The sequence below is a fragment of the Parasteatoda tepidariorum genome, chromosome 10, assembly GCF_982258835.1.
Source record: "Parasteatoda tepidariorum strain Cologne lab strain chromosome 10, Ptep-v5.0, whole genome shotgun sequence".
Taxonomy (NCBI): domain Eukaryota; kingdom Metazoa; phylum Arthropoda; class Arachnida; order Araneae; family Theridiidae; genus Parasteatoda; species Parasteatoda tepidariorum.
Genome location: NC_141764.1, coordinates 103,220,491 through 103,350,551, shown reverse-complemented (window position 1 = coordinate 103,350,551; position 130,061 = coordinate 103,220,491). Strand labels below are relative to the sequence as shown.

At 30.7% G+C, this 130,061-nt stretch overlaps 2 protein-coding genes across 3 annotated transcripts; both read right to left on the bottom strand.

Annotated features, from left to right (window-relative positions):
* Positions 1–8,601: 8,601 nt before the first annotated feature.
* LOC107442153 (very long chain fatty acid elongase 4) lies at positions 8,602–50,297 on the bottom strand. Its single transcript, XM_043045592.3, has 8 exons — positions 50,093–50,297; positions 26,056–26,133; positions 22,718–22,902; positions 21,634–21,711; positions 17,510–17,569; positions 14,422–14,530; positions 11,029–11,165; positions 8,602–8,866 (listed from the first exon to the last, which is right to left on the bottom strand). Exons 2-8 carry the CDS (start codon positions 26,096–26,098, stop codon positions 8,711–8,713), a joined length of 768 nt encoding a protein of 255 aa, XP_042901526.2. The 5' UTR covers positions 26,099–26,133; positions 50,093–50,297; the 3' UTR covers positions 8,602–8,710.
* A 14,129-nt stretch (positions 50,298–64,426) lies between these two features.
* Positions 64,427–109,642, bottom strand: LOC107442154 (very long chain fatty acid elongase 4). 2 transcript variants are annotated; one of them, XM_043045594.3, is made up of 9 exons: positions 109,512–109,635; positions 109,237–109,356; positions 98,628–98,717; positions 96,482–96,666; positions 84,940–85,026; positions 84,790–84,849; positions 72,267–72,375; positions 67,462–67,601; positions 64,427–64,584 (listed from the first exon to the last, which is right to left on the bottom strand). In XM_043045594.3, exons 3-9 carry the CDS (start codon positions 98,683–98,685, stop codon positions 64,429–64,431), a joined length of 795 nt encoding a protein of 264 aa, XP_042901528.1. In that variant the 5' UTR covers positions 98,686–98,717; positions 109,237–109,356; positions 109,512–109,635; the 3' UTR covers positions 64,427–64,428. The 2 variants fall into 2 exon arrangements, with proteins under 2 accessions (XP_042901528.1, XP_015911125.1); XM_016055639.4 differs by lacking the exon at positions 109,237–109,356 and having other exon boundaries at positions 109,512–109,642.
* Positions 109,643–130,061: the final 20,419 nt, after the last annotated feature.

Sequence of the window (130,061 nt, the reverse complement as noted above, 5' to 3'; positions counted from 1 at the left end):
TTTCCTGGCAATTTTGTGCTGCTAAATTATGTTCAGCCCTATGTTGATATCGCCTAAGATATTCATGGCGATCCCTTTTTTATAAAAGATATAAGTCGTTTAATGTAAACTCTGTTCAATATATTTCACCCATTCAATTGGGTATAATATAAAAAAAACACAACTACTTCCACTTAGTAGGGATAACATTTACCATGACGCAATGCTAAATTCTATGCCACTATCCACATAAATCAATTATTAATCAAAAATCGAATATCAATTACTTTTCTTTATAATGCAATAAAATATGGCGAGCAGCAATTTAAACGATCAAACACTTCGTTTGTTTATTTGTGGCTTGAAGTTAGGCTCGCAGAAAATGCCGTTCATGGGTTAAATTTAGTAGGAATAACACAACCTGTGACGTAGGCTATAGTATACCCAATTTAAAATAAAAATCGCAACAAGACTTAGCTATCAAGTTTAGTTGCAACATTTCTGCAGACAGTATCATTAAAAATTATTACCTTTTCACACACACGCGTTCTCAATTTTGATTGCTGTTTTGTGCGTTACTAACCAGAAGTCTTCTGTGATTGGCTATGTGTTATCATTCCACTCTGTTCTTGTATTATATATATATATGTATATATATATATATATATATATATATATATATATATATATATATATATATATATATATATATATATATATATATATATATATATATATATATATATATATATATATATATATATATTTCAACTGTCATCATTTTTGTTGTTTAGATACTGAGAAAGGTCCTTGTAGTCCTTGTTTATAGAAGCAAAACTACAGTATCAGAAACGTTTAACCCAGTCCTGACCCCTGGCGGGGGAGTAATTTTATTGATCAACAAAGTATACAAAATCAATTCCCAGTTTGAATAACAAAGAGAAGATGAGTATTTACAATGAGGAACTTAAAGGGTGACTTAAATTCAAGATGTAGATAGCAAATCAGATGAAAAGTTAACCCAAAAAAACATGGTATCCTGAACAGAAGATGAAGGTTGCAAAACAGATGAAAAGATGACTCCATCAACAAAGTATCGAAAAATGTAAAAATGCAAAAAAAAATGTAAAAAGCAGATGTTTGAACTGATGAAAAGTTAACTCGGTGTACAAGGTCATTAATTTCAACAGATGGAGAGCTGACCCAGTCCACATATCAAAACGAATTTAAATGTGAAAGTAAGTATAGATGGAATGTTAATTCCATACGCAAAGTGTCTTATATTTTAATTATAAAAGTCAGGGTAGGTGGAAAGGGAACTTTCCACCTTTACAACAAATCGAAAAGTTTGATAAAGTTTGGATAAGTCTTTGAAATTCAGTGCGTGGTGTCAATATTCTGAGAAAACACAGTTTTGACATTTTCGTTATTATGACGTGTCTGGAAGCAAGCCAGCGCTAAAGTGGCTTTCGATTATTCGTTCTATGCCCTTTTGCATAGCTGGTATCCTCCAGTGCTGTTTGAGAGAGCTATAGGTCAGATTTGCCGGAAAATTTGCTTTTCTTATGTTATCAAATAGAGGGCAGTGAATCAGTATATGCTCCAGGTCATCTGTAAGCTTGCAGTTATTGCATAGGGGAGATTTATTGTGAAATTTGGATTGGTATGTACCCTGGGTGGCATGGTTGTGATAAATTGATTCAAGTAGACATTTCCATAAATTTTACGGTAATTTATCTTCGGGATTAGATGGTAGGCATGGTTTTGAGCATCATCCCACATATTTTGCCGAAGATTTATATTTCGTTTGAACATTGATAACTTTACTGATCTTTTTGTTTTTTGGCAAAACTGCAGTATATCCATTTCTTTATTTGTGCTTAATTGATGCTAATTTTTGCTTTATTTATCCCTTCTGAACATTCATTCAATAAACTGCGGGGCGGTATTTTTCCGTTGCATGAGAATTTTTAACAGATACTTTAGCATTTCTATTTCAAATCTATTCTCTCTCCAAGTCACAGATTTTTTTAAAATTATATTTTTAGTCTATATACAACTTTAAAAACGTTGTATAAAACAGGGAGTTGCATAAATGTTGTGTCATACGCAGCCAGATGAGCTTCCCGATAATGATATAAGTAATAATATAAATTATTTTTACCGGAAAGTAATGTAATTTCCGTGCTATTGATATTTTTTTTCAAGATTTTATTTTTAATCAATTAAGTATTCACCCTCGTTAGTAACAACCTTTTAATGCCGGTTCGAAAATGAATCGAAATGGATTAAGAAAAATGAATTGGTTTTTAAGACTAACGAATATTTTATGCGCGTAAAGGACGCTACTTCCTGGTCCACCTAATATAATAATATATATAATAATCCTGATCATATGCCCTAACTCCCCAAAAGATCGTCGCAACATTTACGCAAATCTCTGCTATAAGGAGTTGAATTAGGGCGACCCAGGCAAATATGCCCATACGCCGAGGAATTTGATGTCTCGCCGTTACGAAAGAATCCGCAAAGTATTTGAGGTCAAGCAGAAAGTGGATTCTCAGGCACAAGGCCCCGAGTCACGGTCGAAAAGGAGCACCACAAGTCGAGCCGGATGGCAAAGGAGGCAAGGAAGGGAAACACGCTGCGCGATGAGGCCGGGTAAAATCCCTGCTATAAATAGAAAAAATTTTAACTTGTACATTTCGACTAAAAAATGCCATTTTCAAAAACAAATTTGTAGTTTTAGAAGCAATTCTAATTTCGGATTTGAAATCCCCTCATGTGAATCAGGAAAGATCAAGTATTTGTATAGATGCAACAAAAAATTTCTTCCCCTGTGTTATAATTGATTCTTACTGCACTATCTGTCCTAAAGCAACGTTGGTCCACCTAATATGGTGTCCCTGAAAGAGTGACCAACAAATATGCCCTTCAAATACACGTCTTGACGAAAGGTCATTCTCCAGTCGGGCGTTGGAAAAAAATTAATGAAATTGATTCTTCATTTTGATGTCTCTGTGTATTTTTTTTAAATTTATATCTTAATTTCTTAATATAAAAGTAAATTTTTCTTACATATTTCCCTGTCTTCAAGTAATTTGTGTACGACAAGGTTTTCGGGATTAAAGTATTATTTAAATTTACTCAATTGCGTAATATATAAGGAAATTATTTATGTGCAATTTGCCTTATTTTTATCCCTTTCTCAAAATTTTTTTCGTCCTGTTATAAGTTTAAAAAAAATTAGATTTAAAGGCAGTTTGACAAATTTTTCAATGCTTTATTTAAAAAAAAAATCTACTTGAAATAAAAAAGTAAATACAACATTAGTTGTCGTAGAATTTATAGAAAATATTCATCTTTTACAACTTTATTGCAAAGATATACATTGTTGTATAATGCTACCTTAAGCATGTGAATTCTTTTTCATCTTGCTTTGTACCTTGAAGTTATTCTTAAAATACAAGATTTGCAAGTTAAAATTGTAAGTTAAATTTATTTAATTTAATAAATAAACTGGCATTAAATTTTTCTCATAATATGTACTTAATAAAACAAAAAGTGTATGTTTATAATTAATACGCGTATCCTTAGTATTTTACTTGTTCTCGAGTAATTAATTTAACCAATGATTTTTCCTAAAATGTTTTTGAAACAAAGCTTAAGATTACTTAAAGACTATATAATACATTAAATAATCTATCAAGATCTCTTACATGAAAATTTAATTGTTAATAAAAACTCAATCGAAATTAATTTCTTTGGGGAATGCATAATAAAACACATGTATGCATGAGACATACATACATCGAGCATACAAGTGTGGGAGATTCATATAAGTGAACACCCCGTGGCAGAAACACGGCGACACAGCGACATTGTCGCAGAAAGCGACTGAGTTCTTGCAGAAAGATTTTTTTTATTTGGGAAATAAAAATTTTTGGTTTGCCACAAACAAAAGTTCTCAAAAAAGATTCTGCAGAAACAGAAGCTGTTTTACCAAAAAATAAAAATAAAAAACATTTTCTACAGAAACAAAAAATTTCTGCAGAAGCAATAATGGTTCTGCAAAATTTTTTTCTTACAGAATTGTTTTAAATATTTTTTTTCCTAACGTACCGCGGAAGGAGAAAGCGCTCGTAATTCTCCGTTAATCTCCAACACAAACAGTTACTGGATAAAAAGGAGAGAATTTTTTTCCCCTTTATTAAGCTATTTTTGGAAATTTGCCAACTTCGGCCTCTATCGCTGGCGCAGTAATTTGCTTTGTGTGTTCTTATGAGAACAGAATATTTTATATTTTTTGCACTTATGTGGAAAATTTCATGCGTAAAAAGATTCTTTTTTTAAAAAATCATGTCTAGCGAAAAGGTTATTTGTTGCAATTGTGAAGCCACAATAATTAAAACAAATTTAAAAACTGATTTTTCAAGGCGGCATTCAGAATAAGATGGAAGTCGACAACATCTAGCGATATCAGAGATTTTTTTTCTAGAAAGTGACAGGAAAAGAAGCTTCCCACGCTACTAATATTGAAAAAAAAAAAAGAAAACGTTCTAGATTCGAATCAAATATTCTTACTAGTAGCGATATCGATAGTAAGGATGAGACAGCATTTCCAACAAATCAAGAAATTTTAGAAGCAGTAAAAAATAACTATATATATATATATATATATATATATATATATATATATATATATATATATATATATATATATATATATATATATATATATATATATATATATATATATATATATATATTTTAAGATAAAATGGCTATATCCTTTGAATTAAGTCGTCGATAAAAAAGAAAGAAAAAAAAAGAAAAATCGCAATCTAACGATAAATGAAATAAAGCCTGAAAAAGATCTCATTATCTACGATTTTTTGGCATGCGAATGAAAACCAGATTGGTGGTGGAAAATATTTACTGGTGAAACACTTTCAAACAGGTTTCCATACGCATGCGAAAAAAATCGCATCCAATGAGTATGGCTCTAATACCGATGTTTCAGTACTGATAAAGACTATTTCGTTTCAAGATGTTGAATAGACTTGAGCATATTGAGTCGGAAACCGCTTCTGCATACTTTGTGTGGAATCAATGCTATATATTTACACAATACAGTACGAAATCACAAGCGCTGTGTATTTTTTTCGTTCTGAACTTAATCTGATCTCGAAAAAAGTTTTATTTACCTCCTTTTCAAAAAAAAAAATCTTTCAATATGTCAGTACAATAGTAATCGAATCTAATTAATCTATAATTAATTAGATGTAGAAAAAATTGAAACAAACACTGCTTTAATTTTTTTGCTTTTAGAATTCGGTTATAGTCAATTCTATTTTATTATTTTGATTACTCAACTTCAATATTAATTTTTTCACCTGATTTGTTTCTGTACCTGATATAACTACTATAATGAAACATTAAACCATACTGTTATAAACTGCTTTAATAATTTAATTTTGATACTGTTTTAAACTGATACTTCAAATCCAGTTATCTTGTTTTATAAATTTAATCTTTTTGTCCATTCTTAGCTATTTCTATAAGTTCTGTCTTATTACAGGTTCTGGCTAATCTTTATTTATGCTCTGGTAAGCATTTCTGTCTGCAGATCTATACATTTATAACTTTTCGTTATTATCGAAGATTATGCAAATTTATACTTAAACATTTTAAACTTATTAAGAAATGTAAACTTATATTATGAAATTAAGAAAAAAAAAATCTACACAGTTTTATTCTATGCATGTAGACTTATTTTATAAACACGAATTTCATCTATTATTATAAATTCATTACACATACATTTATAACGATAAAAATATCTTGCAGATAGATATTGGTTCTTTAAGTTTGTCGCAGAAAGTCAGAAAAAATTCTGCCACAGGGGTGAATGAAAAAAAGGACCACCCTGAAAAATGTTTGATCGAATTTCCTAAACTCGTTCTTAATGGTCCCAGGTCCTGTCTCAAGTATGCTAATTAACTAGTACAGGCGATATTTTAATTTGCGAAATCAGGCACAAAAATATACTTTCTCTGAACAAACTTTTTTTTCTTATGCATTCGGATTCCCAGTTCTATAAATAGGGTGGCCAAATCACTACCTGGAAAAGAGGATCCTAATAGTTTGAGCAAAGAAAGCGGTCAAAGGAAGTTTGCAACTCTTAATTTCAATGTTACATTTTACATCTCGACAACTTTTTAAGCGAATCAAAAAAAATTTGCGCAAAATGTGAAAATTTTTATGCTTACCGAACATTTTATGTAAAAAATATTTTTTTTAATTATTTTTAGTTTTTATTTGGAAAGAAATTTGAATTTCAAGCTACACAATGATATAAGACTGGTGATATAAGACCATACATTCCTAAAGACTTTCGTTGGAGTATTTTTCAGACTTTTTATGGCTTATCATATCCCGAAGGAAGAGTAACTTTAGACCTCACCAGGACACGTATTTAAATCCATGTCCAAAGACATGAAGCTTTGGTGCAAGACTTGCCTCTCATGCCAAGAATCTAAAGTTGGACGTCACACGAAATTTCCTCTAGGAGAATATGGACTTCCTAGTGCCAGATTTTCGCATGTTCATATAGACATCGAGGGTCCTCTACCACCGTCAAGAGATTACAGGTACATACTTACATGTATTGACCGTTTTTCTAGGTGACCTGAGGCATTTCCAATGCAGAATCAGACAACTGACACAGTTGCAGAAACGTTCTTTACTGGTTGTATAGCTAAATTCCAGAGAATGGATAGCGTTCAGAGGTTGAATAGCGTTCCAGAGAATGTCACAACTGATCAAGGTCGTCAGTTCGAATCTGAACTTTTTTCTTCGTTGACTAAGTTTATAGGAAACACAGAAAACCAGAACAGTAGCTTACAATCCAAAGTGTAATGGAACTATCGAAAGGTTTCATAGAAGCCTGAAAAATGAAATTAAATGCCACCTGACTGAGCTCTGGATGAAAGTTTTACCAACAGTGTCACTCATTCTACAATTGGTTAAATTGGTTAAATTCTACAACAGTGTCAACAGTTCGAAATCGTGGTGTCACTCGTCCAATCTTCATCAGTAAAGATCTACAGACTTGTAGCCACGTTTTTGTCAGAATAGACAGTGGCCGACGTCCTTTGGAACAGCCCTATAAAGGCTCATTTGAAGTAATTTCACGAATTGACAAACTTTTTGTTTTAGATCTTAAAGGAAAGAAATCTAGTGTTTCTACCGGCAGATTAAAACCAGCCTATTTTCCGATCTGATGAAGTTGCAGACTCTACCAATCAGTCGCTCATGGTAAAGCCAGAAGTAGCTACTAGGTCAGGAAGGAAAGTTAGAATTGTCCTGCCATTCCGAGCCTAAACGTCTTACAGACTGGAAGGGGAGTACTGTAGAGTTAATTAGATTGAAGGGAATACCGAACCTGAAATCTGTCATCGAGCACATCCTGATTTTTTTTCTGCTCTCGGAAGTTAGCTGTTACCGTCTGCAAGATGCAGAAGTCATTTTTGTTATCGCCCACTTTTCCCAGCATATATAAACTCTGTAAAACCACAAAGTATTTACGACTACAACTAATCGATTGGCCAAGTGTGGATGGCTCTAGGATCTTAAGAAGGTGAAAGTTTGGCCCACGAATTCACATGATTCATTGCTGCGTCGAGAAAAATTGATTTGCAATTATGTCTGATATTCACTAATTTCGATTTTGATTTGAGATGCTGCAAATTAAGTAAACGTTTCTGCCTGCAATTGAGTTTTCAATTCCTGTTTCCCTACCGTTTGAGTTGACAGTTCAATCACGCTTTGAGCTACAATGGCTACGTATCATCATCACGAACGTGGCTGAAAGTGATTGACCGAAAGGTCCGTGCGGCGATACTTCAGTGAGCTGACGACGCATGGATTTTGCCACCAACATGTTTAAAAAGCTACAACAAAAGGAAGGAACAACTAGAGCAATATATTTCCAACACTCGAAAGAGTCTGAAAATTGCCATGGAAATTGGGGAAGAACCACCACTCATCGCGGAGCTTGTGCTTGCTGCCCTGAAGAAGAAAATGAAAGATCTGTTTCCTTTATGATAATAACAATCGTAACCATTTTTATTTTTGTGATCATAATAATAATCATAATTTATGTCACTATAACCATTGCTGGCATAATGACAGCAACAGAGAAATATATGAAGTTTCCTACAACTGCTATTCAACTTCTATTTCAATAATGAATCTACAGTTACAAATAATTATGATTGTCACCAGTTTAATTATCTAAAAACTACCATTAACATTCGTTGAGTTTAAAATTTATTATTTAAAAGTGAATGTGGGTAAGTTAGGGAAATAGAATTTCTAAATTAATTAGGAAAAACTTCTATTACAGAATGAAATGGATTGAATTCGTTTAATTTAAGTCATCCGTTTTAACCATTCAGAGTGACTTCACTGACTCCGTTTTACAGAACTCGACCATTTCTTAAAAATCCATTCATTTCACTTTTCTCAGTAAAATCTGGATATTGAAAGTAATTGAGTTTCCGAGAAGATAATAGAATAGCTTGATAGTGTTGTATTTTCATTAAAGAAATGTATACCTTCAAGTATAAGTTTTACGTATTATTTTATAATTGCTTATTAATATGTCCTATATGAATTAATTTCAAATTAAAGAATGAAATATTACATCCCAAGTAATGAATTGTTTTTAGTCTGATTTAACATAGTTTTTGCTATAAAAGTTAATAAATAAAAGTAAGAGAGATATTCCGAATGTTATGACAATAATTAAAATGGGTTCCAATTCTTCACATCCAAGAACAATAGTTGCAAATATGAAAATAAGTACCACGATGAACTGGCCCTAAAATAACAAAAACATAGGCCATTTATAACATATTTAAAATAATTAATAAATTGAAATAATTGGTGAATTAAGAATATTTAAAATGTATCAACCTTTTTCCAAAATGGGAAATTTAGGATGAAGATTTTAATCAGTCAGCAAATTAACAATTGCGATGCCATTTGCAGTGAAAAGCTCTAAATGGTAGTTGCGAAATGATAGCGGACGGTAGAAAGTTATAACTAACTTGTCCTATCTTTTAAGCTGTTTTTATGAAGTTCAGTCGGCAAGGGAAATAAAAAAGCCATAGCTTACACGCCTGACACTTGAAAAAATTCGAGGATTTTAAACTATATATGTAATCTTACCGTGAAGAATTATCTGGGCTTTGGAAGAGGTAAATAATTTATATAGCTTAAAAGTTATAAAACTTTTTTTAAAAACTTTATTGGCAACATTTTTCCACGTACTTGAAAATTATCAAAATCTCTGCGTACTAGTTTCTGCAAATTATTATGCGCCCAGGTGATGCAGCATCGGAGTAAATTCTTAAATATTAAAAAATTACACCGCAAACGCTTTTCACTTTTACAAAACTGTGGCTTTTCTTCATAGCGTTTTGTGCCCTTTTTCAAAACAAGCACGTAGACAACGCTAGCTTTAAATAGGCTAAACTTAATCTAACAATCTTGAGTAACAGTTGAAAACACTGCGCTGTTTTAAAAATAGCATATTATTCGCATTTCATATTACGACGGAGCCTTCGAAAAACTTCGAAAACAAGCTTCACAGATTAAGCACACAAAGACGGTTAATACCGAAACTTGATTTTAAAAACAGTTAGGGAAGAGGGCAGTGGTAGTAATTTCGTTAGATTGCCCGATAAATTTCGCTCGAATCATGTCGAAAACAATCGTGTTAAAATAAGACACTCACAGTTGAAGTTCCCTACCTACTTGAAAAGTTATCGTAATTTGAATAGAAAATTATTCTTGTTTGTTAATAATGTGGTGGCATAGGCTCTGAATGTAGAAGTCAGAAAATGATTAAACTCATAATATAGAGATAAGTTTGCTTGAAATACCCTGAACACGAATGAAACTCGTATTAAAGTCAAGCATAATTGTGAATTTATAAATTTGAACTCTTTTGCTGGTCGCAAAGTGCTCACAATTTCGATGGACGATGACACTAAGTTCTGTTTGTTGTAATTAAGAAACATGTATAGTCATCAGACATGGAATCCCAGATTTAATTTCATTACTTCTAGTCGAAATTTCCTTGATCAATAAATTTGGCGATATTATGGCGATAAATGATGCTTGTAACGGTCAGGAAACGATTGACACAGTTAGTTTCATCCAGCAGAGTGCACCAGTTAAAATAAGAGCGTTCCACCTAATCATTTGGTGGTCTAAATTTTTATTGGTCTAAATTTTTACAACAGATTTGAGATTCACAACAGATTCGCAATATCTTACGATAAACGTCTTTAAATCTGTGGCGAGTGCTGTTCCAGTCAGAACTGCACTTAAGTGCGTGATGTATCTGCAGTTCACAGCAATGCTGAACTGAAGTGAAGAGAGCAGTTGATCGATTGATTAAGCGTGCTGCGTTTGTTGTTGTATCTTCTCATCCAAATGTTAACTCCTTGTTTTTAATTTAATTACTCTTTAAATGTGATATAATAAAATGTGATTGTCCATATATAATCTCTCATTCTTTTCTCAACGCAACCTATTCCTCAAATCGATATCTGAACGAATGAGCTGTTTCACAATTTATAAACGTTTTTAGTTAATCTTTATGTAAAGCTCTGTCCGATCTGGGTATCCAATTAAAACAATAAATACAAAATTATAAAGCATCAGTTTAGGAATGAGCTCTTCTGGCTTTTTCTGAATGATCTCTTTGACAGGAAACATTCAACCAGTTTTTTTATTACAACCAAAAATTAAATACAAATTAATGGATGAAGTTACTACGGTAAACGAGCACATTGATGAAGGAAACTAACTCTGCGAAACCAAATCTGTTTTGTTGCAAAAAATATCGAATCTTTTAATTGAGTAATTTTAAATTTTAATGGAAACCAGAGCCCTCTGATCTATACATAAAAAGAAAACTCTTAAAAATTTTTACATGAGATATCCCCTTAACTGTTTAACAGCTATACTTACAACTTGAAGGAATGTCAAGTATTTCTTCCACCAAAGAAATTTTTGCATACGAGGTCCAAATGCGGCCAGCGTGTAGTAAGAATAAGTGCAAACGTGAATAAATGCATTGAGTGGCATTCCAAATGCTAAATACATTCCTACACAAAATGAATAAAAAGGTTATTTCATTTAACTTTGTTTTCTTTTTTATGACTGAAATTATTCCATAGTAATTAACCTTTAATATTTTTTACAATGTTCAGTACGCAAAATAAAAAGTAGAATGCCCAAATGACTTTTGATTGAGTTGTTGGATTTTAACGTACTGAAATTTGGTTTTAATGGTGGTAGACCTTAAATATGCTAATGAATCAGTGCTGATGATATTTTATGAGCGAAATCAGACACGTGCTTTCTATCACTAAACCAAACATTTTTTGTTGAATGAGCGGGTTTGGATTCCTCAAAACAGGAAGGTCTCATTCCATTATACAACATCCATTAGTTAAGTCTGGAGGACAGTAAAATTTTCAAATTTTTATTTTCATGGACATATTAAATGATTCTCTCTTCAAATTCTAGATTTTTTAATTGTAAAAAGTTGATTAAAATGATCTAAAGGTTTACATTTCACCAATAGTAAATAAATTTTTTTTACCAAAAGTAAATTAAATAATAAAACGATAAGTTATTGACATGTCATATATTTCTATACGTTTTTGGATGGACGACTTTCACAATTGCGTACGAAAATTTTTTGTTTCGCTTAAAGTTTTCACGACCTAAGTACTGAAATACTTAAATAGAGAATTACGATATCCAAACCTCAACCACATTCCTTACTAAACTGAACCAAATTTTCGAAATTACTGTCACTTCCTTAGTTTGCAGTGTGTTCATTTAGAGAAAGTGCTTTTTAGTGTCTGATTTTGGATCTGTCGTTCGCATCATTGAATCCCTTATTGAAGACCCTTTAAATTGTATGTTCGTATAATATTACGTATAATAATAAAACGTATAATATTAAATCAAAAACAATTAAGACTTTCCATTTTGTGTTTTAAGTGTTACGACAAATAAGGCAGCAATGTATGAGAGCGTAATTTGATCGGATGAATGAATTTCGGGAGTTATCAAACTTCTACATAACAGTTATTGAATTATTGCTTTAATGTTTTCAAAAATAGTCAGAGTAATACACGTTATATTGTAGTAATAAATTACCTTTTTCCATATTGTTAGTAATGTTTTAAGTAGTTGAGTGAGAAATTTAATTTTTTTGCATTATAGGAAAAATGCAAACACAAAAATGAAATACAAATAATAGTTATATGCAAAAGCAATAAAACACACAGAGAACGAAAATAATTTGAAAATTCCAATTCCTTTTACTGTGATATTGTCGCTGGTTTTTGCTATGTTTGCTGTGTTATGCAAAGCGGCAGGCCGTACACCAGGTGTCTCCTTAAGGATTCCATTTTTCTAGCTTAATCGAAGGGGATTTTTTTTCTAGATGGAATAGCTTACAACTAGGACTGGGCTCTAAATCGATATATCGCGACATATCGATTTAACGTCTGTATCGGCAGGCCGATACAGCGACTTTCGTTCCAGGCGATGCATCAGAAATCTGATTTATGCCGTCGAGTAAAGAAGACGAACGATATAACGATATACGATATAGCGATATACGATATAGCGATATACGATATAGCGATATACGATATAGCGATACAAGACACGCAAGGATCTCTTACGTTCCAATGCCAACTCGCACTGGGGAAGACGATGTTCGTATCGTTATATTGAAACGGCCTTGATTGATGAGCAGTAGAATCAGAATCAGTTTTGAGAACATATATCGTGATCTCGCATGTTCGTTTCCGCACCTCTTAGGTTTTTTTTCTACTTTATCGCGACTTGATATCGTTTCTTGTAGATTATTTTCAGTGGGACTGACTTTTTGTGATCGCCGTCGTTACCTTGTTCTAAACGCAATCTATTATTGAAAAGAATATATAAAGAAGTGTTTCCTAATTAATTAGGCAATTTTTTTTAAAACAAAACTTTCTTTTTTATTTTTAAATGCGAAAATTAATTTTGATATTATATGTTTAAGTATTATTTTACATTATTGAATTTATTACAAACGGAAATCTAATTTAAGGTGCCTATAAAGAATTAAATTAAAAAGTAATTAAATTTGTTGGCTATTTTTTACTTTATTTTAATTTATTAAAAACTTTTTGGATAAAATAATAAATTAATGGGTTTTTATTACTGATTTTAAATTTACAAATCTTAGTTGTTTTCATTTTTATAAATAAAATTATAACAAAACTTATTTTTCCTCTTTTGGATTCGGGCATAAGTCAATCAACTTTGTTTATTAAAAAAAATTAGTAATGTTTGCGATTGCGATTTCTTTTTTTAAAATCATTTAGCACTTCGTTTTATTAAGGAGTATAATCGTGTTTTTTTTATTTTCTTTCAATATTGTCAGTTGAATACATTATCGAATATCTTAATTCTTTAATTTTTATTTTTTAAGAAATTAAACCTTACTTTGTTTTTTCGTTCAGAATTCGGTAATTATTCATTTATTAATTACGTGAAATAATAATGATAAAAAATAGTGCTGTTTTAAAAGTGTTTTTTTTTGTTTAATTTATTTAGCACTTTGTTATAAGCATACAAATAATTTTTAATGAACTTATTTTTTAAATTTTCTTTCTATATTGTTAGGTATATATATTGATAAATTTCAATTTTATTTATTTTCTATTATTTATTTTTAAATTAAGAAATCTTTCGTTATTTGCGCGATCATTTTTAGAAAATATAACATTGATATCTTTCTTAAGCAAAACATATACATCAAATTCATAAATTGATTTAAATCAATCTAAGTATGAAGTTTTGATAGAAATCCGACTTTCTGCGCCTTACAAGTAAATGAATTTCAAAAATACTATATCGCGATACATCGCTATATCGCGATGTAAAACTGACGATGCATCACGATATAAAATTTCTTATATCACCCAGTCCTACTTACAACCTATAAAGTTTGAATGGTAGTATAAAAGACGCATACCACAAATAATATTCTCATTCTTTTTAACTGAAATTTCTATCTTTAATAATGAATGATAATTTTTATATTTTACTCGACGAACATACACTTCCTGCGTACCGTAATAGAGATTTGTGTCCGACCTGCACGTACACGCTTAATTGATACAGCACATTATTTTCGGATTTAGTGACACCTTTTTGTGATTTTGTCATATTCCAGAAATCGTTCGTCTTATTTAAAAATGTGGATTTGTGTGTCACGAAGCATCCAGGAATCGAAAAACGTACACACAAACAAATGCATAACATTATAAATACATGAAAAGTGATCCTTACCACGATGTTTAAAATAAATTCCCAACCAAAATAAAATGACTACAGCGCCATGATGAAAAACATGTAGGAATGAAATCTGTCGCCATTTTTTCCTCAAAACGAAAAAGAACTGCGAAATTAAGAGAAAATTATAATCAATAAATGAGAAAAATACATATTTGTTGAATATAATTTTTTAAATCGAATCAAATCTAAGTAATAATAAAAAGGTAATAATAATAAAAGAAATAATTTAATTTTCTCAAATAAACTGTTGATGGGTTCAAACTAACTGTTGACTTTGAAAGAGAAAAACAACCCAGAAAAAAAATTACAAAACTGTAAATAAGCACCACCGTCATAATTAATTGAATTTGACATCCCATTCTATACGGGTCGTTCAGTCCGATTTTAAATGCAATTGAATAGTTATTCAGATGAAATTAACCTTTTACTTGCGGCTGGTACAGCATATGGACCATATGTGATGGTAAAACATGATACACCGTAAGCAAGGGGTTAAATAGTGTTCTTTAAATTTATGATAATGAGATGATCATTTAAAAGTTTACGTAATAAAACTTTTTACATTATTGTAACTGCAATACCGAATAATAATAATATATGTTATGCTTAAGGTAATGAATAAGAATCAGGTTAATAATGGCCGACCAGTGGCGTACGCAAGGGAGGGGTTTAGGGGTATAAACACCCCCCTTGAGCTCAGACAAAATGGCAAAAATAAAAATTTTAGTAGAAATTATGCGAGCTATTATTTTTTAAGACTACATATTTTTATTAACCTTATTCCTACTTTTTTTTCTCACGGTATTTCTCAGAATACTGAAAAATCATTTACTATAATAGGGTTATACTTTTGAAACCAAATTTACGTGATACTGTTACGGACTGGTTCCTTTCTGTCCTGCCAGTATAGTTTTCGAGACTGGCTGTCATTCGCGAGATCTTGACGCGATTATTCTGGAATCCTAGACGTTCTGTCGTCTTTGAGACAATTCGAGTATTTTGGAGATGTGGTGAAAAATTATATAAAAAGGGGAACGGGGTACAGTGAAGTTAGCCGCTTGTCTTTCGGAGCTTGTCGCTAAATCTGTTTTGTCTTGTCTTAACAAAAAGTTCATTCAATCGCCGAACCCGCCGTCGCCACTATTTCGATTAGTGAAGAAATCAGTAACAATACCATTGGAGATACTGTGCTCGTTGAAGTTATTCATTCCAGCTCAAAACTTTGAGATCGTTTCATAGCGGATATTTCTGTGCCAATATATATATATATATATATATATATATATATATATATATATATATATATATATATATATATATATATATATATATATATATATATATATATTTTATATATTATATATTTATATATATATATATATATATATATATATATATATATATATATATATATATATATATATATATATATATATATATGTATATATATATATATATATATATATATATTTATATATATATTTTTTTTTTTGAGAAAAAATCACGACCTGAAATTAGTGAGGTGACAGCATCTAGTACCAATGTAAGTTTTTCAATTGTTCAGAAATGTGATACTTCCGTTGAAGAAAACGTTTCTAGCATAACAAAATATGATGAATGTGAAAGTGGCCCTCAAAGTGTTACTTTTCACCCATATGACACTGGACTTTTTTCAGAAGATATTACATTATGTTCTTAAACTTAAAATATCAAATCAAAATTTAACTAAACAATGTTGTCTAAATAAAAAGTCAAAATTGTCTAGCTGTCTAAATTAGGGAAATAATCGTGCTTTATTACAGATTCGAATTTCTTTTAGTAGTTTCAGAAAATTATGAACACCCCCCTTGGAAAAATTCTGCGTACGCCACTGTGGCCGACTGTTATTAAGATTAACCGAATAATTTCACTGACTATAACATATAGACTACAACAATTAGTCTCTCATGTGATTAACCTTGTGATAAATCAAAAAACTTATCAGAGGAGATGAGCTTTTTTTCATCATAATGCAATTTTTAAAAAAGGTTTTTTTTGAGGTTAAGGTTAAGGTTTTTTTTTATCCAAACCTCAAAATGTTGCTCTATTCATAAAATTTATTTTTGTAATTTTTCAGTACAATCAGAACTTCATGCTTGAATCAGTTCACGGGATTAAACACATTTATGTTAAATTTTTTAAGAATTGTGAATAATACCACACAAATACATATTCAAAAGTTGCAAATACTTCAAAGCATTAAAAGCTCTTTAAAATGGGACAATGTAAAAAAGATTGTATTTCAAAGGCATAACGGGCGGTCACTACTCAGTGGCTTTCCACTACTCTAAGAAGGAAGGATAGGAGTAGTGAAACTCTAAGAATGTTCTACTCGGTGAAAAGTAACCATTTTTGTTACGCATTATCACCAAAATGTATAACTACAATAAGATATGATAGAAATAATATTTATGTTTGCGATACGATATAAAACAAGAATCATTAATTCTGGATGTAAATATATAATTTTTGTTAAAATAAAATTAGTTTGCTAATCAAAGATACACACAGCACAGAGAAAATATTAATATGAATTCGATTAATGTAAAATGTAGGGGACAAAAATTAAATATTATAAAATTATTGAATACAGTTAACAGTCAGTTTTTCGTAAACCTTTTTATGTGAGCATAATTGTCTTTCATGTATAACGAAAGAAATGCATTTATTTTTTATAACAGTTTACTTACTTGTTCCTGTGAAATAGTCAGCATCATACGAGGCAAAATCAAAGTGAAATCTTCTCTACTCGATTGCAAACCAGAAATATCGATCATCTGAAGGGTTCACAAACATACGCCAAAACTGGTGGAAAAAACTCAAGAATGGAGAAAATTTATCCGAACTTCGAGTAAAGTTTCTCATATATTGGAGTTAAGATTTAATTACACTTTATTAAGTATGTATGAAAACTCAATTTGGTATTATTTTGAAATAACACACGTGTTTTAGAGTTTTTTAACACCCTATTTGGATAGGTATTACACCCCAGTGCGTCATATGTTCAGGTAAAAGAATAGACACATGATTTAAACATACTCACTGTATCAAGAAAATCAACATATTTACTAAGATAGAACCACCAACCATACTTGAATATATACTGAAAATAAAAAGGAATTTTTTAAACATGCATTGTTTAATTAAATTCAGATATTACGTTAATATTAGTAAAAAATATTTTTAAAACGAATTTAACCAAACACAACAGCAAGTATACCGATCATTTCACTTAGCTTACAAAAGGTATCTCAAAATTGACGCACGATTTGAATTAAATAGAAAACATTTTTCTTTTCAATTACAGATTATTTCTGTTTTTACTGAAACATGAGCAAACATGGAATAGGTGTATGTATGGAATCGAGCGAAAGACCTCCGCGGCTTTGTTGCTCACTCTTTTATTGAAATTTTGCAATTTTTTTGATTAAATGTTGCTGAATTTCGTTGAAGAAGCAGTCTTGAATCTCCTCCTCTTTCAATGCACGGGTGATTCGCTGACTTACACCTTTTACTACAAATAATCCCATAAAATAACATCAAAAGGTGTTAAATCACGTGATCTAAGGAATCAATTCTAATCACCGAAACAAGAGAGTACATGTTTTTTTTTACATGCAAGAATTGTTTCACGATCTTCCAACAATGAAAATGCTTTGATTTCAATTGCAATGATGTATTTTCACTAACACTGAACTATCAGCTGCCCATTTTCTTATTCTTTTCTTTTTTTTTTTTTTTTTTGTTGCCAGCAATTAATTTGTTTCAACCATTGCGTAAATTTTGGGACACCCTTCATCTTAAGATTCAAATACCTCAAATACACTGCCTTCATGACATGCCTGTGATTCATTTTTTATTTCCTTTTCAGTGATATTTTTATAGTTGTTTTTAATGATCTGGCCACTGAACTAACTATTTTCTTTTTATCAGCCTTGCTGCACCTAGGAATTTGCATTTAATATATTATTTTTACTCTTATACATTATTTTCCTTATTTTTATATTAATACTTATTTATACTTATTAATATAGTGTTGTACTTTTACTAATTCATATATTAACCTTTCTCGTTGATTTCGTATTATTCGTCAGAACACCGATATCTGATCGAAAGAACGTCTCAAAACAATATTATTCGGCTCCGTACATTATTGGATCGATCCATAGTAGACAAGATTCTACCCTAATTACGCAATGAATGGGCACTTTGTTCATCTTGCCAGACAAGGGCTAGTTCACACCTTTGAAGAAACTCTCGCCGCGCCAAACCTACGACTTTCACTTTTGACGTCATTGTGGCGCGAAGCTTGCGTTCTTTTACACCAAGAACAAAGCTTTCGGTCTAACTAGCTTTAACTAATATTAGGGCATTCCTTTTTTTTTGGCATATTCCAAGACATTCTTTGTTTCCTAAAATGATTTTTCTCAGTTTGATGAAGTGAATTGGAAAAATTTTAAATTATTTATGAAATGCCAGTTTGTACGATTGCAACTTACAAAAATTCTGATAGAAACACAAAAGGAAAAAACATGATTTTCCACGTGTTCCCTAAAGTAAATAAGCAACTATGTAAAGAATGGCCTCAACATTGCAAACGAAATGACCCAGTTAATATTAAATATGAACGAATATGCAGTAAACATTTCTTAAAACAAGATTATGAAGATGATATGAGAAATCGTTTGTTTGGATTGCCAATTAGAATGATTTTAAAATTGCTCTAACTTTACCAAGTGCTCTCTTATCTAAGGGAGGACTAATTGTTCCGTCAGCAGCATGGATGGAAGTGTGTCAGGAATTTGAGAACATTTTTCAAAGTGTACATGGGCCAGAAAATCAAAAAGGTGTCATCAAAAAATTTATAAGTGAATTAGAGGGACGATATCCCGCACTGAATAAAGCAGCAATATACTTATGTTGCATTTCAGAACTTTTATAAGAATTTGTCATCTGAATTGAAACAGCCCAGCTACTCCAAAATAAAAAGGCAAAAAGTTAAAAAAATGAATAAGTCAAAGAAAATAAAAACTTAAATGAAAAGTATAGATAATTAATAGTTAAAATTCTCCTAGTTTCATAACTTAGTTCTTAATGTAGTTATTCTAAATATTTATTATTTTTATAGTTGTAATATAATTACTTTTTCACTATAATTATATTCTTTTAAACTTTAATAACTATAACCAATTGTAAAACTTCTAACATTTTATGAACCTAAATTATTATTTTGTTAGAATAATTAGCGTTTAAGGTTGTTATTTCCTAATGATTAAGTATAAACAAATTGCCATTAACAGCATTTTTTGAAATCTAGATTCTAAATTTAACCTAACTTTACAAGTTATTGTTATCGAACAATATGTAGCTAAAAAAGTGTCGATATACGCATCAAATTGTTTTTAATAATAAAAGTTAATACTGAAAATTTTAAAATAAAGTATTTATAGCTTCATTTACGACAACTAGTAATTTAATATTTTGGCCAAGAAAAATTTTTAAAACTTCGTTTTTGAAAAGAAATAATATGTTAATTGCATAAAGTTTGAAAGCTAATATCAAGAAAAAGTTGAACTTATTTTTATAGGTAGAATGATATAAAATTTTCATAATATTTTTGCTTGCGATCTCCGAGATCTGTGAGCAGCATGACATCATGAGGAGGGAAATCGTAGCTTCAGCTCTAAGAGCGGAATGAACTAGCCCTTCTATTCTAAATATCGATATTGTTACCTCAGAAGATTATACTTGACGTGACAAAACGGACCCAAAAAATAATTATTATTATTATGAAAAACCTGCCTCAGTTGACAATACAGAAAGGGTAGCTATCAAATATGTTTTGTCTTTGAAATAGAGTCGGACCTTGATTTAACGAATTCATAAGTACCGAAAATACTATTCACTAAATCAGGGATAATTCGTAATATCGAACGGCGAAATTAAAAATAAATTTGACTCAGCTTATGAAATATTCGATCTCTAATAAACAAATCTTACACTTTTTATTCAGGAACTTAAAGTACAACGAATGATTACACCCTGATTCATTTGAATTTTTAAAGCATTTCGTGAATAAGGTTTGCTTATTTGCTTGATTTCTTACTTTAAAAAGTTCTTTTTCGGCATCATGAAGAAAAGAAAATACTCTTGATGCATTAGGTAAGTTTTCGCTCAGGGCTCGAAAAACAGCCCGTCCGCCCGTCCTCGGCGGTCAAAAATTCTCCGCGGACAACAAATTTCTCGAATCCGTTAATGTTGAATCCGTAATGAATCCGTAATGTAATTTTCCCGTTAATGTTCGTGATACATTTTCAATTTTTGTTATCTTACAATGGGCTTTTCAGCAATGAACTTACAAAAAAAAAAAAAAAAAAAAAAAAAAAAAAAAAAAAAACACAATACGTACTGGTCTTAAACAAGAAGCGTTTAACGCAACTATGAACATCTACCTAAATGGAAAACCTCATTCAGATTTCTGTGCAGAAACCTTTGTAAATCATTGGCTTGATTGTGGAGCTGGCAAGCGTCATATTTGATTAATTTAAAAGACTTAGTACCCTCTGATAAATTGACATTCCAGATAACTTGACCTTTGTCATTTAAATTAATTTTAAAAATAAATTATAATTATCATAAAAGAAATAAATTACTTCATAAAAGAAATACTAGGTTACTATTAGTAACCTAGTATTTCTTTTATTACCGTTTAATGTTATCCTAGTAACTACTAATTCATTATGCAATTCATATAAATGTTTATAATAAATAAGAGAAAATTATATTGTTATTTATTTAGAAGCTACGGGTTAGTTTCAAAGGAGGACGGGTACATTGTTGGGCAAGCCGTCCTCGGGGACGGGTAAAATTTCTGAGTTTTTTCGAGCCCTGTTTTCTCTGTTTCCAAACCGTGCAAAAGCATCAGAAAAAGCAACAATTCTCACTGGAGATTTATTATCATTAACCCACTGTGTTAAGAGTCGCTATTCATTGTTTCCTATACATTTTACTTTATGCACTTCATGAAATTCGTTAAATCATGAAGTTCGGTAAATAGGGGTTCGCTAAACCGGGGCTCGACTGTAGTTTCAAGAAATAATTGTTTGCACGGAAGAAAATCACTCATTTTCTGTTTTTCGATATCTTAAAAAATCTTTGAATAATGACCTTTATGTGATAATCAACATCATAAGAATCTCTGGACCAGCATACCATGTAGATGCGAGGGTAAGTGTGGCTTCCAATCTGAAAACAAATGAGCCCAATTAATGCAATGAAATAAACAAAAATTCAGTTGGAACAAATTCCTTCACTTTAAAATTTAGTAAGTTAAAAAGAAAATTATATGTTTGGAGCTCTTAAGAGCAGGCACCCGCTCTCAAAACTCACTAGACGTAAATAAAATTCAAAAAAAAAATGAAAAGAAAGGCTGCCAATGAAAAAAACGACACATAAATTAAAGCTGAAGCAATGAATAAATAATAAAAACAAAAAATTGCGGTAGGCTAAGGAAACCACGGTTACCAAAAGAGGCAGATAAGCCAGTCGCGGTTTTTTCTTATTTTATTTTTCGGTTTTATTTTCCTTTTTCGGTTGGCAACTGTGAGATTTATTTATTTCTTTTTTAATCTGTTTTGAATTCTTCATTCACATCTGGAGAGTTTCGAAAATGTTCGATTTTTGAGGGCTCGAAACATGAGGATTTTTTTTTAACCTTAATAGGTTACTAAACCTTTAACCTTTTTCTGCTTCAATTTTTTGATATTATTCATTTCGGACAAAAATTTAAAATTCAGTTTATCAAATCAAGTATAGTGACAAAAAATAAAGCTAAAACTTGTTGAGTTACTTTTAAACTAATGATCGGATTTTCACTTACTAAAATGCCATTTTCTTGACAAGCCTTTAGAAATTCGTTACTCAAAATTAAACACAAGAAACGTACTTTCACTGAAACTAATAAAGAGTGCGTGAAAAATATATATTCCATTATAATTTATTCTGCGAGAATTCATATTATTCAAACTAAAGTACTCAAATGAAAATTTTGATAATTTTCTCATTTTTTTAAAAATAATATTCAAGGTCTTATGACATTATAGCAATAAATATTACATTTTATACAGATGTGACCTTTTCACATTAAATTGTGACTTAGTATTGTCGGTATCTAAGTATTTTGCAAACTTTCGGAATTGCCGAGTTCGCGATACTACGTGAATCTCTCGAATTATAATAAATTCCTGCTTACTTTGTATGTGATGAAAGCATTTATTAGAACGATGCATGCATTGTATGTGATCAATATCTTGTTCAGTTTGAATGGCTTCCGGCCTCTCATGAGTCGGGGACCCACGTATGTCACGAATATCACATAGGCACACACTATGGATATTATAGTGTAGAAGCTCCCAATCCTTTCAAGGTCATCTGGATCTATAGCGTTAAATAAAAACAACACACAGAAGAAAGGAATTGTTAGTCTATATTATCTAAAACAATAATACGGACAAAGAGCAAAAAATGTACCCCCCCTTAATAACATTTGATCAAATGATGGGATATTCACGTCCTAGGACTCTGTCGCAATGGTTTGAAAGGGGGTGATCTCTAATAGGGTAATTAAGTAATTGCAGATCATATTTTAAGTTGCGAAATCAGGCACAAAAAGTCACTTTGTCACTAAGTAAACATTCGGATTTCTGACCTCTAAAATATACGAGTTAACCGGAATCTGGGAAATGGGGTCACAAAAGGTTAGTCTGGAGTGCAGTTCTAAGTTTGGAACCCTTAGTTTTAATTTTTACGTATTGCACCATATCTCGAGAAATGTTTAAGCGAGTTGAAAACTTATTGCATACAATTATAAAATTGGCTTATCCAATGATAATTCCCTGCAAAAAGTAACTTTTAGTAATTATTTATAATTTTTTATTATTTTATTTAATAATAGTCAAAAAAAACTTAAAAACTTTTGAATTGCAATGCGTAAATTTTTTACACATCATTTTAAAGAATGTTATAGTATATGACAAAATGCAAAATTTAGCAAAATCGGTCGAATAGTTCCAGAGAAATCGAATTTTAAAGAAGTCCTATTTTTAATGTATTTATCCTTCATATATTTACTCAGCAAATAAAGTTTTTATATCATTAAGTGATATATCTTTCCGTTTCTGTTTGTTAGGCTTATTCACTTAATAATATATTGTCATGAAATCTGTGAAATTTCTTTTCTAGCATTAGCAACGGAAATCTAAAGCAAACTGAGCTTCCAGTTGGGCTGAATAAAAGGTAAAAAGTAAACAGTTCATGATCTATAGTTTTGTTTCAGTTTCAAGTTGAGTTTTTCCAAGACAGATCAGCCAAAAAAAAAAACGCTGCTCATTGATTCAATCTAAAATTTTTCTTTTAACTCTGGTATAGAACCTCCATTTTTATCTACTTTGTTACTATACGAGGGTTGATATTTATATTTCTGGCCTTGGCAACAGTGAGTGTTGCTAGGCGACCGCAGACGATTTTAATCGAAAGTTTGATATTTTTAAACATAAATTCAGCAGACGATTTACCATTATAGTTTCATTTGTGTTGTTGACAGTAAATTGAAAAGTTCTTCTCTTTCAAAAAATGGAATTGAATCGTGAACATTTTCGTGCCATTATTTTTCATAACTTTCGACGTGGATTGCCAAGACAAGAGTGCTTCGATGAACTTAATTCTTTACTCAGCGATAAAGCGCCATTCTACAGCACTGTAAAAAATTGGTATAACGAATTTAATCGTGGTCGATGTTCGATCCAGGACGAATCCCGTGCAGGTCGTCCAAAATCCGTTGTTGTGCCAGAAAAGATCGATGCTGTGCGTGAACTGATGAAGCAAGATCGTCATGTGACATACCGTGAGATAGAGGCGTCTTTGGACGTTAGTATGACTAGCATCAAAAAATATTGTATGAACATTTGAGCGTAAAAAAAATTTGTTCGCGTTGGATCCCGCATAATCTGACAAACGCTCAAAAAAGGGCTCGTGTCGATTGGTGCAAGGAAATGTTGGAAAAATACGTTCAAGGTACATCAAAGGCTGTGTATAACATCTACACAGGTGACGAATCATGGATCTATGCATATGAGCCGGAAACAAAACAGTAATCAACTGTATGGGTCTTCCAAGACGAGGCAAAACCAACAAAAGTTCTTCGAGGAAGAAGCATATCGAAACAAATGATTGCCTGTTTCTTCGGCATTACCGGTCATGTGGCAACAGTGGCGTTAGAGCAACGCAGGACGGTCAATTCTGAATGGTACACGACCATTTGTTTGCCAGAAGTCATCGGAGAAATTCGAAAAAAGCAGAACAGGCGAATCATTCTTCATCATGACAATGCGAGCTCTCACACATCGACTCAAACAAAGGCATTTCTGACGGAGCGAAAGATCGAACTGATGGGTCATCCGCCGTACAGCCCTGATTTGGCACCCAATGACTTCTTATTCCCACACATCAAAAATAAATTACGTGGACAACGATTTTCGACCCCCGAAGAAGCGATTGATGCATTCAAAACGCATGTTTTGGAGTTACCTCAATCGGACTGGAAAAAGAATATTTTGAAAAACGATAAAACCAATTTCGATCCTACATATTTGTTTTTTCATTATTAGGCCAGAAATATAAATAGCAACCCTCATACTTATTTTTTTTATTTTCTGATCTTTTTCATTGATTTTTATACATTTTAAAAATTAATGTTTGAATAAGGGACTTACTTTTTTTTTTCAAACTTTCATTCTGATATTCTGTAATTAATTTTTTTTTTACAAAAGTGAAGTCCAAATAATTTTGAAATGTATCTGTCAATTTAATATCCTAACATAGGTTCAATTCAAACTAATTTTCAACCACTTTTGCCGCTATTTTTGTATTTTTCATTTCAGAGCCATTCGGTATCCTTTGTTTTATTTCATTTTATAACCAACATTGAACAGCCGACCCATTTCTTGTCAACGTCTTTCAATGTTCAACTCCATGGCCTTGTGTAGAGCCCGACCTACAAGACGAAGGTACTCCTGGACCAAGCACTAGGGAACATACTTGACTTCGCACTGGAGATTTTGATTTAACTAACCCACAATTGTAGGAAACTACGAGAACCTCTTGCGGTTAGCCCGAGACAATGGAAATAGAACCTATAATGTATCCATCACTTGATATGCGAGCCGGGAGTAGATTTTGCATTCACCAGCCGTCGCTTTGATTCGAACTTGGATCATCTCTTTGGGAGTTCCTTTATTGATCTGACAGAAGAGCTTTTTCTGGAGAATGGAAGTCTACAATACAATAAGATAACCTCTGCCGGAGAGGAGGCGATAAACTTTCGGAAATCAAGTTTTGTATCCTTGAATATATCTTTTCAAAATGATTGAGGCATTTATTATTTTAATTTTTTGATAATCTTTTTCACGACATTTGAATGTTTCACACACTGATGGAATGCTATTAAATAGTCGCTCGTTTGGAACACAGAGAAAAGAACTCTTAACAATATATTATTTCTATTTTTAAAAAAAAATGTGGGGAAATACTTGCCTTCATTAAAGAAAAAATCTTTCAAACCTTGAAAACTGACCATTCTGACGTTGATGGATTATGAAAAAAAAATTAATGCTGTAAGAACATAAAGTATATTTATACAATTGAAATTTTAGAGCAACAACAAATAAAGTTCATATAGAATAAAACAAATTTCCACTTTCAGAAAATCTGTTACTTCTGGTTGGTCAAATTATTTACTGGTTTAAAATTGATACCCTTGAAATCCAAGGTTTCAAAACCTTCTAAGCCAAATCGTAAACCTCTGCTTACTTGGCCTCAAATTTTAGGCTAAGTTTTGTTAATTGTTGTTTGTTTTGTTAATTTTCCTGTTTTCAATAAACATTTGATAATGGACTGACATTTGCTATTTACTGTACTTAAAAAATTCGAAAATGACAAGAAATATCGTTTAACATTAAAATTTCCCATGGTTTCCTCCTTACACATTTAAAGCAATAAATTTTATTGTTAATAATTTTGATCGGAAAAATTAATACTACTTTTAAATTTATTTTTAAATGTATTTTCAATATTGTTTAAACTAATAAAAACCAATTTGAATGAGGCTAAAAAATTGTCTAAGAGTAAATTACACAGAAATACTAATATAATTATGACAGGAAGAAAACTTTACTAGAAAATATAAAATATTTCTTACGTTGCTTTACCTTGAAATTAGCATGTTTTGAAAAATACGACAAAATCAGTGGTTCCCAAATGGTGCTTCGCGAAACCTTATGGATCCATGGAAAAGTTAAATGCTTTCAAAGAGTTGAGACTATTCTTAAACATGTAATTAAGTTTGCATCTAATCCGTATTTCATGATCTGCATAATATTTCGGTTATCTTGGCGAAATTATTTCAAGTAAAATAAATACCAATCGAAAAGAAAAGGTTAGTTTGTATGTATATATATATATATATATATATATATATATATATATATATATATATATATATATATATATATATATATATATATATATATATATATATATATATATATATATACTTGTATATATATATATATATATATATATATATATATATATATATATATATATATATATATATATATATATATATATATATATATATATATATATATATATATATATATATATATATATATATATATATATATATATATATATATGTATATATATATATATATGTATATATATATATATATATATATATATGTCATGTTACGTCTTTAAAGGCTCGATAACTGAAGAGACTTAGGCGGCTTCTGTTAAAAAGGCATTTTATTTCGTTAGATGGAGTATTGCAAACATTATGAGTGGGATATTTACATCAGGTTTCCCCCTTTGCAGGGATTGTTAGGCTTTGGCCCAGCTTTATCTAGCCATTGAAAATATGAAAAAGACACGCAATTTTGCCTGTCCTGAGTTTTTAAAGTGAGATTCTGAGAGGGCGTGGTTGCAAGTATCTTCTTATCTGAATGAAACGTCATTCAATTTATAAAATTTAGAGGTTTTGATTCGCTAAAAGTATCTCGCCACTCTGACGGTGGGAACTTTCTGGGACTATCTTCATTGATAAATTATAGCCCATTAACTTCAGAAAATAATCTTTTATCTGGCCTTATCTGGTTCATCTTGACTTTTTATGGCTCTTTGTGAGAGACCGACTTCTACATCTTAAACTTGATAAGAAACATATGTTTTAAGCTTACCAGTTAATATAGAATGACTCGTATGAGAAATTCTATATTACATCCCCCCTCTCCAAAAAAATTTTATTTCATTATTAAATTTAGAAAAATTATGGTTAATTACTTGCAACCCCTTCCATCAGAATTTTCAATTCAATTATAACAAAACACACACTAATTGATCAAATAAAAAGCTTCAAGCAAAACAAAAATAACAAATCTAAAGTAAGAGCTGTGCACAAGACAACATGCATATCTATTATGTATAACATTATGTAATGTTTGCATCAAATTATCTTCTATAGGTAATGTATCAAAATTTATGAACACATAAACATATAGCAAAAACATAAACAAAAAGATTTAGAGTCTCTAATCTTATTAAATATTTTTTTTCTACGAAAAATTCTGTTTAATAACACCACAAAATGCTGTAAGTGAAGATTCTTTTTGTTTTTTAAGTTAATATACAGAAAACAAATTAGAAATAATAAACTTAAAAACACATACACAGAATTTCATTATTCACATATATTTCTAAAGTGAATGAAAGAAATAAGAAAGGGACACAAATGTGTCGTTACTCTAGAATTTAATATTCTAGTATCGTTAAGGGCTTCTTACTGGATACAAAATTGTAGTTCCCCAAAAGGAGAACAATCCTGTATCTCAGCAATATTGATACGGAAGATCCTATCTCAAAATACGCAACAATAATAAAATATTATTTGTTTTTGGTTAGATCATATGAGAAATTTCGTTTCATATTTATTTTGAAAATTCGGGTAAACCCTCCCTCTGTAGAAATTTTGAGGGGTCTGATCTTCTCTCAAGAAAGGGGTCACATGTTCAAACGAACCATGTACCTAATAATTTCAAATTTTTAAATTTGTATACTGCAAAACAAATCATATATTTGTTTTTCTCGTTAACATTTATATTTTTCATTTAATAAATTTTATTCATGATTTAGCTTTAATTTCTCTGGTTCGTAATATTTTCTTAGTTTAGAAACATGTACAATTTCTGTTTTTTCTTTAGTATGACTATTCTTCTTATTTATTTCGTAATTTACATCAGACATTTTTTGAATGATGCTATAAGGACCACTAAAAGTTGGAGAGAGTTTTCTAGTGTTAGGATATTTAAACTCTTCATACATGACTGTGTCACCTGGTGAAAAGTTTATATCTACAAATCTAGAATCGTAATAAACTTTATTTTTCTCGTGGTATCTTTTTGTGTTTTCGATAGCTATTTTCCTAGCTTCTTCAAGTGGAGGATAAATATCCTCTTTTAAAGGATTTTCATATGGAACTATGCCATTTAATAAATATGACGGCGGGAATTCCGTAACTGAGTGAGGAGTTAGGTTATATTCCTGAACCACTTCTTTTAATAATTTAGGCCACGGTATCCTGGAAGAATTTTCATTAATTTTGCATTTTAAACGTGTGATTATTGTTTGTCCTAATCTCTCTACTTTGCCATTAGTTTCAGGCCTATGCGCTGTAGTTAAAAGTTGTTTAACTTTATGATGCTTAAGAAATTTTTTGAAATGCGAAGATGTAAAAGCTGCATTTCTATCACTTAAGAGATTAGCAGGTATTTGATTTTGAAAGATTTGATGAAGAAAAGTGGTATAAGTCTCTGTTGTAATAGATTTTGAAGCGAATGCCCATATATATCTTGTCATATGATCAATAATTAAGGTCAAATATTTCTTTGTTGAATTATAATGATTAAGACCACCAACACTATCAATTGCAAGTAAATCAAAAGGTTTATCAACAGGAGGCATTGATTGTAAAAGCCCAAATCTTTTTTGCCGGGGCTTCTTATTTAATTGACATGTGTGACAATGCTTAATAAATTTAGTGATATCAGAAGTAATGTTCTGCCAATAATATACCGGAGTTAATAAATTAATCGTTTTTTGCATACCAGGATGTCCAAATTTTTCATGAGCAATTTTGAGTAATTTTAACCGTAATGAAAAAGGTACTACAATTTTAGTAAATCCTTTTTTACGAAGGCATAATACATCATTTATTTCTACAAATTTTCCAGTTAAATTGTCACATTTTTGTGCCTCTATTATTTCATTTAATTGCAAAAGATGTGATACTTGACCTCCATCATTGTTTACATTTACATTTGAATCTGGTATTTCTCTCGAAAGCATATCTGCTTCTATATTTGTACTACCTTTTGTATATTTTACAACATAATCATAGATACTAAGGTGTAAGGACCAGCGAAATAATCTCCCTTTAAGATTTTTAACATTTTTAAGCCAAAGAAGGGCTGCATGGTCTGTATGTATTGTAAATTTCTTTCCAAAAAGGTAGTGATGAAATTTATTTAAGGAGTCCACAATAGCGAGACATTCCAGCTCAGTGATGAAATAGTTCTTTTCATAATCTTTTAATGAGCGGGAGTGGAACGCTACGGGATACAGAACACCAGATTCATCACATTGTTTAAGTACAGCACCAATACCATTTGTACTGGCATCAACAAAAATATGACAATCATAAGAAGGATTAAATATTTTTAATATTGGTTTACTAGTTAAAGCTGATTTAAGAGATTCAAAAGATTTTTGACATTCATCTGTCCATATCCATTTAGTATCCTTTTTTAACAAATTATTTAGTGGAGCTCGAATAGCTGCATATTTATCTATAAATTTATTATAAACATTAATAGATCCTAGAAATCTTTGCAAGGATTTTACATTTGTAGGAGGTTTTAATTTTTTAATAGCTTCAATATTACTATTATTTGGTGTAACAGTGCCGTTTGTTATTTCATACCCCAAAAAGTCAATTTTTTGTTTTAAAAAGGAACATTTAGAAAATTTTAATTTAATATTTTCTTGTCTACATATATCAAAAATTTGTTTAATATGATCTAAATGTTCAGAATAGCTGTTTGAAAAAATAATTATATCGTCAAAATAATTTGCAGCGAATTTAATTTTATGTTTAGTAAGGATTCTACGAATAGTTCTTTGAAAAATGCTTGGGGCGTTTTTCCAACCAAAAGGTAAACGTAACCATTCATACAACCGATTGTGTGTTGCAAATGCTAATTTTTCTGTGTCTTCTGGGTGGATTTGTAAATGCCAATAACCAGAAATGAGGACTATAGAAGAATAATAAGAACTTTGAGCTAATTTATCAATTAGAGATTCCATGGGAGGTAACGGTTCAGCGTCCGACTTTGTCACCTGATTCAATTTTCTAAAATCTACACACAAAAGCGTTTTTTTATTTTCTTCCTTTTTAAATACTAATGTTACTGGCGCAGAATATGGAGAAGAACTTTCTTTTATTATATTATGTTTCAATAACTCCTGAATTTGGTTATCGATTTCTTCCTGTTGTTTCGGAGATGTTTTATATGGCCTTAAAGAGATCGGTAAATCCGAAGTCAACCTCACCCGTTGTGGTTCTATTCTAACTTTGCCTACATCATATTTATTCTTAGCAAATATATCCTCATATTCCCTTAGAATTCTGAGTAAATCAGAATTTTTCACATTTTCTATCGATTCCGTTTTTTCGTGGATGACGTTCTGATAAATTTCGTTTCCATTACCAGAATTTATCTCAGAAACATTCGAATTCTTTCGATCTTTTTTAACTTTTTCTTTTATCTTTTCCGTACAACGATTATTTTCGTTTACGTTATTTGTCATATTTATTTCTGAAATTGTTTGTTTAATGTTCCCTTTCACAGTTTCATTCTCTTTTTGTTTACTGTTACTAACACTTATTTGCATTGGATTTTCAGTTATTATTTGTAAAGTCAAGTCGCGATTTTCCAGAGGTGAGAAAGTGATCAGTTTTCTGTTTCTCTGGGTAACAATTTGCTTTACACAATTTATAACGATGTGAAAATCACATAAAGATTGTACCCCTAATATGGCATAGTTTAGATCGTTGTTTAGTACTAGAAACTCAGTCGACCTAACCATATTACCAATTTTTAAATTAAGAGTACACATTTTTGCAAGTGTTAATTTTCCTTTTGTTTGGATAACATTTATCCCTTTGCAACTTCTAACAGGAACATTCAATTTCAATACAATATGCTCGGGTATCAAATTTATTGTTGATCCCGTATCCAAGTTTAGCATTAATTTTTGCATGCAACTCGAGTTATCTTTCTTTTCTTTTTTATCCTTTTGTACGGATTGTTCACTTTCTATGTATCCTGACACAAGTAATTGATACTTATTGGTCTTTGATTTTCCAGCTTTATTTTTACTTATAGCCGGATTATTTAAACAGTATTGCCCCCAGTGATATGCTTTTCGTATGCCTATTTTTTCGCAAAATTTACACGGTCTGGGCGGCAAATCTCGCATCTCATGAGTCGCCTGATTCTCACCATTTTTATAATCACTTAAATGCAGTTTAACCTCCTTTTGCTTTTGTAATTTAGGCGTATTGTAACGTACGTAATTATTATGTATTTTATTTTTTTCTCTATCTATGCACATTTGGTCATATGTTCTTAGTTTATTTTTAAACTCATTTAAATTAGTTGACCCATATAATATAGCTTTATTATCTACTGTATCGGGTATGCCATTAATGCAATATTTCATTAAAGATTGTTCCTCAACTTTATTTTGAATTGCAATTTCTTTTAATTTTAAAAAATATTCCTGCACTGATTCATGAGTACGCTTTTTCCTATTTCTTAAAATTTCATGAATTTCGGCTGAGTTATATGTAACAAGAAATTCATCGATTAATAATTCTTTCAATTGAGAAAACGAATTAATGTTAGGATGGCTACGAAGAATTATCAACGCATTGTCGCGTAAACACCTTTTTGCATATACAAATTTATGTAAAGGAGATAAATTAAAAAATTTAGCCTGATCTTCAAATACTTCGAACCACCATTTAACATTTTCGTGTTTTTTGCCTTTAAAAGGTGGAACAACTGTTTCAAAATCTGAAAAATCTATCTTAAATTCAATTGTATTTACATTTTGTGTTACATTTGAATTATTTTTTTCCACATTGGCACAAATTTCAGTATTATTAAAATTATTAGAAGTTTGTATACTTTTAGAATTAACCGAATTCGGCTCCCTATATATTCCACAATTACTTTTAATATTTTCATGATTATCATTGATATTACACTCATTAATTTTTTCTTCTTTTTTATTTTCATATGTAAACTTTTTCAAAAATTTTGTAAACAATAATACAAGTAATACTAATGACAAAATAAATAATGCAAACAATAAGAGAATATTAACATAATATACCTCAATATTTTGAACCATTTTAGCTCATTATGTTTTAGAAAATTCCCTTATCACAAAATTTATCAACATTTTTTTTTTCTTTTTCTCTTAAAATTAACTTTAATGAAGAGCATAATTTCACGAAATACTTATAATATTCAATTAAATAATAAGAAACAATTGAACTTCCTTTTAAAACTAAATAAAATTCTTATTTTTAGAAACTAAATGAAAATTCTTATAGAAATTGAATATTTTTCATAAAAATAACTTACCCATTTAGAAGAATGGCGCGTTTAGTTGTCATAATGCAAATTTATACTTATATATTAAAAGGCTTGAATTAAACATTTTGCGTGAAGATACGCGGAATAATTTTTATAGTTACTCTTTCTAGATTTATCAAGAAAGTGTTCACAAAAGTGTTTATATTTGATTCTGAGCATTTGTAAGTCCAGATCCTCCGTCCAGATGTTTTCCATGATTTGATGCAAGTGTTCTTTTAGATGTCGACACCTAGAGGAAGAATGCCGATTCACTTTGAACTGTAAAAAGATGTAATATCATTTCTTTTCTTGGGGGGTTGGGGATTCTACTGAGTTGAAATTCTCCATATGGCTTTTGATGATTCTTTGACTGATCCAGATGCGGTGGTGAACTTTAGCATGAATATTTATTCTGACATAATCTTTTTCCATGGTTGTATTTCGACTTTAACAGGCGATGAAGTTCCTTTTATTGTTTATTTGACGATCCACTTGCATATTTTTCTATTTACTTCTTTTGTGGTGGGAACTATACGGAATTCAGCTTTTTCACCCCATGCATCGGGACTTGTTGACGTATTAGTTGTTTCTTTTCATCTTCTTTTTCGGAAGGGGAAATGTACTCCTTCTGTAGTCTTTTCGCTGAAGGACAATGATGAGAATGTTCTTTTCTGTTTATATCTGGGGCCATTATTACCAAACAAATTACTTACGACTGCCGGCTTGTCATGTTACGTCTTTAAAGGCTCGATAACTGAAGAGACTTAGGCGGCTTCTGTTAAAAAGGCATTTTATTTCGTTAGATGGAGTATTGCAAACATTATGAGTGGGATATTTACATCAGGTTTCCCCCTTTGCAGGGATTGTTAGGCTTTGGCCCAGCTTTATCTAGCCATTGAAAATATGAAAAAGACACGCAATTTTGCCTGTCCTGAGTTTTTAAAGTGAGATTCTGAGAGGGCGTGGTTGCAAGTATCTTCTTATCTGAATGAAACGTCATTCAATTTATAAAATTTAGAGGTTTTGATTCGCTAAAAGTATCTCGCAACTCTGACGGTGGGAACTTTCTGGGACTATCTTCATTGATAAATTATTGTCCATTAACTTCAGAAAATAATCTTTTATCTGGCCTTATCTGGTTCATCTTGACTTTTTATGGCTCTTTGTGAGAGACCGACTTCTACATCTTAAACTTGATAAGAAACATATGTTTTAAGCTTACCAGTTAATATAGAATGACTCGTATGAGAAATTCTATATTACATATATATATATATATATATAATAAGTAAATAAATACAAGAAAACACGATGAAAGTTAAGAAAAACAATAAGTATCATTTAATACGCTTAAGCTGCAAGTAAACAGAACTCATTAGATATGTTCAAAATGAAGAATAAAACAAAGAAAAATAATAGACAAATTAAAAAAAAAAAGGAGGGGGAAATAATAAGTAAAAAAATAACAAACAATAGTTCAAAAAAAAAAAAAAAAGGTGAAATTTTATTTAAAAAAACCGGGGAAAAAAAGATATAATCTTTTCTTCAGCCTACACAATATACAATATGATACAATATCAGAAAGCACTCTGTTTTGCGGATATAATCGTGTGGGCTGAAGAAAAGATTATATCTTTCTTTCCCGGTTTTTTTAAATAAAATTTCACTTTTTGTTTTTTGTTTTTTGTTATTTTTTTACTTATTATTTCCCCCCTTTTTTTAATTTGTCTATTATTTTTCTTTGTTTTATTCTTCATTTTGAACATATATATATATATATATATATATATAAGAAGAAAGGGGAATGATAACACATAGCCAATTACAGAAGACTTCTGATTAGCAACGCACAAAACAGCCAATCAAAATTGAGAACGCATGTGTGTGTAAAGGTAATAATTTTTAATAATGCTGTCTGCAGAAATGTTACAACTAAACTTACCAGCTAAATCTTGTTGTGATTTTTATTTTGGATTGAATGTGTGAAATATATTGAACAGTGAAGAATAATTTTTTTTTAAATGAAACTTATTGTTTTTCTTAACTTTCTTCGTGTTTTCTTGTATTTATTTATTTATTTTTATATATATATATATATATATATATATATATATATATATATATATATATATATATATATATATATATATATATATATATATATATATATATATATATATATATATATATATATATATATACAAAAAAAAATAGAAAAAAGCACGAAGAAAATTAAAGAAACCAATAAGTTTCATTTATTTCGCATAATCTGAAAGTAAACAGAACTCATTAGATAAGTTAAAAATGAAGATAGAACAAAGGAAAATTACAGGCATATGAAAAAAAAAGGGGGGGTGAATAATAATAATAAAAGAAAATATTAAACAACTGGGGAAAAAAAAGAAAAAATCAGGAAAATAAAAGATATAATCTCTTCATCAGCCCACACGATTATATCCGCATAAAAGAGTGCTTTCTGATATTGTATCAATATAGCTAAAGCAAAATATATTAATACAGTAGTATGAGGAGCACTCGTTTTTTGTAAAAAAAAAAAATTTACAAAAATTACAACAAATGAAATAGAACACAATAAGTAAAAATAACACGCAAAAACAGAAAATAAAATAAATGAAAAAACTGAATAAAACAACATCTATAAAGCGAGTAGCGAATTCAAATGTACTTACATGAACGGGAAATTTTTCAAGAATGATTTAAAAAATATTTTAGTAACAAGAGTGCAAGATTGCAAAATATGAAAACAAAAGCACAAATTGAGCGTAACAAGAGGAGCTTTGTTTTAAAGTGCCGTTCTTACTGCATTGCGGAAGAGCGTTTGATTTGTTAGCTACCAAGGATGGGCCCGAAATGGATGTGCGCAAGGTAATATTATGCTGGATAATTTAAAGAAGTTGACCATAAATAATTTTAGAAAATAAATATTTATTTAAGAAAAAAATATAAAATAGAAAAGAGAAAAATGAATTGCCTGTTTTGCACATAATTTTAGCCACAGGTTTGCCTGAAATGGATTTGCCCATGGAAAAATTGTATAAATTAATAAAGAAATTCTTAGTAAATAATTTTGACCACGGATTTGCCCGAAATGGATTTGCATATGGAAAAATTACACAAATTAAGAAAGAAATTATTTAATAAATAATTTTAATCGTATATTTTTGAGGATATATTTACTAAAAATTTTCTTTGTTAATTTAAATAATTTTCCCATGTGCAAATCCATTTCGGGTAAATCCGTTGCGAAAATTATTTACTAAATACTTTCTTTGTTAATTTGTACAATTTTTCCTTGTGCAAATCTGTGGTCAAAATTATTTACTAAAAAATTCCTCTGTTAATTTATATAATTTTTTAATGTGCAAATCCATTTCGGGCAATCCGTGGATGAAATTATTTACTAAAAATTTATTTATAATTTATACATTTTTTCCATGTGCAAATCCGTTTCAGGCATGTCCGTGGCTAAAATTATCTAATATTTTTTTTTTAATTTATATAATTTTTCCATGTGCAAATCCATTTCGGGCAAATCCGTGGCTAAAATTATTTACTAAAAAATTTTTCTTTGTCAATTCATATAATTTTTCCATGTTCAAATCCATTTCGGGCAAATCCTTGGTAACTAACAAATCTAATGCACTTCAGCAATGCAGTAAGAACGACACTTTAAAACAAAACTCCTCTAGTTACGCTCAATTTGCTCTTTTGTTTTCATATTTCGCAATCTGGCAATCTTGTGACGAAAATATTTTTTAAATCATTCTTGAAAAATTTCACGTTCATGTAAGTACATTTGAATTCGCGACTCGTTTTATAGATTTTGTTTTATTCTGTTTTTTCTTTTTCTTTTCTTTTATTTTATTTTATTTTCTGTTTTTACGTGTTATTTTTACTTATTGTGTTCTATTTTATTTGTTGTAATTTTGGTAAGAAAAATTTTTGAGTGCTCCACACACTATTGCATTAATATAATTTGCTTTAGCTATACTGATACGATATCAGAAAGCACTCTTATAATCTGCGGATATAATCGTGTGAGCTGATGAAAAGATTATATCTTTTATGTTCCAGATTTTTATAAAAAATTTTTATCCTTTTTTCCCAGTTGTTTGTTATTTTTCTTATTATTATTTTTCTTCCCCCCCCCCTTTTTCATATGTCTGTAATTTTCCTTAGTTTTATCTTCATTTTGAACTTATCTAATGAGTTCTGTTTGCTTGCAGCTTATGCTCAATAAATGAAACTTATTGTTTTTCTTAATTTTCTTCGTGTTTTTTTGTATTTATTAATTTTGTTGTATATATATATATATATATATATATATATATATATATATATATATATATATATATATATATATATATATATATATATATATATATATATATATATATATATATATATATATATATATATATATATATATATATATATATATATATATATATATATATATATATATATATATATATATATATATATATATTGCATTAATATTTACAATAGCAATTTTCAAATCAAAATAAATAACTAAATTCGTTTATAATGAAATGTTTTTTTTTAAGTAAAACCATTTAGTTTATCCCAACACCGAAAACGGTGTTGATTACTTTACACCCAAGTGGTGAAGTGAAACGCCTTGCATAACTCTTGGTTTTACTGCAACGATGTGCTTTTACACTGTTTGGTGTAAATTAGCTGCCACCATTTTTGTTATTCAGCAATACCCATACTTTATTATTACAGTAAGATAAGATACACCGCTAAAGTTACTTATGTAATACGATATAAAGTAAGAATCATTTATTTAGAAAATATATTAATACATTAATTCTTAAAATTAAATTAGTTTGAAAAAGTCGCGTAGCAGAAAGGGAACATTAAAACGGAGTCTGACTATGTTTAACAGAACTGGAGCTGATAGAAATTATACGTTATAATATCATTTAAAACAGTTCTCAGAGATTTAAAAATTAAAATATAATTATCCTTATCATGCAAATAAATACATGCATATTTTATGCATTGTTTTTGTTGATAAGCGTATAGAACAATAACAAACTCTTGCTAGAGCGATTGAAAACAAACTACTAGCGATATTTTTCTTGGTATTTATTGAAATTGTGATATTCAAAATTCGTCAACGTTGGTGCGTTTGGAAGTGAAAAAAAATCTGTGAAAACGCGAGAGTTTGGTGCATGATTACAATTCAATTTTAAGTATTTAGATTAAATTATATCCTTTTTACTTCGAATATCAATTACGGTGTAAACCCCAAATAAAGTGTTCCTTCCCACAATTGTTTGGGTTATTCAACATCCTATACGGAGAGATGTTACACCACCGTTAGTTTAAATAAATACAGTTACCATCAATTCTGCTTGTGTCATTCTGGCGAAGATTTGTATAGGTGTGTTCTTGTAGTCATTCTTATGACTTATTTTGTTTCAATCAATAAGCATTGAGAAAAAAAACACTAAAATTACGACTTAAAAATTCTAAAACATTGAGGTAATATCTTGATGGTTATAGAAAAAACATTTTCTAAGACATATTCCAGCAAATTTAGTTCAAGAGTTCATAAAAAGTATAAAGGTGTAAATAATTAACATGAAATAAAAAAGATTACAATAAAATTAAATTCAAGAGTGAGTGGAACCCTCCTTAAATATTAATATTCGGTTTAGATAAGTCTGACATTTCAGAGATTTTAGTCGATTTCTGTTCTGCGAAGTTGTGTAGAGTGATAAAAAAACGATGCATCTGATAAACTTTTGATGTTAGGATCGGATTTTAACTTCGTTCACTCATACAAAATTCTAATTTCCTATGAATAGACCTCATGTTCATCAGTTAGATAAAACGATGTTTTGAGTTGCATAATCAAATACAAAAATGAATTTGAATACGAATAGACATATTTTGGTTCTTGATCCTGAAAATTTGGAAGGTAGAGGCCATTTCAAAAATTTTTCCAATGACTGAGTCAGAATGAGAAAGTGATTCATGTCACTCAACATTACTGGAACTATTTTATGCAAAAATGATGCTCAGTTTTGAATTTTGTTCTCTCAAAGATCTTCCGTGAAAAATATTTTTCTGAATACATTATTTTTTTATTATTTAATAACATAATGATCCAAATTCCTTGAATCATAAAGTACAAAACTATTGACATCACTTAAAGCTACGTATTTAATTTTAATCCATGAAATTCGGAACCTCAATGAAATTCTCTTTATTAATAAGCATTTGGAAAGAAAAACGGAATAACTCAGAACATAATTTATTCGGTCTATTTCGTTACTTTTCATTTTACGTTACGCTTTTAGAAAATTATGGAAAAAGAATTTTGGTTTTGAAGAAACTATAGAAATGAATTCATTTAAATCTCTTTCACAAGTAATTTTAGAATGAATACTAATATAAGCAATACTTACCTATGTGAGTGAGAAGGACGCTATATATTGGAAATGAGAACTATCACGGTGTCATTTAAATGAAGTAGTAATGGATAGAAAATAATAATTGAAATGATGAAACGTAGGATCTTCTCTTCCATAATAACAAAATATTTCATATTTACACTTCCTCAAGAGTATTAGAAGTAGAAAGTTAACGGCATTCGATATTTTCTTCTCTGAGTTCATTACATTAATATCTATTTTTTTTCCCTTACAAATACAGTCACGTGGAAAACCATTTATATGTTCAAAAAGTTTCAATAATAACAAACTCTATTAACCTTTCAAGTGAATATCGATCTAAACACGAACCGATCACTGCAAACTGTAAAAGATACTAAGAATGCACTGCTATCAATGAGACAAAAATGGCGATACATTTTTCGGTTTGTGTTTCAACCTTCCCCAAAGCTGAACATTTAATTTGTTATTTTATTAAACACGCTTAAGCTACACATACATAAAAACCATAAATTTATATATTTTTACTTAAGTAAATTATCTTTACAAATCGATCTCTTTATCTTTTTTTTTATTATATATATAAACTGCTGTTTGTAGAAAATGCAACACCATGAAGGAATCATCAGAATCAAATGAAATTCGCAGCAAATGTCAATTATAGGATATTATGCAAATTAATAAAGTTTCAGAGCCATCGCGCGTGCGTGGCGCGCGCAGCGCCCTCTGAATTGATGCTGAAAGCGTATAAATAAAGTGCTGTAGCGGGACGTTGAAAATAGTCTATGATTATTTGTTAGTGGCAAACGTTTAGTGAGACCTGAGTATGCCTCCACGACGGAAGAATAAGAAATTCAAGCAACTTACGGAGTTTGAACGAGGGAGGATAATCGGCCTTCGAGAAGGAGGATTTTCCTATCGCGCAATAGCAGCTCGTATGCAGCGGAACAGTTCCACAGTGATGCGAGTTTGGAAGCAGTGGACCGACGAGCACCGAACAACTCGAAAAACAGGCACTGGACGACAGAAGGTGACGTCAGAGCGCGATGATCGACACCTGCTCCGCATGGCGGTGAATGATCGCACAGCTTCCTCCAGGCAGCTGGCAGCACATTGGTCTACTGCTACAGGTGTACAATTGTCGGCTTCGTCAATTCGTCGTCGTCTGCTGCGCCGTGGATTGCGTGCAAGGGTGCCATTATACAGGATTCCCCTCACGGCGGATCATCGACGGCTGCGTCGGCAGTGGGCTCTTGAGCACAGAGACTGGCGAGCTGATTGGCACCAAGTTGTCTTTTCAGATGAATCACGCTTCAATTTGTGGACCCATGATGGCCGTGTTCGTGTTAGACGTTATGCCGGTCAACGCTGCCTTCCTGAGTGTATTATTGAACGACATAGTGGTCGAACACCCGGAGTTATGGTCTGGGGTGCGATTTCGTATCATGGACGATCCAATTTGATACGAATTGAGGGTAATCTCAATAGCAACAGATACGTCCGTGAAGTGCTACAGCCCGAAGTCGTTCCTTTCCTTCAAGGCATCCCTGGAGCTATCTTTCAGCAGGATAATGCACGCCCACATGTTGCGCGGACTGTTAGAGACTTCTGTTCAGCACAACGCATGCAACTTCTTCCTTGGCCTGCTTATTCGCCGGATATGTCGCCTATTGAGCACGTGTGGGATATGGTTGGTCGGCGTCTCACTCGTGATCCGCGTCCTGCAGTTTCCAAAGACGAACTTTGGTTGCGCATACAAGCGATATGGAATTCTCTTCCTCAAGCAGATATTCAACATCTGTTTGACTCCATGCCACGTCGTATAGCAGCACTTATTGCAGCGCGTGGTGGCTGCACCAAATACTGATTTCGGACGCTTAATTTGTTTCTTTTGTTTTGAAAATTTCATCATTTATTTGTATCAGTATAAGTCGTTTCTGCATTAAATTTCATTTGATTCTGATGATTCTTTCATGGTGTTGCATTTTCTACAAACAGCAGTTTATATATATATATATATATATATATATATATAATCTAAATAATCTATTAGCATTTCTGATTTCAAATCTATTCTTTCTCCAAGTCTCAGATTTTTTTAAAATTATATTTTTAGTCTATATACAACTTTAAAGACGTTGTATAAAACAGGGAGTTGCATAAATGTTGTGTCATACGCAGCCAGATAAGCTTCCCGATAATGATATAAGTAATAATATACGTTATTTTTACCGGAAAGTAATGTCATTTCCGCGCTATTGATATTTGTTTTCAAGATTTTTTTTTTAATCAATTAAGTATTCACCCTCGTTAGTAACAACCTTTCAATGCCGGATCGAATATGAATCGAAATGGATTAAGAAAAATGAATTGGTTTTTAAGGCTAACGAATATTTTATGCGCGGAAAGGACACTACTTCCTGGTCCACCTAATATAATAATATATATAATAATCCCGATCTAACTCTCCAAAAGTTCGTCACAACACTTATGCAAATCCTTGCTATAAATAAAACTTTTAAAATTGTACATTTCGACTAAAAATACCATTTTCAAAAATATATTTGTAGCTTTAGAAGCAATTCTAATTTCCTATTTGAAATCCTTACTCCCGAAACAGAAAAGGTTAAGTATTTGTATAAATGCAATAAAAAATTTGTTCCCCAGTGTTATAATTGATTCTTACTGTACTATCGGTCCTTACTGTAGGAGAAAAGTTGTTACACCAATCATTTATATGCAATTTGCCTTATTTTTATCTAATTCTAAAATTATTTTTTTTCTTCCTGTTATAAGTTGCAAAAAAATTAGATTTAAAAGCAGTTTAATAAATTTTTCGATGCTTATTTTTTTTTAAAAAAAACATCTACTTGGTATAAAAAGTAAATACAATAATAGTCGTCGTAGAATTTATAGAAAATATTTATCTTTTACAACTCTATTGCAAAGATATACATTGTTGTATAATACTACCTTAAACATATGAATTCTTTTTCATCTTGGTTTATACCTCGAAAGCATTCTTAAAATACAAGATTTGCTCTTTAAAATTGTTAGTTAAATTTATTTAATTTAATAAATAAACTGGCATTAAATTTTTCTCATAATATGTACTTAATAAAACAAAAAGTGTATGTTTATAATTAATTCGCGTATCCTTAGTATTTTACATGTTCTCGAGTAATTAATTTAACCAATGATTTTTCCAAAAATGTTTTTGTTACAAAGCTTAAGATCACTTAAAGACTATGTAATACAATAAATAATATATCAAGATCTCTTACATGAAAATTTAACTGCTGATAAAAAGTCAATCGAAATTAATTTCTTTGGGGAATGCATAATAAAGCACATGTATGCTTGGGACATCAAACATACAAGTGTGGGAGATTCATATAAGTGAACGAAAAAAAAGGACCACCCTGAAAAACCTTTGATTGAATGGTTGAATTTTCACGTACCAAAACTCGTTCTTAATGATCCCAGATCCAGATCTCAAATATGCTAATTAACTAGTACAGATGATATTTTAAGTTGAGAAATCATGCACAAAAACGTACTTTCTTTGAAAAAATAAACCTTTTATTTATGCATTCAGATTCCCGTTTCTCTAAATAGGGTGGGCAAATCACTACCTGGAAAAGAGGATCCTAATAGTTTGAGCAAGAAAGTAATCAAAAGTTTGTTCCTCTTAATTTTAATATTACATTTTACATCTCGACAACTTTTAAAGCAAATCAAAAAAATGTTTCACGAAATTTGAAAATTCTTATGCCGACAGAAAATTTTATGTAAAAAAATATTTTTTAAATTATTTATATTTTTCATTAATTTAACAAATAATTGTGGAAAACCAATACAATTATTGTGCACAAACCAATTTTACAATTGCGAGTAAAAATTTTTCAATTCGCTTAGAAAGTTCTCGAGATATGGCGAAATACTAACGTTGGACCGCTCTCCTGACCGAACTATGGAGACCCTATTTCCCGGATTGCGGCTGACCCCTGTATTTTGTGGGTCAGAAATCCAAGCCCGTCGAAATTGAAGTATTCGGAGTCAATAGGTTTTTGTGTCTTATTTCGTCTGCACTAATTAATTAGCAAACGTGAGATCCGGCTCTCGAATCATTAAATTGAGTAGCATCAAGCAGAAATCCCGATGATTAGATAAAAATTATTGTTTTTTACACTTAATTTTGTGTTCAATTAGCCGGATAGTGGTGACGATTGTTAAACGTATGTCATGAAAAGACAGAATTTCAAAATGGCTGATTACTAAATTTTATATACAGGAAATTCTTATTAAATTTGTTTGCATTCACTATAAGGAATACATTACTTTTATAGCTAATTCAAATGCTAATATCTATGTTTATACGTAACTGAGTCAATATGCTCTATTGATATTTATATGTGAAAGGGCAGTCTGAAGGGATGGAAAAATCTCATGAGTCTTGTTTACCTTAAGAATTGCATTTAATATTTAAGTAAATTGCCGATCATATTGTCTTAGAAATACACATCGATACATTTAATAACTTTTCCTTTGTCTCTTATGACACCAATCAGTTGTCTCCATAACGTGTTAACAAGCAAACACATCAAAATGAGTTTTTTTTCTTCCTTTTATCACAGGAAACTGATCCATACCAAAAAAGTAGTGGAACCTGTTACATTCCGATATCACCGCGTTCAGTTATCATCTGATTTTGTTAAGAATATTTACGATCCAGATGAGCTTTGTGTGATCTATTCATGTTTCGTTCCACTGCATTTTACAGTCTTACCGTTTCAGAATATAATTCAGAAACTCAGGATATGTTTCGTGCATTTTATTTATTGACATGCATTCAGTGTGTTGATCCCCTGCGCGTTATAAGCTCTTAGACTAATTCTATATGTTTTCGGTACATTATTTGATATAAAACTTTATTCATGAAGTCGAAAGAATGAAAAATGATGACTTCCAAAAAAGAAGCATTCGAAAATGTTGTTTCTTAGTCATTATTACAAAAATGTTTCGTGTTGATAAAAAACAATCACCTTTAATGAGGATAGATCAAAAACCATTGATAATTACCGACAGTAACAGCAACAATATAAGTATCTCACCATTAATTACTTCCGCAAAGAATTTTCGATTTCAAGTTATTCAATCAAGCTATTGACGACTTAGAGGAAGAATCTATCTCAACAGGTAAGATAGAAAAACTCTCATAATGTTGGAGGGGGGAGGGTGTTCAGTTTTTAGAAACTAAACCGCTAGAGTTAAAGCGAGTTGTCTATCGAAAGTTTTAAAATTGAAAGCACACTGAAAGCAATTTTAAAAACTTTTGCAATTCCAGGAAATACAATCGTATATACTAGCTTGCACATATTCTTGATTGCCCAAGTGAGCGATTATGAAATTGATTTAGATTTATTTACAAATCATTCAGAAAAAACAATAGTGATATTCGGGCATAATATGGGCAGTTTTTAAAAATGGAATATCTTTTACTGAGTTCTAATCTTAGTTGAAGTAGAATCGTTGGCATCTTAAATCCATAAGTTGGAGTTCTGCTGGTGATTCCAACTCTGGTTAATCAGTATAAGACTGTCTACATCAGGGCTCGAAAAAACTCAGAAATTTTACCCGTCCCCAAGGACGGCTTGTCCAACAATGTACCCGTCCTCCTTTGAAACTAACCCGTCACTTCTAAATAAATAAAAATATAATTTTCTCTTATTTATTACAAACATTTATTACAAATTGAAAATGTATCACGAACATTAACGGGAAAATGGCCGTCCGCGCGGACGCTGGATTCGAGAAATTTGTTGTCCGTGGGGAATTTTTGACCGCCGAGGACGGGCGGACGGGTGGTTTTTCGAGCACTGGTCTACATACCTCAATAAAATAGCACTAGTGTTCTGAATTTAATTGTTTATTAAATGTCCGGAGTAATGCGATGGGATACGTTTTTCATGAAATAACTATGAATGTTAGTCTTGGGAAAAGCTATTTAGATTGTCAAATTTGGAAGAAAATCACATTGAATCATGCACCCCAGTTGAAAAAGCATATTCAACAAGATATTTCCTTAATATGCAAAAAAAAAACAGATACCGAAATGGACAATTTTTGTACTGGGTCAATTTTATGAAATTGCCTCCTATTTCTAATTTGAGTGAAACAAAGTTTCGCAAATTGCGTTTGGATTAAATGCAGAAACTTCGACCAAAGTATCTGTTATAGTTGATTAAGACAATAATCAACTTGGGCTTCCTGACACCGAGAAGACAGGCCACAGTACAGGAAATATGATGAAGGAAAATATGTTGTAAAATAGCATGAATTTTCAACCATTTCAGCAAATGTGTAACCAAAACATTAATAAATCTCAAAAATTTTAACCTGGCATCGTATTTAGTAAAAACAGTTTGTGCAGAAATCGAGATAAACGTCTGATGGTATCAAATTTATTTTAGGAAAATAAATAGATTGTGTTACTTTTATCGACTGTTTGAACATCCCCCACGAGTTCTTAAGAAGCAAATGAAGGCTTCGACTGAAAGTCAAGTAAATAGCAACATTTTATACGATTTTTTATCCCTCACTCAATCTGGAACAATGGTTCTGGCGAGAGATACAAGGGAAAAGATATCAATTTTATTGAAGATCTGTCATGATCATATATTGCTATTCAATTTTCATCAGAGACGACTTCTCCTTGTGAAGCGCGATTACCAGAACAATCTTTCTTCCTGGGTAGCATTTTATTATTATTTTACATTTCATTTTAAAAAGTTTCCTCTTTTCATGTTTAAGTAAAATAGTAAATCAAAAAGATAGAACTCAATACAAGCAAATGGATTTAAGTTTATTCCGGTTATATTAAGAAATATAGTCTTTCTTGTTACTTTAAACAAAATTATTTTGAGTTTTGAGCCCAAATACATACATACATATCTATCTATATATATATATATATATACAGTGAAACCCAGCTATAGTGAACCATGGGCACATTCATGGGGTACATACAGTAAGTATTTCATGGGGCACATTAGGATCCATAATCCTCATAGAACTATCCTTGACGTCTGGAAGCTACTTGAACATAGTTGCAGACCAGGTTCACCCATTCATGTCAACTGTTTTTCCTGCGGGGGATGGTGTTTACCAACAAGATAATGCACCATGTCATAAGGGTTGAATTGTCATGGATTGGTTTGAAGAACATTCCAGTGACTTTCAAGTCATGTCTCTGCCCCCAAATTCACCTGACCTTAATCCAATAGAGCATTTGTGGTCCTACTTGGAAAACCAAATTCGTGCTGCCACGCTACACCCTCGCAATGTGAGGGAATTGCAGGAACAGCTGGAGAGCGCTTGGTACCAGATACCTTAGACTACCTATCAGCACCTTGTGGAATCAATGCCACGGCGGGTGCTAGCAGTTTTGAGGGCTAAAGGTGGTCCTACATGTTATTAGCAGGGAGGTCATAATGTAATGAAAAAATTTTTAATAAATAATTTCAGATACGGATTTGCCCGAAATGGATTTGCTCATGAAAAAACAGTATAAATTAATAAAGAAGTTTTTTAGTAAATAATTTTAGCCACGGATTTGCCCGACATGGATTTGCACATGGGAAAATTATATAAATTAACAAAGAGAATTTTAGTAAATGTATCCACAATAATATACGATTAACTCAATAATTTTATATAGTATTTTATTACTTTAGTATCATTTGAATTCGCTACTCGCTTTATAGATTATGTTTTATGTTTTATTCTGTTTTTTATTTATATTTTATTTTATGTTTTTACGTGTTATTTTTACTTATTGTGTTCTATTTTATTCGTCGTAATTTTTGTAAAAATGTTTAGAGTGATCCTCGCACTATTGTATTGATATATTTTATTTTGGCTATATTGATACAATATTAGAAAGCACTCTTCTTTGTGGATCTAATCGTGTGGGCTGATGAAAAGATTATATCTTTTATTTTCCGGATTTTCAAAAAAAAAATTTATCCTTTTTTTTTGGATTTTTTTTTATTATTTATTTTTATCCCCCAGTTGTTTGTTATTTTTTTTTAATATTATTTTTCTTTTCTCCCCTTTTTGCATATGTCTGTAATTTTCCTTTGTTTTATCTTCATTTTGAGCTTATTTTATGAGTTCTATTTACTTGCAGCTTATGCGTAATAAATGAAACTTATTGTTTTTCTTAATGTTCTTCGTGTTCTTTTTGTATTTATTTATTTTCCTGCATATATATATATATATATATATATATATATATATATATATATATATATATATATATATATATATATATATATATATATATATATATATATATATATATATATATATATATATATATATATATATATATATATATATATTGCATTAATATTTACAATAGCAATTTTCAAATCAAAATAAATAACTAAATTCGTTTATAATGAAATGTTTTTTTTTAAGTAAAACCATTTAGTTTATCCCAACACCGAAAACGGTGTTGATTACTTTACACCCAAGTGGTGAAGTGAAACGCCTTGCATAACTCTTGGTTTTACTGCAACGATGTGCTTTTACACTGTTTGGTGTAAATTAGCTGCCACCATTTTTGTTATTCAGCAATACCCATACTTTATTATTACAGTAAGATAAGATACACCGCTAAAGTTACTTATGTAATACGATATAAAGTAAGAATCATTTATTTAGAAAATATATTAATACATTAATTCTTAAAATTAAATTAGTTTGAAAAAGTCGCGTAGCAGAAAGGGAACATTAAAACGGAGTCTGACTATGTTTAACAGAACTGGAGCTGATAGAAATTATACGTTATAATATCATTTAAAACAGTTCTCAGAGATTTAAAAATTAAAATATAATTATCCTTATCATGCAAATAAATACATGCATATTTTATGCATTGTTTTTGTTGATAAGCGTATAGAACAATAACAAACTCTTGCTAGAGCGATTGAAAACAAACTACTAGCGATATTTTTCTTGGTATTTATTGAAATTGTGATATTCAAAATTCGTCAACGTTGGTGCGTTTGGAAGTGAAAAAAAATCTGTGAAAACGCGAGAGTTTGGTGCATGATTACAATTCAATTTTAAGTATTTAGATTAAATTATATCCTTTTTACTTCGAATATCAATTACGGTGTAAACCCCAAATAAAGTGTTCCTTCCCACAATTGTTTGGGTTATTCAACATCCTATACGGAGAGATGTTACACCACCGTTAGTTTAAATAAATACAGTTACCATCAATTCTGCTTGTGTCATTCTGGCGAAGATTTGTATAGGTGTGTTCTTGTAGTCATTCTTATGACTTATTTTGTTTCAATCAATAAGCATTGAGAAAAAAAACACTAAAATTACGACTTAAAAATTCTAAAACATTGAGGTAATATCTTGATGGTTATAGAAAAAACATTTTCTAAGACATATTCCAGCAAATTTAGTTCAAGAGTTCATAAAAAGTATAAAGGTGTAAATAATTAACATGAAATAAAAAAGATTACAATAAAATTAAATTCAAGAGTGAGTGGAACCCTCCTTAAATATTAATATTCGGTTTAGATAAGTCTGACATTTCAGAGATTTTAGTCGATTTCTGTTCTGCGAAGTTGTGTAGAGTGATAAAAAAACGATGCATCTGATAAACTTTTGATGTTAGGATCGGATTTTAACTTCGTTCACTCATACAAAATTCTAATTTCCTATGAATAGACCTCATGTTCATCAGTTAGATAAAACGATGTTTTGAGTTGCATAATCAAATACAAAAATGAATTTGAATACGAATAGACATATTTTGGTTCTTGATCCTGAAAATTTGGAAGGTAGAGGCCATTTCAAAAATTTTTCCAATGACTGAGTCAGAATGAGAAAGTGATTCATGTCACTCAACATTACTGGAACTATTTTATGCAAAAATGATGCTCAGTTTTGAATTTTGTTCTCTCAAAGATCTTCCGTGAAAAATATTTTTCTGAATACATTATTTTTTTATTATTTAATAACATAATGATCCAAATTCCTTGAATCATAAAGTACAAAACTATTGACATCACTTAAAGCTACGTATTTAATTTTAATCCATGAAATTCGGAACCTCAATGAAATTCTCTTTATTAATAAGCATTTGGAAAGAAAAACGGAATAACTCAGAACATAATTTATTCGGTCTATTTCGTTACTTTTCATTTTACGTTACGCTTTTAGAAAATTATGGAAAAAGAATTTTGGTTTTGAAGAAACTATAGAAATGAATTCATTTAAATCTCTTTCACAAGTAATTTTAGAATGAATACTAATATAAGCAATACTTACCTATGTAAGTGAGAAGGACGCTAGATATTGGAAATGAGAACTATCACGGTGTCATTTAAATGAAGTAGTAATGGATAGAAAATAATAATTGAAATGAAGAAACGTAGGATCTTCTCTTCCATAATAACAAAATATTTCATATTTACACTTCCTCAAGAGTATTAGAAGTAGAAAGTTAACGGCATTCGATATTTTCTTCTCTGAGTTCATTACATTAATATCTACTTTTTTTCCCTTACAAATACAGTCACGTGGAAAACTATTTATATGTTCAAAAAGTTTCAATAATAACAAACTCTATTAACCTTTCAAGTGAATATCGATCTAAACACGAACCGATCACTGCAAACTGTAAAAGATACTAAGAATGCACTGCTATCAATGAGACAAAAATGGCGATACATTTTTCGGTTTGTGTTTCAACCTTCCCCAAAGCTGAACATTTAATTTGCTATTTTATTAAACACGCTTAAGCTACACATTCATAAAAACCATAAATTTATATATTTTTACTTAAGTAAATTATCTTTACAAATCGATCTCTTTATCTTTTTTTTTATTATATATATATATATATATATATATATATATATATATATATATATATATATATATATATATATATATATATATATATATATATATATATATATATATATATATATATATATATATATATATATATATATATATATATATATATATATATATATATATAATCTAAATAATCTATTAGCATTTCTGATTTCAAATCTATTCTTTCTCCAAGTCTCAGATTTTTCTAAAATTATATTTTTAGTCTATATACAACTTTAAAGACGTTGTATAAAACAGGGAGTTGCATAAATGTTGTGTCATACGCAGCCAGATAAGCTTCCCGATAATGATATAAGTAATAATATACGTTATTTTTACCGGAAAGTAATGTCATTTCCGTGCTATTGATATTTGTTTTCAAGATTTTTTTTTTAATCAATTAAGTATTCACCCTCGTTAGTAACAACCTTTCAATGCCGGATCGAATATGAATCGAAATGGATTAAGAAAAATGAATTGGTTTTTAAGACTAACGAATATTTTATGCGCGGAAAGGACACTACTTCCTGGTCCACCTAATATAATAATCAGTAGAGCGCCGGTTATCCGAACCCTTATTATCCGAACGTCCAATTATCCGAACCATGCCCGAATTCGTTTTTTTTTTTTTTTAAAGTTTACAATATACTTTTTTACTTATCGACAATTTTTCTAAATTTAGAAAAAAAAGAATATCCACTGCATCTGAAGACCATATTTAATTTACAACCTTTTTTAGCAATTTTCTTATAGTAGCCAATACATACATGTATTGTTATACAGTTAGCCCTCTGTTATACATACCCCTTTAGCCCTCTTCAACTGAAAATTATCCTCCAAGAATGCGAGCTTCAATTTGACAGTCTACAATGGTTGAAATTAGGAAGGAGTTTATGAATAGATATATGCTGAAGTTCTACTATTGGGGGATGGGTACTTGTCACTTATGGTTATTGATTACACTGCTTGGAATCTGAAATCTTGGAATAAAAGTCTTAACAAAAAAATAAACGAAACTGAAGTTTTAGAACTAGTAGATCTTCCCGATGAAAAGATGCCAGGTTATACAGCAGAAGAAATAGAACACTGGTGTCGATACACTGAGAATGACCCAGGATTTCAAATTTTAAATGATGATGAAATTGTTGCTGAAATTTCAAATGAAAATCGGAACTCCACAAACGAAGAGGAAGAAGTAGGTGATCAAATTCAAGAAAGTGCACCTTCTCATTCAGAAGCATGCAATTCATTAGATATTACAATGAATACGTTAAAACGTCAAAATGATGTTGATCCAGTTCAGTTGATTTATTTAAAAAGAATAAGGGAATGGCTGCTCAAAAAAGAGCATCTTCTTTGAAACAAAAGTCTTTGCTGGATTTCTTTTGCAATGGAACATTAAGAAAAATGTGGTAAAATCAGTAATTTATAAAAAAAATTACTAAAAGCTGAAATATGAAGAATATAATTCCAAATTAAAAAAAAAGTTTAAAAAATAAATGAAAAAATATTTAAAAATTGAAAAAAAAAATTTAAACATGCCAGAGCTATTTTAAATAGTACTACCAGTCCTAAGCCTAGAAAAAGTGACAAGGGAAGTTAGTGTATAAATAAAAATCATTTAAACTAGATTTGAAACAACCTTCCAATTATCCGAACTTTTCATTATCCGAACCACGTTCGGTCCTGAGCATTTCGGATAATCGGCGCTCTACTGTATATATAATAATCCCGATCTAACTCTCCAAAAGTTCGTCACAACACTTATGCAGATCTTTGCTATAAATAAAACTTTTAAACTTGTACATTTCGACTAAAAATACCATTTTCAAAAACATATTTGTAGCTTTAGAAGCAATTCTAATTTCCTATTTGAAATCCTTACTCCCGAAACAGAAATGGTTAAGTATTTGTATAAATGCAACAAAAAATTTGTTCCCCAGTGTTATAATTGATTCTTACTGTACTATCGGTCCTTACTGTAGGAGAAAAGTTGTTACACCAATCATTTACATGCAATTTGTCTTATTTTTATCCAATTCTAAAATTTTTATTTTTCTTCCTGTTATAAGTTGTAAAAAATTAGATTTAAAAGCAGTTTCATAAATTTTTCGATGTTTATTTTTTTTTTAAAAAAAAAACATCTACTAGGTATAAAAAGTAAATACAATAATAGTTGTCGTAGAATTTATAGAAAATATTTATCTTTTACAACTTTATTGCAAAGATATACATTGTTGTATAATACTACCTTAAACATATGAATTCTTTTTCATCTTGGTTTGTACCTCGAAGTTATTCTTAAAATACAAGATTTGCACTTTAAAATTGTTAGTTAAATTTATTTAATTTAATAAATAAACTGGCATTAAACTTTTTCTATAATACGTACTTAATAAAACAAAAAGTGCATGTTTATAATTAATTCGTGTATCCTTAGTATTTTACATGTTCTCGAGTAATTAATTTAACCAATGATTTTTCCTAAAATGTTTTTGTTACAAAGCTTAAGATCACTTAAAGACTATATAATACATTAAATAATATATCAAGATCTCTTACATGAAAATTTAACTGTTGATAAAAAGTCAATCGAAATTAATTTCTTTGGGGAATGCATAATAAAGCACATGTATGCATGGGACATCGAACATACAAGTGTTCATATAAGTGAGCGAAAAAAAAGGACCACCCTGAAAAACCTTTGATTGAATGGTTGAATTTTCACGTACCAAAACTCGTTCTTAATGATCCCAGATCCAGATCTCAAATATGCTAATTAACTAGTACAGATGATATTTTAAGTTGAGAAATCATGCACAAAAACGTACTTTCTTTGAAAAAACAAACCTTTTATTTACGCATTCAGATTCCCGGTTCTCTAAATAGGGTGGGCAAATCACTACCTGGAAAAGAGGATCCTAATAGTTTGAGCAAAGAAAGTAATCAAAAGTTTGTTCCTCTTATTTTTAATATTACATTTTACATCTCGACAACTTTTAAAGCAAATCAAAAAAATGTTTCACGAAATTTGAAAATTCTTATGCCGACAGAAAATTTTATGTAAAAAAATATTTTTTAAATTATTTATATTTTTCATTAATTTAACAAATAATTGTGGAAAACCAATACAATTATTGTGCACAAACCAATTTTACAATTGCGAGTAAAAATTTTTCAATTCGCTTAGAAAGTTCTCGAGATATGGCGAAATACTAACGTTGGACCGCTCTCCTGACCGAACTATGGAGACCCTATTTCCCGGATTACGGCTGACCCCTGTATTTTGTGGGTCAGAAATCCAAGCCCGTCGAAATTGAAGTATTCGGAGTCAATAGGTTTTTGTGTCTTATTTCGTCTGCACTAATTAATTAGCAAACGTGAGATCCGGCTCTCGAATCATTAAATTGAGTCGCATCAAGCAGAAATCCCGATCATAAGATAAAAATTATTGTTTTTTACACTTAATTTTGTGTTCAATTAGCCGGATAGTGGTGACGATTGTTAAACGTACGTCATGAAAAGACAGAATTTCAAAATGGCTGATTACTAAATTTTATATACAGGAAATTCTTATTAAATTTGTTTGCATTCACTATAAGGAATACATTACTTTTATAGCTAATTCAAATGCTAATATCTATGTGTATACGTAACTGAGTCAATATGCTCTATTGATATTTATATGTGAAAGGGCAGTCTGAAGGGATGGAAAAATCTCATGAGTCTTGTTTACCTTAAGAATTGCATTTAATATTTAAGTAAATTGCCGATCATATTGTCTTAGAAATACACATCGATACATTTAATAACTTTTCCTTTGTCTCTTATGACACCAATCAGTTGTCTCCATAACGTGTTAACAAGCAAACACATCAAAATGAGTTTTTTTTCTTCCTTTTATCACAGGAAACTGATCCATACCAAAAAAGTAGTGGAACCTGTTACATTCCGATATCACCGCGTTCAGTTATCATCTGATTTTGTTAAGAATATTTACGATCCAGATGAGCTTTGTGTGATCTATTCATGTTTCGTTCCACTGCATTTTACAGTCTTACCGTTTCAGAATATAATTCATAAACTCAGGATATGTTTCGTGCATTTTATTTATTGACATGCATTCAGTGTGTGGATCCCCTGTGCATTATAAGCTCTTAGACTAATTCTATATGTTTTCGGTACATTATTTGATATAAAACTTTATTCATGAAGTCGAAAGAACGAAAAATGATGACTTCCAAACAAAGAAGAATTCAAAAATGTTGTTTCTTAGTCATTATTACAAAAATGTTTCGTATAGATAAAAAACAATCACCTTTAAGGATGATAGATCAAAAACCATTGATAATTACCGACAGTAACAGCAACAATATAAGTATCTCACCATTAATTACTTCCGCAAAGAATTTTCGATTTCAAGTTATTCAATCAAGCTATTGACGACTTAGAGGAAGAATCTATCTCAACAGGTAAGATAGAAAAACTCTCATAATGTTGGAGGGGGGAGGGTGTTCAGTTTTTAGAAACTAAACCGCTAGAGTTAAAGCGAGTTGTCTATCGAAATTTTTAAAATTGAAAGCACACTGAAAGCAATTTTAGAAACTTTTGCAATTCCAGGAAATACAATCGTATATACTAGCTTGCACATATTCTTGATTGCCCAAGTGAGCGATTATGAAATTGATTTAGATTTATTTACAAATCATTCAGAAAAAACAATAGTGATATTCGGGCATAATATGGGCAGTTTTTAAAAATGGAATATCTTTTACTGAGTTCTAATCTTAGTTGAAGTGGAATCGTTGGCATCTTAAATCCATAAGTTGGAGTTCTGCTGGTGATTCCAACTCTGGTTAATCAGTATAAGACTGTCTACATCAGGGCTCGAAAAAACTCAGAAATTTTACCCGTCCCCAAGGACGGCTTGTCCAACAATGTACCCGTCCTCCTTTGAAACTAACCCGTCGCTTCTAAATAAATAAAAATATAATTTTCTCTTATTTATTACAAACATTTATTACAAATTGAAAATGTATCACGAACATTAACGGGAAAATGGCCGTCCGCGCGGATGCTGAATTCGAGAAATTTGTTGTCCGTGGGGAATTTTTGACAGCCGAGGACGGGTGGTTTTTCGAGCACTGGTCTACATAACTCAATAAAATAGCACTAGTGTTCTGAATTTAATTGTTTATTAAATGTCCGGAGTAATGCGATGGGATACGTTTTTCATGAAATAACTATGAATGTTAGTCTTGGGAAAAGCTATTTAGATTGTCAAATTTGGAAGAAAATCACATTGAATCATGCACCCCAGTTGAAAAAGCATATTCAACAAGATATTTCCTTAATATGCAAAAAAAAAAAAAAAAAAAACAGATACCGAAATGGACAATTTTTGTACTGGGTCAATTTTATGAAATTGCCTCCTATTTCTAATTTGAGTGAAACAAAGTTTCGCAAATTGCGTTTGGATTAAATGCAGAAACTTCGACCAAAGTATCTGTTATAGTTGATTAATACAATAATCAACTTGGGCTTCTTGACACCGAGAAGACAGGCCACAGTACTGAAAATATGATGAAGGAAAATATGTTGTAAAATAGCATGAATTTTCAACCATTTCAGCAAATGTGTAACCAAAACATTAATAAATCTCAAAAATTTTAACCTGGCATCGTATTGTATTTAGTAAAAACAGTTTGTGCAGAATTCGAGATAAACGTCTGATGGTATCAAATTTATTTTAGGAAAATAAATAGATTGTGTTACTTTTATCGACTATTTGAGCATCCCCCACGAGTTCTTAAGAAGCAAATGAAGGCTTCGACTGAAAGTCAAGTAAATAGCAACATTTTATACGATTTTTTATCCCTCACTCAATCTGGAACAATGGTTCTGGCGAGAGATACAAAGGAAAAGATATCAATTTTATTGAAGATCTGTCATGATCATATATTGCTATTCAATTTTCATCAGAGACGACCTCTCCTTGTGAAGCGCGATTACCAGAACAATCTTTCTTCCTGGGTAGCATTTTATTATTATTTTACATTTCATTTTAAAAAGTTTCCTCTTTTCATGTTTAAGTAAAATAGTAAATCAAAAAGATAGAACTCAATACAAGCAAATAGATTTAAGTTTATTCCGGTTATATTAAGAAATATAGTCTTTCTTGTTACTTTAAACAAAATTATTTTGAGTTTTGAGCCCAAATATATACATACATATCTATCTATCTATATATATATATATATATATATATATATATATATATATATATACAGTGAAACCCAGCTATAGTGAACCATGGGCACATTCATGGGGTACATACAGTAAGTATTTCATGGGGCACATTAGGATCCATAATCCTCATAGAACTATCCCTGACGTCTGGAAGCTACTTGAACATAGTTGCAGACCAGGTTCACCCATTCATGTCAACTGTTTTTCCTGCGGGGGATGGTGTTTACCAACAAGATAATGCACCATGTCATAAGGGTTGAATTGTCATGGATTGGTTTGAAGAACATTCCAGTGACTTTCAAGTCATGTCTCTGCCCCCAAATTCACCTGACCTTAATCCAATAGAGCATTTGTGGTCCTACTTGGAAAACCAAATTCGTGCTGCCACGCTACACCCTCGCAATGTGAGGGAATTGCAGGAACAGCTGGAGAGCGCTTGGTACCAAGTACCTTAGACTACCTATCAGCACCTTGTGGAATCAATGCCACGGCGGGTGCTAGCAGTTTTGAGGGCTAAAGGTGGTCCTACATGTTATTAGCAGGGAGGTCATAATGTAATGAAAAAATTTTTAATAAATAATTTCAGATACGGATTTGCCCGAAATGGATTTGCTCATGAAAAAACAGTATAAATTAATAAAGAAGTTTTTTAGTAAATAATTTTAGCCACGGATTTGCCCGAAATGGATTTGCACATGGGAAAATTATATAAATTAACAAAGAGAATTTTAGTAAATATATCCACAATAATATACGATTAACTCAATAATTTTATATAGTATTTTATTACTTTAGTATCATTTGAATTCGCTACTCGCTTTATAGATTATGTTTTATGTTTTATTCTGTTTTTTCTTTATATTTTATTTTATGTTTTTACGTGTTATTTTTACTTATTGTGTTCTATTTTATTCGTCGTAATTTTTGTAAAGATGTTTAGAATGATCCTCGCACTATTGTATTGATATATTTTATTTTGGCTATAGTGATACAATATTAGAAAGCACTCTTCTTTGTGGATCTAATCGTGTGGGCTGATGAAAAGATTATATCTTTTATTTTCCGGATTTTCAAAAAAAAAATGTATCCTTTTTTTTTGGATTTTTTTTTATTATTTATTTTTATCCCCCAGTTGTTTGTTATTTTTTTTTTAATATTATTTTTCTTTTCTCCCCTTTTTGCATATGTCTGTAATTTTCCTTTGTTTTATCTTCATTTTGAGCTTATTTTATGAGTTCTATTTACTTGCAGCTTATGCGTAATAAATGAAACTTATTGTTTTTCTTAATGTTCTTCGTGTTCTTTTTGTATTTATTTATTTTCCTGCATATATATATATATATACACACACTTAAAAATTGAGCGCCTACTTCATTTCTTTTGGCACTCTGGAGACCTGATTCGACTCCCACCCATTGCTAATCTGCATGTAAACAGTAATAAGGGCATACTGACTTAATTTTTATGCAAATCAACCAAGTATAAACAGAGATATTATCACATTTGTGATCGACCTACTACTGTCGTTGATGAATCATAGCCGGAAAGTACACGTTCACCCAAGCCCAAGATACTTTTTAAGATATTACTAATAATTCCTAACAAAATTCTCCTCGCTCAAACTTTCTTACGGAATTGCAATAAGGTTCGGGTAACTTTTCCTCTAAAATATTAATATGGAATTATTTGTGTGATCAAAACCACTTTTATGTATGAGGTCATCGTTAATTACTGAATTATTTAAAAAAAATACAATTTGTGAAACGGTTTTACGTCATCAGTCTAATGATAACTCTTTCGAAGGAATCTTCTATGCTTTTCTGCTAATGGAAAAAGAATTCTTCTTGGAATTGAATTTTCAGAAGAAAAACGGTATTCATGGTGTCAAAACATAATTTCGCGAGAAAAGTTTACTTTTCCTCAAGGAATCATCCCTTAACTTATTATGTCGTCCATACGCTTGAATTATTTTAATTTAAATTTATTTTTAATTTATATTTTTGTTTTTAATTTATGTTTTTCTTCTTGATTTTTTTTATAAATTCTTTTTCACCAGTCTCGAATTTTAAGCACCATAAATAGTTGTATTAATATCCTTGGTATTGACACATTTACAAAAAGTACCATATGCTGATTTTGTAATGCTGACAGAAGGAAAAAAATAAAATCATTTATCAAAATTTCGTATTTATTTTCTGTAATATTTCTACATATAATTTATTATTTACACACTTTTCTAACATTTTTTCATGCTTTACGAATATTTTATGTTGTATCTTTATAAAACAAAAATTTAAAAAATTACAAAAAACAGAATTGAACCTTTCAGAGGAATGCCACGTTTGCAATTTTGATGGTAATTTAATTGATCCCTTTCAGATGGGAATTAAACTTATCAAAATAAAAATAATTGAATCATACATTATTATATGCAAAGGACATTCTATGCAAAGGACGTTATATGCGAGTGATAAAAACAAAGCTTAATATGGGCAGTCGTATGTTTTCGATTCCATTGAATCTACTGACAGACACATCAATAACAACAGTGGATGTTTACTCTCTGAGATGGAGTAATTAGATAATTTATTAAAACAAAGCAATCTCTTTGTTGCATCATCTCCCTCATTGCATGAATTTATCTAATCAAATTTTGCAACAGATATTAAATTTATATTCATAGAAAGATCCCAATTCTGATTTGGGGATATAAAATGCTCCAACTTCAAAAACAGAGATAACAGAAACAATTCTCGTGGTACAGAAAATGGAGAACCTCCATCTAATCGAAATTTGTGCATCTATCCTGTTGGCGATGTATGCAAAATTATTTTCACATATGATTTATTGCACTTTGCCCTCTACTTTTTTCTGCAAGAGAGAGTGATTGGAATGGAGCACGTAGAGTAGCGACGCACTGCCCCAAGCGTTTCAGAGTTACTCCATTTAAATACTATGACGACAGATTTACTACTCAACACGATTTAAACCTTCTTGATAATATTGGAAAGCCTTTTTAACAGATCAATGATGACTCTTCAAAGTGATGTGTTCTCAAATTACATAATGCTGGGGAAATTGATAATTCTGCTCTCAATCTTTCAATGATCTTTCAATGATCTTCCAGCTCCATGCAACAAAATTACCAGGATGGTATGACAATTGTAAGATATTTTAAGACGCCAGATCTTTTCATATGTTTCACATGCAATCCGAATTGGCCTGAAATTTTAAATGCATTACAAAGCTGCCAGAGTCCTGAACATAAACCCGACAGTGTTGTTAGAGTACTCAAAATCAAATTGACAGAACTTCTAGATGTTATTTAGAAGCGTTATATTTTTGCCATTATTATATCATGCATCTAAGTTATTAAATTTAAAAATTGAGGATTACCTCACGCACATATATTACTAACATTAACTTCTACTTCCGAAATTAGGACAAAAATGACATTGACAAATTCCGGATGGAACTCTTTACCCTAGACTTTCCCAACCTGTGGCACACTGAATCCAAATTCACCGTGCATGAAGAAGGAAACTGAAAACGTTCCAAAAGATTTTTAAGTGACTACCTAAAAAAATGTTATCCAGTCTCCTGAAGAAGTGTTACTAAACCTGTCAAAATATTGAAATTTGAAATGGATTGTCCATCGGTTGTCTATGAAATTTAATGTTCACATAAATGCTGAGGTTCATGCTTCAGTCAAATATCTTTATGCATATTGTATCCATATGCATACATATTATACAAATATGTCTGTAAAGGTCATGATATTGTTTAACTTCAAGTTAAGAATGATTCTTTAAATGAAATGATGACATCGCCACTGAATCTGTGGCGGCTGAAGGAATTCACAAGGTTCATTTACCAAATTGCTTACCATATAAAGCTGTAGCCTTTTTCTCGAGCCACTGACAGATTTTAACAGCATGATTTGAAAATTACAACAGCATAAAAATCGCCAGCACAATTATGAGAAACTAAATGTACAGCAACTCGTTGTAGTGTATACAGCGTTGAATGAAGTTTATGAAAATTAAGCTCAAGACCTGTTCTTGATAGGTCTACTAGCATTGATAAAGCATTTATATATTCAGCATTTAGCTGCTGTTATCTGTTTGCTGTTGTTTCAGCATTTTGCTAATAATCCATGGCAATGCAGTCATTCCTGTTGCGTCGACTGAAAACGCAGATACTCTTTTAAGTGGAGGAAGAACTGCACAATTTATATCTCAATAATTTTAAACACGTAATTTTAAGCCTACAACACAAGAATGCATTGTTTTATTATACGGAACGAAGATCCTGTGTGTATGAACCATGTGTATGCTTCTTTAGAGGGAGAAAGATTCTGACAGGACAGAATTAATTTTTCCAAGCTATTTGGGGAGAAAGTTGTGCTGATGGAGAGTGATTTTTTACAAGTTTTATCTGTGATTCCTGAAGGTTCCCACTACCAACCTACTAAAGGAACATCTCATGTTAGGCTGAATATCCTATTATTCATCATACTCAAAACAATATGTGCTCTATCAAATGTACACGCTTTTTTTTTTCAGACTAGTTATTGGATGTTAAAGAAATTGAAAAGTGGGTGAAGTGCTTCCAGAAATTTGTTATCCTAAAGTTGTACCCTGACATTAAGTATAGTTACACCATGCCAACTTGAAGGTAGAGCAATATTAACTGTCACAAATGATTTTTCAATGATGTTCAATGATCGTGCATTAAACTTTTCGCCAGGAAACGCAAAAATATACGAAATAGGAGATACTATAAGTGATTCACAAAATCAACCTAGTTATCCTGAGGAGATTTTGGTGAGCATCACACATCAAAAAAGGTTCTATTATTATGTTACTTAGAAATTTAATGCTGTGTAATGAAAAGGAAATATAATCGAGTGGTCGATTAATAGAAGAAGCTGACACATTTTTTATTCCCAGAATACGTCTAGAATGCACTTTTCTCTTAAGCGGAAACAATTTTCAGTACGTCTGGTCTTATCATTGACTGTAAAAAATCGCAAAGCCAGTGGTTAGAAAAAAATTCTTTTTAATTCTGACTAAACCAATTTTCAGCCATGCACAACTTTATGTGGGTCTCTCAAGAGTACGACATTTCACAGCCTTACAGTGCTCAAACTACTGAGATTTATAATTGTGTTTTAAAAAAGTCCTTAATCTTTAATATTAATTTTTTTAAAAAAAGACCTAATTAATGTTAGTGTCAGCAAGTTTTTCCGTTGCACGTCATTTATTGCAATATTATCATACTTAGGTCATTCGGCTGCTTTATAGTGATAGCTCAAAGTTCTGAAAATTATGATTGTGTTTTTAACAAAGTAATAAACCTTTAATAATTATTGTCGCTTTTTAAAAGCATAATTATTGTTTTGTCTTAATTAAAGTTTTTCTATTAAGTTTCATACATTTAAATTTTTAAGAAAAATTATTTCAATAGTCAATTACTTATTAAAAATTTTAATTTTAAAAAAAAGAATTGGTTTTGAAGATTTTAATAATTGATTCACATTCTTAAGATTTTAAGCTAGAATACATTTCAAAAGGGATCAACTTAATAATAAGTGAAGCGAACATGGCTTACGAAGCATTGCAATCTTCATGGTTAGCTAGCAGGAGGTGGAGCCCGCTAGCTCTTTAAATTCCCTTTTCCCCCACTTGAAAAGATTATCATGATACAATAATAAGCTAACTTTAGATGCCTTTATAGTTCTGTTTCTATGTCTCTACGATTTTTCTCTTTTTTGTGCGCATTATGTTTCAAATAATATTTTATTAGGCATAATTCAAAGTTAACATACTTGGAATTCTATATTAAAAGCAAATATATGAATTTATTTAATTATTTATTAAGTTTCGTTTCATTAGACAACGAACTGACGAAAAAGCTGCGTAAATTTTCCTAATCGAGTGATTGGTTTAGAATTATCTTACATCAAGAGTGGTTTCGAATGGCCATTTTATCTCGTAGCGAACAGGCCAGGATAGCCTAGCTGGTAGAACGTTGGGAACATGTCCAAGAGGTCGTGAATTCGATCTTCGCCGACCGAAGACTCTCCGTGTAGCAAAACGGTGGCGGATGCACGTTAAATCTGTCTGGGCGCAAAGTCCACCATGTTACCACAACAAATCATGCCTCTAGAGGTATTTAATTGGAGATTGATCGTTCTCTGTTCAGGTCAGTGGATTAATGAATGGATGTATAAATAGGTCCGGCCTATAAACGGAGTGTAACGAGTGTGTGGCTGAAGTGGTATTCTTGGCAAAAGATGGCTCCACTGAAACACAAGAAAGGCACCCTTTGCCTAAAATTTGTTCGGTTTCACCAAGCAGGCTTGCTGATATTGGCAAGTAGCATTAGAAACAACAACAACAACCTCGTACTGAACCATCTTACGATTTCGTCTTATATGTGTCGCTTGAAAAGCAAAGCGACAATTTCCCAGACTGGACATTGCCATTGCAACAGCAGTCGACATAATTGATGGCTTTTATCAATAATTGTCCTTAATTAAGCGTTTTCAATGTGTAAATAATTAACAGAGTGCAAACGACTTCAAGTTCCCGGAAACCGTAACGAGCCTCAGAAAACTTCCGGCTTATCCCACTGCCGAGATTTTCTTCAAGGCGAATTAGTTCGACATTGTAGAAGATTTTTACTATTAAGATTTTATCCGATATCCTAAGTTTCTTGAAAGATTTATAAATTTAAACGAAATGCGACAATCAACACCAAATAAATTACTGAATTTTCACTCAAAATCATGCAAAATGTTGAGGAGGTTAGAAAATAATTGTCTGTTAAGAAAGCACTCCAGAATATATTAATTTAAACTTATCCGCCTTTTGACGATGGCGTAAACTCTAGGATTTGTTTAGATGATTAACCATCCATACTATTAAAATCTTTTTATGAAGCAGCATTCTCACTGCATACGGTTCGTGTGTGCGATCTCGCGTAAGAGTTATTTAAGCTAGCACGAGTGGAGCCGGGATAGCCTGACTGACAGAGCATTGGGCTTTGTCTGAGAGGTCATGAGTTCAATCCTAGCTGCCCAAAAACTATCAGTGATCAAAATGGTGACTGGTGCACGCTAACTCTGTCGGCGTGACAAAGACCTCCAAGTTCCCATTACAAATCAATATTTCTGGTGCATGGGAGATTGATCATTTTCTGGTTCAGGCCCTAATAACGATCTGCGGATTAATGTATGGTGTGTGAATGTGTCCTCCCTGTAAAATGAGATGTGACGTATGCATGCTGTCTTCGGATCATCCTCAGGGATGTTTCCTAGACCGTCACCTATAGCCCATTGTACCTATAGCCTCTAGTGCGACGTCCATGAAATCACCGTACTGTAAAAGCAAGTACCAACCAGGGATTTCTTTCACGCGTTATTTCTAAAGGCAATCGATTGCTGCGTGAATGAATTTGAACTTACCTGTAAAATGAGAACAACATAATAAAGACAGAAATGCATTTCATTGTTTCTTTTTATAATTCTTAACATAAAAGTTTGCAAATAAAATCATCAATATTGAGAAAAATATTACAGAAGTTCCGGCACCCTTGTCTAAATGTTCACATCCTGAAATAAGGCCCCACGCGATGTATCCTAAAACAATCCAAAATTGAATCTGAAAATGAAAAAATAAAAATCGTCACTCTCAACTATAAATATTAAAACGCAAGAAATTTCTGATTATTTTTCTTCCTTGAAAGGTGGTTGAGTGCAGCGTGAATGGTCCCTTGGGAAAATGCGCTTCCAGTTTTGAAACATGTTTTTCTTTTTTTAATTAATTTTGCAGATATAAACTGTGTCCTTTCAAACATGTCTGGATTGAAGAAAGACGAGTGAAAAACAACAAAGCACTTGAAAATGGCATGTGCATCTCAACTGAGTCGGATATGAAAAAAAGTGGTTTGATTTTTAAATGTATAACAGATGTTAACAGAAGAGGCAAATTAGAATTTTAAGAAATTGTCAAAAATGGACTGGTTAAAACGTTCTTCCTATCGTCTTCGAATGAAAGGGAGAATATTTTTACAACTCAATGTATTTTACCCATCAGGTTCTCACTCGATGACTATCGGAAATGCTTAAATCACTGAGAATGGAAACGATTTGAAAATCATTGCTGTATCTATTTTTCTTTAAGTAGATCGACTTTTAAAAGGTTAGACTGGAAAAAACCTCTTGAGAAGGCCAAGGCCCCCCATGGGCTGTCAAGCTATTGATGAGGATGATGACCAGCTATTTACTTTTTTTGTTAAAGGGATGGACCACAGTTTAAACCAATAAAGAAAAATGACACTTTTCTATATAGAAATCTGTATGTATATTCAGTATAAAAAATAAATTATGGATCAGAATTTAATTTATTTAAGTTATTCAAATCATCCAGCAAGCATTAAAAAAAAGCCTTTTTATTTCAAATGTTTTGGCCTATTTAAACGATTTTAAAATTTTTTTATTGATATTAAGTACGAGGCACTAACGGAAGATATTAATCAATTTTTTAAAAAAATTGCATGCCGCTTTTATTTTTATTTTACAATAGAAACCTTTTCCGCACTAAGGGATTTCAAAAGTTTTATTACAAAAAATCCCTTTTCAATGTGCAGATGGATGATTAACTGAATGTAAACAATTGAGGAGGGAACAAATTTAAAAAACTTTCGGTGCAACTTATGTTATGCTTACGAGACGATGTGCAAGTAGGCTTAATATTCCAGAAAAAAATAATTCCCAATGCCCGACAGGGGAATAACCTTCTAAGGACTGTTGTGATTTTTGTTCAAATTTAATTGTAATTTTAACATTCCATAAGAGTTAATTTAAAAATTTTAACTGATCGTGAACCTAAAACAAATTTTAAAAAATTACTACTAAAACATAATGAAAGTGTTTGACACGTTTTGAATCTTTGGCTATGATTGGGGAAAATATCGCTGGTTGTAATTTTTTTTGGAAGCATCATTGCAAGGAATCGAGTTGTTGTTTCGTTGAAAGTTAAATTGAAAGAAAGTATAATATTGTGGACACTACAAGTATAATAATATTGAATCCAAGGGGGGGGGAGGGAAATATATAAGTCTAAGGACGAATTTTATTCGGCTAATCCTCCATACTGAACCGTGGTGACTCAGGGGATAGAGAGTTCGCCCTCCAATGGGATGAACCGGGTTCGAATCCCAGTGATAGCTTTTTGATACAAAATTCGCATCCAGCTCGCACTGACCGCGCTAACTTGAAATATCCTCAGTAGATCATGGGTTAGAGTCCAGGCTAACCGTGGGAGGATCTCGTGATTTTCCTCTCCATGTAACGCAAATGTCAAATTTCTCCAAATACTTGATCCAGTAGTTCCCTTGTCTCTTAGATTGGGTTCAAAATGACAAGGCAACGGAGTTGAATATTAGTAGTCGTAAACCCAAAGCTGGTTCAACGACGGGTTATAAAACCGTCCGAAAGCTTATGGTTTTATTTGTAAGGTGCCACCTATTAGCAGAGACCATCACCTTAACCCCATGATCTGCATCACATCTATTTGAGGTTTCCTTTGGATCCCTTGAGTCGAACCGAACCTCTGAAAACCCTCAGTTAAATTTTAAACCACCTAGTTTAAAAAATGTTAACTATTAATTGAAGTAACAATTTATTGCTGGTAACTTATGAATTAATAATATAAATTAATCGAAAAAATAGCATGGTTTTTTGACTAACCGACTTCAAATTTCAAAAGCAGGTAAATTTAAGCTTTTGTTAAAGTAACATGCATACACGTAAATTATTTTTTTGCGAATGAATTTTGAAATAATGAGCTTTTTCAAACTTTATGTGTAGGAAAACAAAGTGAATGTTCAGTATTGCGAGATTTTAGTTAAATTATGTTACTCTGCATAAAAAAACAGCCCTTTCTTTCTGACTCTTAAGTAAAATAATTTCTTGAGTCGGGATATTTTTTATATGAAATATAAACCTGGTTTACTAATACTCTTTGGATAATCAATAAATTTCAATTCAAAATTAGCTATTCGAGGTCAAGGTATTAAAATACCTTAGGGTGTCAAACTTAAATGGCAAAAAAAAATCTCCTGGTGAAAAAGGATAGTTATCTTTGCATAAATTGGATAAAATTATTATAAAATAAGCTGACTTAAAAAATTTAGGCTTTTTTTTACCCAAACTTTGGTGAAATACTCAAAAATTAAATGTGTGATTCATTAAAAAGAAATCATTTATTGAAAAGGATATTTCTCATGGATCACCGATTCAAAAATATTTTTTCAAAGCAAGAATCAAATAAATATTTTGAAAACTCTTCTAACATTTCGTAGATATAACAGAGTGTATATGACTCTCATATTCAGTTGTACGCAAATTCCGGCATCTCCCACGATTAGGGCCCATTAGAAAACCTTTTAACAAAGAATGAATACTCGAGCATTTCAGTTCAGGTTAAACCTGCCTTGCAATTATTTTGTTTTGTGATTTCTTTGCATATACTTACTACTTGCACAAAAGTAAGATATATCTTTCTTGGATAGGTATATCTCTGTATTTTAGGACCACACGCTGATAAAGCATAGTAGGTATACGTACAGACATGTACAAAGGAATTCAACGAAATACCCACTCCGATGTATCCACCTAGGAGAAAAAATGCACTTATTCAGTATTAAAAAAGAACAAAATGTAAATGTAGTACAATATGTTATGTGTACATAAGTATTATATAAGATGCGAAGAAACGCCTTCATCTAAACTTAGATCATTTCAGTAATTCAGCTTTCTGGAATGGTAGAGGGAATCTTCAACATTTATAGTGGAAGAATCAAAAGAATAGTTGATAACAGCAGTTACATTTATTTTTTGATTGCATGAATCAAAAACTTTATTTACTTGAAAGAACAATGGTTCTTATATTTAATTTCCTGGTAACAAAATGTTTATGGAATTATAAAGTGAAAGAATCATTCATTTTTTAGATTGTTTCGAAAATTAATACATTATTTAAAATTTTATATTTCAAGAACTACTTTCTCGATATATTTAACATTCTGGATTTTCTCACATTAGTTAAGCAAGTTTTTAATTCTTAGTATACCCGTCGTTGAACAACCGATCAATTTTTAAAGTTGACGACTACTTATGCTCAACTCTGTAGCCTTGTCATTTTGAACTCAATCCAGAAGACAAGGGAACTCCTGGATCAAGTATTGGGAGAAATTTGATTTCGCGGTCGATTTTTTGATGGAACTAACTTGCATTTACGTTACATGGAGAGAAAAACCTCCCACGGTTAACCTGACGGCAAAGGGACTCATGATTAATCTAATACCAAGATTATTTCACGTCAACACTGAGGTCTGTATAAGCTGGGTGAGGAATTCATATCGACCATATTTACAAGCTGTTCAACACCAGTTGTAAAATAAAATGTAATTTGCCCTACATGTGTACCCTGAGAAGAGAATTCTTGAATCATCAAACTATCAAGCTTTAGGCCAATTGTCAAGACAAGAAAGAGAGCGAAATAATTCGCGAAAAGATGGAAATCGTGAAGAAGAAAGTTTCGGCATAGGTTCAAATTCTAAACCAAGAAAATCAAATCAAAATCGGAAATAAGTCTACTAGAAAGTTCTATCAGCGAACGTATACGACTCTTTTTACAGTAATATATATATATATATATATATATATATATATATATATATATATATATATATATATATATATATATATATATATATATATATATATATATATATATATATATATATATATATATATATATATATATATATATATATATATATATATATATATATATATATATATATATATATATATATATATATATATATATATATATATATATATATATATATATATTCGCCTATAACAGTAATATATAACGTGCATAGCTGCTGCCGTCCCATCTTTTTACTCTCTCTCTCCCCTTGAGCAATACAATGACATAAGAGCACTGCAACCGGCACTGTTGTTTTTGACAAACTGTTTGGATTATAGCTTCCTTGATGTGCGGTTGGACCTGAATACTCCACGCATTTTGATGGAGAACTGAAAGCCATCCAGGTGACTCTTCAGCAACTATCATTGATACAGAACTCTTACAAGAAAGCAGTTATCCTTTCAGACTCAACTTCAGCAATGCAGGCCATCTCCTCTTATCAAGAGTGTAAGAGCATGTTAGTCAAGCAGAGCTAGGAAATCATAAAAGAACTTTTCCACCAGATATCTTTTCAATGGGTACCCTCAAACTGCAGTATTTATGGAAATGAGATGGCAGATATGAATGCTAATAGGAGATGCGGTTCTCCAAAAGCCCAAAACTAAAGCGAGCCTCCATTCCATTAAACTTCTGACATCACTCATATATCAAAAGACTTTTAGAAATTTTCCCACTCAGGCTTGCGATGGCATGACTTAACGGGGCATGACTGTCTACAGAATCATTTATTTCGCATTGAACTAGTCGATTCACCTTTGCGTGTTATATGTGATAGCAGAGGGCCAATGACGACAGAACATTTGGACGAGTGTGAAGAACAAATAATTCCATGGTTGCAACTGCTTTTATGTATAAAGAGTACTTGTTTTGTCGCGTACTTACGTACAGTACTGGTCATTAAAATTGCTACACCAGGAGGGCGACTCACCACGATCGTGAAGTTGACAGGACGGATAAAGCATGTTATGTTGATGAGTCAGATCGTTGTTGTTGGGTAAAAAAGTTTTTGCTAAGCCTCATGTACTAAGGAGAAATGCCTACCAGCACGTGTCTGAGTTTGAACGAGGTTGAATTGTTGCCTTCCGGGATTGCGGTTTATCATACCGAAATATTGCCGTTCACGTTGGTCGAGATCCCATGACTGTTAGCAGAATATGGAATTGATGGGTTCATGACGGCCATATGAAACGCCGTGCTGGATCTCAGCGGCCCCACATCACTTACAGCCGAGAAGACAGAGCGTCTCCAATGGTGTGATCAAGGACGAGGTTCTGTATACAGCATCATGATGGCCACATCTGTGTTTGGCGACATCGAGGAGAACGCCCACTGGCAGCTTGCATTCGACATCGTCATACTGAATACGCGTTGGATACACGTCTCGATCACCTCGTGTTTGCATTGCCGGCACTTTGAACAGCAATCATTACATTTTTGATGTGTTAGAGCCAGTTGTCCTGCCCTATCTTCGAGACATTCCATAACGCTACGTTTCAGCAGGTCAATGCTCCACCGCATGTTGCCCGCACTGTCCTTACCTTCCTTGGCGCAGAACATGTTTGCCTGCTGCCTTCTTCTGATCTCTCATCAATTGCAGACGTCTGGTCAATGGTTGCCGAACGACTGACAAGCCACACTCGTCAGTCTCTACAGTCGATGAATTGTGACATAATGTTGAAATTGCATTGAATGCTGCACCTGTCCGTGCTATTCAATATGTGTTCGACTAGATGCCCAGGAGAATAACTGCTGTCATTGTTTCCAGGGGAGGCTGCTCTGAGTACTGATTCCTCATGATCTATACATTCAAATAACCTGAAAGTTTAATCAGATGTTCTTCCAACTATAATGTATATACCCGATAAATATCATGCTGTTATTTGCATTCCTTCCTGGTGTAGCAATTTTAATGGGCAGTAATGTACATGCATTTTACATTGCTACCCAAGAACTATCTGAGCATGAAAGGTACATTTTCTGAGGAAAAGTTTTTATGCTGAAAGCTTATGAGTTTGAGGCCGCGTGAGGTCATACAACTTTTAATCATTTAATATGAGGTAACGTAATAGTATCTTCTTTTTTTTTAGTATATGAGTTTTAAAAAATTTTCAACTATCCTTAAACTAAAATATCCATTCGATCGTTTAAATCAAATCCAATATATATTTCTGAAAATGAAGCTTTCCTTTTACATTACGAGGGTTGCTATTTATATTTCTGGCCTTGGCAACGATAAGTGTTGCTAAGCGACCGCAGACGATTTTAATCGAAAGTTTGATATTTTTAAACATAAATTCAACAGACGATTTACCATTATAGCTTCATTTGTGTTGTTGACAGTAAATTGAAAAGTTCTTCTCTTTCAAAAAATGGAATTGAATCGCAAACATTTTCGTGCCATTATTTTTCATAACTTTCGACGCGGATTGTCAAGACAAGAGTGCTTTGATGAACTTAATTCTTTATTCAGCGATAAAGCGCCATCCTACAGCACTGTAAAAAATTGGTATAACGAATTTAATCATGGTCGATGTTCGATCCAGGACGAATCCCGTGCAGGTCGTCCGAAATCCGTTGTTGTGCCAGAAAAGATCGATGCTGTGCGTGAACTGATAAAGCAAGATCGTCATGTGACATACCGTGAGATAGAGGCGTCTTGGGACATTAGTATGACTAGCATCAATAAAATATTGCATGAACATTTGAGCGTAAAAAAATTTATTTGCGTTGGATCCCACATAATCTGACAAACGCTCAAAAAAAGGCTCGTGTCGATTGGTGCAAGGAAATGTTGGAAAAATACGTTCAAGGTACATCAAAGCTGTGTATAACAACTACACAGATGACGAATCATGGATCTATGCATATGAGCCGGAAACAAAACAGCAATCAACTGTATAGATCTTCCAAGACAAGGCAAAACCAACAAAAGTTGTTCGAGGAAGAAGCACATCGAAACAAATGATTGCCATTAACGGTCATGTGGCAACAGTGGCGTTAGAGCAACGCAAGACGGTCAATTCTGAATGGTACACGACCATTTGTTTGCCAGAAATCATCGGAGAAATTCGAAAAAAGCAGAAGAACCGGCGAATCATTCTTCACCACGACAATGCGAGCTCTCACACATCGACTCAAACAAAGGCATTTCTGACGGAGCGAAAGATCGAACTGATAGGTAATCCGCCGTTCAGCCCTGATTTGGCCCCCAATGACTTCTTCTTATTCCCACACATCAAAAATAAATTACGTGGACAACGATTTTCGACCTCCGAAGAAGCGGTTGATGAATTAAAAACGCATGTTTTGGAGTTACCTCAATCGGACTGGAAAAAGTGCTTTGAAAATTGGTTCAAACGCATGCAAAAGTATATTGATCATCATAGAGAATATTTTGAAAAACAATAAAACCAATTTCGATCCTACATAAATATTATTAGGCCAGAAATATAAATAGCAACCCTCGTATTAGGAGTAAATTATATTACTCCATACAATTTCAGTGTTTCTATAATGCATTTTGTAAAGAGAGAAGTTTGAAAAACTAATGAAATACGTACCTCGGCACTTATATCGTATTCCCCACCAAATAAGCAGAATTACAGTCGAGTGGTGAAAAACGTGAAGAAATGAGATTTGTCGATGCTTTTTCCTCAGAACAAAGAAAATCTAAACATTTTATTAAAAAAAAAAATTAGTAAAGGAAAATAGATATATCAAACGTTCGATGTAAGAAGCCTCCTGAATTGGTTGAATAGTTCTTGTACTTTAAAAATACTAACCTTTTTTTAATATTGCATGACTTGGAAACCAATTGTGGTCAAATTTTTTATTTTGCCATTAAAATTACATTCTCTAAAATAACGTAAAAATTTGTAAATCTAACAAATTAAAAAAAAATTTCTATTATATGAAAAATAATAAAAAGTAATAAACAATTATTAATATTAATTTTTTTATTGAAATTATCTTTGGATGAATTAATTTTATAATTGAGTATAATTTTAATGATCTTTCCTATTTTTGATTCTTTTTTGTTTTGTTTGTGTACTTATTTTTTAATATTCCGACACATCTTTAAAAAGTCAAGATAAAATTTTTGAATTCCATTTTTACTCTTTTCTCTGATCATTTCATAATAAATTCATAATTTTACTTTCTTTGATGTTATTCTTTGAAATATTACCCGGGAAGAAAGATATTCGCCAATTTGGCAAGACAAGCACAATGTAACCTATTCTCAAAAGCTACATCTGCAGAAATTACTCTTATGCAAACCACGAAAAAGATTACTTTTTGCAGTAAAAAAGAAATTATTATTTAATCACAATGATTTTATTATCAATCACATTTGGCTTTTTTTTAATCATAGTAAATCCTTATTTCTAAAAATTCCATTGACGAATGAGACAATACGTTTGAAACATCAATTTAGTCTCATTCAATTCAGTTTTTTTTTTTTTTTTTTTTTTTAGTAGCAAAATCATTGGTATCTATTTTACTCGAACCATTTTACTGTAGCTAACAAAATCTGTATTTTTCGCAACAACACTCTTTTTAAAAAATTGATTTTATAGGGAGGATTATCAAAAACCTTTTAATTTATTCGTTTTTGAAACAGGTTTTAATCATAAAAAAAAAAAGGTTAAAAACATCTATAAAAGGAATCCAGATTTGGTTTCCACAACCTCCCTTCAGATTTTATAGCAAAAAATATACATTTTCTTTAAAAATTCTCTTTAAGAATATATCGCATTGGCAGGTCTAAATATGACTTTATTGGAATAATACTTTCCAAATATAAGATATTAGTTTTATACCAAATATGCATATAAATCTAATGACGGTATCGTAGTTTTCCACTGTTGTGCGCTTTTACTGGTCGTAAAATCACGTGGTAGGAAGATCCACTTTCTCCTTCCTCCTTCATATCCATATTGTTTTGGTTGTCATCAGCATAAAATTAATAAAAGTCATACTGGTATTCGAAAACATCAATCATTTAGTTCTATCATAATCATTGGCAAAGTCTGACGCCATTTTCTAAGCAGCAAGTAAGAAGCAAAATTTCCCTAAGGAAAGGGCAGAGGATCTTAAAAAACGACCCCAGTACATTGGTTAATCTTTCAGAACATTTGAAGAAATTTCTCAATAATTTTTACCTTTCCATTATCAACAAACTTGCAACCGATAACTTCCATACTTTTACAGATGTGTGTACTACTGTAAAATCCATATTTTTTTTTTGTCTTCAATTCATTACAAATTAAAGTGAAGTCAACATTGCTTACTTCATTCCAATAAACAAATGTAATTTCAGAACATGCAGAACTGTAATAGTTGCAGAATAGTATATATTTCTGAATCTATATAATTCGGAAAATCACAATAAAGAATCATCCGAATTACTTGAAATAATATCATTTATGTTGATTATTAATACATTTTTATCGTTTTTTTGGTAAGTATTTTTTTAATTTTGAATGATAAATTTCAACTAGAATTCAGCTATTCTGTTTTTAAGTTACATATTGAAATTCATATCAAAATCTTGAAATTATAAAATTTTATTGTGTGGTATGTCATCTTAAAGTAATGAAGGGATAATCTATGTATATATTAATTGAGAACAAAATTTTAAAATGAAGAACATATAATTTTGGAATTCTCTGGATTTATAAAGCAGGTAAGTGTAGCAGTTTTTATAATAAAAAACTTTACTTGCAAATAATTTTTTTTCTTATTTGATGATAATTACCCGTAGAATGGTTTTCTACGCCCGATTACGAATAAAAAAAAAGCAAAAAAATACATGGAAGCTTTTTATTTTAATGTGAGGAATTTTTAGAATCGTTTTATTTTGTTTCGTAAGCATTCTTTATTTTGCGTTTTTTAGTTTATGAATAATGATTTTTACTGAAACGTAAAATTTTTTGATAAAAATTTTCGTCAAAAAATTTGTTTTTCAAAATTAAATTACATAAAATTGCGAGCTTATGTATACTTTTTACATATTTTAATGTTTGAAGTAATATGATTCTCAAAACTATGGAATGCAAAGTTTAAATTGTTATATCATTAAATTTAGTAAAACTATTTTTCAGGCATTAGGTTTTAACTCTAAAACGAAGATACATATTTTTTGTCCTGTTTATTTACAAGCATTTTTCCGATGTGTTTTGGATGTTCCTTCTTTAAAAAAAAAAAGAGATAGGTACCATTTTGTTTTCGCTTGCATAAGAAAGAATATCAAAACTTTTTCTTTTTAAAATGTAATGAGTCACAATAACAAAGGAACTGAAGACATTTCCAGAGCAACTGAATAACTGTTCTTACGAAAATCGCAGGAATTCATCTCATACAACAACGCCCCCTGTAGTTCGTTGCGATCGCGAATTGTTTGAAATATTTTGTATTCCTTTTTATTGTACTGCTATTATTACGCTTTTAATTCAAGAGTTTAGAACTAAGAGAATTGTTGTTACTTTTTAATTATAATTATATTGAAATTCTGCTCTACATTTTAAGATAAGATGGTCTAATATTATTAACCACTTTACAATTATTATTTTTGAGAAAATAGCATTAATATACTATTATAAATTCCAGTTAAGCATCTGTTAAATGATTAAGAATTTGACAATCAGCTTCATGCACAATGAGATGCAAGCAAAAAGAGTATTTAATATATCCGCCAGTTGGGGTAAGCAAAAATATTAAATTACCGTTAAGAACTCGTCAAATTTGTTGGAACAATTTAATATAATAACACTATGAATGTTATTTCAAAAAATGATTACTTATGAAAATTACTTCTGTTCAGCAATAGATGTACATATTTATAATACTAATAGATAATAATATTTGGATGTGGGAAGCTCAAGCAAACAGAATTCCTTTCATCACATATACATGTTACTTGAATAATTTCATCTTTTGTAGAAAAACTGTTTTCTTTCAAGAAATAACAATTATTGCGAAGCAATCATCGGGGTTGGAGAGTGACAGCGAACAGGGGGCTTGCCCTCCTAGTACATACATAACAACTAAAAATATAGATTAGAATATGAAATAATACATATAAGGGAAAAAATATATTTAAAAAATTTTTTAAGGAGCAGAAGAAAAAAAATTTAAAATTAAATATTTTTAAAAGAATACTTAACAATTTAAAAAATTAGAAAGTCCAAAAGCAAAATAAGGAAAAGATATAAACTCGTCATCAGCTCACGCGATTATATTAGCAAAAAAGAGTGCTGTCTAATCATTACATTAATATATCCAAAACGAAATATATGAATACAATAGTGTGAGGAGCACCAAAAAATATTTCGCAACAAAAATAGAACAAATTATGCAAAAAGAAATGCAAAATGAAGCATCAACCAAAAAATCTACATATATAAAAATGAATGTCTGTGTATGTGTCCTTTATAGACTCCAAAGACAGGGATGAGCAAATCACGGCTCGCGGGCCAACTGTGGCCAGACGGAAGATCTTATTCTGCCCGCGGATATAATTTTAACCTGCCGATCCGTGGCGAATACAAACAATATACATCTATTTTCTTGTCTACTTTGTTAAAAGCTAGTTTTATTCTTTCTTTTTTAACAAAGTACTGATGACATAAGTTGATGGAAATAGCTAGTACAGGCCTTAGAGGAGATATTAGGGTAGAGAGAGCCAGTCTATTGTTTGGGCTCGGAAAACTTGTTCAAAGATGGGGGGTTACCTTTTTGGCGAAAAATTCATAGCTGGCGGTCGCATCGTACAGGAATATTTTTAAGAGTACCTAAGGACTTTTCTCTTTTTTTAAATTTTATTTTGCATGCTTTCCCAATTTTATTTGTGATTAAAAGAAATAAGTTTTTAATAAAAATACATCATAATATGCGCGCTACATTTAATTATTTGCTTTTAATTGCTTAATCATAAAAAGCTAATAACATATTAGTTAAGCATGATTTTACCAAACAATGAAATAAAAATAATGATTTTTTGAATCGAAGATACATTTGAAAGTATGTAAAATATAAAGAAACAGTTGCAAATGATTATATGTATTAATTATTTTTGTCAAAAGCTCATAAGAGATAAGAATCTTTGTCCATCAAATGAATCCGCAGTAAAATGCTTAGAGCATAACACACTATTATTGGATGCTGTGAATTCTTCTCTGTGAACATTTACTTCCCATACTTTTCGTTTTATCTCATCTTTAGGAAATCTACGTCAGTTAGCTATTAATACTGGTTGGTTTTAAAATTATTATTATACAAATAAAATAATAAAGAAACATGCTGAAAAATACGTAAAATGTTTTTTAAAATTAAATTAAAGTTGAAACTATTAACTGAAATGATTTGAGAAAATCTCATAATACATTACACATTTAGTATCTGATTTTTAAAATGCAGAAATATGTGTGAATAAAAAATTAGCAATTTTATATATTTGAGTTAAATAATTATGTAAATTGTTACTAAAAAACAAAGTAATTTAAAAGAAAATGTGTGTCTTCTATTAGTACAACGAAGAATTATTAATTCAGGTTCAGATCGATGGGTCAGCTTGTCCATGAAGTAAAGGCGGGCGATACGCAGTGCTAACCACATTATCACTCTTATGACTGTTGATCATTAAATTGTGCTAGCTTAGCCTTCATGACTTTCAGGCACTCAACGGGATATTGTGGAAATGCTTTGCTTTAATTGTTAATGCTTTACTTATCTTTTATTTTTTCTTAATTTTTATTATAAAAATATTTAGTTAAATTTTTAAAACATATTTCCCTAACATTTATACATACTTTACAATGAAAGCCTTTTATAATTAATTTTAATCGATGTATAATTTTTCTTATTTATATTACGTATAATAATTTAAAAAAATAATTTTATTTTTTATCCAAAAAATTATTTTTTACATGAAATGTACTTTCATATCTTTTTAAGTCTGTACAACTAAAATATGCACTTAAATTCGCTTGAAATTATTTAAAAAAAATTATTTTAACTCAATCATTATAAGTTACAGAGCGAAAATAAAATGCGATTTGTTTGTAAACATTGGCGTGAAAAAAATGCGCCAAATCCGATGCGCGTGCTCATCAAAAAAGGAGTAAAAATATCAGAATATTTATATCAATATGAAATTTAATTGTAATGAAAATGCCTATAAATGCTAACTACATTATAATCTATCAATTTAAATAAAAATATAAAAAAATAATAGCTATTTTGCTAGTTAAAAACCAATTAAATTCATTTCATAACCTGACGTGCTAACATAAAAATTGCAAATAAATGTTTATAAGTGAATATAAAAGAATAAAAATGTTATTTGTGAAATGCAAAATGTCCTCCTTTAATGAATTTCTCGTCACACCCGTATCTACAGCAGTGTACTACTATTATTTTAAAATTTTATAGTTCAAAACGCAGCTCATCAATCCACCTCCATAGTAAAAGACTGGGGATAGGGTTTACTGGAGGAAAAGTTGTCCAGGAATCGCGTGACGATGTTCTTTGCAACGAGGGATGGGGGACTGGTTCTCTCTACCTAAATTACTCCTCTAAGGTACAGGCAGCTTCAATTGGTAAAATGTTGAAAGCAGATATTCTTTATAGAATAGCCGTAAATTGCCCCCAAACAAGCGTTTGTCTTTTTCGAAGAGAATACATATAGGTGAATTGTACTTCATGCGTGGCAGACAGCGAATTTTAGGGTCCAATGAGCGGATTTTTCTGCCGGCCAGAGTTGTAACATTATTTACTTAGAATGGAAAGATTGCACACACGTAAAGTTATTGCAAATGGTGAGATTATTAAATGTATAAAATAGCTAGTGCTTGTTTGAGTTAATTGCAAAATGTTTTAACCCCAAAATGGCTATTAAAAAACGCAAAGTTGATTCGCAGCGCAAAAAACGCAAAGGTGAAAGCACCGTGCGTTCAATTATGGATGGACTCGGAAATATTTTTTTACAGTTGCAAAAGATAATACAGTGTGTCTTATCTGCAACTGCAATGAAGCTGTAGCAGTTTTTAAAGAATACAACATTAACCGGTATTTAACAGCCAAGCACAAAAATGCCAACTACCAAACAATGTCTGAATGTGAAAGAAAACAAAATGCATAAAATCTTCTAAAACATTATCTGGTCTACAAAATTTTGTCAAGAAGGTTAACTGTGTTCTAGAAGCAACTACGCATGCAAGTTACATTGTAGCCTACAATGTAACTTGCATGCGTAGTTTCTTCTTGAACACAGTTTACCTTCTTGAAAAATGTAGCATACAATATACCTAAAAATAATAAATCTCTCGGTGATGGGGAGTTTGTTTAACAATGTATGATCAAAATTTGTGATGTTTTATGTCCATACATGAAAAATAAGTTTGAGACTGTAAGCTTATTACGTAAAACGGTGACTTCTAGAATCGAAGCCATCGATAAAAATTTGTCATTCCATTTAGAGTCAAAAATTTCGCAATAAAAATTTTGCTTAATAGCTATGAATGAAAGCACTTATATAATTGATACTGCTTAATTTGTTATTTATAAAAGGTGTTGATGTGAACTTTGAAATTACCGAGGAACTGGTGTGCTTCCGTTCTTTAAAGGGAACTAACACGGGATGTGATATTTTTCGTGATTTTCAGGAAGGGTTTTTAACTTTGAAAGTGCCCATAACAAAAATATGTAATATAATGACCGATGGGGCACAAAATATGACTGGAAAAAAATCTGGATTCCTTGAACTTTTTAATCCGAACTATCTGGGGGATAATGTTAGTTTTCTACATTGCGTTATACATCAAGATGCTGTGCGTAAATCTGCATTGAATATGAAACTTGTGATTGGTGCAGTAGTAAGGTTTGTTAATACTATTCGATCTCGCGGCACAGGCAATTCCAAAATGTTCTTCAGTCAGTGCAATCTGAATACTCTGGTGTATTGTATCACTCTAAAACAAGGTGGCTTAGTGCATGATATGTTTTCGAGTGAGTTTGGTAGTTAAGAGACAACATTATGTCGTTCTTCCATGAGAAACAGTGTTCAGCAGAGTGTGAAATATTAGAAGGTACAGACTTTGCATTTTTCACAGATCTTCTTTGTCATATGAACAACTTGAATGATAAGATGCAAGGGAAAGTTCAATTCATCTATTATATCAGGCTCAAGACTTAAATTGAAGCGTAATCTGTTTGCTGGGCAGCTAGCTAAGAACGACTTGTCTCAGTTTTCGAGAATAAATTCAATACCCTCAGTAAATAAGTAAAAGCTCAAGAATTATGAAGATGGCTCGAAAAAACTCCATTTTGAGTTTGAACGCATATTTCAATATTTCAGTGACATTCAAACAGAGTTAGATATTTTACCATGCATTTCAACGTAAATTGTGAAACAGTGAGAAGTGAGGTAAGATTAGCAGCTTGACTTAATTGAGTTGCAATCTAACAATCATCTGAAGTAGTTGTTTCTGAATATGCCAAAGTTTGAGTATTACAAATCATTACCAAAAGGTAGTTTTCCAAATATAATATCTCATGCCCAGAAAATCAGTACTATGTTTGCTTCATCTTATATATAGCAAGTGTTTTCAACTATGAACTTTAGAAAAAATCTTTTTGGAAGTAGACAAACAGACAAGCAATTAGCCTCGTTCCTTAAAATAAGTATATCTCACTTCGAACCTCAATATAAGGAACTTTTAAAAATGAAATCGCGATTTTATTCATCTCATTAAATATTTAAATCAAAACTTTTATATCGTGTTTTTTATTTTAGAAGTTTTTATTTAGCCCATCAAACATTTTTTCTCCGATTTTTTGCCCTCGATCAACACAATTCGCCCATCCCTGTCCTGAACCATCCAACCGAAAGCTATGAATTTCGGCATACAGATAGTTTAAAGCACGAGAAAGGTCACTGTCTACATTAGAACACTCTACAACAAACCGTTCGAGCGGGATGAGCGAAAAAATAAATGAAATATTCTGATTGGTTAAGCGTTAGCCATTATTTTAAATTTAACGATTCAATTTTTCTCATATTTTAAAGATAATTGTTATCTCATAGCTCTATTTGATCAAAAAATAGTTTATTGTAAGCATTTAAATATTTAATTGGGTATAATATTAAAAAAACACAACTACTTCCACTTAGTAGGAATAACATTTACCATGACGCAATGCTAAATTCTATGCCACTATCAACATAAATCAATTATTAATCAAAAATCGAATATCAATTTCTTTTCTTTATAATGCAATAAAATCTGGCGAGCAGCTATTTAAACGATCAAACACTTCGTTTGTTTATTTGTGGCTTGAAGTTAGGCTCGCAGAAAATGCCGTTCATGGGTTAAATTTAGTAGGAATAACACAACCTGTGACGTAGGCTATAGTATACCCAATTATTTTATATTCGCCACGTCAGATAAATTCAATGAACATTACGTGGTAGCGTGAGCGGTCACCAATGACGCTTAATTTCGCTTGCGATGCTAAACTAATTAAGGTAATACATGCATATTGAAATAAAAGAAATAAGCTATGTTCTGGAAGGAAATGGAGTAATGGTATTCATTTGCCTAGAAGAACCGTAAGAAATCGTTATACTATCATTGACGACAAGGATGCTTAATTAACGTTGGTAATATGTATTAATTGAAAAAAAAATAGTAACTTCTGAACTAAAAAGCAAAAATAAGTAGAAAAGATACTTATTCGCGTTTAAGGTAACCCTAAAAATTCTACATATTGTTGTTGACACTAATGCTCAATTAATAATGTGCATTAAATAAAATAAAATAAGTACTATGTGCTGAAAAGTGAAGCTCATGGAGGAAAGATTAATAGGGAGTTTCGTAAAAAAAACGCCATTCACAGATGAGACTTAATTCATATGTATCACTGACGGTAATATGTACTACTGGTATTATGGTAATTGTCGAATAGGTTTTGATAAGAATTCTGCAACGAGTTTTTCGTAGTTTCGGAAAATATTTTTTTCAGCAGTAGTTAAGATTAGGGCTTTAAAAAAAAGTGGTAAAGAAAATAGAACAAATATCACTATTTTAATTTTTGTTTAACCACCACTAAAAATTATTTTCCAGTGCATGAAAATTCAGTTTCTAAGCCACTTAACGATAAAGTGATATATAATATCTTCCAGCCTTAAACTAAATTTACTAACACTACTAAAACTTTTGAAAGACAGCAGGGTACAATAGTGTATTAATATTTTAATGAATTAGAATTATAAGAACTTTTCTCCATCACTACTTATAAATATTTTAACAAGTGAGTAAAGATCAGATAGAGAAATGATCATACTCCAAAACTCCTTATATATGAAGATCTAATTTTTTTTTCTAAAAAAAAAACTCGGCTTTAGTTGGCTGCCACTGAAAAATGTGTATAAACTCAAATGTTGAAGGGTTATGTGATAAGTACCAAATATACTAATATAGGCATACAATATTATATTGATATATTTGGTAATTATTAAAACTGTACCGATACTTCTGAGAAAATCATTTTTAATAGTAGTAAATATTAACTATCTTGAATTAGTCGAGAATAATAGCATCATCTATACATAATAATAAAAGCGGCTGTGTGTGTGTGTGTCTGTAATCACAATATATCGCCCCAGAAGCCTCGCCCAGGCACGAAACTCGGCACATAATTGTGTTTTGACCTAATGAAGAAGTATTTTTTTTCTTTTTCAAAAATTTGGATTAGTTATTTAGTTATCAGTCATTTTGTAAGTCTATGCTTTTCGTCTGCTTTTTCGTCTTCAAAGAGCCATATTCAAAAAACTATTAACAAATGCATATACTTTTTCCCACTCTTATAAATGCATGCTAATGCGAACCTTACAATTGAAATATTAATTTTCGACAACTTAAACCAATAATATACGAAGGAATTAATAATTTAATTGTAAAGTTCGCATTAGTTTACATTTATTAAAGTGGAGAAAAGTTTAACTTTTGTATTAAAAATGTGGCAACATATTCGATACGTAAATAGAACGCTTCGCTTTGATATATTTCTCACTGTTCATAATTGTTATAATAAGTTTTTCTTCTTCTTTCCACGCTCTATTTTTTTTCTTAAGCGAAGACGATAATTTTTGTAGCGATATTGTAGTACTTTGTACAACTAAAAATTCTTTTCACAACACTTTAAAAATATTTACTTTATTTTCTTTATATATACAGAGAACAGTCGGCAAAGAATTCGATTAGGTTGAAAAACATTTTGCTAAAAAGGAACGAATTCCAAAAGAAAAAAATAAACAACTTAAAGAATAAAAATGCTGATGCCAACCAATTTTTTGAAAGTTAACTTAGAAATAACAAACCAAACGATGTTAACAAGATGACGTAGAAAGCGCAACTAGATCAAAGTTATACAAGCACAACTAGATCAAAATTATACAAGCACAACTAGATCAAATTATAATACCTGAGTGCTTGACGTAACAGATATAGAAATAGAATTTGATACCATAAAAAATTATATAGAAATAGAAATTGATACCATAAAAAATTTATTCGTTTTCGTGTTCTTTTCATGTATTTAGCATTTTAGTTTTTTTTTTCTTAAGCGTTGAAGCTATATAATTTCAAACATCCTCAAGAGCTATAACACATCTGCAGCAGAACTGGATATGAAGACAAAATTGCAGGACAGGAACACTTTAATTGTCCACTAATCTTCAGATTTCCTGCTATGTTTTAAAAAACTTTATTTGTGAAAACCTTCAGCGTGGCGGACAGCTGGCCGCCTTAGGCGGCTAGTCCTAAATACATTTATCTTCATTCCAATGGTATGAATTACAAACAACGAACTTACTTAAACGTAAAACCAAAGATTACAATATATAATATTAAATTTGAAAAAAAAAATGAAGACTATTTTAGATACATTAATTAAGAAACTTAGTGGAAGAGCCAGGTAAGTGATATTTTCAGAATCACAAAAGAGGTTGTGCCCGAATTATTTTATTACCAATTTATTAGAGCGTGCGACTAATAATTCGTTGCTTTATTTTATTTATCACTGCCTAATGTGAAATAAAAATCATCCAATGATACTAAAATCTTATATGGATTAGTTATGTTAAGATTAAAGTGAAAGCAAAAACAATTCTGTCATATTAAACATAACCATATTGACGCAACTAGATGTGTGAATTAGCTATGTTATCTAATTCTCTAATTCCTCAAAAAATGTCATTCACCTGGTTCTTCCATAAAGCTCTTTAATTTTTTTGGATATCTGCCTTTCAGTTATAAGCATGATTGCTTTGTGTTTCTCAGTACTGATTTATTGATTCTTTCTTATTCACCCCTACACCACTTGCGAAGTACGGGTATTCAGCTAGCGGAAAATAAAAATTCGAGCTTCATATATTATATATATATATATATATATATATATATATATATATATATATATATATATATATATATATATATATATATATATATTCATATGTTCCTCCATTTACCGGCATCTTTCTTTCAAAAATTATTTAAAATGTTTTTCGTAAATAGAAGCGTAAATGGAGGATAATGGGATCATTTTATGACTCTCGCTTAATGAAGTGCGTGGAAGAAGGTAACAATATTATACTGGATACTTCAAAATTTGTTTCATTTTAATTAATGGCTAATATTCATGATTTTAGAGGAAAGATTTTATTTTAAAAAATTCATTATTAAATATTAGAAGATTTTCAGCCATGGATTTGTCCGAATTTCATTTGCCCATGGTAAAAATTCAAATTTGTATAAAAAAGAAATTTTTAATATTTTTTTTTATAATTATAACATGCAATTAATTCAATGATTTTAAATAGAATTTAATTACATTGGTTGGATATTCATTACTTTTTATAAAATTTTGGAATAGTTCGTCTATTTGTTTTTCTTTGAATAAACATTGCTATAAATTCCTTTAATTCTTTTCATTTGATTAAAAATGGTATTTAAGTATAATATATATATTAAAACAAATTATTTTAAAATGGAATGCGTAATGAAATTAAAACAAGCTTACTGTGTCGAGGAGATCAACGTACTTGCTGATATAAAATAGCCATACAAATTTATAAGCTTTCTGAAAATAACAACAAAAAAAAACAATATATATATATATATATATATACACACACACATTAATCTTACTCATTGATCTAAATATACATACATTTACGTAATACTTCATGTTCACTTCATTTGTCATCAGATTGCATAACTTCCCATTTTTCGCACTATCATATATAATATTAGCAATCTGAAAAGAAATTATAGAAAGTATTATAATTAACATGAATCCTGATTAATTTTATTTATGAATTTAATTAGTTTTAAATGGAAAAATGTTCGTATTTTTTCATTTAAAACTACTTTGGTTTTTACATTCAATTATTACACAAAAGTTTGTAAAGTAAGTCTTTTAAACTGCGCATGAGCGGGAAAAATTTTGTAGTCTATTGTATTTGACAACTGATGAGAAAAAAAAAAGTTTGATTTGAATATCTTAAAAATTTTTAAAATTTCAAGCATTTCTCAAAGTAGTTTTCGTTTTTTTTCCCTTAACAAAGCTTTAAATTATAAGGGGACCTCTACAAATATTATTTTGTATCATATCGCAGAATTTAATAACAATTTATAACAATGAACGTTTATACACCAAAATGTGATTTAATAAAGGAAACAGGAGAAAAAAAGTTACTTTTGATGATTCCCAACAATGCCTTTTGTGTCCTTTTTAATAAATGTTGTTTAATAGTACTAAATGAAGTATGAGGAAAAAAAACTTATTATTTTAAGAATGTTTTAAAAAGATACGAAAACTACTTAGAAAACTGCTTGAAACTTTTTAAACGTTAAATACATTAAAATTTGAATTTTTTTTATTAGTTGCCAAATACGATTCGCTGGAAAACTTAAGCAGAAAAAAAAATTTAATACGAATGCGCACTATGAAAGAATGTCCATATCTCCATAAATATTTAAATCTAGGCTCACGAAATTATGTGTATTTATTTCATACAGTAACCAAACTAACTGTCACAAGTTACAAATCTGCTTTGCTACATTTTTGGCATAGGGTGTTCAAAAACATTATTTTCTGCTTGTTATTTATGATCGGTCCCTCAAACCTCTGAAAGCTTTAAACTTACGTAATAGAAATCGCATTCTAAGACAGTATTTTCTGGAAATCCCCCTGCATGGCGAGAATACAACAATCGTTTACTACATAATCTCAGTGAATGAAGGAAATTTTGTAATTTAAAAGGCTTCATCATTTGAATTTCTGTAAAAATCGTGTTGATTTTCATAAAATATAATATAAATTACGTCTAATGAATACCTAAAATATAAATATTTATCTGTGATGTAACTTAATTAACAATTTAAAAACAAATCTTTGTGAATGCGCTTTTTTTTTTACGTGTGTTAAAAACTTTGGCTTCTGCTATAATTTGGCAAAATACTATATTGATAAACATTAATAGCTTATTGTATCTGTAGTAACAGAAAGAGAGAGATCAGTACAATTATTAAATAAATGGTCGGGATAGCCTGGTCGGTAGAAGGTTGGGCCATGTCCAAGAGTTCATGGGTTCGATCCCCGTCTGCCGAAAACTCCCCGTGTCGTAAATGGTGACTGATGCGAGTTAAATCTGTCAAGTCTCAAGGTTCTCCATTCTCCCATAACAAATCAATACCTCTGGGGGTACTGATCCAGGAGTTTCCTTGTCTTCTGGATTGGTTCAAAATTACAAGTTTACGGAGTAGAACATTAGTAGTCGTAAACCCATGAAATTGGACCGACTGTCCAGCGACGGATATAAAATATAAAATAAAAATTATTAAATAAATGCAATCGTGATCGAATATTTCATTATAAATTAAATTTACGTTTACTTCTTATATTAAGAATAAATTTGATCAAGGCTAATAATTGTTCATAATTTAAATGTATTTATAAAAGTATTAATTCTGAATATTAATATGACATCATTTAACTTTGTAATATAGGGAATGTATGTAATATGTTATATAGTAGAATTTCTAATTTAAAAATTACGTTAAAAAATTCTATTACAGATATTCTAATTTTTCATCATCCTTTATTTTTTTAAACCTTTGTTTTTTATTCTTCTCTTTCTTAAACGTCACATTTACTAAAAATCTTTACAGAAGATAATTTTAAGCAACTTTGTTAAGAAGAATTTTCTTAGGATGGCGACAATTATGATCTTAACAAAAGAAAAGAGAGATATTTCCAATGAAATGTCATTCCATCTATATTTGGCTTCATATCGCTAACTTAATATGAAATTGTCTTGACACAGATTATACCCTTATGAAAAAATCGAGGTATAAATGAGGTATAAACGAGGTATATTTTAAAGGTATAAAGGAGGTTGTTGTTTAAATACGTCGTAAAGGTTGAAAAGGGTGCAAATGAATACCTCAAAATCAACCTCAAATATACCTTAAATATACCTCCAGAGGTATATATGTTTCAGCCTGAAGTATATTCTTTTACACTTGTGGAAGTATTTATTCAACAACCTAAGGTGTGTCATTTTATACTTCAGGTTATTATAAATCAACCTCAGGTGTATTTTGTTCGACTTCAGGTAATTATTTTTCAAACTCAGGTATCCAATTTTATGCTTGTAGAGGTAGATATTTTTCAACCTATGGTGTGTCATTTTACACTTCAGCTTATTATAAATCTACCTCAGGTGTATTTTGTTCGACATCAGGTAATTGTTTTTCAACCTCTGGTATATAATTTTATGCTTGTAGAGGTATATATTTATCAACCTGTGGTGTGTCGTTTTACACTTCTGGTTGTTATAAATCAACCTCAAATGTATTTTGTTCTACCTCAGGTAATTATTCTTCAACCTCAGGTATATAATTTTATGCTTGTAGAGGTATATATTTTTCAACCTAAGGTGGGCCATTTTACACTTCTGGTTGTTATAAATCAACCTGAAGTGTATTTTCAACAATTGGAAAGGTTATTTTTAATTAGCGCCATGTGTTCCATGTTCTATCTTAAGTTATTATTTCGTAACCTCAAGTATATATTTTTGTATTTTTAGAAGTATTAATTTATCAACCAAAGATGTTTCTTTTTAGCACTTACGAAGGTGAGGTGTTATACGGACCACCTAGTTTATTAATTTTTAGACTCACTATATAAAAAATATAATATATATAAAAAGATATTATATATATTATATGAAGAATAATGTACATTACATTTTTTTCACTAGTAGAGATCATTTATAAACCTGAAATTTTTAATATTAAACCTTCGGCAGTAATTGCTTCTTTTGTTAAGCTATAAAAGAAAGTTTCAAATGCATAATTCTTCTATAATTTTAATAGACTGATTTAAATCATCTTAAAATAACACTTATCCAAATTCTACAGTTAGTAAAAATTGTTTATGGGAACTCATACTCGTATTTTCAGAAGATAGTTGTCTAAGGTGCTTGAATTTTTAAAGCTATAAAACTACAAATTTAAATAATTAGTCAGCTGAAATTCGAAGTACTTTTATTTAAAACTAAAATTTCACTTTTTTTACAAATCAACAAAATTATTTTAAATACTGTTTCCGTCAACATGTTGAAACTTGTAATTATTGGAACCTAAAAGGGAAAAAAATATAAATTAGTAAGAAAGTCATATTTACAATAATAGTGGCAGGTCTTAAAATATTAGAAAGTATTTTTTTTATCATTTAAATTTACTGGATGAAATTAATTTTCCTTTTCACATAAATATCTTCTGCCATTTCTATTCAATCCTCGTAGCTAAAAAGCATGACATGTATCACAGCCACAAAATAAAATACACTGAAGACAGTATTACCATTAACAACATTTACAGAAATTCAAATATACAGGGTGTTTATAAAGTCTCGGACCCATTTTGATGTTTAATAACTTATAAAATAATAAAGATAGATTAAAATTAATAACATAAATGGTTAGATAAACTCAAAAACTTTCATGAACCTTGTCAATGAACTTCCACGTGTGCCCCCTTCGTCGCACGGAGAATATCAAGTCGATAGTCAATTTCACGCCAGGTAGCGGCAAGCATGTCGGCATCCACAGAGCTATTGCGGTTGTAATTCTGGCTTTTAGGTCATCAATGTTCGACACGATCCTCCTGTAAACATTGTCCTTTATAAATCTCCAAAGAAAAAAGTCCAGCGGCGTTATATCAGGTGATCTGGGTGGCCAAGGAATTGGACCTCCTCGCCCAATCCATCTTCTTGTAAAATGGTCATTCAAAGAACTACGAACGATGATACCCCAATGAGTTGGTGCACCATCTTGTTGCAAAAAGACATGTGGCTGAAGCTCTTCTAGTTGTGGAAATACGAAGTTTTCCAACATGTCTAAGCATACGACTGATGAGATTGTCTTTTCTGTAAAAAAGAAAGCTACCTCTCGTGAAATTGACTATCGACTTGATATTCTCCGTGCGACGAAGGGGGCACACGTGGAAGTTCATTGACAAGGGTCATGAAACTTTTTGAGTCTATCTAACCATTAATGTTATTAATTTTAATCTATCTTTATTATTTTATGAGTTATTAAACATCAAAATGGGTCCGGGACTTTATAAACACCCTGTATAATTCCAATCTTATTATGCAATTTTAACACTTTTTATTTTTCTATACATCTGTAACATTATGGTACTTGTAAGTTTAATAATTAGATTTCCTTCCCTTTCTTTTTTAAAAATCTGTAAACTCAATAAACCTAGTCTATATTTTTCAACTTTTTGTCAGACTTCATGAAACTAGCAGCTTTTTTTAAAATTTTTGACACTGATTCTGAAAAGGACTTATGTTATTGTCAATCACATCAGAGTTTCTTAAAAAATAGTTATTTTAATAATTTTTAATCAATGTAATCAAGAATCTACAATCGTTTAATAAATTAAAATTTTGAAGTTATGTACCAATTTTTATTCTTTTTTTACACTCAATCGAATAGAACAAATTACAAGCTGATAAGGAGCATTTATTTTAAAGTTGTGAGTAATTTTATGTGAGGAAAATGTCTAAGAGAGAATGATTTGAAATAATACTTTAAAAATAAGTTATCTCCTATATAACTTATAATACCGAGCAGAATAAAACTAATAGTTAGTTGTTACAAACACTTGTTTAAATATAAATACACATCCCATAGGATGAAACTCAAAATAATGCATATTACTTTCAACAATAAATGTTTTTATTTGCAATTGATTTAATTCAATTCAGGATTAAAATTGCATACTATACTGACTTATTTCTAAAATATTTGAGATTTCCGAAATTCGCACATTTTTGAAGTAGTGAACCATAAACAGCTGCATAAAAAAGCTCATAACCATGAAACAAATTGTCATATAAACTTGAAATCGGATTTAATTTCATTCTGCCCAATATTCTAATAAGTAATAACAATCTGCTTAGTAAATAATTAACGTGGGTAAAATGCGAGAAAATAACATGTAGTGAAAATAGCAGTTTTGTGATCAAACATGAAGAAGTAAGCTAGTACAGTTACTAGTTTTCAATTATCAAATATCTAGCAAACTATTGTTATCAACAGTTACATAAATTCTGTAGTTTATTAGGAGAGATTACTTTTTCTTTTAGGTATAAATTTAGAACTATATCCTAGGGGAAGGCTGAGCAGTAGCTTGCTTGTCTCTTCTTCTGCGCCGCCGCGCATGTGCTGTTTACAGCCTAGGCCATCTCAGTAATATCAGGGAACTGTGGATAAGCTCTGTAAACATATATATATATATATATATATATATATATATATATATATATATATATATATATATATATATATATATATATATATATATATATATATATATATATATATATATATATATATATATATATATATATAAAAAATTTTGCAACAAATATCCAAACGATAAGCATACAGCTATAGTAGAATTTCAAAGCAAAATTGCTATTTTAAAAATCTTTCAATTTTCAATGATTTATTTATAAGAGAAATTGTGAGCATTTTTCTCAATTAATCAGCGTGCATACTGCTACGTTAAAACATATACATTTAAGCAAAATAAAAATAATAGTTCTATTTGACTGAACTACAAACAATAAAATATACTGTGCATAACCTGCTGTAACGATTCACCAGTAATGTTACCCAAAACAGTGACGAGAAATATTTCGGTTATTCTCTCTTATTGCTAAGCCTACAACAATAGCCTCTAAGAATATCCTCCAACTTAAATTATTTAAGATCAGGACGCGTCGTTAAAACAAAAATAATAAAATGTAAGTTTCATAATCGAAGCATATTTGATTAAAAGTGATAAAACTAAATTAATAAATGTCAAGCACACTTACCGAATTTCGAATAGACTTTCGATTGTCAACATACACGCCATTTGCCGGCTCGCATGGAACTCTGGGAAGTGAGTTAGTTAATATGAAGTGTACTTTAAGCAACCTTAAAACAAGCTTAGGTATAAATAAAATGACTTCAACACCTCAATAAATACCTCACTCTCTTTAGTTGAAATAAGGTATATTTTTTTATGCCTCATAAATACCTCAATATCGTTAGTAGAAAAAAGGTATATTTTTTATACCTCGTAATTACCTCACTCTCGTTAGTTGAAATAAGGTTGATTTTTTTATACCTCATAAATACCTCTTTTGTTACAAGTGTAAGAAAATAAACCTGGTATACCTTAAAAATCTCCTTATCAGTTTGGTTGATTTGAAGTGAATTTTAAATAACCTCAAAACAAGCTGAAGTATATATAAATCAACCTCGTACGCCTTAATTACAACCTTTACGAGGTATAATTTTTATTGCTGTTTTCTCTGCAACCTTAAATATACCTCAAAACAACCTTAATACCTCAAAAATACCTCAAATCAACCTTAAATATACCTTAAATTTTCATAAGGGTATTGAAATGAAGTGGGAGTGAATGTGTGTGTGAAATGTCTAACTATGGGGTTAATATAATTATGGAACTTCCAGGTAAGTATAAGGCCGACCTCGAAACTTTCAGTAGTAACTAATAATTATTTTTCAACTTTTCCTTATTTCCCATCAAACAAGTTTTAATGTTTTCAGTCCAGCCTCAGCAATGATTCATACCATCTCAATATAATTTTTTCCTACATTAAATATTAACTTATGGTTACAAAATTCAACAATTATTATTCGTATTCAACCCCTATTGTAAATAAAATTTTAACTTTTGCGAAAAGTAATAAAAATGTATATTAAAGGACCTTTTATATATTACCAAAAAACCTAAAAGAAAAAGGAGTTTAGTAATTTGCTTAGTTTTACAGGCAAGAGGGAGAAGGGTATGAGTAATGCTTACGTTAAATCCTAAATTTCACTTATTTTTTATTGCTTTTAAAGGCAAAGAAATTTAAGTAAAAAATAATTGATTTATGTAAAGAAAAAGCTCTGAAAAACTTCTTCAAAAAGTTCTATAATTTCTCAGCATGAATTAAAAAGTAATTTTCTTTTTTGCTCATTTTATTTGAATTTAGTCCTGAAACTCTTTAGATAAGATTGCTAATGCGAAAGGGATTGCAAATTTCTTGTCTAAACGTAGGTTTGTTTATTTAAGAAGACGGAGGAATGCCCAAAAATAAGCTAATGTAATATTTTGGCATCCACTAAACATTATTTATATAGCCTGGTCAAATGAGACTTTTGGATTTCTAGAAAACTAGAAATGATTTTACTTTCTAATAAGAATGATAATCCCAAATAAGAATGATATTCCGACGGTTTTTGGAGTGAGCTAAACTTTTTAAAACAAAAAAAAATGCTAAATTTATAACATTTTTTTTTTTTTGCTACATAGCATCTAAAAACACACATTATTTAATAATTCACAAAATTAAACATCAATAAATTCCGCATCGATTGATATACTTAAACATTAGTTTCGGTTTAGCAGTTTTGGCAAAATCAGTAATCGAAACTGAGTGAAATTTTTCGCTTCGTCTAAAAAGAAAAACGTTACGCTCACTTTCTAACTCCCTTCAACCAAAAATGTCCAACCAAATAAAAAGTGTTTGGTATGAAAGTTCTAGAGCATCATCAGATTCTGTATCAAGTTTTGAAAATTTGCTCATTTTTACGCTTTAAAACAAGCAAGAAAACAATAATGATATCAGTTCTTTTTTTTTTTCGCCTATAGTAAAAGGAATGGAATTTTTTTTCTTCCTAATGGAGGAGGTGTTCGTGGGTGGAGCAAAAGAAGGGCCACCCTAATTAGTACTTTTTTTTCACATCGATATTATAGTTTAATGGTTTATTTCTAGCTCTCACATAGATTGGATTCAATTTATTATTTGCACATTATTATTTTAGATGATACCTATTGCTCATACGAAAATAGCAATGAATAACAAGAAACCCACTTCAATATAAAAATATTAAAAGTTTAAGCAAGAAGTAGTTTTTAGTAACAGAAGATGGTCTAGTAATGTTTATTGGAAAGAATTTTCATTACAAGTATTCTGATTACTTTGGAATTCAGGACTTTGGAATATAGGAGTTCTAACTTAAAAATTATATTATTAGAAATTTTTATTACAGACATTCTGATTACTTTATAATATAGAAGTTCTAATTTAAAAATTATGTTAAGAATATTCATTACAGATTGCTTTGGAACATAGGCGTTCTAATATTAAAAAATTGTAAGCGTATTAGGGAGGTTTGTTTATTTTAAACTAGCCGCCAAAGGCGCCCAGCTGTTCGCCAAGCTAAAGGTTTTCACAAATAAAGTTTTTTAAAACATAGCCGGAAATCTGAAGATTAGTGGACAATTAAAGTGTTCCTGTCCAGCAATTTTGTCTTCATATCCAGTTCTGCTGCAGATGTGTTATAGCTCTTGAGGATGTTTGAAATTATATAGCTACAACGCTTAAGAAAAAAAAACTAAAATGCTAAATACATGAAAAGAACACGAAAACGAATAAATTTTTTATGGTATCAATTTCTATTTCTATATAATTTTTTATAGTATCAAATTCTATTTCTATATCTGTTACGTCAAGCACTCAGGTATTATAATTTGATCTAGTTGTGCTTGTATAATTTTGATCTAGTTGCGCTTTCTACGTCATTTTGTTAACATCGTTTGGTTTGTTATTTAACATCGTTTGGTTTGTTATTTCTAAGTTAACTTTCAAAAAATTGGCTGGCATCAGCATTTTTATTCTTTAAGTTGTTTATTTTTTCTTTTGGAATTCGTTCCTTTTTAGCGAAATGTTTTTCAACCTAATCGAATTCTTTGCCGACTGTTCTCTGTATATATAAAGAAAATAAAGTAAATATTTTTAAAGTGTTGTGAAAAGAATTTTTAGTTGTACAAAGTACTACAATATCGCTATAAAAATTATCGTCTTCGCTTAAGAAAAAAAAAATAGAGCGTGGAAAGAAGAAGAAAAACTTATTATAACAATTATGAGCAGCGACAAATATATCAAAGCGAAGCGTTCTATTTACGTATCGAATATGTTGCCACATTTTTAATACAGAAGTTAAACTTTTCTCCACTTTAATAAATGTAAACTAATGCGAACTTTACAATTAAATTATTAATTCCTTCGTATATTATTGGTTTAAGTTGTCGAAAATTAATATTTCAATTGTGAGGTTCGCATTAGCATACATTTATAAGAGTGGGGAAAAGTATATGCATTTTTAATAGTTTTTTGAATATGGCTCTTTGAAGACGAAAAAGCAGACGAAAAGCATAGACTTACAAAATGACTGATAACTAAATAACTAATCAAAATTTTTGAAAAAGAAAAAAAGTACTTCTTCATTATGTCAAAACACAATTATGTGCCGAGTTTCGTGCCTGGGCGAAGCTTCTGGGGCGATATATTGTGATTACAGACAGACAGACACACACACAGCCGCATTTATTATTATGTATAGATGTATAGAAGAGGGGGAATGCTAAAAAATATGCTTATGTAATCTTTGGACGTCCACTAAATATGTTCATTATGTAAAATATTATTTATATAGCCCGGTCGAATTAGACTTTTGGAATCCTCAATATAAACACATTTTTTTTAATACCCGTCGTTGAACAATCGACCCAATGTCTGGGGTTTCGACTACTCGTGATCAACTCCGTAGCCTTGCCATTTTGAACCAATCCGGAAGACAAGGAAGCTCCTGAATCAGTACCCCAAGATGTATGATTTGTTATGGGAACATGGAGGACTTTGCGACACGACAGATTTAACGTGCATCAGTCACCATTTGCTACACGGAAATCATTGACCGGTGGAGATCGAATCTACGAGCTTTCGGACATGAGAACAGTGCCCTACTCCCCTGACAGGCCAATATAAACATATTAAAAGTTACAGAAAAAAGGTTTCATTTTTAATAACATAAGGGTTACTACTTCCAATTGATTTACGCCAAAACTTGAAAAAGCGTTTCCTCCGATTTTATTAAACTAATAGTATTTACAATATAACGCATTCTTTCAATTTAAATTTCAAAGAAAGAAACAACAAATTTATGCGGAATACTTGGCAAGCATGCAACCCAAAAAAATATCAAGTATTTTACACTAATGTAGCCGCTCAAAACATGTTCTTTATTTATGTTTTGATATTAATTGTCTTAAATTTGTTTTAGGCTCCCAATCAGTTAGAATTTGTAAATAGCTCTTATGAATGGTAATCCAGCCTATAATACAACTTGCTTCTCACACTTCGCCTCGTAAGTATTACAATAAGTGGTGGAGGAACCAGCTTCCAGTTTTAGGAAGCTTATTATTGTAGAAGTTTAGTCAATCATCCTCAGAAGAAGCTGTCGTACCTTAGTTGATATCAAACTTGCCTATTTGAAATAAACCTTCGTCTTTTGAAAGAGACGAATTAAAAGAAGCTTCGTTGTACATAAAACCTGCATCAGAAACCTCTCTAAGCATAGTTTTAGAATCATTGAAAACGTTCCTTTGAAGGATGGTGATCTTCTGGAAAAATTGACACATTTTTAGTTTACCTTACCTAAAAAATGCAGAAGTTCTATTAAAGCCACTGAAGGAGCGTATGAAAAAACTATCCTCATTTGCACGTTCGCTTACATTATGGAAAACAAATAGTGTGCTCTGTAACAAAAAAGCACCGTTTATGAAGAAACACAGAGCCGGATGAAGAGGGTGCCATACCAAGGAAAAAAATTTCGTCACAAATTCTCTTTTTCCCTCATTTAAAATTTGAAAGAAAGAAAAAGTAATTCATGCAAACCTAGAGAAAGTCATGAAGCTTCAATTGCTGCAAAAAAATACTCCAAAATCTTAAAATGCAAACAAATTACTGGAAGAGAACTTCTCCGTTGCGAAATCTTAAGTTATCATATCTCATAATTATTTTCATTAGTGTATTTTAAACTTTTCTTCTCAGTATTGGAAACGAGATAGCTTACTCACTTTTTCTACACTTTAAATTAGTAATGAAGGAGAAAAAGAGTGTGAGACGAAAATTTTCTTCCGTATTATTCTTGTCTGGAATGCCTAAAGTGAAATAAAATTGTGTCCAGCTTTCTGGGATTGAGTTCAAAAGACGGCGGCTTTTCAATCCAATTTCACTAGGCTATCATCAGTTATGATCAGAAATATTATAATAGAATACAACTTACATTGAAACTAACGTAAGCATTCCAAACCACTATGGAAATATTGAATGCGATTAAAAGTGAATTGAGTCTTAATGGTTTGAATGGTTTCATGAGGAGTGGTCCGAGCCATTTGACAAATAGAAGGTATAACAGGACGACGGAGAGAGGAAAGTGTATGCTCCCCACACGCTCCATATTCTCTGGATCTGAAAAAACATAAATCAAACCATAAGACAACTTAAAAGCTCTTGAGTTCACCCTATCTGCCCCTAAAATATGAGGACCCTCTGTGGTACTAACTCGGAGAGTCCCTAGGCATATATTAAATATGATATTGTTACCATCGAACTGCTCAAGATGGATGAAGACTTTCCACCAGGCCATAGAAATTGAATAACAGGTTTCCAACATAGCTGAAGTGAACGTTGGCAGTGAACTGGCAACGTAATCTGCTTTCCAGTTCGTCCCAAAGGTGTTCTCTCGGATTTAGATCTGGTCTCTGAGAAGGCCAGTTTAGTTTTTAAGTTCCAACTTAGACACACAAAAAATGGTGGCAAAAGTCTGAAAGTTTAAGTGGAGTAAGAAAGATGGGCCTGTCTCGATAGAGTGTCATAAAGTAATTAGAGCAGATGTGTTCATGTTCCCAACCACAGGAAATAATTTACCAAACGATGAAAATCACCCCCACACTGTGATGGTGGTGCCCAGATAATTTCGGCCAGATCTTGGATACAACACGGCATCAAGAGCTTCAGATTATTTTTCATTTCACATTTCTTCTAATTTTTTGAAAGAAAATGAATAAATGAGGAACAATTGCCGAGACTCCTTCTTGAAACATCTCTACTTCTTTCTAAATAAAATTAATTAAAAAGTTGAATTGAGAGCAAACCGCAAAGAACAAAAAGTTTTTTTCTGTTACTTGAATGCAGAATTAACTGAATACGGATTTAAGCCACGTTTTTAACATCCTTGTATGAAATTCAACATAAATTTAAACAACATAAAATTTTTATGTATCATTTTGGAACCTTATAATTGCAAATTTTGCTATGTGTATGTAATTTTAAACAAACTTTTTGCAAAAATCTTTTTCTGACTACGTTGAGATCCGGACACATTTGAATTTCTGAAGACGGGGCAGCAGATTCACTCCTTAAATTCTGCTGGGCGGGTATATATGCAACTAATACATTGAACCATACATTTACGTCAATGAAACTTCATACATAGTGAAAACTATACTATGCGTTTCATAAAATAATTTCAACCTTATAAATTAATACAGTTGGAAAATGATTTTTAAATTTAAAATCTTCAAAATAGTTTACTTTTTTGTAAAACAAAATATTTATTTAGTGACTCGTATTAATACCGCAAAGAAACAAAGCAGTTTATAGATATTATGTAGTTTACAAACATTCCCTGGCGCAGAAAAATAGTAGCCAGGACATTTTATCATTTTTTAGCGTTCTTCTACTTTTAGGTCTGACACTTTTACTTTGCATCATTAAGAACAAGGTTATTTCTAAAAAACTGTTCAGAGATAATAATATTGTTTACGTTTTTAATCATTTAGAGAAAACAGGAAGCTATTTTCTTCTTAAAATCTCTTTTAAATGAATTTTTCTCTGCAACTCTCTTCCTGCTAAAAGAATAATTTCAAGAACACGATTTAATAATCATACACGTAAACATAAATGATTCACTCGTAGGTAATAAGGAAATGAAAATAAGTGGCCGTGAAAATAACATATTTTTGTGTGTCATACAAATTATTGACTCATTTTTGTTACATTATTTCGGAAATCATTCCCTGTGCACGCACTCCAAAATTGACAGTTTAGCAGTAAAAACTTAAATAGAGAAAACTCTACATACAGTTTTGAAACAAAGTATTCAATTGAATTTAATAATTTAATTAGGATTTAATTTTGCTTGGAAATGACATTTTAAACTCAACATGCATGTTTAATTGTTAAATTCCACTGTAAAATCATCACTAAAAAGCTAATAATGATGGCCTTCATCAAACTTTAAAAATAATTTTATTGTATGATATTAGAGGCGTTTACAGTTTATTGTCTTATTATTTGGTGAGATAATAAGACAATTAACCCATATAGTTAAAATAGCACCATCCTACAAACCTATATTTATGACTTACCATCGTTGAAAAGAATGTCCCGAATGGCACGATAGCTCTCCCCAATGATATACGCCATTTCATTCAACAATTTTCTTTACAATTTCATGTCTGAAAAATTAAGTAAAAAACCGATTTTTAATGTGTTGAATAGCAATGGAAATTAATTAATAAAACCATTATCATGCATCATTATTCCAATCATTAGAAAAATCATCATAAGAAAATTTTCCTCGAAGTTTTTCTTTTGAAGGACTATGATAAAGACATCAATTAACTTCTGCACGAAACTTTTTTTGTTAATTAGAAAGGAAAAATAAGGATTTCTTGCTTTCTATTGCAAAGCAATTTCTAGCTTTCAATCTGTTTCTGAGTTTTCATCATTCAAGTGTGGCCCTAACTGTGTTTGAGTCCTCAAAACATACCGATGTTTTTTATATTTTCTTTTTCGAAATTTTACTATGAAGAAAAAGAATTTTGAAATATTTAATTTTTGGAATGCTTCTTTCATATACATTTTAAAGGGTATAGTTTAATCTAAACACCTCCAACAGAAAAAACTTACACCAGTCTCAAACGCATATCCATCGTTCATGAAATACACAGTCGAGTCACATTATTGTGACCACCTGTCTAAAGACAGAATAACCACCTTTGGCAGAGCGGACCGCTACGAGACGTGCAGGAAGAAAGTCAATTAGGTTTCTGAAAGTGTTCACTGGGATGTTGAGCCATGCCGACTCCAGTGCAGTGGCCAGCTGCGCTAGATTACGTGGTTGAGGATCCATGGCACGAACAACCCGATCGAGCTGGTCCCACAGATTCTCGATTGGGTTTAAATCAGGTGAGTTTGCAAGCCAGGGGAGTACGATAAATTCATCCTGGTGCTCTTCAAACCACGCAGATGCACTGCGAGCTGTATGACACCTCGCATTGTCCTGGTGGTAGATGCCATCATTCTGAGGAAAAATCATTTGCATGTAGGGGTGGACATGGTCCGCATGGACAGATACGTACTTGTACTGATCCATCGTGCCTTCCACAATGATGAGTGCACCCAGTGAATGCCAGGAAGACATTCCCCAAACCATAACGCTCCCTCTTCCAGCCTGCAGCTTTCCGGCAATTGTTGCAGGGTGTTGCTTTCAGACGTTTCACGCCGTATACGCCAACGTCCATCTGTCCCATGGAGCATAAAATGTGATTCATCGGAAAAAGCCACCTGTTGCCACTCTGTGGAAGTCTAGTTGCGGTACTGGCGTGCAAATTCCAGTCTTCGTCACCGATGAATAGCAGTCAGCATAGGTGCATTAACCAGGCGTCTGCTGCGGAGGCCCATGCGCAGCAACGTTCGCTGAACAGTTGTTGAGGATACACTCTTGGTAGCCCCTTGGTTCATCTGGACGGTCAGTTGCTCAACAGTTGCACGTCTATTCGTCTGAACGCATCTCCGTAGCCTTCATTCGCCTCTGCCATCTTTGGCACGTGGTGCACCACATGTGCCACGCCGCTTGTTTTGTATAGTGCCATTTTGCCATGCACGGTATACTTTTACCACGGCGGTACGCGAACAGTTCACAAAATCAGTCGTTTCCGAAATGCTTCCACCCTTGGCCCGAAAGCCAATAATCATGCCCTTTTGGACGTCGGATAAATCGCTACATTTCTGCATTGCGCCAACGACTGAAATGCTTTTCGTCGTTGCCCTAGGACATCCAATATATACACTACACTGTAATGTGCTGCCACCTACACTCTGCGATTGGTTATTTCACTTTGACGTCGAACGTAGGTGGTGGTCACATTAATGTGACTGGACTGTGTATTTTTGCCTCTGCAAACATTTACAATATCATGACAAAATTGTCTACAATCGAGTGAGAGATGGCATGAGTCCGTTTTTGTCTTCTATGAATTCCTTTTTAAATACTGAATTTTGCCGCTTAAAAATGCAACATGTTTTAAGTTATGCAATAAGGATAATTTTATTCAAGTTTTAAAATAGCTGTCAACTGTTTTATATATTTTACGTCTGCTTCTGTTTAGTTAAGCCTTATTCTTAACCTTATCTCTATGCTGTGTGTAGGTTAGATTTACAAACTAATTTTATTTTAAGAATCAGTGAATGTATGCATTTTAAACCAACTGTTCATACTTTAAATTGAATCATAAAAAATAAAAGTAAATTAAAATAAAAAATCCTGACTCGTAAGTGTATCCTATCTTATTTTAATTATACATTTCAGTAAAACTGAACACAGTGGCTTACATAGACTTAGATATGCCTGCCTGCAAGAATTACAAATGTACCCTATCTTTGACTTTACACAATATTTTTAAAATGATGATAAAAGACAAGAACACTTTGAAGGGACATTCGGGATTGTTGAGATGTCAAAATTGTTGCGATTTTCCAAACTTTGGAAATTCGTAATGATAACCACCGAAAAAAGTGATCAAAAGACTACATTGATTTAGATTTCGCACGCTCAAAAACTTAAATGAGCAATTCAAACTTTCTGATTTTTTCTTTTTTTCTTTTTTTTTTTTGCAAAAAGAAAAAAAAAACTATAATAATTTTTATTATTATTATTATTATTATTATTATTATTATTATTATTATGCTCAGGTGCTACCGCGGGCCGAATGTTGAGCACCCCTACATGTAATGTACTATTTCTGAATCGAGCGCTCTCAAACCTGTGTGCGGAGGTGTTATTTGCGCCACTGGCTGAACACCAGAAAGGGAGGTCGTCTACTAAACTACTTATTTTAGTTTTTTTCTATACTGAGAACAGCACTAAATTATCTATCAAGAATTTTTATAGTAAACTTGTCAGATGAGAAGATGAAAGGTAATATAAATTTTAATTAATTAATTTTGTAATGCTCTAAATTTTAATCGGTAAATTCCCAGCGTGAAGGTGGAGGAGCCACTTAACTGTTTCCCTCATAAGTAATGTGATCTCCACAGCAAGGTTCTATTACTTATCTGTTTTCTTTTTATTTTATTTTATTATTTTTTTTATACTCAAATTATATTCAAAGCGAAAAAAAGAGCACTTAATAAGGACGCCTTATGATCGGTAAACAACTAGCTTAGCTACGTCACTAGATTAAATTTTGATTAGTTGTCCATTCCTTAAACATTTTGACTTTTATTAGTTTAAGCTTTTTTTTAATTTTTTATCTAACTAAGTTCTTTTTGTGTTCTGAATTTTTCCATGCCAATTTTTAAATACAAAAGAAGTTGATGACTACCAAAAAGACAATTGAAATGTACAGTGAGCAAAAAAATAAACGGACTACCCCGAATAACTTTTGATATAATGATTGGATCTTTACATTCTGGAACTCCACCTTAACCCTTTCGCGCCGACTGTCACAAATACGTGCCAGCATAAAACCGTATCAATCAGGGTAAAAAGATAAAATTGGTAACCAAAGTAGAGTTCTTTAGCAGTTTATTTGTGGGTGGGGTTATAATTGTTTGATTCATTAAATTCTCCATTACTTTAGTTTAAAATAAAATTATTTAGTTATACCTTGAACTAACATTGATTATATATATGATTAAACTAACAATAAAGTGAAAGCAAAGTAAGTCTGTCAAATTAGCAACGCCTACATTTAAGCTACAGTTTTTTATTTATTTACATCCTGATACTGATTTTGTACGAATGCTTTTATGAATCACCCGTCCTCAAGGGGTCTGAGGTGGTGATTTCAAATATGCTAATTAATTAATGCAGGCGATATTTTAAATTACGAAATCAGACACAAAAGCATACTTTCTCTGAATATACATACCATTTTTTCGACATATTCCGATGTCTGATTCCCAAAATATAGGCAATTTTAAATTAGGGTCACCATAGTTTGATCAGGAGAGCGGTTCTAATTTGGGACTCCTTACTGTTAATTTTACTTTTTGCGTATTTCTCCCTATTTCGAGAAAATTTTAAGCAAATCAGAAACTTTTTTTGTACAGTTATAAAATTAGTTTATTCAAAAATAATTTCACCTAAGAAATAACTTTTAGTAAGTATTTATTTTTTTTAATTAATTTATTTAATAATGGTCGAAAAAATTTTGATTTGTAAGGTATACAATTTTTTACATTATTTTAAAGAAAGTAATTTAATATGCAGAAATACAAAATTTGAACGAAATCGATTGAATAGTTTCTGAGAAATCGAATTTTTAATATACGATTTTTTTCAAAATTTGAATTCTCAGGAACTATTCGTACGATTTTAATTAAATTATGTATTTTGCTATGTAAAATTAAGTTCTTTAAAATGATGTAAGAAATTGTATACCTTACAATTCAAAAGTTTTTCAACCATTATTAAATAAATGAATAAAGAATAATAAATTTTTACTAAAATTTATTTCTTACGTGAAATTATTTTTAGATAAATAATTTTTCTAATTGTCTGTAGAAAATTTTTAATTCATTTAAAAAATTTCGAGACATAGCGAAATATGAAAAAAGTAAAATTAGAGGGTCTAAACTGATATCCTGACCCACTATGGGCACCCTATTTCCCAGATTGCAGCTACATATTTTGGGTGTCAGGAATAGGAAGCATCCTCAGTAGATAGATTAACGACGATCATTCATTATATTGGGTGATGTTTTTTATTTATATTGTACTTCTAACTGTAATAAAAGAAGTCATTCCAATCCATACGGAAATTTGTTTCTTCTAAAAGCTACGTTACAGTAATCAACATTAATCATTGCAAAATGTTCTGATTTTGATTCCTTTTTGGTAATACTTTTTATTATCATTTTATCCATTTTTATACGAGATCTTCATGCATATAATAAACTAGAAGATTCATATTAAAAGTTTGTTTCATTTTTGCTGTATTTTGAAATTCTTTCAGGATATTATGTATCATTATTAAATTTGAAGGATGTGTACTATCGGGTCCCATTGTGGCTACCCTCTATGTTTTGAGGATAAGAAATCGAAATCCATCGAAAAAAAGATATTCGAAGTACGATTTTGTGCTTGATTTCGTCATTTAAAATATCGTCTATACAAATTAATTAGCTTAATCAATGTCACCCCTTCAAACCCTGTAGATTGAGTCCTTGTGATTATTATCGGGTTGTTTCGTTTATTTTACGGACATCCTTGACGATACATAATGGCAGTATTGTCTCTCAATTCACACACGTGATAATTTGAGGATGCTCTTCTCAGAGAGATCACGTGTCAGACAAATTATATTTCATTTTATAACAGCCGACACAACTTTGAGTTTAAGGCTACCAACTCCATTGCCTTGTCATTTTGAGCCCCATCCGGAAGACAACGGAACTTCCCGGATCTTGACTTCATGGAGGACATTTTGATGGAACTAACTCGCATTCGCGTTACAGGGAGAAAGAAACCTCGAACGGCTACCTGGCATCTAACCCATGATCCATCTACCACTGAGGATATTTTAAGTTAGTACTGTGGTCGGTGCGAGTCGGGTGTAGAATTCGGACCCGGTTCACCTCATTGGAAGACCCCTGAGAGTTTCGTAGGGAGCGTAACAAGACAATCCTCACTGCCAGCATTCACTTCAGCTGTAATAGAAGTTCATTCCCATGACAGCCTATCAAAAATGAATAAAAAGTCTCCCAAAGACGATGCAAAAGAAGGGCTAACATGGGGTGTTCGGATATTTTGGGGGAGATAGTGTGCCAAATAGATATCCGCAAGCAATTAGCAGGAATTTTAAAAAAAATAATAAATATGGTTTCTATAGATTTGTCGGAACGGAAAATGACATTTCAAACCAATTTATGAGTGCCGACCATAAGTTACGAAACTAGACACCAAAACGTTTACCATGGCAGACAATAAGTAAAATAAGAAAACATTTCACAATTTTTTATTAAGTAATCGGTTTTTCTTAAAGTAATGGTTCTAAACTAGTACAAGTATATTAATCTGAATATACTCATTGATTTCGGTTGACGACATCAGGCACAAAAACGTAATTCTCTGAATAAACTTCCTCAACAGGTTTGTATTATTGACCCTCAAAATATGATGAATGGACGCAATCTGGGAAATAGGGACCCAGCATTATAAGCAAAAAGTATTTTTTTAAAAAAAGGACGAATTTTTTAATGAGTGTAAAATAGTGCAAAAAATTATTTGATTAGACAGGGAAATAAATGTTTTGTTGCATTTATACAATATCTGGTCCTTGCTTCATTCGGGATTTCAAGTCTGAATTGTCCCCAAAGTTAGACAATATTTTTAAAATGATGCGTTTAGTCTATTTTTTGTAGAAAATGTTTAAAAACGTAATATACGAGTATAACAGGGGGTCGTGTAAATGTGTTGACACACTTTTAGGGTAGTTCGGGCATATTATTAGGATTGAAATGGCATAGGAAACCTCGTCGTACGAGGCTAGTAGCGCTTTCTTATGATGACCTGTTCAGAAACACACAAAAAAAAAAACAGTTCATAAGAAGGAAAGCGCCCCTCTCAGTGCACGACGACATTTTCGGGCATGGGTTCCTATGCAATTTTAAAGCATTTTGTAACTGAAAAGAGCTTGTTCATACAGGAAATGATATGTTTGTGATATCATCGCATTTCGGGTATCTATGCCATATTTTACTACATATTGTGGTAAACTATGTTTAATGAATAAAACAACACTAATATCTATAAAACGAAGTGCAAAGTTTTCTTTGCCGTTATGGAACTTTTAAACAACAGTAACATTATGTTAACGAAGTTTGTTTCGCTCATATTTTGCATTTCGTAAATAATGCTTATTTAATTGAATTTAAAAAACGACCAAGATCATGAAAACATACTCCGTACTAAATTCGAAATAAAATAAATAAATAAAAATAGTGCGTGGAGTCCCTCCGCGCGGAAGTAGTGAAACTTTGTAATACAGAAATGAAAATAGGAAGGGGTAGAAATTGATTTTTAGTGAAATCATATTGTTTCTTTAAGACAAACTTTATTAACATTGCTTACAATTCACAATTGATCGCATCTTTTAATTATCATTTTCGAGTGGAGAAATATCCAAGTCTATAACATTTACAATGTGATTATGATAACTAAAGTAAGATACGAAATGTTTGAGTTCCATTTTTTCAATATATCTTGCAAAAACTGCATCAATGGTAGTTCCCCCTTTGGTTGTTGGATCATACCTACCATTAATTATTTCCAATCCAAATTTGTCTTTAAGGAAGGTTAATAATGTTTCAGGTAACGAGAAATTCACATTAAAATCTCCTGCAAGGATCACAGGCCGCTCGTTGCCATGGTAGTGTTAAACGTTTGAAGCAACCTTGTTGGAAGTTGCATTAGAAGTTTCACTTCAATAAATAGCAATCTGCCAAAAATATGAATTCGTGCTTTTTCCTAATTACAAATATGTCGCGTTCATAACGACAGTCCATTCTCCAATTCGAATGGAAATCATGAAAAGTCATTAAAAAGTTTTATTAAGTGCCTAAAGGTGATCTAATTAAAGGTTTCCAGCATTTATTGACAAAATTGTTAATTAAATGTCTAATTCAGTATAGACTTCAGTTAAAGTTATATTAGTCAAATATTTCTATCAGAACTGCCCTTAGGAATGATCGGAGCAGACGATTGCGAAGTAATTTGCCTGGGCGGGCTAACGTAAGTGTCTGAGCCTAGTAGTGATTTAAAATTCAGTTCATTATCTTATCAAATTCCCTGTAAAATATTTTGGTAAAAAATACTTAAAAAAATTTTTTTAGTAATCAAATTGTGACAGAAACATTAAATAACGTAAAATCTTTAAAAAAAAATTTTTTTAAAAAGTGGTAAACATTGGTTTGCAGGATATAATTTGAATCTTGTTATAAGTAACGCTTTAGGGTAAGTTATACAAATTTTTACATTGTTTTGAATAAAATGCAAAATCTGAGCGAAATAGTTAATGAGAGATAGAATTTTGAAAAATATCACATTTTTAATAGCTGGGTTAAAATAATGAAAAATAATAAATATTTACTAAAAGTTATGTTTTGCATGGAATTTTCTTTGAATAAACAAATTTTATAATTGTGGACAAAAAATTTTCAATTCGCTTAGGAAATTCTCGAGAAAAGGTGAAATACACAAAAAGTAAAATTAACATTAAGGGATCCAAACATTGGATCTCTCTAATGACGTAACTATTGCGGCTACCCGTCTCTCTTTTCAGAATCAGAAATTCGAATCCACTGCAAAAATAACGGTATGTTTATTCAGAAAAAATCCGTTTTCGTGTTTGATTTCGTAAATTAAAATATCGTTAGCACTAATTAATTTGTATATTTAAGGTCATCCCTTAAAGTATTGCGATTAAGTCCTGGACCATGAGGATTTTATCATTAGATTAAAAGTTGTTTCGGGTGGTCCATTTTTTAAACTTTACAGTTTATGAATGTTCCATGCCTGCATATACAATATATGTATGTCCATTGTATGCATATATGTACATATATACAATATATGAATGTACTTATGCACAATACTTGCATGCCCAATGTGTGCATGTACTTATGTTATGTTATGTTATGTTATGTACGTATGTTAAATGTATGTTTCCACATTTGCATAATATATTTTTGTACGACATACATTATACATACATATATTTTGCATGCGCACATTCACGCATATATTGTACAAATGTACTTACGTATATTCGACATGCATGAAGTGAAAAAATGTACTTACATATATTGAACTTATGTGCATACATAAAATTGGACATAAAGGTTTAGTACAAATTTGTACACTTGTACTTACATGCTTGTCGAACGTATGTAATATTTACAATTCATTTAAGTCCAATGAATCTATGTACATAGGTACAATGTATGTCTAAATATATGTTCAAATCAATAAATACAACGTATCTCAGTTATTAATGTTTTAACAACTTTTAAGTATAACGACAAAATCATAAAATCAAGCGATATTTAAAATTGTTCTATATCAATTAAAAATTATTTGAATAAATAATAAATAAATAAGAATTCTCATGTAAATTTCTAAAATGTTTGAAACAACAAATTTATTATTTTTATAACGTAATGCTTAGTTCATAGAAATTTTTAGACGACAGAAAAAACGTTTCATAAAACATATATAAAAATGTGGAAATTATACTCAGTAATAAGAGTATCGTAAGAGCATTCCAGAACAATAAAAGAATGAGTTTTACAGATTTTAGAGCAAATTTTAAAACGATAACTTAACTGTTCTAAAATTCTTTTTAACATAATGAAGCATAAGAACTTAATAAAATAACATTACGCTGGAATAATGATGTTGGGTTGTTGTAATAACAAAAAATAAATATCCACATTTACCTTACCTTAGTTTCATGGTTAATATAAGATGATAAAAAAGCATAATCAGTGTTGAGCATAATCTTGTATGTCTTTACAATTTAAAAACTCCTTGAAAAGATTTTTTTGCAATAACGGACCCTATTTGCACACATTCACAAAAGCGGACCCTGGTTAAAAGAATGTGACTCAACGTTTATTTTATATTCACAAATTACGAGTAATTTTTTCACAATTTTACAAAAACGGATCCTTCACAAAATGTCTGGACAGACCCCTGTTCTTAATATAATTTATGAAAAAACCCTTGATCATTTTGAGCATTCTTTTAAAAATTACTTCTTAGAGAATTACTTTATAATCTTCTTAAGATAGTTAAATCAAATTTTTTCCATTAGATGCTAAATACGATTCACTACAAAATTATGAAAAAATAATATTTTCAACTACTATAAATAGTCATATCTTGAGTATTTTGTAACAATTTTTCTTGTCAAATTTTAAAATAATAATCCAAACTTTTTGATCCAAAAACTTCGCTTAATGTTACTGAATATTTTTATTTTTAAAATTATGGCAAAAAATCATACGACAGAAAAATGAGTGTTTTATAAAAATGTTCATATCTCTATAAATATTTAAACTAAATTTACGAAATTTTAAGCAGTTATTCAAATAACAACTTAAGTAATTGATACAAGTTACAAATTTATTGTTTTATTTTCTGGCATAGGGTGTTGAAAAATACTTGCTTGCCTTCTTAATTTATCATCGATCTCTCAAACCTCTGAAAGCTTTACATTTTATTGCAAAGTATGAAAAATCTCATGAACTAAACATATTCACTATTAAATTGTACATTTTTGAGAAATATGGTATTTAATATGACTTTTTATGGTATTTAATGCATAGTGTAGTTTTTTGATTAAATAAACTCTACTTTATGATCCATTAACAATTGTCATTAAAACTGTCGGCATCATAAAAATTATAGTTCACTGGAGTAAGCAACGATTATTCTACTTAAGCGAAAATTGCTCTGTGTTTCAGGTTTTTGAAACCTTTTCTTATCAAAACTAAAATATCGCACTAGGAGGGGAGTGCAAGTCTTGACCGCAAAACAAATCACTTTTTACATTCTAATAAATGATGTGTGAGTGAAGTCAGTCAAAGAAGGGTTTATTTACTTCAATGTATAACTGCCATTAGATTTACCCCTAATACCCATGTAGAGCAACAAATGAACAGGAAGTTCCTATTAAAGTAACTTACCTATCGTATTCTTATCTTCATAATAGAAAAATGCAAATTCCATTCTAACTGGTGAAACATTTCTTAAAAATTATTTTTCTTTTCTTTTCAGTGCCTCTTCTTTATGCAATTAAGCGGGCACTGAAAACAACAAGTATCCGTTTAAACGAGGAAATGTAACATTAATTTCATGATTTGGTTCCGTTCAATTTCATTCGTATAAGAGAGGGATATGCAATTAAGTGGGGAGATGTATCAATTATTCTACTTCAGAAATAAAGAGAAATGAAGCTCACCTGAGTGGACGAAAATACTTCGAAAAACACTCTTGAAATCTCACAGTATTATTCTTGATATCCACGCTTCTGTTATGTTCCTTCCCTGTTAATTATTCCAATGCACTTCCTTTATGAGTTTCTATCTCATTAGTGTCTTTATGAACTAAGGAACAGGGAAAAAATTGGGGGGGGGTGATTGAAGCAGGGGTAACATCAATTTAAGGCCAATTCTGAACAGCAGAGTTCCTTTTTATATTATTATTTAATTTAATTTCGTTAAATTTATTCATTTAAATGCTTGTTTTGTTTCTTTTTTTTCTTTTTTTTTTGTTTGAGTTTGTTTTTAACTTTCATTTTTGTATTCATTTATTCTTATTACTTATTTTTATTTTATTTAATATTTATTTTATTTTTTATTTCAGTTCATTTTATCTTATCTCATCTCATCGCATTGTATTTCATTTCATTTTATATTATTTGTCCTTATTTATTTTTTTATTTTGCTTGAAATAAAATGAGTGTCGCTCCTATAAGTTAAATATGATTTAGTTCTTAAAATTATGAAAATAATGTCAGGTTATACAATTACAAATAAATCCATTTAAAATAATTCATAAAACATTTCATAAAGGATTTTGTTTTATGTATTCTTACTCGCATTAAAGAACGAGAAGTAAAGTAACATAACAAAAACCAGGAAAATTTCCAAATCTCTTCATTCAGGTAAGAGATCAGCATTTTGGTAACAATCGCATTTTTTTCCAGTTTTGTGAAATTTTTAAAAGTGCTAGCTAATTCCTTCGATTTTCATCCATTTTAAATGAGTTAGACTATTTAATGAAAAGTAAGAAGCAGGATACAATCAAAAGCAAGAGGCAAGAAAAAGATACAATCGCGTCGCAAAGTGACACAAAATCTTCTAGAAGAATCATTACTTTCAAACGAAAAAAAAAATCTCTCCTTTCTTAAGAGGACGCAATACCTACCCTCTCAATGCCAGCTGCTAATGCTTTTTCTATGGGAGCTTCATTTGCTAATAACTTTTTTGCATTTTGATATTTTGGAAAAATTCTTTCAGCATTTGAAAGTTCATAGTTTACTCTAAGGTCTTATGAAATCACTTTTTGTTTTACCATAAATTTTAAATTATTAATGGAGTTTAAATATCGGTAATAGAGACATCTTCTTGAAATCCGTTTTTTATCAAAATTCATTTAGTAAATCCTTATTTTTGAGTTCACTTACTCGAACTATACATTTCAAGCTACCAGAAGAAATAACTAGTAATTATTTTCTTCAATTATGAAATGTGTTATTAGGAGAGAAAGATGAAAAAATTCTTAAAAAAATTGGGAAAAGAGCCTAAACCACGCCTCCCATCTGTCCTCCCTTCATTTACCAATACGAGTAAAAGTTCTAGTGGGGAGATCTTTTGGGGGGTTAGGAGAAAAGCCTCTTTACTTTCTTTGAATAGTTGAGGGGTTAAATAGCCTTGGGGTCTTCTGTTGTGGTTGAAAACAGTTTTTATTTCATTCTCTTTCTTTAAAATGAGTTAGGATGGAAGACTTTCTTTCGAATTTTCTTATGTTATTTATTATTATTTTTTCTTCTTAATTTTGGCAATAACAACTTATCAAAACATTGTAGGATAAATATATTTAATTAGTTAATTATATATATCAATTAAGCTAACAATAATTATGCAATCTTCTGTAAAAAATTTTATGTAGCACTTTTAAATACGGAGTTAAAAAATAGTAAAAATTTTAAACTTCGTAATTTAAATTATAATATTGTCATTAAATTTTTTTTAGCTTTATATAAGAGGTTAAAAATTGAAATAGCAATATGAAATTTCTTTACTTAAATATCAGTCCTAAATTTCATAAAATTACAATAAATTTCAGAACAGTCACATGTGGGTCTAATACTTTCCTAATTAAACTTGGCACCTTTTTCCTTAACTACTTAAATAAAATTATCAACAATATTATTAAAGAGGATTTTTCTTGGATTATCACTAATAATCCACCGATTTTAGAATTTATTAAACATAATAAAATTAATTCTATTGCCACTTATGATTTCCAAGATCTTTTCAATAGCATTCCCCTTTCTAAACTAAAAGATGTTCTTTTGAATTATTACTATGTTTTGAAAAAATCTTTAATTGCGATTTTGATTATTGGGAAATTCCAATTAATTTTTGTCTTTTCAATAATTATCTTTAAAATGGAAAAGATATTTTTTTTCCTAGTTGATGGAATACCGGAAGGACCTAACGTTTCATCTCTCTTAGCTAATTTTTTGTTTGCACTAAAAAAAAGAAATTGTACTCTTAATATTAAATTTGTTTTTAGATTTATTGATGATTTAATTATCTTCAATTTTCATGAATATACTCTTTTATTTAACAATATTTACCCCTAGGAATTAACCTCGATTCGTAATCATAATGATAGCTTTAATTTTTTGGATTTGGGTATTATAAAAGGAGAAAATATCTGCTTTGTTGGTCTATTTTATAAAAGAAATTATTTTTATTTTAAGGCAAATAAATTATTTGGAATTCTAATGTTCTTAAAAATATCTATTTTAATACCATTTTTAATCAAATGTGTAGAATTAAAAGATTATGTAGTAATGTTTAGTTATCCAAAAAACAAATAGACAAAATTTGATAAAAAAAAAACAATGGTTACCCAAATAAAGTAATTAAATTCTATATAAAAACATTAAGTTAATTGTATGTTATTGTGAATAAATTTACTAAAAAACTTCTTCGTTAATTTATACAATTTTTACCGTGTGCAAATCCATTTCGGGCAAATCCTTGGCTGAAATTATGTGCATAACAGGCAATTCATATTTCCTTCTCTCTCTCTCTTCTGTTTTATTTATTTTTTTCTTAAATAAAAGTTAATTTTCTAAAATTATTAATTGGCAATTTCTTTAAATTATCCGATATAATAACCGATATGCGATTTATATTTTAATTTCTTCACTAGCAAATGCTAACTATTTCTGAGCATCATATAATGTTACTCAGGTTTTTATGGTCGTAAATATAGATTGCTAGTTTTAAATATAAATATAATATTTTCCCATTTCGTAAATTTTCCTAACTGTTCAATAATAATGAGTTTTTCTGAAAATACGTTTCATTTTCTTTACAGTGCTAACAGAGTTAAATGAACATATTTCATTTTAGTATTTTCAAATCTAATTTTTATTACTGTGCAGAGTCATGTATATTTTTGAAAAGGAAATTTTTTTCCCTGTATAATTTGTTTTATTCCCGTTTTATTTTCCCATTTTCAAATCTCTGCCACTATTTAGCATTATGTGTTTATTCGAAAAGATACTTCTTGACTGTGTCAATAAATTTTATGATCCTTACTCATATAAAAGGAGATTACTCATATAAAAAAGACAAATTCTTGGCTGAAATAAACATCGACGAACTCGGTATACTAGAAATCGAGAAAGACACTCGTGGTCAACAATTACTCGTGGTACCACTTATTACAATAATTTTTGTAATTTAGATTTCAAGTGCAGTGAATACAGAGATTCACGAGCGACCAGAGATTGAGCGGTATACCTGACACGCCCACCACTACGTTTCATTGACATCATCAGAAATTAGTGTTATCTTTAGGATTTTGATTTTGCAAAATATATTTTGATAACAATATTATATTAAAAAATATCTAAAATTTTTATTATTTTTGAATTCAGTCATGTTTCGTACGATTTTGAAATGTATTTACAGTTAAAATTAAATCTTTTGTCGTAGCTTTTCCTTTTTTAAAAAAGAGAGAAATGTTTTTAGTTTTACCCAGTGAATATTTTATGATATTGACAAATTTAAAGTTTTTTTCTTTTAGTTTAACCAACTACTTTTATTAGGAACAAACTGTTCCTAATAAACTACTTTTCTACTTTTCAATTTTTATAAAAAAAATTAAAGTCTTTTTTATTTTAAGAATATTTAAATTAAAAATTTCATTAAATATATATGTATTTTTATAATTATTCAGTGGTTGTGAGTTGTTAGGAGTGATTAACATCTATCTTTATTATATAAAACGCTGATACGTACATATGTATGTATGTATGTATCAATAAAACCGATGATATTTCTTTTCTCGCGCTGGCAACAGTTTTCATTTTTAATTGATTGGATTCGGCGCGCAAGAGCACGTAGTGAGCAACCAGATAACAATAACCAAAGTGAGCATTATCAGGTTGTTCAATTCAGATTCATGCACTGAAACCATGACAATATTTAATTTAAACTCAATTAGGAATTAATTAATTGAAGTGAGAATGCTTTAAAAGGCCGCTGTTGAATTGATATTTTTCTACTGGGAGCTACCTAAACGTCTAAAAAACGTTTAAGTGTTTGTATTGAATGCATTGAATTTTTTTATATTTCGCGTTTATTTATGCATTGAATTTTCACGCTTTAAAATGCAGAATATTAGTGAAGCAATATTTGATAATTTATTTTGCTAATATGTTTCTTATTTAGCTAATGTTTTGATTTTTTCACCATGTACAATCTAAATAGCTAATATACTTTTTTAAAAGCCAATAAGAACATTGGTAGAATTCTTCTACATAAGTACAATACCGTGTCTTTGATGACAAAATACTATGTCTTTGATGATAATATATTATGTCTTTGTGCTAGAACATTGTGTTCATTGGCTAGCGAGCGCAGCGAGCCATGGTTCACGGCGTGAACCACATAGGATTGCGTAGCAATTCTTGGGGGTTGGCGAGCGTTAGCGAGCAGGGGGCGGAGCCTCCTAGTAATTGTATAATTTTTTACTCTTAATGTCTTAAAAAGTTAGCAGTTTCAAAGTACGTAATTTTTTTTAGTTTAGTTTAAGCATATTAAGTAAAGCTTTTTGTTTAAATTTTTATTAACAAAACTTTTTACGCATTTTTAAGAAGTAAAATAGTTCTTTTTCTTTTCCTTTTTTTTATAATTTTAAGAATATTTAAACTAGAAATATTCTTTAAATATGTGTTTTAGAAATTATTAAAATAAAGTCAACATTTTAAGTACATGTTTCGATAGTTATTTATATTGAAATACCTATTTATATATTCAGCTTTGTGTTGAAATTATAAAGAGTCTTAAAATTTTTTATCTTATGAAAAAACAGAAAACACAGTACCGTCTTTACGCATGGGCGCACCCGAGCAGTTCCCGGAGGTCCCAAGCACTCAGGGGGCCCATGAGAATCTTACTAATATTTATAAATTGTGTTAAAAGAGCAAACAGCATTGCATTATATACATTTTTTTAATAAATATATTCTCGTGTAAAAATTGTGCATTTTTTTCTACAAATAGTGATTGATTGATTATCATACAAACACCAATAATTTGAACAGTTTATCAACTGGAAAACTTAAAAAGTGAACCGAAATCAACTAATTTCTCAACGAAAGTCAACTGTTAGGTACGCAACTCTAAATATACTTGACCGCCATTCACTCCGTTTGGTATTTATAATGAGTTAAATAAAGTAATAATTGAAAGAGTTGCGCTATAGGAGAGCAACTTTTAAACTCGATACGTCTGATGTGCATTTAAAGATGTTTCAATAACTGACTTTAATAGTTTGACGAAATAATTCATACCTTATGATTTTTTTTATTTGTTATACCCTTATGCTTTTTTAATTTATTTTAATTGGCTTCTTGGTTTTGAAAATTATTTTATTATTTGAGGATTGCAACTGGTTAGCATGTCTATTTTTTTTTTTTTTAATTATGCATAGTTTAAAAATACTTTATTTTATGTGCATTATGAGTTTTGGGGGTAATAAATATATGTTTAGGTTTGTTAATATTAGTGCATATCTTAAAAATTCTTTATTTTATGTACGTGAAGTTTTTTAGTTCGATTTTATACTGTACGACATGTTATAGGACATTTCTATGTTCTGCCTGTAATTAAGACGGCCCTGAGAAAACAATTTAAAAATTTAAATCAGAGAAAAGAGGTTTAGTTCTAAAGAGACCTAATTTTTTCTTTTAAAAGAGAAATAAACTAAATAGCGAAGAGGAGTTTTAAACGGAACCAAACAAAAACTAATGGCTGTGAAGTGACGGTAAGTTAGCCATGGTTTGAAAATTTAAAAGAAACTAATATTCATTAGGAAATTGATCTAAAGATGGCAGCACTACACTAATTCTTGATGACTCGTGCCGCTCCGAACTTCTGATTTGATTTCAGTCAGTGACGACATGGCGGCACAGCATCAACTTTTCGTTTTAAAATTAAATTGTTTCACATATATAACTAGCATCGTTTTTAAACTTATTTCAGTACATTCATTGTTTTCGATATTTTTTTATTTATTTTGAGGAGATTTTCTTCTCATCTGATTGCAAAATTTAAAACAGTAGTAGTCAAATGTCAGCCCGCGCGATAGCGACCAGCAAGAATTATTATAAAACACAAAATGAGAAAACTTAATTTTCCATGTTTTACTTCAGAAAATATAAAAGTGACATCAAATGAATTAAAAAATTTACTGGAAGAATTTATCCTGCTTGCCTTTTGCTTAGACGTTTAAGAGCTTTTAATTTAGCCATTGAAATCGATACCGTCTCGTAGCTTTAAACAGAAAAGAAGAAAAAAATATACAAGGTCAAGGAAAATAAAATCGTGATCTTCAAAAATAAAAGTTATTAATGCTTATAAATTCTTCCAATTTAATAAGATATTTTTTATTGTCATTTTTCAAAATATTTATGTGCTTTAATTATAACGCCTTAATTTTTAAGCCTAGTAACAATTTTACTTTAGCCCCAGTTAGGCTCAAAATTGGCTAATATGGGTCCGTCCCATAAGGACATGCACCGAGGGACCTATAGTGGGATGTCTAGATTTATCAATATTGGTCCTAGAACGACTTTCAATATTGGAACAAGATTCATTTCGATCTAGAACCAATATTGACAAATCTAGACATCCCAATGTTTACCCAACATTAGAAGTCTATAAGAGTCCTACATAGAAAATGACATTGGTCCATTATTGAAAGCCTCTCTAGAACCAATATTACAAAACATAGACGCACTAATATTGCCATGTAGATTGTTGCTTGAGGCTCGCGTGTTCAGATTTCGCCCATGTGGAGCTAGGCTTACGGACCCCGTTGTGTCTGATATAGACTGAGTAGCAACAGCACGTCGCAATCACTAATTGCAAGTCGCTGTGTTCCATTCACCAAAGTACGCGTGTTCCTATCGAGGTGGCCGCTTCTGTCGAGATACGCGTGTTCAGATCACGTTACGAAAATCAAGAGTGTCTGTTGATTGAAACAAGCCTTTCTCGGGCTAAGTTACCGACAACCTTCATATATTAAGATAGAATCAATACTAGAGAACAGGAACTTAAAAGTTATAGTGCTATCTACACTACAGGCCTCGTAAGGGTCCTATATAGAATTGGTCCTGTTCAAAACCATTCGAGGACCAATATTAAAAAATATAGAGACCCCCAAATATTGTAAACCTATAAAGATCCTACATAGAAATAACTAATTAGCCAGAATATAAAACCCATTCTACTATAACAAAACTTACACATCTCGGTCAGATATCGAAAGCCATTCTAAGACCATTGTCTAGAAATATGTAAGACCATTACAGACCTGTAATTAAGAACCAGTTTTGTATGTACATCTATTAAACCTGGAAAGACTTAAAATATTTTAATAATATCTATTTCTATATCTAGTTCCTTAATAAAGTGATTTACAATACAAAAAAATCTAATAACAGATTTTTCTTTTTTGACATTCTTTCTCATAAGGCATTTTTGTTTATTTCACAATAAACCAAGTACAGTATTATAAACATTCACCTTTTGAAAAGAAATATTTTTTCTTTGTATGTCTATTGAACTTCTGATAGTTCATATAAAATTTGGGTATAAGTGTACTGAAAGAAAATTTTTGCTTGGATTATTTATTATGAAATAAGAAAACCACTGCTTTGTCTAAAAACTCTTAGCTGATCCGAAAATTTTGAATATTAATTAATTAATAGAGCAATTAAACACGCATATTTTAAAAAGAAAAAATTGCTTTTACTCATTATACGGCTTTTGGGGTAATGCGGTGCGATTTGGCGTAGAAAATTAAGCGATGTAAGGGGCCTAAAAAATTTATTCTTATTCCTAATATTGCAGGATGTTAAAAAATAGATTGAGAAATGAGTTTATTATTTACTATTTAGGTTTGATTTAACGGCTATAAAAAATCGGGTTAATCGGCCAATTTTAAGTAGGGTCTACATTGGGTGAATAACGTCTTTAAAAAATCAGGTGAATCGTACAGTTCTATATATGTTGAGTAACGGCTACAAAATATCAGGTCAATCGAACCATTTTAAGTAGGATTTATATTGGCTAAATAACGGCCATAAAACATCGGTTGAGTCGGGCACTTCTATATCGAACCGACATAGGCTGAATAATGGGTATAAAATATCGGGTGAACTTAACAAATCTGTATAGGGCCGATAGTGGGTAAATAAGGGAAATAAAATATCGAGTAAATCGAACATTTCTATATCGGTCCAATATTGGCCTTTTAAAACCTTGTTGTGCCAAGATGGGTGAATATTGGCCCAATGAATTACCAAGTTATTTTGCTGCGAGGGAATATTTATGAGCAAGTGTAATATTTCCATTATTATGTACTCAAAAGATTTTTTTTTTATTTAGTCATTAGCATTTAAAATTTTGTTTCCTAGTGATAATATATACAAAAAAAAAGATTGCTAGTACAATTATAAATAAGAAAATATATTAAAATTAGGCATCCCAATTCATAAAATATAAGAACACTCTTATAGTTACATATTATTATCGGACAATATGTTACTATAAAAGTGTTCTTATATTTTTTTTTTTCATTTATTTAACAGTAAAAGTTAAAAACTAGAATTAGAATATGATAAGAAAATGATGACGACAACCATTAAGATATTTTTCTAACTTTAAAATCTTTTTTTTTTTTTCTTTTTTAATACTATAAGGAATACCAAGAAAATTTATGAATGCTACATTTTTGAACAGAAATAATTTGTTAGCAATTAGACAGCTATTATCAAGTCCTGGATCGATCAAGCCGTTGGCAATAGACGATAGCCAAGACGCTCGTCAGATATTCGGAGTGATTTGATCAGCACTACAATCGCACGTACTTACTTGAATAACTATATTGGGGAAACTAATTGGAGACTTTTTTAGGGTACAAAATTTCTTACCCATTGACCTTTGCACGATTTGGTCATTGTTACAAATTGAAATGAATAAATAAGTTTTGCATTAGCAAAGCTAAGTGAATGGTTAAACGGTACTTATTTGTCTATAAGAACCGTAAAAATATTGCCAAAATCTTATGGAACCTATGAATGTTTAATGAATAGGTGCAAAGCAAATTGAAACAAAATGTTTTGTGCAACAAAGGTAAATGAATGGAGAAAAGTCATCTATTCAAAAACCTTTAAAAATCACCCCATGAATGACACCAAAGATCCTTAACTTTTGGTAGTAGGTAGTACTGTTAGTGTGTTTCTCAGTATTTATGTGAATGGGTGTTTCTTAAGAGGTACTCAATATACTGAACGTATACCAAGAAGGTGGAAATAAGTGTCTTGCGACTGCCCATCGAAAGGAATGAATGAGAGGGACTATCAGGATTCTGGAACTTAAGCAATTGTGACTCTCAGCGCTTTCCAATCCGTCCTCCAGCGATGGATGGTCCATACGAAACTCGCATCCTCAGTGGTCTGTCTAGGTTTTCCTCTCCGTGTAACGCAAATAGTTCCTCCAAACAGTCCTCAACGAAGGTAAATTTCTCCCAATACTTGATCCAGAAGTTACCTTGTTTTCTGGATTGGGTTCAAAATGACATGACTGCAGAGTTGAGCAATAGTGGTCGTAAACCCAAAAAATTTGGTTTGTTGTTCAACGACGGTTATAAAATATTGTATGTAGTTAAACTGCGATGCACTTCTAACAACATGTTATACTGTATCCAATTGCGTAAAGCCACAGAGACTGGAAACAAATTATAATAAATAAATAAAAACTTGAAATTGTTTTAGCTTAATGTGTGCCTTTCAATCTCTGTCTTTCGGTTTTCATTGTGTTGTTCAATAACGATTCATTATTTACTTTATTTTCTCATCCTGTACGAAGAATGGGTATTCAGCTAGTATAGAATGAAAATTATCTAAAAGAACTGCAAGAAGTATTTCCTAACATTTTTTTTTTTTTTCGTATGGAGAAAATAAAAATAATAATTCTTAGATTCATCGAACTATGATCAAGATCTTTGTTATTTTGTGGATTTGCTTTTTTTCCACCAAATAATAACTAATTAGTAATCTGTCAAATAATATTCGATTGGCGGATACCAAAAGAGCAATGGTGTACTTGAGACTTAAATTATGCTACTATTTTTCTTCTTTTTTTTGTAAAGCAAGTAACTTACTTAATGCTAAACTATATATATACATATCGAATATATTTTTTACTTAATGTGTTCTAATTTCGTTCCAATTCTTTTGAGTGCTCCTCACACTATTGTATTGATATATATTGCTTTGGCCATATTGATACAATATTCGAAAGCACTCCTTTTTGCGGATATAATCATGTGAGCTGATGAAGAGATTGTATCTTTTAAATACTTCATTTTAGTAATTTATATATATATATATATATATATATATATATATATATATATATATATATATATATATATATATATATAAGTAAATACAAGAAAACACGAAGAAAGTTAAGAAGAAAGTTACAATTTGCGCTTTTGTTTTCATATTTTGTTTTCATATTTTGTAATCTGGCAATCTTTCTGCGAAAACATTTTTAAATCATTCTTGAAATATTTTCTGTCCTTGTAAGTTGATCTGATTTTGCTACTCGCTTTATAGTCCCTTTTAAATGTTTTTTTATTTTATTTTCTGTTTTTACATGCTATTTTTACTTTTTGTGATCTTTTTTATTTGTTGTTATTTTTATAAAAAAATTTTTTGAGTGCTCCTCACACTATTGTATTAATATATTTTGCTTTGGCTTTATTGATACAATATCAGAAAGCACTCTGTTTTGCGGATATAATCGTGTGGGCTGAAGAAAAGATTATATCTTTTTTTTTCCCCCGGTTTTATTTTTCCGGTTTTATATATATATATATATATATATACAGGGTGTCTCAGTTAAGCGTTTCAGAACTTCTAAGAGGGGTAGGGGGCATCCTGACGACTCGAAATCATATAGCAATGTGGGGTCGGAAATGCTTTCCTGAAGCTGTGATGTACACAGAAGCACCATAAAGAAAAGAGACCGTAAGTGAAAAATCGTTATAATAATACATTGAAAAAATTATACGGTACATGGGCCAAAGTAAGTGTTCGAAGCTTCTGCCACCGGCTACAATGTACACCTCACATCTCCGGCGCATGGACAATCGATCATTCTGCAATACTCCAGGCATATCTTGCAGGCAGCTACTGCGATTCTTGCAACCAGCATTATCAACAGGGGTGTCACAAACCAGTGTTTTCATATGACTCCAGAAATCAAGACATGATAGGTCAGGTGATCGAGGAGGCCATATAATTTTTTCAATGTATTATTATAGCGATTTTTCACTTACGGTTTCTTTTCTTTATGGTGCTTCTGTGTACGTCACCGCTTCAGGAAAGCATTTCCGACCGCACATTGCTATATGATTTCGAGTCGTCAGGGTGCCCCCTACCCCTCTTAGAAATTCTGAAACGCTTAACTGAGACACCCTGTATATATATATATATATATATATATATATATATATATATATATATATATATATATATATATATATATATATATATATATATATATGTATGTATGTATGTATGTATGTATGTATGTATGCGCGCGTGCATGTGGGGGGGGCATTCACTTGGATATCTATTAGCAACATTATAATTATTATATATTTTGTTAGGTGGTTTTAAATAATAATCTAATTGGAGTGTTTAAAAGTTAGTTATGAGTTAAGTATTTTAGATTCATTTTGTTAGGTTATCTTATGTAACAATTTATGTAGTGCGTAGTGTTAAATAGTTAATTTTACGTTAAGTATTTATTTAGAATAATTTTGTATTTTTATAGAAATAGAAACTTAGTTGCGAGGTTATTACTTGATTTAATCTAAAATGGCAGTAGAAATTTTTAAAAATAAATAGTGCCGTGCATACTATTGGTAGCGAAACTTGTGTTTATCGGTCTCCAGCATATGATACTCTCAAGTTATGGATCGAGTGGTGCCTGAGGAATGCCTGTAATGGAATCTCATGACAGAGATAAAAATTATTTTGCTGCCTACTCTGATGAAATATGCCCAATAACTCGTAATGACGTAGGTTTGAGGACAGAATATAAATTATTACTAAAATTCAATACATCGACCGCAGGCACCTCTTAAAAATTAAAATGGAGGAACTTAATTGAAGCATGAGGAACATTAAAATGTTGAAACATGAGAAACAGCTCGGAAGTGAGGTTAAAATAGTGTTCAAAACGAATGAAGGGTTGAAGAAAAATTTGAAATACAGTTAGTTGTGTGGTGCTTTTGTACCACAAAAGTTAAGTACAAGATAATTTTGGAAGGTGACCCAGTGGGTTGCCAAAGGCGATTAGTACAATGAATTGCTATGAAATAAAAAATTTGTGTTGAATTTTCGATTTCAAAATTGCTCCGTGAAATGTTTGGAGACCTCTGTTGTTCTGTATCATAAAAATTTAGATGGCGAAATGGTCAAAAATTTTACCATGGTGCCGACTCCTTTATTTTACGTTAACCTTTATATTGACGTAAGTCATTATGAGCCTGATTTAACTAGCCCAGTCATCAAGCAAAATTTTCTAATTGTTAAAAACATAAACAGTGAATAAAACTAGATAAAATAATAAATGTAAAGGAAACATGCTATCAAGCCATACTATCTGAAATTACTTATCTGGAAATAAGTAAATAGCTAGAAAAGTAAGAACTAAAGTTCTCAAAACGCTTTTTTTTTTTTTTTTTTTTTTTTTTTTTTTTTTTTTTTTTACCCATTGAAATTTCATGCATCGTCACGAGATTATCATCCAAGAGAAAATATTATACAAAAAAAAAAAATTAGAATAATAATACTGAGAAAAGTAATTAGGTGTTTACATTCTTCCCAATTCTTATCATTTAAAAAGATAATTCTTTCCATATATTTTTATTTTATTTATTTAGTTTTTATTCACTTGTGGGTTAGCATAAAAAGCGAATCATTTTCGGCATGATCATCATCTTCTACACGCAGGAATAAGAAATAAAAAAACTGGAAGAGGGGTGTGTTTTGTCTTCAGATGCCCAATCATATTTTTGTACTTGTCCCCAGTTATCTGGCAGCCATCAAAATGCTGAAGGATGAATTTAATAGCCCTATAAAAAGTGCCTAATCGTGAAACCAGTCCAAAAAAGAGGGTGCCATATTTGGCCACACGGAGAAGTGATAAAATAAGAATACAATGCGGTATATCTAAAAGACCCTTAAGAAATGCATTGGATGCTGGTGAACTCCACTCTTCAAATAAATACGTTTGTTTATTTATTTGTTACTGCTAATTAAAATTTCACAAATTATTTTTAAAAATTTGGATTTATTTTTTTTCACTTTTATATTAAATTTATTAAAACTAAATATGAAAACCTATAATAGATTTTATTATAATAATCGAACAATAAAACAATATACCTAAGACTGCATTTGAATAAATATAAAAATTATAATTAAACTCTGGTATCTCTTTTCTTTTTCTAGTTTTTGTAAGTTAATACTGCTCTTATCATAAAAAAATATTGAACGCGAATATTTTTCAACTGCGTTTCTAAGAGAAAAAAAAATTCATCCATTAATGAGTGATTCTGTGAATGGGAAATGTGTTGGTAAACAAATAAAAATATGTAACAGTTTGCAGTGAGGCAGTCCACTACACTTATTTTAAAACTTTTTTTTTTAAATTTTTCTTTCGCATGTCATTTTAAATAGAAAAAGAACAGACATTTTAATTTTCGATGTTTCGGATTACATTTAAAACAGACGTTTCAAAATATATTTGATAGCAGAAGCAATGAAGTACATAGTAATTTGATGATGAACTTGGAATAAATATAGAAGAAGCAGCTATTCGGAGATGCTCTGACGCCTGATTTGGCACACTTTCATTGGATTGACTTAAAAACTGAAAAGCTTTGTCTATGTTTCAGTTTTAAACGTAATTCTTTATCAGATCTTCAGTGAAATGCAGTCGTGTAATGACATATTCCAGGAGTACTGATTTAACGATATACTAACCTAAACTGAGAATGGTGAAAAATTAGAACAGGGGCGAGAAACCTGTGTTTACGTAAAAAGACAACCTGTTCGAAGGAAATAAAATGGTGAAAAATTCCTTAATACACAATTTAATAAGCTATTGACAGGTCATAAAATATTTTAGAAAAAATTATCGAAAATATCAGATAATTGTAGCTGTATTGCAAATATCAGATGACGTGCTTTCCGTTTCTAACTCAATATCAAGTTTACCAATCACATAAGAAAAATATGAAAACTAATAAGCTAAACATTCTCCTATTCTACATCTTTACTTCGCTACAAACTGATAACGAATAAAAGAAGAGGAACAAAAAAGGTTTGCCACTATTTTTATTTTTTCTTCGCAGAACGTCTTAAAAAAAACATATACATTATTTGTTTAGAGCAGATTTCCCTTCTTCCATGAATTCGACTCCCAGCCGGTCGATACGAATTCCACAGACAGACCTCAGTGTCGACGTAAAATAGTCTCTGTATTAGACGGATCATGGTCCCTTTGCCGTCAGACTAACCGTGTGAGGTTTTCCTCCCCATGTTACGCAAATGCAAGTTAGTTCCATCAAAAAGTCCATCACGAAGGCAAATGACTCCCAAATATTTGATCCAGGAGTTCCCTTGTCCTCTGGATTGGGTTCAAAATGACTAGGCTACGGAGTTGATCATGGGTAGTCGTAAGCTCAAAATTGCGTCGGCTTTTCAACGACGGTTATAAAAAAAAATATATACGTAAGACCACATTGACAAAAAATTTAATAAATACTTCGGCATATTCACAATAGGTTCTTCAAGGTGAATGAACTTAAGGGACTTAAGAGGTGAGAATGTTAAGAATGAACTTAAGGGATTTATGAACAGATTTTCGGATAATAAGGTAAAACAATCAAATGGTTGTGTTCTTCTAACATTATTTATTCTATCTATATAGAAAATTAGTCTCTCAATCCACCATACTCTTTAACTCCAACTATAGCCATTTGATTGTTTTACCTTATTATCCGAAAATAATAAGGTAAAAAAAGAAAATAAAGATGCAAAAAAATGATGCAGACAAATTAAAAAAAACTATTTTCTGAAATTAACTTTGAATGCTACACATAGATAATATCTTGATATCTTCTATCATAGTAAAAACTACATTAATATTTTCTTTTAAAAATTTTTTTAAAATTAAGCCCACTGTCGCCCTCCAGGTAGTAAAACTGATAAAAATGTTCACGTTTTAACTAAACTGGTAGTAGACTTTCTATACAGATCTTTGCAAACTAACTGTTTTTACCTAATATTTGAAGAACAAAAATCTTGCCAGAAATTCTCTCAAAAATATATATATGCATATTTTTTTTAAAAAATAATTTGAGGAATTAAAGATATGAGTTTTCGAACTTTCACGCATTCTATGCGAATCTGAAATAATCTTAGTAGACGAAATTCACATTCACATTCTCTTTAAAAAAAAATTATAATAATAATAATAATATTGAAATTATTTTTCGAACTTGACACGCTACTTTGCATGCTGAAATAAATTATCTTATAGCAAATTTGAATCTAAAGAGCTTTTTTATAGTTTTTAAGAAGAGTTGTTTAAATAACAGGATTCTAAACAATGACTTAATTCATTGTTGTTTGAATTACAACTATGTGACCCATAATGTCTTCTCGGCAGTTAGGAGCGTATTTCGGAGCCATCCGATGACAAGCTTTCTGGTAGGAGTATATATTTGGGCAGATGGCAGAAAAAACCTTTGGGTAAATATAATGATGAAGCGTTTCATCTGGTTCATGTTGACACCCTGATTACACTGCAGCGGACGATAATCATAGACGCGGCCATCCGCATCATTTGCGTTGCACAACCAACCTGTTTCCTCTACTACATCGTGATGCTGCCCTCGGGACATCGTCCACCCATCTACGCATAAATGATGTTTGGCTAAGACAAATACAGACGCTATATGTTATATCGTGATGATTATAAAAATATTAAAAAAAAAAGGGGGGGCATGAGAGAGAGAAGGGATGAACCCTAGTTAACATGAAAGTGATCCCTGTGTGATTGGAGTTCGGTTTCGTCTCTGACTGAGAAAGAAGAGTCAGGATCGAGTCATTAAAGATTAAAAAAGAAGAAAAAAAAGATTTGTGAAAAAACGAGAGTAGTAGTTGAGAGACGTTTCTCAGAAGAAAAGAAATGAATTTAAAAAAATTATATGTTATCTTTCGCTAAATAAATAGTGATCTTTAGTTGCATTGGGTTAAAATGATCCCCTGTATCTCTATATCATTTTCACAAACTTATTATAGTAAATGATTCCAATCAACTGATGATTGCTGTAGTTCTATTTTTATACAATCGAAGTCCGTTATAAAGACAAGTCGTAAAAAGACGGAATTGTCGTTATAAGTCATACTTAATGTTAAAATAGTAAAAAGACTAAATGCAAAAGATATATTTGCCACTTTTAGTTTTAATTGCTGTTTTGATTTTAAATTCTTTTCTCGAGTAACCTGCTTTTGCCTACACATTGCAGACTGAATGACACAGTTTGTATTTAATGATATGCAGAAATGTTTGACCAACAAGTTCTTAAATCGCAACATGTTTCTGTGGGATGAAAATGAAATGACTTTTTGACATCATTGATAAAAGTGAATGTTAAATTTAATATTTAAATGTAACGAAAGGAAATAAAGGAGAAATATATTCTCCCAAAAGGCGCAAAAAGCGCAACAGAAATTCTTCAGAAAAAAAAGTCGGAACTTCTTTTTTTTTTTTTTGTAAAGAACAAAATAACGTAGAACACTTTTAATTTTCTCAAGCAGAAGGTTGGAAACCGCTGATAGAAAAGAAATATGGTTTTGACAAAACAAACAGATCAAAGCAAAAAACATCTTGGTTGTTGGTTGATACGATGAGGAGATCCGCATCTTCGGGCCAACGAACATAACCCATTCATGATCTCGACTATTGCAGTTTCAACAATCTGCTTCTTTCACTGAAAAATCCTCCATTTGAAGTTTCTGCTGCATTAGCATTTATAAGCCTTTTTTTCTTTATGTTATTGCTGGAAAGGAACTGCTCTTCAGTCATTTATTCACCAAATATAACCTCTGTAATTTAACCTAATAAACCTTTAAACCTATTTAAAAAACATTTTCTTTTTATATTAATATATCTTCACCTTATTTGCATTCGGAATAACAACACATCGGTAATAAAAATTGTCGTAAAGACATCTAAGAAGATAGCCATTAAAAGAAAAGTAGAGATGAAAATAATTTCGACCCATTAAGAACACCATTTTAAACAATTGAAGCAAACTTCCACTGCAGACTAACTACTGCTAAAAAATGATAAATAAAAAAAAAAATAAAAAAAAAGAGATTTCATGTCACGTTTTTTAACCTACGCCCACCTCTGCATAAGAAGAGGGAATTAAGGATAGTTAAATCGTTGCCTAACTCATTTGGTAAAAAAAAAAAAAAAAAGTAATCGAAACATCAAAAAAAAATGGTCGTTATTGAAACAATTGTGTTACCAAAAGGTTTTGACTTCCTTTCAGCCAAATTTGGACAAAAAAATTAAATTTCTTTGAAAAGTTGACACAGTAGGTCAAATTTCACCATAGGTCAAGTAAGCATATTTTGAACAAGATATATCATATTGGTACTCCTTTTATGCGAAATTCTACATTTTTCTACAACTTTTGTATCCACGCGTGTTTAATACAGAGCGTTGTTTGTGAGATATCTGGAAAAACCCGCAAATACACCCTATTTCAGGTCACATTTTTTTGACCTAAGAGTTGACGTTCACTATGCCGGAGGCATATAAACTACCTTTACATCTATAGTTCGTAGAGAGGGATTTTGAGCTCGCTGATTGGATTACTCGACAAAGCCTTCTGTTACGTAATTTTGTAGCTCCTCCCAATTATCATTTCTCCGTAATTTGTTCACCTCCATCCCAAATGTAAATCAATCATCAATCAGTTCTAGTATATTTCTCATACTACTAATTTTAAGACAAATATCAAAGTTTTGTACAGAAAATAATATAGCGTCATTAATGGTCTTTTAATTATAACACATTTATTGAAATTTTGTTTGTTTTAAATTTTATTCTTATATTTTCCTTTATTTGTTTAAAATATTTTTTTTGTCACGTTTCAGTATAATATTTTTTAATATTAATGTTATGGATATCACGTAAATACAAGGTAAACACAATAATAATAATTATACATAAATTGAGAGCAAATACTTTAAAAATATTTTTAGCTAGCTTTAATGTAATAAATATAAGAATTAATTAATATTCAACTTGAATAGTATAATGAATCTCCTTTTTCTCTTAGAAATTAAAATCTATAACTTAAATGTATCAAATATAATTGCAGAATCAAAAAAATAAAAACTATGCAGATTTAGTTAAAATTTATAATATGAGTTTTAAAAATGTATATAAATATTATTGTAAAATTATTTTTGATTACTTGAAAAAGATTTTATCATATCTGAGAGGAAAATATATTTTAAAATGCTATAATTCAATAAAAAAATTATAGAACATTCATAATTAATAAAATTTATTTTATAGCGAGTAGCATATAACAAGTTTACAATAAATACAACACGTTGCAAGAAAATGAAAGTATATACTAAAGTAAGAGAGTATTATTATTGATTTTCCATTTCATATTCATTCCTCAAAGCATTTCTATCTTCAGTCAAATCAGAGAATATTTTGGAAGTTTAGCGCTTAAAAAATTAAATAAATACATAAAATGAAAGGACGGAATTAGATTTTAATTGATAAAACTTACTTTAATTTCTATTGTTTCATAAAAATAGTTTTTGAAATGAATGAATATTTAACTGACGCAAGGAAACATTTTAAATAAAATATAAATTCTAAAATTTGAATACCTTAGTTATGCAGACTTTTTCATTTAGTTCTAAAATAAAAGAAGGCGCCACGTGCTGAATGCATCTGCTTAAAATTATCATAACTGATAAAAGTTATACAGCCTCATTCTTTACATAAAGAAATGCAGTGGCGTACGCAGAATTTTTTCAAGGGGGGGGGGTCATAATTTTCAGAAATTACTAAAAGAAATTCGAGTATGTAATAAAGCACTATTACTTCCCTAATTTAGACAGCTAGACAATTTTGACTTTTTATTTAGACAACATTGTTTAGTTAAATTTTGTTTTTATTTTTTAAGTTTAAGAATATAATTTTTTATTTATAATAAGTGGTAAAATATTTTATTTTTATTAAAAAGTAGGAATAAATCAAGCCAGAAAAAACTACTCATACTGTAACAGCTACCTAAATAATAACCATATAAATGTGAATATTCCATAGAAAACCAATGAATTTAACTAAAAAATGACTTACCAACAGATAGGGAATTAAACCAGTATACAAACACGCTAAAAATTTATTGATTTATACTGTAATATCCAAACGACGGGATTTTTTTGCAAGTTCGTTTAAAATGTCTTCGACAGCTGGGGTAAATTTTCTATGAATGCTTAAGAGCGCCAATCCATTCATTCTATTATTTCCCGTTGAGTTGTGTAAATAAGTCTTCAAACGGCGCTAAGTCGAAAAGGATCTTTCGTTTGCACTCGTTGAAACAGGTAGAACGACCAATATTTCTAGGAGTTTGAAAATGTTTGGTGTTATATCTTTATTGCACATTCTAAGAGCATCCGCCGCAGTTTTTGGAACACTACCTCCGCTTCACTAATCCTTTTTAATCTTTTATACCAGAATTTTAGTTCAGACTTAAGGCTTTCTTTACAGGTATCCAAATCTCCAGCGTAAAATTCCACTAATGCTTCAAAAGCCTTTATGTTTGAAGGTTGGCAAATGAAAGGATCGGCAGGTAGAAGACACTGAAATCCTTTCAAAATATCACGAAGCGATACAAATCTTAAGTTTAATTGTGTTATAAAATTTTCTATAAATGGAATAAAAACACTAACTCTGAAATATGTTTCCGGTGTCGATGAGGGAAAATTATCGCGATTTTTCTGTTTTCCTGTTATTCTAGGGATTTGCATGGAAGTGGAAGATCCAATGCTTGTTAGCATA

Coding starts and splice junctions, on each gene's coding strand:
- LOC107442153 (XM_043045592.3), bottom strand. CDS start 26,098: ATGGTCAGTTTTCAAGGTTTGAAAGATTTTTTCTTTAATGAAG. Junction 22,903..26,055: donor AGATTTTTTCTTTAATGAAG/GCAAGTATTTCC, acceptor TTAACGCTATAG/ATCCAGATGACCTTGAAAGG. Junction 17,570..21,633: donor ATGTTGATTATCACATAAAG/GTCATTATTCAA, acceptor TTTTATTTTCAG/TATATATTCAAGTATGGTTG.
- LOC107442154 (XM_016055639.4), bottom strand. CDS start 98,685: ATGGCGTATATCATTGGGGAGAGCTATCGTGCCATTCGGGACATTCTT. Junction 84,850..84,939: donor ACATGAAGTATTACGTAAAT/GTATGTATATTT, acceptor TGTTATTTTCAG/AAAGCTTATAAATTTGTATG. Junction 72,376..84,789: donor ACGTTGATCTCCTCGACACA/GTAAGCTTGTTT, acceptor TAAAATGTTTAG/ATTTTCTTTGTTCTGAGGAA.